Raw genomic sequence first — 144,179 nt, 5'->3', positions numbered from 1 at the left:
ATCGAAAATTGTTTCCCATTTCTCGGAACTCGATGACCGGCACGAATGATCTCATATAGCTCACAGACAGCACAAGGCGGGTGATCTCTCAGTACGTTTGCCGAGATTCGGATTTCAGTAGGCCATCGAAAATTGTTTCCCATTTCTCGGAACTCTCGGTAAGAAAAACGGTCAACAACGGTTCGAAATGTCCGTTTTTTTGGCTCAAGGAACCGACCGACCGATCGATAGGCAGGCAGGGGCCTAGCCAATGAGGATCAGAGCAGCGACGGTTGGTTTCGTTGGAAATTTGTTGATTTGAATTGTGGTCGATCAATCGCTGTGACGCTCGTCGGTGAGTCGGATGGATAAAAATAAACGTTCGGAATGAATCATTTCTCATTTTCGCGCGAAAAATGATTGGTCCGCTTCGAGTAGAGTGAGAAATCGTATGTCTAAGGAATGAATGCATATTTGGTACTTCGCAAGTATCGTTCAAGTTGGACAACACGCGGAAGGGATCGTATTACTTGGCGCATCATTATCAATTTTCTTTTACGATCTTTCTAACTGCTCATTTTACACTCTCTCGTAGTTTGGAATCTGTTGTTTGGTGGTGTTGGTGTTTAGCTTGGACTTCCTTCTACTTCATGGACAAGATCTTCATTAGCTTCTTTCCCATTTCTTTCAAATATTTTCCTGTCGCAAGTTAAAGAAACATAGACCTGTTTCATTTAATCGTTTTCTGAAACACTCCAGCCGTCGCATTTCTTCGTCGATCGTCTCGTTGTTCTCATGGCGTCTTTCGGCCGGGCGTCGGACTCAACGGCCGCCGTTGCAGCTTCGGCAACTTAATCGCCGTCAATTGATTTAATTGATTTGGTCCAACAGCTCCGTTCTCCGGCCAGGCGTTTACGTTCTCGTGATGCACCACCAAAGAGCACCCGAGCCGAGAGCGAGCCTCTTAGGACATGCAACGTGTCTGTTTGCGGCGCTGTGCGCTGCTTAGAAGTAGATTGAACCAACCGCGAGCCGGCCGCGAGCGGTGCCCACATGAGTTGGGGGAAATATTTACTTGGTGTTTAACCACAAACTTGACGCCTGCCGCCGACGGGGCCGAGAATGGCTCCGTAGCGAACGATTGAAAGTTAAGCGTGCGGGGCGTGTAATTAAGAAATATTTTACTTGATTAACTATTTTCTCGTTACGACGCGCGAGGTGTGCCGCGGTCCCCGGTCGGGGAGGGATGTTAAAGTTCGCCTTCTGTTCGGCTGCCTTGACCGATCCTGGCCGTCGACCCTTAAGCGAGTTTTAATTACTTCGAGCACGTTTTTCGGGAAGCCGGTGGAGTGTTCCAGAATTTCCGTACCTCGCGAGGTTGAAGATTCTGCGGGAAATTGGGCTCAAAATTAAGTTTCTTTCGTGGTGTGCGTGCTTTTTGTTGCAGTGCGGCTTCTCAGAAGAACACGCTGCCGACGGTATATGTGAACACGAATACGAGATGCCCAAAACGCGACAAAAGCCCGCCGGAAGCAAAGAAACGCCGAAGAAACCGACGACGACGACGACCTACGACGGGAGGAAGGGATTAGTTAGTTTTTCGGGTTACTTTTATAGAGGCCGGCCGTGACGTGTGGTTCATCATCACCGGCAGCATCACTTCAATTAAAAGTGATTCCTTTTTTTCCGTGGCTTCCTCTCGTTTGGGGCTCTTCGATTACTGGGGCCTCACGTGTGACTCACGGCCACGCCATCTGTTTGCCTACGGAACGCTGATTGCTTACGCCGCCTGGATGCGCTCTTTGTGGGCTTTTTGGAGGTTAGACACGATCAGAGTTTTTTATCCCACCATTTGCCCTCAAGCTATTCCGAAGCGGAGCAAGACCCGGAGGAGCATTTGCCAAGAACATGTCAGATAAAATAATCCTGAGCGCGAAGACGACGGAAAACCCTCGTACTCGAGGAACGGCCCACAAAAGGGGTTCGCCTCGCAGGCACAGGACAAGCAAATGTCATCGATTATGCAAAAAAGGTGCTCACAGTGTTCGCCGTCGTCACCTTTCAGCACGTCGATATTTCACAACTGTCCGGGAGTCATCTTCCTTTTCGAAACGGAGCCTACACATTCGCCGCAACATGTGTGTGGAGCCCCATTACGACATCAGACCTTCGCTCTGTCTTCGGGTCTGGTCTCTTCAGGTCTCCCATACACTGTTCTGGTGGGGTTCTCGTACAAAAGCGTCTCGTCGATCGATCGATCTTCGGCTGAAGCGCAGCAGAAGTACATAACAGGAAACCAGACCATCAGCTTTCTGCTTCTGGGGCTCGATCGATCGATCTTCGGTGTGGCAAGTGGCTTCTCTAGATCGAGCACAATCGAACTGTTTCGCGGACGCCGTAGTTGTGGGATTTTAAAGATTATCCGTGTCGTCTCCGTCTCCGTCCGAAACCTGCAATGCTCGTCACGTCCTCGACGCGTCCGTTGACGTGGTGTTGCTTTTTCGCATCCCAGCAGCCCAGCAATAGGAGGTGGTAATGGTGGTGCTCCGAAGGGATAAATGTGGTTATTACTCACCGTTGGACCTTGCGAACGTAGTAGCGATTGACGGATCCGTCTGCGAGCCACCGTATGTAATCTGCGCCGTGTATCATTAGCTGCATGGAGAGCCCGATTCACGCCCCAATCAGCATAATTAGCGCGCTGCAACGGTGCTGGTGTCCCGATCGATCGGGACATCATCGCGGTGTGGTACGCATATGATTACGGACCTTCCTTTTTTGCTACGTATGCCCCCGAGGAGAACGAACGGTTCTCGCGGAAACCAGTTTGCCGGTCGCGCAGGAGGTCGCACTGGAGCTGGTCGTGACATAAATTTGGTGTGCAAAACGTTACCACGATTAAAGGGGAAAAAAACTCCCCAAAAGCCTGACGCTCGTTACTGTTTTTTGTGTGTGGATGTTCCCAAAATGTCCTCCGGATCCGATGTCAAGAGCGAACAGAAAAAATGATACTCCATGCCAACATGCGAGAAAGATCTTCCTCGATCGACCGGTCCCACGCACCGCGGCGCGGCAGCTGCCGGCCGGTTTTCCCACAGTTCTCCAGGCACCAGACGACCGATTTTTAGCGATCCCGCGTCCCGAGCACGGTTCCGGGAGCCGTTCTGCTGTGTGTCTGTGTGTTATCTCCGGCACCACCGATGCCTTTCCCGGCTGTCGGGAAAAATCGGTTCGGTTCGCTACGATGAAATCGAGCAGAAAGCGCTCTCAAGTAACGATCCGAGGCCGGTTTTCTCGGCCGTAAAAGGAAACGCGAACCTGGAGCTGGCCCTTGGATCGGCTCCACTGGAGGAGGCGGGCCGATAATGGACACGCACGTAGCTAGCTGTGCTGCTATCTACCGACCGCTGCGATCCTCGAAAGGGTGGATGCAACTCGGCCGAACGACTGGCACCGGGATGCACCGCGAACTCGGCAACCGGATGTGCGATATCTATTTCTGTGCGCCCAGAACCGTTGCGCTATTTTCTGTCGCTTGCAACAAGTACCTTTCTTTCGTGCGGCCGTTCGCCATTCGAAGTGGCATTCAGACCTTCTCGGATCTCGGATGCTCACGGGCAGTCGGAAGAGAGCACAGCCGCGCTTGCCTTTCCCACGCCCAAAACCCGGACCCCAAACTCACCGAGCGATAAACGTTATGATTTTCTGGTGTGGCCTTCTGGCGTCTTGAGCTTCTTCCAGTCCGTGCCGTGTTGGTTGGTACGGTTAGATACGCTCCAGTGACGGCGGCGGCGACGGGCGTCACGGCAGTGTAGCACCCAGAAAAGGTCAAAGAAATGCTTCGGCTAGCTCCGGGAGCGCCATCTAGCGTGTCGATGGCCACACCCGTCTGAGCGCCCGAGGGATCGATGGATATCCAACAGTTTGGAACGGGTCGTGGGGTGCACAAAATGTAAATGCTCTGTGTGGTGGCGAGGCGCACGTCGGAACGCGCAAAGAACGGGACTTCAAGAGAGTCCGGACTCTCAAGTCTGCCGCGGCGTCAGCGCGTAGGCGTGTAATGCCCGAGGATCTGGAATTTTCGGTCCGGAATACAAATGGGATAGTTATGGGACTGGGCACCGAGCGGGTGACGTTAGAGCGCGAGCGAGATGGATAAAGGCCAGCTCCGGGTGATTGAGTGCGCTGATTGACCAGCCGGAGGAGGACCTGGAGGTAGCTGCCTGTGGTGAAGCAACAGCTCCGAAGCAAAGGTGTTCCATTCCAATGTGGCACCGAAGATGGTCACCGAAGAAAGAAAGTTGAAAAACGTCTTCTGGCAGGGCCTTCGGTAGGGTTTTTCTTTCACTTGCCTCGCCAATCGCTCGTCTATCGCTTCTCTGTGGCCCGGCGATGGTCAATTAATGTTCAGTCGACTGTCACCGATTAAAACGATGCCGCGAATCGATTTCGGAACGACGCGAAGCCAGGAAGCCTCCGCTCAGCAGCAGCACCAGCAGTAGTAGTTACGGGCGGGGAAAATTTCAGGCCTCGTCCATCAAAACGATCAACCCCGAGCTCGTGGCCGATCGATTGAGCGCCGGTTCGTTGCTTCGCGCTCGCGCTACTCAAGTCCACGTCCAAACCCACGAACGATCGAGGGGTCCGTTTGACGCTTGTTTGTTTCTACGGTGGCGTCGTTTTTGTTTCACTTGTCCGTCCGTCCGTCCGTCGATCCGGGTCATCGTCTTCTGGGCATCTCTGAGCGGCCGGCCGGGCAGGAATTGAGCCATTTTCAGTGCACGCATCCTGGAAAAGGCGCAAACCGACCGCCAATCAGACTGAGACGCGCGCTGCGTGGAAGCCTATTTTGGTAGCCCGGCCACCATTCGTGGCATTCTTCCGTTGGCCAGTGTTCCCTTTTCTGGCCAATCTTCAAGATCCTGTTTGCTGTGTGCAGCTTGCCGTTGACGCTGGACGTGGACGTGTTTTGAGCGGCCGATACTCCATGGCGAAGGCGCCCTGTGAGAACGTAACCCAACGGAACCATGTCCAGTCCAGTGTAGCGTCCCAGTGTAGAATTAATGTCCGCCAAGTAGTCCGGCGGCCCGGGCACTTTATCAGCGGTTTTAATTGCGAGCCCAAAACTTGAGACTCGCCAGTCGCGGGGTGCGTTCTTGCGGAGTGGGCAAAGCAATGCGAAACCGACGGCCGAAGAAACGGAAAGACGCCACGGCATGAGTTAAATGAATTAATTTACAATTTCAGCTTCTGCTTGGCTTGGACGGTTTTCGGTTTCGCAACGGCCACTGTTACGTCTTCAAAACTTCTTCGCGCGTGCGTGCGTTTTCTTCCCATTTCGTCGGCGACTGACCGGCGACGGCCACAAGCCACCTAGAAACAGTCCCGGGTGCCTCCGGGGTGTATGGTTCCGATCTCGGAACTGTCACTCAACAGCCCCAAAATGGCCGATCCCCAGTGGACGCCCATCCGCAACTCTAGATCACGTCACGGTGTGGGTTCCTCGATCGCAGGCTAATTATTTGGCCTGCACTCCATGATTTATCGGCATTCGAGCGTTCCGAAAGTCCCGCTGCTTTTCCGGGGAACGCGCTCGAACCCGCCCCGATTCCAAAGCGCCCGCTTTGAACGGAAAAAGGGAAAGCCATAAATTTGGGTATCGTTTTCGCGCTTTAAAATCGCTGCCTCAGCATGGGAGGTCTTCGGGTCCGGGTCCGAGCGCTGAAGTAATTGGAGCAGCACCGCCGCCGCCGGTTCCCGGAATTGCCTGGTCTGCCTCCCCATTAGGAAAATATGATTTCCGGCCCCACGGACCCGGTGGGAGAGATATGCTGAGGATGTAGAAATTAGGAACGCAACACCGATTAGCAGCCGGGTCGCTGTCAACGCATGTCGCACAGGAATCCACTGGGTCCACCGCGCATGCTTTTGGGTGGCTTTTCTGTGGAACCTGTCCGAGTTTCCGACAGTGGGGTCCAAGGTCCGGTTTTCGGTTGCGGCAGATGGGGTCTCCATTCCACCGGCGGCGCATCCTAATGGTGGGTCTTTTGATCATAAAACCTTCACTACGGGGCCCGGAACGTCGGAATGCGCCATCCGTTAGCCTTCTTTTCGCGGTACTTTCTTTTGTTACAATTTATTTTCTCCGGTTCGTCGGTGATGTTTTCGGAATGGCGGCCCGCACCTCGGAATGCGGATGATGCCGGAAGCTGGCGATTAATCGCAAAGCTGCCGCGAGGAGGAAATTATTGCCCGAAAAGCGCGGACCGGAGTCGGCGTCAGGTAAAATACAAAATGGTGTCCGCACTTGGGATGGGAATTTGTCGATCGGAAGACAAACTCTCGGGAGGGCCGCAGTATCGTGGCGTAACTCAGCTTTGTAGTGAATCCCATAAACATCAACGTAGTGATCGTTGCTGCCAAAAAAGGGAACCGAGCCCCGTGGTGGTGGTCCAAGTGGTCCAAAATGTGTGCAGCACACCCCACCATCATCGGGGTCATTATTTTGTCAGATTTAGCGCTGCTCTCGTTGCGTTGGCTCCGCGACTCCCGCGAAAGCCACAGCGCCTCTGACAGGCCTTCCTTTCATTATGACCATATTGGGGTCGCGTATGCTGATTTTCTTGTCACAACATTTTACTGTCCCGTTCGATCGGTCGGCCGAAGGTCCAGCACAGTCCATATAAGGGGATGGGGCATTTTGTTCCCGGCCACTGGATCGCCCTTTTGCGATGTGCATTTGATCGACGTACGCCGCTACGCCGGATCGTGCAGGTCCTTAAACGAAGGTTTAATGGTCCGTACCGGAAGACCTGGCGAGATGCACCAACTAGTGTCGGACTGTCTTGTGGAACCATCTCAGCTGCTGCCGGTAATGGCCGACCAAATGTTTGCGCGCCGAAATGCGGGGCACGAATCATTAATTCTGCCCCGGTCCGGGCGGTTAATAATTTTAATAAATTTATTTCAAATTTTCGCTCATTACCTTCATATGCTAACGATATCTTCCCTTTTTATCTCTCTCTTTTTCCGGCTGCAGGTGAGGCGTTAGTTTAATAGGCGGCCAGGCGGACTGGTAGTAAAATTCCGGATCGCGTGAAGCAAATGACCACCAACTACTACTGCTGGGGAGGTGCATGGTGGAGCAGCGGACTGCTTTCCTCACAGTTTAACGCTCGACGGAAGATGATGTGGGACCGCGGGACCCGGCCAATGGGAGTTCCGGTCCCGGGTCTCGGGTGGAGAGGAAAGCTGAGACATTCTTGCGCCGAAAAAAACGGTTCCGGTGGATGGTCAGCGGTAGAGTCGTTTCCATTTCGCAGGTCACACTGCCCTTCCGTCAGGTTGAATATTTGCCAGTGTGCTCGCCCGGTGCGTGCGAAGTTTTCATATCAGGTCATAAACATGCAAATTGCCGGCGATCAAACCGGACAGATCTTGGGAGGCTCGAAATATGGTGCCTCCAGAGCGCCATTTGCTGAATAATGAATAATTTGCTGACCAAATCGAGGGCTCTGACAGGGGCCACTGATGGATGGGTTCCAGGGGCAGAAAGATCTCCAGTGGCGGGTCGCTCCACGTTCTTGGGTTTCCACGCCCGACGGTGGCACGCGTGCCTGGACACGGTAACTCGATCCAGGAAGTCCGGTCCCAGTGGGATCTGGATGTCAAAATCCGAGCTTTTCGGGGCGAATCCACACCCCCAGAAATGGGGTCTCCCCACGACTGGCCACCACGCGCCATAATTGATTCTATGTATTAATTTTTCTTTCGCTCGCACCAACTCCAACGCATAACTAATGTCTGTATCGGAGGGGTACGATCTTCGTACCTGGAGGGCGCCGCGGTGCTGCGCTAGATCTGGATCGTGGGCCAAAATGCTGAGTGGTCCCCCGAAAGGGTTTTGATGCCCCGGGTGCCCTGTGGCTTCCGGTTTTATCTCGGATCGCGCGCCCATCACGAGATACGCATCTACACGGAGCACGGAGGATAAAACACTTTATGACTTCTAACGAGGTCTTGCATAAATAATCGGGATTTTCGGGGATTGGCCAACCGCCGACCGAGCGGGTCGCCGCCCGTTGACATGGTGGCAATTAAGAAAATCCCATTTCAAGGGCCCCGTGTCGCGCCGTGGTCCCCTCAGTACTCCTCGACATGAGAACACTCATGTTGGGGGCCCCCAAAAACCAGTGTTGCGTGATGAAACAAACTGGGCCTTCCAGTTGGTAATGTTGTTGGTTGGATGGGGGGTCGCACCACCACAAACAACGAGGGGTTGTTCCATTTCACGCCAAAGTTGTTGTGTAGCAAAACAGAAAAGTTTGCTGTGTGTGTGTGTTGGGCGGCGATCTCTTTGTCTCTCAGGCCAGGCGGTGTAAACAATCAACAACCCCTTGTCGAGGGAGATCGACCACCCGACAACGACCAGCGTAGCCGATCGTTGGAAATATTATTTGCCAAACGTCAGCTACGATGGAACTCTTGGTCCAGTAGAGGCCGACACCAGCATTAAGAATGCAACGAGTGTGTCGTAAAACTGCAAACGGTGTAAATCAACTGCTAATCGTCGGATGGGCGCCACATGCGCCAATAGTGCCGCTGGAATGTGCTCTCCACCACTTGTATCCTAGTGCCTGCACGTCACGGCTAGGTGTATAATCAATGCCTCGTGAGAGTCTGCCATCGGCCATCTTGGGCTGCTGCTTGATGGTTGCTGCGGAACTGTCATTGAAGATGGTCTAGCCTAAGATCACTTTGATTCAGGTATAACCAAGAGCTTGCTGGCCTGGGGTAAGTTTGTTAGAGAATTTCAAGAATTTTTTCGGTCCTCACCAACATAACCAACAATGGAGCCAACGAAGCCTAAGTAGGAAAACGTGGTTTTTTGTTCAAAATTGACTTTATTTATCAATCTCCATCGTAATCTCCATCAAGAGCCTCGCGACTTTATCATTTTAATACCGTTTTTGTAGAATGATTTATCGATTTGCCTCAAAATAGTCCTCAATTTCACCAATAACCTCTTAATTCGAGCAAAATTTCTTGCCGGTGAGCTTTTTTTGAGATCGGCGAACAGCCAGTAGGGAGCCACATCTGGCGAATACGGTGGATGTGGGAGCAATTCGAAGTTCAATTCATGTAGTTTTGCCATCGTTTTAATTAACTTCTTTGCAAGTTCAGCCTTCAAATGCTCCAACAACGCTATATAATTGTCACTGTTGATGGTATTTCCCTTCTCAAGATTGTCGATGAATATTACACCACACAGTTCCCAAAATACCGAGACCTTTCCAACCGATTGTTGAGGTTTACCAGTTACTTTCGATCGTTTTAGTGTCGGAGTGATGTTTGATGTTCTATGTTTGATCCATTGTCAAAAATCTACCCAAAAATTTCGGTTTGTAACCATCTTTAAGGGCCAAACACTGCTCAGAATCATCAACACGTTCTTGGTCAGCATTGAGCAAACGCGGCAGCCACTTTGAACAGAGCTTTCTTATAATCAAATGCTCATGCAATATAAAGCCAACACGATCTTTCGGTATCCTTCTAATGGCAGCTAAGTCACACAACTTCACTTTTCGAGCATTCAAAACTATTTTATGGGTTGTTTTAATGTTTTCTGGTGTTTTCTGGATTCAGCATCATCGATGTCTCTACGACCACGTTTGAAGTCAGCAAAGCAAGGTTTGTCTGACGGAGTGGAGTCCTTAAGACACTTTTCAAGTCATTGCTTCGCTTGACCGTTACTTGTCCCCATCAAGAAGCAGTGTAAAATCAAAACACGAAATACTTTTTGATCCATTGTTGAGTAGAATATCATGAAATTAATATTGACAGCCATGGCTATGCAGTAGTGAAGGGTGATGACGGGTGAGCATTTGTTTACATCTCAAGACAGCTCGTGGAATTGGGTAATGGTATTTTAACGAACCTGGCCCAAGCCGTCCTGCCCTTGGTTTAGCCTGCGCTAGAGTAATCGTAGTCCAAATCATCCGAGAAGGGAACTCCGGAATCGATTCGTCGGTCACGATTGGCCGCGTGGGCTTCAACTAATATGGTGACGATCTACCACAAGTCGGTGATAGACGATCACTTTATACTAAAGGCCGGCCATTACCGGATGAAACCAACGCGGCACGCACGTCTTCGGTCGTAATAAATCGGGCCTCCCATTCAAATTTCATTAAAAACGCTTCTCGAGAGCGCCTCGACAATATGAGTCGCCTCAACCCGAGCGCAGATAAGCAGAGAGCTCCAAAATGGGGCCCGGTAAGGTTGTGTTTAATAAATCATTAGTTTTATTTTATCCCGGATTAATGAACCACATTACGACCCGTCGGGGAGCTGTCATGGGGCGACGACTACGACGGGCCCCAGCTTAATTTTCACCACCAGCGTCCGACGATCAGATTCCACCATCAGTCCTATGGACGGTTTCTTTCCGCCGCTCTCTCTCTCTCGGTGGGATCAACCCATTCTCATAATGCGTTTTTTCTGCTTTGTTTTATGTCCAACATAAATTTACACCGCACTTTCCCCACCGGCCCCACCGGTGCTGCGGACTTTGATCACCAGCGAGATGCTGGGGCCCCGGGGACTTGCTCCCCGAGCAGCACCCCAATCATCATCCTTTCATCCGGATGCTCGGGCTCCGCTCCGCTGTGGAATGCACTCAGTGCAGCTTCCAGCTATGCTCTGGGTCGGCCAGGGTCTAACAGCTGGCCGCCAAGTGAGGATGGATGCGATCAGCGTAGGGTTGGGCGATTAAACAAAAGTTGTGATTGTTTTGATTCCTCGATCATGATGATGATGGTGATGGCCGCCGCACCCACGCCGCAGGCGCCGCGTGGGCGTGGTGGACACGGTCGTGTTGACCCGAAGGGTTTCACGGTGGAAGCGGTGAGCCGGCCTCCGGCAGTCCCAGGGCATAATCTATGATTATGGTCTCGCTTCCGTCGTCCCAAGGACCTAGCTCCAGCTCCAGAGATGGTTGTAATTTATGGACCCAAGACACACCAGATCGCGGAGAAGAAACTGGATTCTTGACTCCGGCCTAGGGTTCCCCCCGGGTAGGGTACTACCTTGCCCACCTTGTAATTAATTCGCATCCGCTTGCGAAGAGGTCCACTCGGTGGCGACGCTGATTCAATTATGTCATACCGATGCACCCAGACCGAGCGGATCGGGTGCCCCACCAGCCCTGGTCGGGGTCCATCCTGCATCGGTCGTTGAACTATCACATCGAACGGTATCACCGGGATGGATGCGTCTGGACGTCGCCAGCCCGGAGACCGGGTGTGCATCGCTTCGCTCTAATCCCCGGGCGACCTTTCGCACCACGAACGGGGTCCGATTCTATAGCGACCAGCCGGAAGAGACCAACGACGACGAGTAGGAGCGGCCTGGAAGCCCGCTTTCAAGTCCGGTTCCTGTCTTCCGGTTGAGATCCGGCCTTTTTGTTTCGCCCCATGTCTTCCAGACACGATCAACGACCCTTGCGGGATCACCATCAGCATTCAGCATCAGGCTCTCCGGTGTTGTGTGCCGCCCTGACACTCACTCCTTAGCCCACTCCCGGCCCCCCGGGTGCCCATTTAAATACTAATTGAAATGTTTCGTTTCTCGCGCTTCGCGCGGAAGCCGGCTACCGGCTACTCTTAACCATGGGTCTTCGGTCCAGCCGAAATTCTTTAGAGTTCCGCTGTTCACTTTGCCTTTTACACACACACACACACACGCCGGCGAAGTTCTCTTTTTTACGGCACTCTTTGCGGCTAGTTAGCGCGCTGGACGGATTAATTAAAAGAAACGATCCGTTTTGTGGCCGACGGTTCCGTCTTGGTGGATGCTTTCGGTCCGCCACTTCCGGCATTCCCAGGCCCGGAGAGATGCGCACAGACAAATTCTTGCCTCCAAAAATGGAGTGCCCACCGCTTCCGCCTCGTGACGCTTGCCACGTTTTCAAAAGAAACCGATTAAACCCGACCGAGATGCGCCACTTCGTCGCGGGATTAATGTGGCCAAATGGCGCAATCGTTTTGTAAACATATTTGGCCGGCTCGAACACCTACCCACATCCCATTTGGGGCCCCTACACCCGGCCATCCGTTACCGTAAATCGCACCCGGTTTGCGTCACCCGCTTTTGGGTGGAAATGCCGTTTCCGCTATGCTGTGTGTTGCTGACGGCTGGTTCCGCCTATGATTGGGACCCCCTGGCCCCATCCCAGCACCGTGTGGCTCAAATTTTCCACCAATTTTTCTCGCCCCCCGAGTGGGCGCCATACCGGGTTTCTTCGCAGCTCCCCCATTCATTTGCTGAGTGGTCGCTCGTTGGCTGGGCAATGGAGATGAATTACACCCACCCACCAGCCTAGGGTGCGGCTATGTGTGGGGCGAGAAGAAACAAACACTCATAAATATTTATGTTTGTTTAAATACGGTTCCTCCCGTCTCCCGCGTCGACCTTTTAGCGCCGGAACCGCTTAGACACAGCTCCCAGCTTTGCTAATCAGCTCTCCCCCTTCTTGGGGAACGTCTTCTGTTGTCTTTACCGAACAAGGGCAGGTTTCACTCAGCGGCCGATCATCTTTCGGCTGGCGGGAGCGAAATTCGACCAGCTAGGTATCTGTCGGTTGGCAAGTCTTATTAAACCGCAGGATGTCTGAGCGGGTTGGCCGACGCCATTAGGGGAGGCGACTATTTGGCTCCCCGGAACATTTATGTTTATATTTTCAGCACTCTGCGCGACTGGATTGCGTGCTTTTATCGATCAACCTGTTTTACAAAATGGCTGTCTGTTATATCTTTGATATGAGCTAAAATGGGCTCACACTTTAACATGATCGATCTTCTTCCCAAATAATAGCTAAAGATGCTTTTATCACGCGTTACATCGAGCTGCATAACTGACGGACGTACCAACATCGATCTCCGAAGATCTTCACCGAAGATTATTTCAAAGGCCACTTAAGTGAAAGGGTCAATTATTCCTCACTTTCATGCGGTTCATAATGCATTCACATTAATTATACGTGTGTTTGTAGCATTTTTACCTCGTGTTTTAGTCGAATTCAACCGACTTTCTTTGTGGCACTAAATACTACTGTTACCAAAAACGGAAAACAATGTTTTTTTTTGTATTGGATTTGGATGTCGTTTGAGAGTCGATAGTGCAGATAGGAACCAGAACAAAGAATAAGTTGAAGAATGAAAAATATATACTGCGTAGAGTAGGGAGAACTTTAAAAGAAACAACATACAGGGTGAATATAAAAAAATGCAACAAAGTAAAACGCCATATTTTTTTCATTTTTGATTCAATTTTATTGAATGAAAGCAAAAAATGTCGGAAATTTCATAACATTTTAGAACAAATTAGGTTTGTTCGAATTGGCCACCTTTGGCACGAATTATGGCCTTCAAACGGCCAATGAAACCGTTACACGCTGCCCACAAGTGGCTCTGCGGTATTTTGTCCCATTCTCGGCGAAGCGTTTGCTTGAGGTGATCGAAAGTTTGGTATTTTTTAGTTCAAACCTTGCTTTCTAAAATACCCCAGGCACAAGAGTCCAACGGATTGGCATCCGGAGGTTTTGGTACCCATTGTGCGGTGGAAATGAAGCGAGGAACCTCATTTTTTAACCATTCTTGGGTGGCGCGTGCTGAGTGCGATGGTGCTGAGTCCTGTTAGAATATTCAAGGTCTGCGACCGAAATGTTTGCGTGCCCTAGGCTGCAATACACTCTTCAGAATATTTTGAGATAATATTCGGCATTTATTTTGACGCCACGATCGATTAATACGAGCGGATAGCGATCATCGGCTGTTATGGCGGCCCACACCCCCACCATGGCCGGCGCTTGAGTTCTGGTGGCCAACCGAAGGTGTAAATTTTCAGCTGACCTCTCTGGCAAGTAAACACGATCATTTTATTTGTTTACAAATTGCTGGATAACGAATGGTTTCTCATCGGAGAAAACCAAATTCGCCAGTTCACCACTTGCGGCCAAGCGAAGCAAGTCTTTGGCTCTTTCGAGTGTAACTTTTTTTTGTGCATCGGTAAGATCTTGCACTTTTTGGAACTTCAATGGCTTTAGTTCAAGCTCATTTTGCAATATTTGCCGAATGGCATACTGCGATATGTTCAGCGCACGAGCAATTTTTCGGCCCCTGCGACACGGATTTCGATGAAGTCGCTTCTTCACTTTTCGAACCATTTCTGGTGATGTTGCTGTTTTTTTTCGTCCGCTTTTTTGACGTCAGGCTACGCCACTAGTATCACTGTAACGAGCGATGGTACGAGACACAAAAGATTTATTAACATTTAAATGCTGGAGGGCTCTAAAGATAGCCACTTGTGGTTTTCCAGCCAAATATAATGAAATCATACTGGTACGGTTGAGTTCCATCACGAATAACTTTTTTTCTGTAAAATTCCCACCGAAATGTTTTTGCACGCTTGTAAACAATATAATGAACTGTCACTGGTATAAATCTGACAGCTGTCGGACGAGAGGTTTAGAAATGACAGCAGTCTGAAGTTTGTTGCATTTTTTTATATTCACCCTGTAGATTTAGAAACAGCAACAAAGATGTTTCGAGTTAGAAGCTAATACTTGATGTTTGTTAGCTACAGTATTAAGTTAACGGCCGTCAGCAATGTTCTGGCGCATTTCGACAGTTTAAGAGACGAACTCGAATTTTTGAGAAATTATAATATCTTAAAACTATGTGGCGATTTATTTAAAAAAATGAAGTTGGAGCTCAACGAAGTTCGCCAGGTCCGCTATTCGAGTCCGAAATTCGAGATTCAGTGATGTACACTCAACAACATCTAAAAGAGTTACTTTACAACCATCATTTCGATTCGAGTAAGTTCCAGCCGATGGTTTGCGATCGTGGCTCGTGACCCACACGCCCGTGTTTCCCACACTTGGCGGCAGTTGACCATGGGATGAGCAAAACCTCTTTGCAACTTTCAAACCGTTGATTGAATCGATTGACTAATTGTACATTACTCATATCACGAACGAGTGAGCGAGCGAGAGAAACCCTGGAGATGTTTTCCGACGATAAGTCCGGTCCGCGCTCTTCCTCGATTCTCGCCAGTCCCCTACCCCGAAAGATCGTGCGGAGTGTTGCATAATATGTCGGGGGGTAAGGAGCCCCAGGTAGCGTACGTCTCATCCGTGGTCTCGAATCTGCTTTGCAAACGACGCTAATAAACATGGCGTCGGTATGCGCAGGTGGCGGTCCGGTGTAAGACACAGTGACAACATCGACTGGAAGGGTGGTAAAAACTGGGTAAAACATGATAATTGTAGATTGTGTCCCGAGCGTCGCGCACTGGGCGATGCACTTGTTTGCACTCCGCTGAAAACCCGCGGTGATGAGGCTGATCATCATCCGAACACTCGAAGGTCTCGGGCCGAAGGGGCTAATAGTGGCTGTCTCCACTGGGCTGGCAGATTGGCACATTGGTGACGGTCGATTCGCTGTGGCTTGATTGTATGATTAGACGTGAAGGAACCCGGGGGGGCTCAAGAGGCTAGTGATTAGCACTGGCACTGAGTATTAGTCTGAACGAGGAACGCTTCGAACGGGCGTTGATTGGGGTTGCTTCATTAGAAGGGCTACACGGCTATCGAGGGCTATCAGTGGACACTTCCTGTTCTACTTCAATCCTTTTCTCATTTTTATGTACATTTTTAAGAACTACAAGAAGTACAACAGTTGGAAGAAGAATGAAATGATTATTGGAAGAAGAATGAAATGAATGACCAGGGATTGGTTGATCCTGAGTCCCATGAGATGAACGAGAGACCCAAAAAGGGAGTGATAATTTCGAGGAGTTTTTCTAAAAACCCCAGATCACGTTACGGCCGTCGAGGGCTTGAGTCCTGCATCACGTAGTGCGCGTGTTGGCCTTGGCAAAGAAAATTAACTCCTCGCCAAATAGCGATCGGTGGTGCGTTTTAGCGATTAGCATACGTAATGGGACGCCCGAAATCGCTCGAAATTATGTGCATCGGACTCCCGACCCCGACGCTGTCACTATAAAGTGCTTCGTGTTCGACGTTCGGCCCTCGACGGGTGCTCAGTGATTACGTCTCGCAGCGAGGCCCTCCGATAAACGGTACCCGTCGAAGTCGAAGCGCTTCACGCGATGCATCGCGCACAGCATCCCGCGCGGAATGCCCTTGTCCGTGGCGGATGTGGTGACTGCAATCCGTTCCGTGGCGGGTGCTGGTGCTGGTGGTGGTGGTGGTTAGCCTTCAGGCGGTTGCTCTCGCCGCAGTGGCCTGCGCTGCGCTTGGACACCTGAAACGCGAACTCCCGAGAAGCGAACGGAACGCGTTCGCTGACCGCACCGCGTTGGGCTCTGACGGCTTCATTCATAAAAATTAGTTGAATTAAAATGCAACAAGTTGCCAGGCAGGCCAGCGACGTCCCCCTTTCCGATGAATGGGGCGGGCGAACCGGACCCAAAACCTGTTTTTTGTTTTCCACCTTTGTGGCCCACTGATTCGGTGGCGGGAGGGCTTTTGGAAGGCTAACCACGCGGCGCTGTGAATGAAACTTGGTGTGGTTGGCTGGCAACACTGCCCGACTCCACGTTGTTGGGGTCCGTGTGTGTGTGTGTGTGGAGGTGAATGGCTTGTCCCCCGGGCGTTGCCGCTGTGTCAGCTCGTATTAATGTCCATTCGGCAGCCAAAAATTAAAACCGCCCGAAGGGAGAGCGAGAACCGAACGAACAAAACAAACCTGATTGTGGTTTTTGTGGTTCCACCAAGAAGCCCAGTGGCAGGCAAACAACAACGAACAGTGGCGGAAAAAAATCTAAAGCACCACGAAAAGATATTGGTAGAGGTGCCAAAGGCACATTACGCGTCGTCGAGAATTTGGAGTTGGACCAGGGAGTTGCCCATAAAAAAAACCGCCGAAATGCCTAAACTCCCCAAAAGGACCACCTTTTTTGTTCGCTCTCTATGAGGCATTAATTAAACAACTAATAAGAAAGCGAACGGGACGGAGTGTCCAGTCCTTGTTGTTGGCCTTTTATGATTAATCCGAAATTGCTGTGCAACCACAAAAGCCCGATACTCGATACATGATATCAATTTGGTTTAATGAACCGGTTTATTGGCCGCCACCCGACCGCGAATGGATACCAGGCTGTTCAGCATGTTTAACGGTTCGATAAGACAAACATAATTTTATGGTTTGGAACATACTTTATTGTTTCTGTCTATATAGTATGTCTAGTCAGTTTCTCTGAACATTACTAGACTTGTTCCAACGAGAATTCGAGAATTTATGAATTCAATCGCTGAAGTGAGAATCTGGGTGGGCTGCCAAATACGCTTTCGCAGCTGTTATGACCTCATCAACGATGAAAAACGCTTTCCATGCATGATTTTTTTCAGGTTTAGAAACAGATGGAAGATGGATACTTCAGTCCAAATATTGCCTACACTACCCAATGAGATGTATAGGGGTTCTACTAAATCTCTTTCATTCATTCGATCTTTTTCCAAAACAATATCCTGTATTTTTTCTACAATCTTAGGAGTTGTGTATGATTTTTGGACGATTTTGACGTGAATCGTCTTGAAAGCTTGTACGATACGACACGATACGTTTAAATTCAGCAACCCATCTTTTCACTGCACTAATTGAAGTTGTAAGAACTAATTGCAGTCCTTATATACTTTCCAAAAATAGAAAGTCAAAAACTGCACGATATTTGATTTTTTTCCGTTGTAAAAAAGTACGATGGTACGTATTTAGACGACGGCATCGACGGCAGTTTTTAGTATTGAAGATCAAAACTTATTAAACAATCCTCTAACATGCTCTCGGGGCTCGTGGGGTTCATTTCTTCGGCTGCTGATCCAATTCACATTCCCGCTTGGTGCCTTCGGCGTTTGATACTCGGGAACAGTTGGAAATTATGATCATGACACCAAAATGGTCCCATTTCGGGATCGTTCGAGAGTGCATTTCCGTGCCGTCGCCGTCGAGTTGTCGGTTCAATAAATGTAATATTATTGATGTCTTCCTTTTGATGGCCGCGGCTGCGACTTTCACTGGCGCACGGCCACCTTTCCCGTCGCCCGTCGGTTGCGATGGGAAGAACAATCAACCAGCAAGTCGGAACAAGACCGAAGGCCCCGAAGAAAAGCGAAACAACAGCCAAATCGTTGTCGCTGCCGTCGTCGTGGGCCCACAACAAATGGATCACTTCCGATCTTCCGGTCCGGTGGCAGCGTGGCTTTCTTCACCCTTTTCCGGCACCCAGGGTCGGGTTTTTTTCTGTGTGCTGTTCCGTTCGGGCAGCTGCCCGGCCGTACCAGTGGCCCCGTCCGGTACCTTTGTGCGTGTGAACGATTGTTTCCGTTCGGCTGCCAACTCACTCCACGCACACAGACCACACGGGCCCGGGAAGAGATATGCTTCATATCTTCTGATATCCATCTCCCGCGTTGGGTTTGCGTTTTTCTCGCGTTCCTCGCCGGCCGGGTTGATTAATGCCCGCGGCCGCCGCGCGGGCACGGATGGACGGGGGCGCACACCTTCTCAAGACTGGGGCATACGGCACGAAAGGGCCAAAGCCGGGCTGAAGCTTAAGAAGATTCGGCCCACCACCGACCGTCCGGCGGCCGGCCGACAGCTACCGTCTTCCTCCGGGCCCGGGCCGGGAATGGGATCCGTTTTGCTTCACTAAACGATTTGCTTCATTCGCTGCCCGGGAGCTGCGTAATTAACATCTTAGTGGGAAGTGGAAGGAAGGCTCGGGTGAGGGCGAGCGCGGGTTGATTGTGCTTTGCGCTTCCTTTCGCAGGAGATGAAGGGGATTTTTTGTGCGCGTGTGTGTGTGTTGTTGGTATTTTTTGGGGGTTCTTCTGTGGAAATTTTTGTAGAGCGAAGCACACACCTCCCATTAGTCTTGGCGATTGTGAAACAGCAAAAATTAGACATTTTTTGAAGCCTAGCCGACGGTGGACGGGTCGAAAATTGAGCAGCAAAAACACCACCACGCACCAGAAATGTTTAGCAAGTCGAACAAGATGTTTTTATGTTATAGAAAAATGTGATGGAACAAGGTATAGAACTATTTAAATACAAGATGTTTCAAATTCGGTTTAAACATTCAATTTCAATAAACAAAATAGCTGTTGAGAGTGGTTGGGAATAAAAAATGCTGTACTTTAATAGGTGAGAATGCTTAATTCAACGTGTAATACTGGAATGAGTAACTATTTGAGACAAATACATTTCCAATCTAAACAACACAGAAAGCTTGTGGCTTGTCCGTAGATCATCTATTTCTCTTCTAATAAATAATAACAATACAGAAAGCTTCATTTTGCTTCGTTGAAGGATCATTATAAAGATCTATTTCTGCCGTTTCTCATACGTTGTCTAAATGAGATTTCTAAATATCCTTTTCTAGAAGTATTGCGTTTCAATTTTGAAATTTTCAGACCCCACTTAAAGTTGCCACTGCTCAAATGATTGAATTAAATAACAGTTCATTCTTCGCCGTGCCGTGTGTAAAATCAAAACCCCTTCCAGGCCAACAAAAATCTGTACGATCACTCACACTATACGACAAAAGTTGGAATAATTTTATGTTAACCAGCATCTTGGACGAGAACAAAGTGATTCTTTATTCCATCCCAGTTTCCAAACGGCCGCACCCTGCCGAAGCCCTGTTTATCTTGATCGGTGCCTCAAACTTTTTCTCAGAGATCTTAAAACGCAGATCCTCAGACGAACGAAGATCCTCTCGCCGCCTCCGCCTGTATGCAGAGTGTCGAAACCGTGTGTACCGTAGATCAAGTTTCTTCAGTCCGGCCCCGAACGAGAGATCCCACTCACGGGGCGCATCCGTCAACGGCGCATCGTATGCTGCTGGTTGGCATTCGTTCCGCGTACACCATATGTTCCCGAGTTCAAGACACAACACAAAAAAGCAGGACTCCCTGTGTGATAGATTGTGTGTGCTCCAGTACGAAACACCCAGTCCAGAACCTAGAACAGTTCCCGTCGTCGGTCGGAAGCGACGGAAAAATAATACTTCAGGCCCGAGTGGCCCGAGAAGGTGCCGGGACCCGAGAAGGAACCCGAAAGTGGCCGACAAAAAAGCAAACGAAACAAACGCGCACAGAGACAGATTGCAGCTCCGAATCCGAAAGGACGAGCATGACGAACAACAAGAAGACACACCTCGCCAGGACACTCCTGCTGGTGCGAGATCAAGAACGAACCATGTGAACACGCCGAGCGAAGTGAAGCGAACAAAAAACGAACCTTCGGATCCTGGGCGAAAGGACTGAAAGGATTTCTCACGCACCATTCGGGAACCGTCCGTTTGCGTATCCTGTTTCGGGTGTTTTTGGCAAAGAAGCAAACTTTTGGCAAATTGTGATCTTCCAAGCCCGAACCGACGATATAGACGATCGGCGCGCGCGCCGCGATGTTTAAACAATTGGAAACATTGTTGTTTCCCGAAAAACCACAACTACGCACCATCACGGTGCGTGTATACATTCTATTTGTTTGTTTACAACAGCATTCAACATTCAATTTGTGGCTCACACCGAACGAGAAGGGGGCCACACGAAGCCGCACAGATGTGCCCATATGTTGCCGTCCCGGTCGGTTGCATGTAACTCATCGGAATGCCCATCGGATTATGCTCGGCTCCGTTGGACGGCTCCCCACAGCGCGAGCTCCCCACACACACACTTCGCACTTTCTGTGTGTGTTTTGCTCTCCTTTCTAGTCGCGCTCTTTATGCTATACGGGTTTCTAACGCCCGGTTACGTTCAACCCATTCGCACCACATTTGCTGTTTGCATTAGAGCGACGGCAACGCGAGGTTTGCAAAAAATCTAGTCTTGAAGGCGCCGAAATTATGACACTGAACGGTGTGAACATAAATTGGGCTTGCGAAATGGGTTCGCACTCGGCGGCAGTAGGAACATAAACAGGACAGAGATTGAAGCATCTGATTTGGCGTGACCGAGCGGCGGACCGTGGCGGACCCCAAAAACATATTCGCAACATCTGATGTTTAGATAAATGCAGAAACGCAGCTTCGGGCGCGCGCGCCCGCGATCACTATTTATTGTTACTTTATTGTGCGGCTTCGCTTTGTAGGGGTCTTTTTCCGATTCCGTAAGCGTTAAGAAGGCGAAGGAGTCAGTGAGACGACGATATGTGCTGCGGATGGCCAATATGGCCGCCGCTGGCCATTCGGTGGTCGTTGTTTATTTGAAAACCAGCGGCTGGATGCTGGCTACCACCGGGAAATTGCTCCGAGGGGGCAAATAATTGAAGTTTTCAATTGTTTTCTTTAAATGTCCAGGCCCGCCGCGGCGACGGCGGACCGGCTTCTCTTCCGCGTAGGCCGGGACGAGACACGACGCGGCCGGTAAACAAAAGTTCGTCCCGTTCCGTACCGCTTTTTTGGTGTTCCTCAAATATTAATACGGCCGACATCGATGTCGGTGATGGCGCATTTTCCTACAAATAAATAATGCGCATCGGAAACTGGTGCATCCCGTCATCGGCGGGTGTTAAGTGGCATCGGCGTGTTCGGAGAAAGGCTAGACCAGCGAGCATAAGTTGCACGTTCGAGAGGAGCATTTTACGGCGAGATCGAGCGATGGCCGCATTTACCACAAATCGTTAGTTTATTGATTCATGTTTCCTCTTTGTTGATCGGAGTCATCCCGATTTTATCACCGGTGTTTATTGTCGCTCTAGCACCGCTGCGCTAAGTAGTGTTGAAACACTATCTAAACTAATTCGAAAAAGCCCAAAATTATATAAATAAATATTAAATTAATATAAATATTTCTTAAAATTAAACAACGAAGGGAGTCGTAGTTCCTTCAAAGTTCGTATGATGGAAGAAAATTGTTCTCTCTGAAGGTTCATTAAAGTACCGTCTTGACGGTTAAAAGTTTCCATCGAATCGAAGCCTCCTTCGATTTCGAAAATATTCACAAGAAAGAAAATAATTTGCTTGAATTTATCCGTTGATCGTAGTAGCCAAAGCAATCGCTTCAGTCCAAGATGACAAGTGCCGCAGAAGAAACTAGGAACAAAGTGATGTGAAAAATTAAGTTAAGACCCCGAATGAATCTGGGTGGGTCACCAACATTTTCTCACACAGTCTTCTGGGTCCCAAAGAGTAGAGTCCATTTTTGCAAACGTTGAACCGTACACGTGTATGTGTGTGCGTTGACCGCAATTTGCATCGTACTTGATATTTGCCCCCGAAATTCTTTCGCTGACCCGCGCTGCAGGCTGCCATTTGGCTCCCGAGCACTTGCCGTTCGCCGTCGGTCAACAACTTGGCCAACCCAACTTGTTGGCTACCAATTAAAAGCAATCAAAACAGTAGTGCACCCTTCGATCGATGGGAACCGGGACCGATCGGATCGAGCAACTGCAAAGTGCAACTGAAAATCAATGAATCGATGACGGCGATGATGGCTGCTGCAGCGGCTAACAAACGGAGAGAGTTCTGGTGGGCCAAGGAGTTGTCCCGAAGGCTTACTGCAGCGCACGTTAACCTCCGAAGTGGCCACCCGAAAAAGTTTGTTGGTCTCGTGTTGGTGGCGCGTGTTGATGTTGATGAAAATTTATGACAGTCACCGCGACCATCTGCGAGGGAAGATGGTTCGAGATTTTTTTTCTTCTCCAGTCACCCCGACGAAGAATTGACAAAGTCCAGCCGGGGCCTAGGGGCAGTAGGTCTAAATTGAAAAAATAGAGCCGTCATAAATTGAAACGCCGCCTAGCAGCGCGGCAGACGCCAAGCGGGTGTGTGGACCCTCCGCCAAATTGACCCATTTGGTCCGTTTTGGCGAGAATTGGTATGCGGGCCCCAAATGTTCTTGGTTTCCTGGTCTGGCACGGTCCACTAACGACCCATGTCCGTGGCGCTTAGTGGAGGCGTCGGGAATTCACGAATGGTGAATCGCGTGACCAAATCTATTTGATCACAAGTGTTAAATGGGCAAGAATGTTTCGTTTGGGTGTGGTGTACCTTTCGAAGAACTACAGAGAGACGGAGCATTCGCAATTGAAGCACCCAACTCAATACTCTCTTTTTCTTTCGTCCATCCCCAGGTATGTTGCTCCAAGAGGTCTTGACCTAGCCCGACTCGTAGATGACCTAGGCTCACTAGTCGCAAACCGTAAGTAAATGCTCGTCTGGCCGACCCACGGATCAATCCCCGGTGACCCTGGTGACCGCGGGAGTCACTCTGGACGTCCGGACCATCTTTTCCGACTGGGACCGTAAATCATCTGGGGCCAGAATCTTCGGCCAGAACGATTCGTAAAACATTGTAACGCTTAATAGCTCTCGCTGGCCTGGCCCGGGGCTGCCCATAATTACCATTCTATTCTTCCCTCTATGATTTTGGGCATCGACGATCGCTTGCTGGTGCTCTTCTTCAATCGCGTATCCGATTGGCCGATGGGCCACTTACGTGGCTGAACGACACACACGCATACTACGCTAAGCTCAGCTCCTCCAAGCAGACACACACACACATGGCGGCGTAGTGGGGAATTAGTGTTGGAGATCGGTGGGGCCCGAAAGAGGCTGCCTTCCGGCCACGGGAGTCATCATCTACGGTTTTCGTGGAAGAACCGAACCCGCGAAGCCAGCCATGTCTGGGTCTGGGAGGTTCTTGCCTCGCCTTGCCGGGCCCTGAACGGTCTATTAATGGGGGTCGATTGAGAAACTTTTTTTTCCCCCGATCCCCGGCGGAGGGCTCTGCTGTCGTGGTGGCTGCTTGTGGGCCTCTCGTTCTTCGGTAGCAGCACCACGATTGACCTCTGTGGTCTCTGATGGGTGATGGGGGCCATTGATTGCCTCGCCCAGCCGCGCTGCGCTGAACCCGAAGGAAGTCGGGGCAGAAGCAGACTGTAAAGAGCTGTGGAACTGATCAACAACAGATCTTGTGTGGGACGAATATTTCATTCATCGGAAACTTTGGGAGAACACCCAACCGGCGGTCCGGAGCACATCCTCCAAACGCCCGGGGCACCGAATCTTGATGGATTTAAATCATAGGCATTAGCGTAGAAGACTATTTCCTTCGATGGGCACGGAGTGGGCGATTTTTTGGGTTTCTTCACCTCGGAACTCTCTTTGGACCCATTATCGATGTTGCCATTCCTCGCGGAGGCGCAGCGATTGGCTCGATTGGCTCCGCTTCTGACGTTAGGAAGCGTTTAATGCTTTATTGTGCGCTAAATGACGATCGATCCTGGGGATCGCTGCTTTCGATTGTTCGAGCTCATTCCGTCCCGTAGTTCATGCTTGCTGGTATCTTCGAGGTCATTAGACAGTGTTGGGGAGATGAAGTCATTGCGGTTTCCAAGCAACTTCCCCCTGATATCAGAGCAAACATTCCGACGGCTAGACAGATTGTCGGAACACACATCGCGGCAGGAGCAATCACACAGTTCGTCACAGTTTACGTCTATCGCTGGGGCATCGTCGGCTTCGCTTTCCACGAAGCCGGGCTTCTCTCCGTTTTAATTAGCGTTTGTCAAAAGGTTAAGTAACGCACCCGCCCGACGATCGCCCGACGGTGCTGCTGCAATTCCCAGGCTTTCGGCTACGTCAGGGCGGTGGCGCCATCTTGGGATGGTTCCACATGTTTCGAGATGCGCCACGGTGCGATCGCATCGATCAAGATTCAGTTCGGGTGCTGTGAGACACCCTTATTGGCGTAAAATTGCTCCCCAATTGCGACCGTCGTCATGGTTGATCGTTTTTGTCACCATATAAATGCAATCCATCGTCGTGAGCCAAGATCTTCTAGCTCAACACTCAGTCAAGACCGCACTCAAGACCCGGTGCGTGAGTGATTATGAATTAATTGTTTCCATTTTTCATTGTCGCTCGAAAATTGCATCTGCAGCGATTCGATTCGAAACACCCAATCTCCGACCATTGCTCATTCACACATCGCTTCAGTGTTGGTAGGAGTGTCTCCACGGATAAAACTGCGCCGTTGGCGCGTCACAAAGGCACTCCACTGCCCTACACTGCGTCTCGGGCTTCAAAGTGCTCGAATGTTGACAGTATCATGCCGCGATAAAGTAAATAGTCTGATACTGGGTTTCATCATCAGCGGGTCGGAATTGTAGGCGCGCGCCAAAAATTAAACACAGCGAAATATGCTGACACACACAATCCAAAAGTGGCCAACAGTTTACGGCGTTTCAATTTGCGTCTGGAAACGCAAAAAGTGTTTGTCTGTGCAGTTGCAACACATTTTTGGTTCTGCCTGGTTTAGTTGCTCTTTTTGCTGATCCTTCAATTGATTGATCAATTGGGCGGAAACGAAACGTACCGAAACGACATCGGAAAATTGGCGTAAGTTTTGTTAGTGTTGAGTAGAAGATCCCCTTACAAACGATCGTTTCGAAACTTTCGATGTCGAAAACAAAACCGATGAAACTTATCCACGTCGCTAGATGGCGCTACAGTACCTAAGAAGAAATTATAGAAACTTATAGCACTTGGTTGCACTACACGCCGCTAGCGGCGCTGCAAGTCGCTAGGGGGAAAATGTGCTTGCACCACGCGTCGCTAGATGGCGCTATACGTCGCTAGGGAGAAAAAATGTGGAGGAAAAATCGTGACGATCGTGACGATTTTCAGCATCATTTCCATCACGAAGTGGATTCGATCAGTATTTTTAATTCGTAAGGAAGGTTAATCGAAGTCACTTCCTGTGGGGGACCTTTAAATGACGCATCATGATTCATCGGGCCGTGCAGGAAACGCAAACGCAGCGCGCAATGACGCAAAGTGAAAGAGGCCCTAATTATTTGACGGTGCAGAAAGCCATGGGAGGCTGAGAGGAGGAGGTGTAAGTAAATCCCAAGGCAATAACCATCAAAACATTACCTCCCTTCTCGCCACGTTCCGAGCTGGTCTCGGAAATGGAGAAACCAGACTCCAGGGCGAGCCAGCATCCAGCGCCCAACATACCAACACACCGACGACAAGCGACAAATCCTCGGTGTATTTGTGTGCTTTTGTGTGTGCCAAACACACACCACTACCAGTGGCCCGCGAAACTACTATGGCTGCCATCGGCGCAGTAGTGCGAGCCAAAAACCGCGACTCTCTTGCAGAACTCCTCAGACTTTCGGAGAGAGCATCTTTGGCGCGAAAACCGGTTTCTGTGAGCTTTGCAAGCTCCGTGGAACTGCGCCGTGGTACCGTTTTTGGCCCACCGGTGGTGTGGTCCGGGCTTGTACATTATGGATGCGGCGGCGCGATGGCGGCACAATGGCCGCCGCCGATGGTGGCTTATTTATGCATCTCCCGACCCCGGTAGACGTCCTTCGCGCTGGTGACGCAGTGCGTTCCGGCCGAGGTCCAGTGTCTTACGATGTTCATTTGAGCCTTCTTTGTGTTGGCCTTTTTGTGTGTGGAAAGGATTAGGGCGCTGCAGTTAATCGCGAGAATCTGGACCACGCAACGGTGACCCACGCGCAGGTACCTGCCCAGGTTGCCCGGATGATCCGATCCTGGTCTTCGAACGCTTCCTCGGTGTCCCTTTTGTCGATCTGACCCGTCAGGCAGGTATAAACCGGCCGAGGTCGAGAGTTAATCTGTAGAACAGGATCCCGGCGGACCCGTGTCCCGGGTCCTTCGATGTCCCTGCGTTTTCCACGAAATGGCCCATGAGCCCCTGGAAAGTAGGGAACAAAGTAAGCGAGAAGTCCGAACGGAGCAGACTTCCACCGGCCGACGAAGGTGGATTTGGATGAGAATCAAATAAATCAAACCAACCCCGCTGCGCTGGTGCAGGTTGCTAGACTAGAGAGCGATAGATTCCGGGCTCGACTGGCCGCGCCACTTCTGGGAACGGGTTCTCGGGCACCGAATGGGCAATAAATTCATGACACACCGTAAACAAACGTCACAACCCGTCACAAACGGAGAGATTTCTGGTTCCCTGGTTTCTGGGGTCGGAGCCGTGGATGCCGCAGAAACCGGCCGCTTGGGAGTGCAGCTCTGATAACAGGCCGCCGACCGTCGTTATCATTCAATACTCCCGGAGCAGACCGGGAAGTTGTTCCGCGTCCTAGAAAGAGGTGGAAAGCTGCCCCACAAAAAGTTCCAACATTTGCTCCGATGCAAAAACCAACAGCCACACGACCTCGGGCTTTCGAAAGGCTCGCGTGAGATGCAGCGCGAGAGCGGGTTCCTATACATTATCAGCAACACGGAATCGTTAGCATTCAATACCTCATTAAGACCACGCGGGACAATCCTGGCGGCCTTCGGAAGGAGGGGGAAGAAACACGACAAACACGAACTAAATGGTGGCTCCTCCGATAAACAAACGCCGATCCACTTATGTTTTGGAGTAAAAATCCTCGCCCCTCGGGTCCACCCCAAACCGACGCCGCCGGGTCGTGTTCTTTGCACCGTGCCGCAAAGGACGTCAGCTGCCGTTGCTGGCTGGCCCCCCTCCGGCGGTGGCCTTCCTCTTGACTCTCGGCACGCTAGACCCCCGCACGAACGAAGGCAACGAACGGAGAAGAAAACGTGATTTTTCTTTTGCGGTCCCTTCGCTTCGTGACAAAGGGATTCAAGCCGAGAGGGGGGCGGCTTACACGGCATGGCAGTGAGGTGGAGAATTGAAATTATATGTTGCAAAACGCGAATTCGCCCGGGACCCACACTGCACCGCTGCGAATGCGCATAAAGCACTCGCGGCCGAGCCAGAAGGAATCTTCATCTCGGAGGAGGAATCTTCCTTTGTGTGAAGGCTGAAGGGGTGTTCTACTTGTTGGTGCTCTTGTTTGCCATCCCCATCCTGACCCTGGTGGACCCGGGGAGCCAGTGCCTCTTGGCGACGTGGCGGCGTTCCGTTCGCCAGCCCGAGCGGTTTCAGCAAAGTGAATGCCGACCGTTCGACCGTTCCATCGTTCTTCACGTTCATCTGCATACATCCAGAACCGAACTGAGGGAAGAGGGTGAGGGAAGGGAAGGGGGGATGTTGGGGCCAGTGCCGCAACGTGCCATGGCAGCCTCGGCAAATCTGTGGGGCCTTTCGCGAGCTTTCGCGCTGTTTAATCACAGTTTATGGGATCGCCCCGGCCCGGGCCCGGGATGATTGATGATAATCTCTCCTGGTCAGTGCTTCTTGATTCCTGCGTCACTCGCCCAGCTCTCTCTCGCTCTACCTCTTTCTCTCTCTTTCTCCATTTCTGGTTCTGATGCTGCAAGCTTTTATGTGGCATGGTTCGAGACCCGCAGGCCAGAGTCCTGTTTCTTCATTCGCCGATCAGTGATCAGGTCGCTCGAAAAGTTTTTTCATGTTTTTCTGAGGCCGATAAATAATTTCTTTAATCCTTTAACTTTTTATTTACTCGTATTCTAAGTTTCTAACGATTTCCTTTTAACTTCCTTTGTCAGTAAGAAAATTTGCTTTAAACAAATGAAGCTTCAAGAACCTTTTACCAATAACCTTTCCGGTTGGTTAGAGATGCATTCTGAATTTTGAAGACAAATTTTAATGACAAATCTGACAGATAAATCTGTAGAAAGAAAGCCTAAACCTAAATTGAGTATTGAGGTGAGCAAAACCAAGAACAACACTTTCGGGTCGACCCAACATTACTAGCTTTGCAAGATGCCGCCAGCCAGCCGAAAGAAGCTCGTGAAAGTTGATCCCCCCGCGCGCCGTCGTCGTGGCGATGCTAAGCGAGTTGCCAGGCCAAAGGATAAATCTTATCCTTTTTTGCGCTTGCCCTCGCTGCTGCTTGACCGTTTTCGGCTGCTTCGAAACCGAATCTTATCGCACCAAGCCGATCGCCATTTTTTGTTTTGCTCGGGAATTCAGCAACATTCAACACTTTCACATCATTCGGTCCCACCCCGACGATGATGGTGGTGGTGGTAGTAGAACAGGCCAGCGAGGAACAAACCAGTGGTTCGCCACCATCACCACCACCACAGGCCTCTCCGGTCTCTCGCCGGTTGCCAAACAGTTCGATTACTTTTCCACCTGTCAACCGTCATAAATATTGATTGGTCATGGTTTTTAAAATCTTTTTTCCCATTCCCGCCCCGAACCGACGGTCCACCATCATCCGGTGCGCATCGGGGCACCGGTGGCCACCCTCTCACCGCCGCCCCTCGTAAACCGACACTGGCGATAAATCAGATTTCAGCATCTCATCTCATCGAAATCGATTACGGCTCCGTTCCGTCAGAGCCTTCAGAGCCGATGCCAGTTTCGGTGTGTGCAGGCGAATCCGGACGCAGCAGTGGCCGGTGGGTCAACCGGTGGAACCGACGCAAAAACCGAAACAAACGGCCGGACCGTTGGCGGCGGCAAGCGACGAACCTTTGGGAAATGTCAAAAACCATCATCGCAAATGCGTGTAAAATGCGCCGAAGAGGGCCACGGGACCACTTGAACTTTTTCGGTGCCGGGTCTCACACTGTGCAGGCTGTTGGCTGTTGTCAAGGGCGGCGGCGGCCTCTTTTGGCTAGGCGTTAGGCATTTCGGAAGATCTCGCCGAACCCCTAATGGGAATCCTATGGCCCTTACGGCCAAGCTGACGTCAAGCGGTGAGGGGTGTGTTTTTGCGACACTCCTCCGGACAGAAATTGCCTTCCCAATATGGTAATAACAAACTGTCAGGCTTCGGAGACCAGGCTGGATTTTTTGCCCTACCGTAGATTAGGTTGTTGACCGATCGCTCGCAGTGATTAATCTCTTCGATCGCTGGCTGGAATCGTTATCGTGAGCGGAAGGAGATTTATACCCCAAACTCCGACAGGCTCTCTAATGCGCCCGGGAACCGGGTGGGAAAATAGACAAATGGCGTCAACTCGGTGTTGTGATGCGATATCAAATATCGCATCCTAGAGAGATGGGACCTTTCCGTCAACATTGGACCGTGATGGTCCGGATTGGTCATACCACCCAGCGCATCACTAGCAGGGGGCCCGGAAACCCGCTGGACCGTTAAATGGATCACGACGAAAGGTCGCGCCGACGTGCCGCTCGACGTGCTCGTGAAGGAATGCAAATTCTGTGCAAATTGATAACCACCGTCCTGGGCACCGCCTGGGATGGTGTCTCCGATTTGCTCGAAATCGGAGCGAAACAAAGGAATTGATTCGTCTGGCCACGACTCTCACCACGGTCCAGTCTTCCAGATGGTAAAACAAACCGTGACGGGCAACAACTTCATACCCTCGTCGGTCGGTCAATATTTGCTGTCCCGGAACCTGGCTGGCGGGATGGGCGAGAATTTGCGTCGGCTCCGAAACCCGTTCTTGGCTCTTTCGCTCTAATCAAAAACCCTTCGCGCCGAGTTTCTGCGCGGCCGGCCACTCCATCAACGTCAGCTCGTGGCGAGGCTCCCGGCTCCGGCTCGGCGGGCTTCAGGCGGACAATGGGTGGCGATGCTGGTGGTGGGCATCACTCCTGGCCATCAGGCTCGACCCGGTGCTTGTATAATAAATGATTTTTCATAATTATCTCCTGTTAATGGCTTTTGCACTTCATCTCCCGCCGTCCATTATCGCGGGCGTCGCGGCGCTGTCGGATCGTTCGAGAGATCGACACCTAGGCTTGTGCCTGGTCTAGGCCCGGGCTAGGAACGCGGCCTAGTCGTGCGGCTGGCGAGATAACGCTCGTTAGGCCTCACACCGTCGATCACGTTTTGCATTTCATCGGACCGAAAAAGGGCCGCGCGCGAGCCCGAGTCCGAGCCCTCGAGGACAATGGACGCGAAAATATGCCTACGTTGGCTTTTCACCCTGGCTTTTTACAAGCAAAAAGGCGCAGGATGATCGTGATGAGCCACTTTTGGGACCCGCCCAGCGGTGGGTGTCTGAGGTGGAGTTTTCGGCAACAAAGATCACCCGACCGAATCGTGACCGTGACCACAGGCGGCGGCGGTGCTCCAGATCGAGATCCTGGCGTGGCCCCTTGTGGCCCCGCTTGATTGGGCGTGTGAGATGTTGCGCTCGATCGTCGTGCGCTCACTCGAATGACCTGCATAAATATTTGTCTAATCGACCGAGTCTAAGCGTTCTCGTGTTCAATTTTTAACCCTTCGCTGTAGTCTTCTTCATCGTGGCGCACCGCGCAATAGAAAGGTCGTTTGTGAGGAGCGAACTACAGGGCGAAAAAAAGGAACCAACTGAATGCTGAAGGTTCGTCGCTATCGGAGCGTTGAGATCCTTGATTTCCTGGGCACCGGGGTCCCAGGATCTCAGGTGCGCCGGCACAGCGGGACTTCCCGAGGGCTTCACACCCAACCCTCGATGATCGTACGCCGAACCGAGGTGTTGCAAGGTCTGGGAAACGATCCCTCTCACGGACGTTTCTTCGGGTCCTTTTGCCACCACCGGCAGCAGCAGCCGCTGTTCGGCACATTCCCATTATTTTACGCTACACGGGACTTCCTTCTTTTGAGACCCTCCGCTTGCTGATTGTGTCAAGAGGCCTCGGGTTTTCTAAAGGAAAGGACTCGGATCTCGGGAGCACAATGGTTTCAATCCTTGATTTTGAGGCTTGATCTCGATTGACACATTTCTGTGGCGCTGTTTGTGTGCGTGGCGCGTAGACGAAGGATCCTCGAATCGAGCCACCGAGGGTTACCGATTCCGGTTCGGATAATCCAGTCCTGTAGCCGTAACGCAGAAACGATTCCACTAGTGAAGCTGAAAGGCAAAGCTATAGAAGCTGTAGTGGTATCAATTATAACGCGCGCGCGGTCTGAGATATGCAAAAAAGGCCTCGGTAGGGCCAGTGCGCGGCACTCTTGAAAGGCTCACCGAAAGGCTTGAGCCTTCGTCTCAACAGACCTGCCAGTTTGGAACAGCATCATCATCATCATCGTCATCATCTCCGGAACGCGTCTTTTATGGGGTCTGTGGAAACGAAAATACAGTAATTTCATTATCGATCAGCGGCGTTTCAACTCCCTGGTCCCTGTCAGGTCAGGTCTCTTTAGGTCTCGCGCCGGAATGCTGAATGTTGATGAACATTTTTATTGCCTGTCTTATTCTGTGCCGCCCGAAAGGTTGCCAATGGGGGGAGGGCCCCCTTCTGACGACCCCGCCGACATTGACCGCCGACCCAAAGGACCTGGGTACTGCGCGCGCGATGGTTGATAAGCGTGTGCCGTGTGTGCCGTCGTGTTAGTTTCCACTTAACAGCCAAACGCCTTTCGAAAGTCAGATACAGATGTTGGTTGGCAGCAGCAGCGCGGAGTCTGTCCGGATTGCGGAGATTGCAATCGTTCGGCGTCCGAAAGGTTGCGGCGTCCCAGCGCTAACTACTAAACACTGCTGGCCACCTGATGATTCTTGATAACGCTACGTTGCCTAGCCTTCTCGGACGCAAAATCCTGTGGACAGATCCTTCAGGACGGACCGCTGTTGACACCTTCTTGAGCCACACCGAGCCAAGCGCCAACAACAAGGTAATAAATTTATCGCCAACCGCATCTACCTGCCCAAAAGCAACTGCTCCGACAGTCCAAAAGGTCCAAGAATTCCTGGAAAAATCCTTCGGACTTTATCTTTACGGACAAACACTCCCAAAGGCAACCGAAAAGGTGAAGATTCTACAACCAATCTGGACAACAAGACTCAAAAGGTGCAGTTCGATTTCGTCGGTTCGAACGCCATCAAGAACCTTGCACCTTGTGGAGGTCACTCTCTCGCGCTCTCTCCCTCCCGTAGTTGTTCCTCAGCCCCGCGGGGAGTGATTAATCGATTCGCTTCCCGAGGTCTTAAGGCTTTTCTTACGCTTCTCGAATCGGACAAATATGTCGATCGTGCGAAGGTTGCAGCAAAGATTCTACGGCCCTCGCGGGAACGTAATGTTATCCTCCTGGAGCGCGGGAACTCGGGAGAAAAACGAAAAAAAAGACTGGCGACTGTTAAAACGGATTGATCGAATCTCGATTCGGCCAGGGAAGGGCCAGCGAACCCGCGAGCCGAGCGAGAAAGTGGGAAAAAAGTCGAAGGTTTAAATTTATGAAAAGCGTGAAAACGCTCGGAGGGCGCGCGCGCCTCTAAACGGAGCTCATTTGTAAGTAATTTAGAGGCGAGCGCCATAGAAGGGTGGCCAGCAGGACTGGGGAAAAAGGTCAGCCCCAGTTCGTTGTGCGTGTGTGTGCGTGTGGGAACGATCGTTATGTTGCAACTAGTTCGATCTCGATCTCTCGCCGGTCAGAGCGATGATGAGGGCTGCTGTGTGACGAATACTAGGTCTATACGTTGAGAATCGGAGTTTTAAAAAGATTGCTGTACCTGCCGATTGGGACTTCCCAGTTTTGCGGTTCATTCATCATTACCTTGTTTTGATATCAGGTAAATGAGTTCAGGTCGAAAAATAGATTATTTCGGTGTGCAATCCATCATTTAAAGGGTTAAAGTATGTCAACTTTTGTGCCTGAAAATGAAGTTTTGCGGGGATTATTATTTTTCTGCCCCTGTTGAAGAAAACTACTTCGGAATCGCACCAAATGCTTGTCGAGACTTGTATTTGGAAGATCGCAGTACTTTAAGTGGTTTAAAAAATTTCAAAATGGCGATTTTGACTTTACAAAAAAAGCGTCGAAAGACTCCAAAAAACGGACTTTTTGATGGGACAGAAAGGTGTGGTGTTTCACAAGCTCCTAAAACCTGATGGAAACGTTAATGGTCAATTTGACCTTCGAAAAAAATAGAAATTTGCATAAAAAATTTATAAACATTTTTTTGTGTGTTAAAAAACTCCGATTCTCAACGTATAGACCTAGTATGCGCAATCAATTTGCGCCCATTTGGCGGTTCTCATCATTTCGAAGAACGCGTGTCTATCGCGAGCCACAGAAGGCGGCAGCCGGCCGGCAGCTATTTATTCAACGCCGGATCGGCGATCGACCCGTGCGATCGGGGGGACTTTTTGGCGGTCGGCGATCATAAGCGAAGCGAAACATTCCGTTCGCCGTGCCATTAAACGAAGCAAACAGCCACACAATATTCATCCTGTACACGAGAGACGTACGGCGTGTCTCGTCGTGTCCGGCGTCGGCAGTGTTTGAAGTTTTGGTTTTATCGTCTTCGAGCGCGATCGGGCTCGGGCAAACAACGGGCTCGGGCTCATTAATCATCTCGCGCTTCACAAGTTATGAAAAATTGTTCCCTTCGATTTGTTTCACATCAAGCCGCGCGTTGTATTGTTGTGGCCGTCGTCGTCGTCGGCACAATTTGTTTATCACGTGTGTTCCGATAGCCCGAAACAAGCGTGTGGCCCGAAATCAATCACAGGACGGGACTACATTTCACTCGCGTGTGTGACGTTCGTCGCTTTGGCGCGCGTTGCAGTTCAGCGTCCCAAGACCGCCTTTGAACCCCCCCCCCCCCATGTGGGCTCTGGGCCATTAATCGGCCACAGCAAATATTGAGCCGCACTCAAACTCAATATTTGTAGCCCGCTTTTGCGAGATGGCGTCGGCGACGACGAGGACGACGACGACGGCGTGTGTATTTTGTCGGTACATTCCGAGCTCGGACGGGACCCACCCCAACCGTGCCGGCTGGCCAGGCTGGCCTGTGTGTTTGTTCGCGAGCCCTGTCCAAACCAAGCCTTTCGAGCCACGCCGGCGGTCGGCTAATGGATGCTGCGATCAAGATATGGCTCGGGAGAAGCCAACGGGTGAAACCCCGAAACTCGCGGCACAGAAAATAGAGAAATCATGAGCTAGATAAATTAACTAGTTCGGTGCCCGGTGCTGCCCCTGCCCGCCTCCCGGGGACCATTTCTGGTGGGTCCCTCGGCTGGAGTGTGGAGGTCGCCACTCGCTATCGGGTGCCTGTACAGTGTATCGTTTTGTTTTCGTTTCATAATTAAATGCTTTTAATTTATTTCCTAACGTCGATCGATCGAGCCGAGGGAGAAACTGGTTTCCGAAGCGGCCTTTCCACTCAACCCTGGCACGATGGCCATAGAATATGCGTTGTTATGCGTTTCTCGTAGTGGAGAGCATAATGGGATCGAGGATGGAATCGAACCGGTGGGTAGGCCCCCGGGAAGGAGGTCCCGTCTTCGAGGGTTGCGTCAAGAACAACATTTCAATCAGACTCTCTCTCACTCTCTCTCTCTCTCTCTCTCTCTCTGTGGGTCGCATTCGTGGAAAGCTGAAGATTGATTCGGCGATATTAAAAGCAATCAACGTAATGACATTTTCGGGAAATATTTTGTGGTTTTGTGATTTTTACGATTCCCTCGAATGGCTTAATGAGATAGCGGTCCCAGGAGCTCCCCGGCAACGTTGCAGCTCTGGAGAGTTGCACCCGTTGATTTTGAAGCCAGAACCTTTTTGGGAAGTCCCTATTTGGGAGAAAGAATTTAAAAGAGAGAGAGAGAGCCTTTTGATGCACATCATTTGCATATTCCAGCGCGTTCTTACGAGAAACTAATTAAGAGAAACTAATGGGCTTTGTGGATTAAGTCGATTTGATTTCTTGTTCTGATTGTTTGCTTGATTGGGTGTGATGTGGGAATGGTGTGCCTCTGGTTGATAACTCTGGCCCTCCGGGAGTCGGGCTCTAGAGTTATCACATTTTTCAACACCACTCTCAGCGGGCTGGCTGGCACGATACAAAAGCCACAGATGAGCCACAGCACAACTTGATCATATTCATTTGTAGCGTTGAACATTGTCTTTTTTGGGCGCTTTTCACCTAGAGAGATGCTTTTATGTTTGCTGATCGGGCTTTTCAAATTGGATTAAGTCAGTCAGCTTCAAGTCAATATTTTAAGAGAATATTCTCTTCATCAATAGGGTGTCTGACATAGCGTTAGAGTAAATAATACGAAGAGGATGATAAATGTTGAACATCTTTTATCTTATTTGTTGTGCTCAAAAAATGCATTATTCTGTGCTTTATTAACACACATATTAGTTTTCCAATGTTTTGGCTGAGGCTGATTTAACATAAAATTTAGTTGCGATTGGGAAAAGATATGAAAAAGGCTAATCAAGATCAAGGCTATTCGATTAGTGGCTAATTAACTGGATTCAAAGCAACTGAATTTGCTTAAATTTTCTTAAATTTAAATGCAATTCCAATTCGAATAAGAATTAAAATATTAAAAGCCAACGGTTGAAGGTTCGTCAACTGGTGAACCACGTAGCACCGCACCCGTTAGGGAAAGTACTTGGCCCGTTCTCATCTAACAATGCCCTGGCGGCAGGGACAGTGACTCCGTAGCCCCCGGTGCACGGAACTGCAACCGGTGCATTGGTCGCTAGGAGCCGGTAAATTGCCAGCATGTCACAACGGCGACGACGACGACGACGACTCGACCTTAATTCCTAGAGCGGCGGCCGGTTCAGGCCCCCTAATGTTTCCGTTAGTCCGTGGGGTTGGGTTGTACGGTGTCGGTGTGGCCGGTTTTGTTTTGAGAGCCCCCGCTCCGGGGTTCGGTCGGTCGGTGGTCGCGCCAGGTCGCGTTTCAGTTTCAGCGAAAACAACAGAAAACAACTTCACAAAACAACATAAATCGGATTCCGATTAAACGTGTGTTGCCTCTGCAACGGTTGGCCCCGTCGCCGCCGGGAAAGTGCCGAGAGCCGCAAAACCGTGTGTCCCCGTCCCCGTCGGGGCGGCAGACTCGCGGCCTGCTGATACGGCATGTTTCATAATATCCGCCGGTGGTGGCGACTGCGGTGGTGCCGGGTGACGACAGAGGCAACATAAACGGTGTCGCTGGCCGCCGCACTGGCCACCTGAGGTGTGTGTCTTCTGTGAGTTCTCGGACTCCTCGGAGGTTATTGGAAGATACGGCGCCGATTTCCACGAAAGCACCCATACTTTTATGCAACACACCGATACGCATGCGTTTGTGTTTGTTTTTGTTTTTTGTGTACCCCGCTTTCATCACTTTGACTTCAATCTCGGGCCCCACTCAATAAATGCCGCCTCCCGGAATGTCGAAGAACATCGACCTCAACCTGTCTCGGCAACTGTCATTTCGCCCGGCGAAAGAACGGCTAAACGTTGTCCAAAATGGCTCCTTTATCCCAATAAAACAATAAACATTTATTGTTTCGCTCGATGTTTCGCTTCTCCCAGGGCCACTCCAGCAGTCTCCGGAGCGTTCGTATAGATTTGCATCTTTTATGATCTCTGACCCGCACCCGAGAGGCTTAGCATAAAATTCACCTGTTTCCGAGGCTCCCATAAATATATGAGTTCCATCACGGGCCAGGACCACATGGCCTAGGACGACCGGATGGCAACAGGTTGACGGGACGGCACCATTGTTTGCTGGTTACCCGCCAGAAGGTGCTCGAAGGCTCTGGCGTTGGCCTCACCGACAGCTGCGAAGACGCTGGCAGACGATGGCAATTACCAGCCGCCAGCCGGCGACGGCGGTGGATGGCGGTGCCGGCGGTGAACGATTAGCTATTACATTGTTAAGACCCGATGGCGGATGGTGGTGGAAACAATCTCGTGCAGGAAACATTCGGCGTGATTTGCTGCGATTTTCCAGGGTGTTAACTGAAAACGGTTAATAAGTTTTGTTTGCTTTCTCTTGCTGCAGTTTCACCTTCTCTAATGTTTTTTTTTATATCTCTCTCTCTTTTCAACAGGTGAGTCAATTGCGGATCAAAGTCCTGTTAATGGTTAATGGATGAAGTAACCCTTCCGGGTGCGTGGTTGACGTATGTAGCTTATTATTTATTACGGACGCGAACTAAAAGCTGATACTTTCATCCTAAAGTTTTTCAATTTATTTTACTTTCCGGACATTTTTTTAAGGCATTTACATTCCTTTTTATGGTTAAAATTGGAAGATTTATGTTCAGCATTAGTTTAGTTTAGATATCTTTTAATGCATTTGGGAATACTCTGGGAACTGATGACCAATGAGTTACTTTTTGTAGCATAAAAACTAAATTTTGCCAAGCATAACTTGCACCGAAAATTGTACACTTCAAATGGGGTAATAAGTTGAGGAGTTATTCACGAAAGCCGTTCCTTCACAATCTCCCAACGAGCCCAAAACGACCATGGACTCTCGGAGGTGCCCGAAGGATAAGATTTAATAGTTTCGGCACGAACTAAGCATAAAACCTAAAGTCGATATATCAGCCCGGAGTCCCGGACAATGTTTTTAAATGTCACTATCTCTACACACGTAAAAAATGGCACTGATTTGAACAAACAGAAAACGAAACAAAACACCTCCTCGAGTCTCACGGATTCTCGGCCTTCTCGGTTGAGTTATTTGGGACCAGCACACCTGACACAGGTTCTCGGACATACGTTGGCCACGTTTCGCCCGCCCGAAGCCGCCTTGAAATGTGAGCCTAAATTGATGCTGCATTCATTATCATAAGCTGATAGTCTCTGGGTTTCTACCCTCTCCGCTGTCGCGGTGGCCATTTGTGTGCGGCCGGTCCGCGACGACGCTTTTTGGTGACTAAAATGTAAACGTTTTCATCTATGCTTTATGCTTTTTCTCCACGATCTTCGCAGTCAACGGTGCGGGTGATAAAATTAAAATGTTAGCCTCCCCCCGGTCACTGCCAACCGTCCTGCGTCCTGCCGGCCAATCCGCAGCGTCGCCTAATCGCCTTTTACATTCATTCGAAAAATGGGCCCACTGACAAGCGTGTAATACGAGCCTTTTTCATCTCGCCAAAAGTCGTCGCCGTATCGGGCGCGATTGTTGTTCTTTCTAATTGGTCGACCGCTGGGACCTTCTAGTGGGACCGGATCGTTGGGGTCGCCACCAGGAGAAACCACCGGGCAAAAAGTGCCACCAAACGTGTGCGAAGCGAAGCTTTCGTGTCGGCTGGCCGGTCGGCTGACTAATGCGTTCCGACAGCATATGGGCGCGAACCGGGGTGGCCAGCGCCGCTTGTAGGTGGATTGCACAATCGGCACATTCTACTGCCCGGTGTGGCCGGGCCGGGCACCGGTGGCTCACATTTCGCGAGGCGCATGAGAACGGACCGAAGAATTGACGCACCGTAAGCAGTTGGACCAGCCCGTCCAAGGTTTTTATTCGGACGAAAAAGCCCATAGGCGTCGCTCGCGGAACTAGTTTCTCCCGGCCAATCGACGGAGCCATCTCCTGACGATCGCCGCGTTTTTTGTCCTCGCTTCGATGATGTATTTCTCTTCGGCGAATCAACATTTTACAGCCCGTGGCCCGTGCCGCAAGGGGCGCATTTATTAATTTTCCCTTTTCGCTGAAAGGTTTTCTACTTTCCATAAATTAGCATTAGCTAAACTAATCACTCAAAAGCGCCTGATAAAGCTGCTGCGGTCCCGCAATCAACCTGACACACATTTCCCCGGCGGGCGGCAGTCGTGTGGGGCGAGCGGGGAACGAAAACTTTATGACCGAAAAAGGCGCATTACGAACCCGGAGCGAGGTTCGTCGCTTAGAGTCTTTCGTTTTCGCGCTGCACGGCGCGGCGCGATCGTTTCGCTTCTCGCTCTCGGCACGGTGCGCCTCTCTCATTCTCGCTCTCTCTCACTCTCTCTGTCGATCGATTGACTAATTAATTCCACTTTTCGTTCCCCGTTCGAAATTCTTCGCCATCGCGCCCAAAAACAGCTCTACAGTTCGATCTGCCGCCAGCTCTCAGATCGTCATCTCGGCACTCAGCCAGTGACCGTTTCTTTTTCCCGTGCCGTGGCTCGTATTTCTCTGCCGAATCTTCGATTGGTGATTTGTGACTCGTTAATCGTATTCGTTCTGCTTTCCGCCATGGCCGTTCCCACCGCGCGGACCAAGCAGAGCGAGCCAGCCCAACACTTTGCATATTTACGGTCCGGACACCCCGTAAGGTTCCCCAGCAGCAGCAGCAACCTGCGCCCAGCAATTCATCAGCCCAACACCGATCACCGCGAGTGATTATGGGCGCTCGGCCGGCGGCCGAACCGTTACACCCCGGTATCAATGTGTGTCCGGGCGAATTATGCATATTCGATCTCCGTTCGATCTTTTGCGATCGCCGGGTGCGCACGAGATCGAAGGTGACTTATGCTGGAACCGCCACACGAGCCTCCGATCGGTGGAGAATCGAGGAAGAAATCGGAAACCTTCAACTAATTGCCGGGCCGGGACTAGAAACAAAACCGGTCATCATCTAAAACGGTGCGGTGCTTGTCGGGGCCGCGGGCCGGCCAGAAGTTCTGATGCCTTCGTTAAGGAAACAAAAAAAAAACAGAAGAAGGTTTTTAATCTGTGGCCACTATCCGCGAAAGAGTGAAAATATTAATTTCGATACTTTATGGCCGTCGTCAAATTAATAAATCGGTGTAAGGTTTCAACGCCCCGATAGGAGCCCCCCCCGCCCGCTCCCTGCCTGCTGCCGGCTTTCGGCAACTTCCGTGTGATCTCGGCCGCGGTGCAGATCGACGGCGGCATCGGACATCGCTGGCGGGCCCGCATTTGCGTCGTACTTTGCATATTTGACCATTTTGACCGTTTTTTTTATTGGGCTCTCGCGGGGCCAAAGAATTTTAATTACCGAATCCAGTCTAAAGTCGCTCGCAAACCGGGGACTGACGGGGTGTTTACCGGGTCCGAGAATTCGGTTCCTTTCGGAGCGTTCTCCAGGCGGCCAGGCGGTTGACTCTTTTATTTGCCCGCCCGGGGGTTTTTAGCATAACCGATAAGACCGACTGGAGAGTGTGGAATTTGGCTTCCATGTGGCTGCTGCCGGGTTTTTTCCCTCAAACGCTGTAAATTAAGCACACACAGCGTAAGCACATTAAGGAGAAACTTATCTACCGCAGCGCGCGCGCTTCCAAGAAAGTCGTCCTTGTTTGCCGTCGCTGCAAACCGATAGCAACCCGCGTATCGGTTCTCCTAGTTTTCCGCAAGCCCCCTTGCGTATGATCTCCGACAGCATAAATATTTGTTCGCGCTCACGAAAGGATGCGCAAAACCCGCGCGCCGTGGGTTATCGGAACATCGAACCCACCCAACATCGAATTCTCCGATAAGTTCCGCTACGCTTTGCATACTGCGCCGTTGCGCGATGTTTGGCTAACGCGTTCGAAACGAACGTGTAAACAACGGGCCCCGATCGGTTAGCGGTTAGCGGGTATTAGCAACACGGGGCCCACCTTTGCTCCGGCCACGGCCACGAACTGCAACTCGAGTTGCGTCAACAGCCAGGTAAACAGGCCCGCGCCCGGTGGGGAAATTAAATATTTGCGAGACCCCGGCGCGGCCGAGACCGAGAAGCCGGTAAGAATGGTGTGCGTTGTCCTCGAGTGCGCGCTTTATCAGTTTCGTGCAAGAAATCGTGCCCCTTTCGAGCGTGTCGCCGATCGATGGCGGCTTGATCCACGGCTCTGGGGCTCTGCACGAGGCATTCCAATGCGGCGGGGTCGTAACGTGGACCCTTAAGGCCTCTTTCACCTTTCTGCTGCTCTCGCTCTCGCTCTCTCTCTCTGTGTTAGAGATGCTGGCTTCAAGAAAGTGGCGGCCCACAAGAAGCGTGAAAGGAGCAAGAATGTGTGTGTGTCGAGCTGATGGCTTAAACGGAACGGATTTTATGAGATTTTTTCGGTGCCGTCGGTGGACCATAAACGGGGCTGCGGAGGATGGGTGGCGACGGATTTACCTGGCCTCTGCTTCGTCTCCGGACGAAGCCTTAGCGTGGCTCCTTGGACTGCCGTCGCCGTCTTTTCGATTGTGTTTTACTCCTTCTTGTCGCCGTGTGTCTCTTTCGTTCCTCCGCACGCTCTTTCTCCCTCTGAAACGTGACCCGTGCGTCTCTGTGTGTGTGTCTGGCTCTGTTGCGGGCGAATGTTTTTGTGTCTGTTTTTGTTTTTCTCAGTTTCTTAGCGCTCTCCGTCTTATGCTGCTGGCTTAGCTATGCGTTTCTCTGTATCGATGTGTGTGTTTTACGGGCCGATCGAAAGCTCCTGATGGACACGCACACTAAGATGAGCATGGCAGCGCGATCTGGCCTTTGCAGCCTCGGAGATCGCTTGATCTTATGCTCGAGGTGGTGACCACCTTGTCCGTTGGTTGGGATGCTGGCATTTTATGCTGGCGGGATCGGTGTGCGTGCGCCGTTTTACCTGTGCAGCAGCAGGTATCTTCGATGGCCGGATGGCCGTTGCCTTTTCGCTGTCGCTGTCTACCACCATTCTCTGCGTCAGCCACAGGGTGATCCTGGTGATCGGTTTCCGATGATACATATTTATATTTGCGCTTGCCAACCATTTTGTGATGCAATTCCGTAGCTATGCGGTAAAGTATCAGGTGGAATTTGGGGAACTGGGGGTCTTCTGCGTCACTCAGGATGTCCGTCAGCAAGATTTACACGTTGTTCTGTTCTTGGGGAATATTTGAATATATTCCACAATCCAGGCTTTGAATTACCAGGTCTAAAAGTATGAGCTGTAGCTGGAAATTTGGTTTCCCTAATTATGCTTTTTTGGCAACATTACCTTGTTTTGATATCAGACAAATGATTTCATGTCGAAAAACAATTATTAAATTTGCAATATATCTTTGAAGAGGTCCATGTCGACTTTTGTGTCTAAAAATAAGGTTTTGCGGGGATAATTTCTTTTCTGCTACCTCTTGAAAAAGCTGCTACAGAATCGCATCAAATGCTTGTCAAAGCTTACTGTGATCATGCTTTTAGAAGATCGCAGTGCTTTGAAAGGTTTGAATAATTTGAAAATGGCGATTTCGATTTAACAAGCAAAGAGCGTTGGAGGACTCCAAAAAAGGTCGAGAACACTGAATTACAAAATCTCGCGATCAAAAGATCCACCAATTAACAGAAAGGCGGGAGAAATCTATACCTAGCGAAGGCAAATGTTTTGGAATAAAATAAAAGTTTTCATTTCAATGCAATAAACATTTAATATCTTTGAAAAACATCAGTTTCCTACTTTTAGACCTTGCATTTGCTTACTTTGAACGTTGCTCGTGATGGAGTTTCGAGCTTGCTAGCGCCGTGAAGGAATTAGTAGAATGTTTATGAAGCCCGGTGACTCTCGGCTACGCCTTGTTCGCGAAACGCTTGTCGAATGCAACGGAGCTCGCTCCGCCACACCGCCCCACTTGTGTGGCCACCGAGTGGCATGTGGCGCACCAAACACTTTTGTAAACTGTTTTGCTGTTCAACAGCCCCCCAGGTCGCGCGCCTTCAACACTTGTTCGACAACTGTTTTAGCCGATGCTCCTTTGTCGGTCGGCTTTGCTGCCTTTGGCCGTGTATGTTTTCGTGCTAACCCGCCCCACAAGCGAAGGGGGCCTCCACGTTTCCGGGCGTCCCCGATTTTTACACCCCAACAACAACAACAACAACCACAACACCCTGACACAGCAGAACCCTCTCGGGGTTCTCCAGAAAAACAATATTTTGTTTGCGCCACCAAAAAGCCCCGAATTGTTTTAACACACAGTTCGGTGTTTTGGTTGCGACACACACACACCGTGGGTCCACCCTGTATGGTGCCACACGCGGCCCGATCGCCGTCGAGGGGACATACTAAATACCGGAGAGGAGAGGAAAGCAAAACACAACGCAAAAAGGAACGCAACGACATAAAACTCGCGCACAGCGCGGGACGGGACTACGCAACTCCGAGACGATGAAAAGCGCCCTTTTACTCTCCGGTATTCGACGGTTGGCCGTTCCAGCGCTCCCCTTTCCTTTCCACCACGCTCCGCACCGCGTTCACCGGTCCGGGTGTGTATCATGTTACCTCCTCTCTGGACTCTGGCATTTCCCTCTGGCCAACAGGAGAACCCGAGCGCGCGCGCGCGCGGTTAAAGATCGAAGTTTTTGAAAGCTTTTGCCGTTCGCCAACACACACACACACGCACGTTGGTACGCGAAATCCTCGCAAGACGAGCGTAAACAATATGGAACGATCGCGCGATCACCTCGTTCACTCACTCACCTTTGGCGCGCGCTGTTGCGTTGTTTGGAAAGCTTCTCGGCGAAACAATCTCCCACAAAGGAGGGAGCGAGAGGGAGGGATAAGTTTTTTTTTAAAAGCTCCGCCAGGCGGTCACACACACACACACAGCCGTAAGGGCAGTGTGTGTTCGTCGGCGGTTCGTCGCGCGTCGATCGCGCTCAGTACGAGTTCGGAGCCTAAACAGAGTGCGCGCGCGTGCAAAGGTTGTGCGTCGCAGGCATCCCGATCGTTGCGCGAACTTTTGCCTCACCTCACCACCCATCGCCCCCCATTGGGTTGTGCGTGCTCGCGTGTGTGTGTGCGTGATGAATTTGAAGCACCAAGTGATCCTGTGATCGAATTGAAACAAGAGAATAAAACCTGCCAAGGATATCCCGTCCTGTGCGCTGCTGTGTGAGTGAGTGAGAGAGAAAGAAAGCTCTCTCCCCCTTTCGGTTCGGTGGTGTGTGGTTTCTGTGGTTTTCCTGTCCGGAAATTTGGGCCCCCCAAAAATCGATCTCTTCGATCGATTTCGACCACAGCACGGCACGAGTCACCAGCACAGATTGTCTATCAACTTCTGAATCACCACCAGTTCTTGGAGTGCCTCTCGAAGTGATTAAGAGGGGGGTTGGGTCTGAAGAAAAGCGGAACAAAATCCGCGGCAACGTGACGCCGGCTCCGGTCGATTGCGCGCCGCGCACACGTTCTTGGCGTTCGTGCCCAACAAGGGCGCTCTGGTGACAGTGTCCCGGGGGGTGCTGCCGGGTGTGCTTGGGGGCAGCGGCATCTAGTGTGTGCGAGTTCGGTGTGTGTTTATGTTTGGGTCGCTGGCCACCAGTGGCCAGTGGATTCGCGCCGCGCCGAAAGTGATTGCGAAACGACTCGGAGTCGTGGTGAATATAACGCGGGCAACGTAACGAGCCCTTTTCCGTCGCCCTTTCCTTTGTGCTGGCGGGTGGCGTTTTGCGTTTCAGTTGCGTCAGTAGTGGCCACAGTGGTAACTGGAGACATCGCGGGACATCTCGCGCGCTCGTGTGTGCCTCGCAGATAAATAGTCCCTGTCTCTGCCTTTCTTGTGTGTGTGAGTGTTGGGTTGACATACGGCCGGGTGTTTCGGTGGAGAGCGAGAGAGAGCATAGCGATGAGCTGCCGGTGACGGTGGACCACGTCCTCCTGTGATCCTGTGAAGTGATCCTGCGAGTGATCCTCCGGGAGCCGTGAGTTGCGGGCGAAGAAAACATTCCGTAGAATGCCGGCGAGAGCAGCAGCAGCGATATGAAGGGGTACAACACGAGTTTAGCGGGACACGCCACGGCGCTCGTTGCCGCGGTGGTGGTGGCGTTGGTCCTGCTGCTGGTGGCCGCCGAGGGCCGCGAGCCGAAGGGCTACGAGGCGTACCGGCAGCGCCACCAGCGCCAGCAGATGGAGCGCCAGATGCAGATGCGGCAGCACGAGGAGAAGAACTCCGAGTTCGTGAAGGGAAAAAGTAAGTGGCCTCCGGCACGGCGTGACCAAGTCGATTCGATGTCGTCGTTATCGATTATCGAGCCTACCACGGGGTGCTGGGCCTTGGCTGGGAAGAAAACTGGTAATAAGTCCGACCGACGGGGACCGGTCTTATCAGCAGCATAAGTTGGGTAAACATTCAAACCGTGCGAGTGCTGGGCGCTGTGCAAACACACGGCGGACGGTGCTGCTCCAAATTCTTTCGGAAGGAGCGTTTGTAACGCTCACACACACACACACGCAGACAGACACGGACGGACGATGTGGCTCCACAATCGATGGCTTTTATTCGGCGGTCGATCGGCGGACGATGCGCCAGCGGGCAAGGGTTCTGTCGCTTCAGCTTGTCACCAACGGGGGCTGGGGAGGGGGTTGGAAGTTCTAGGCGGGTGATTGATAAGAACGCCAGCCCAGAGCCCGAGGGCCCGAGCGGGGACAGGCGATTGGTTCGATTTTGGGGCACCCAAAAATGAGGGAATCGATGCGAGTAATTCGAAAGGTATTCGTTCCGTCAGGATCCATTCGGTACAAAAGTCCTCAAGATCCAAAGTTGATTGTCATGGATTGTCAGTCATCGTGAATTCCTTCCAAATGGCCGAATTGTCAACAAAGAATACTATTTGAAGAATGAGTTTGGTTTACGTAATGCTATGCTTCTAAAAAGACCGGATTTGTGGAGAGACTCAATTCTTGGTCAACTTCTTCGTGAAGTTTTTGTATAACTGGACCCAGATCGTTTTCGCCTTACTTTAGTATCATGTGACTTCTGGCCATTCGCTAAACTCAATAGGCTGCTCTGGAGATACCTTTAAAAGTCAATAGTTGAGATAGGAGTCGGAACGAAGAATGTGTTTCAGGCCATTCCTAAAAAGAACTTTTCAGATTGTGTTGAAAATAGGAACTAATGTAGACATAGATGTATTGCATAGAATTTCCATCATTTGTTGACCACGAGACTCCCTCAGATACCTGAATTCCTTAGAGAAGATAGACAAGAGCTTGGACAAGACCTCAAGACTTTGCTGAACTATAAAATTGTTTCGAATGCGATGGGAGTTTATTAAACTTTCAACCCTTAATTCGGTGATCCTTGAAAGCTTCTCGGTTGTCCGCAGGTTACTCAATCCAAAAGTCGATCTAGTCGATTGGACACCTCTTCCTGATTCTTTTGGGACCTCTCCGACTCCCATCCGTCGTATGCCGGGGAAGACCTGTTTGTTTCTCACCATTCCACGGAACAATTGGAGTCTTCCAAAAGTGCATAAATCGAGGCCCGCCGGCCCTGGCCGGGCTGTGGCCGGGTCCATTATGTGGCAGACCACGAACGCTTCGATCCTCCACCGGATCTCGGAGGAAGATTTTGCCAAATCTTCACGGAGCGCCACCGGCAGAGCTAGAGCAGAGCGCGCCCTTGCGCGGGACCCTATAATTTAGCGTTCCGCGGCATCCTTTAGCCGCGCACGGCCCTCACGCCTGGTGGACCTGGTGGGTGCATGGCCGGCCACCCCCCCTCCCCGGACCGTGGACAACGTGGAAACCCGAGACGCGCGAACTCTCGTCGAGCCACGGCTTTTGTTAGAATAAACATAATCGTTATGATTAAACATGGTTCGCGGAACAGGCGGGACGAACCGGGGGGGTTTCCGCGGCCGCAAGACCCAGGGGCCAGCGCAGAAGAAAGCGAGAGAGAGAGAGAGAGAGAGAGGGTTGAAGATGCGAATCATAAATGGAGAACGGAACGGAGCCCACAACAAACGCGCGGGAGATCAGCGCACGGGATGAGATGCACAAAATCGAGGATCGAGCAGCAGGACCCCCTGGGGCGGGTGGCGTGGTTTTCGGGACGTGACGGTATGGCGGTGGGGGCCCATCATTACCCGAACCCGATCGTTGCCTCACAGGCAACCACGACTCACCTCAGGACTCACCGGGCGGCGGCGGCGGCGGCGGGAACACAATGGCCGTCTTTTGTTGGAGGCTGGAAGCCTTGCACGACGGGGCAGGGATCAGGTTTTGGGGTGGCCACCCGCCGCCGCCGTCGCCGCCGATGATGATGTTGTCGATGAGAGAGTCCCGCGCCCAGCGCAACCAGCCTCCGGGGCGAGGTCTTCGTGGTCTTCGGTTCGCTCTCTCTCATTTCTTCGCTCAGGTCCAGGGTCCAGGGTCCCTCAACCGGGCGGGTACATTATTATTAATCTTTATCTAGATGCTTTTAACGCACCCGGGCCCGGGACCGGGCCGTGGAACACACACGCGCGCCAAGTCTCCCTCGCGGGTGCTTCGCGAAACATAATGCCGCTGATTAATCTGCTGACGTTTCGGCAACGGTGGCGGGCGGCCGGGGGTCTCGGGGCTAGTGCAAAACTCCACAAGGGCCCCAAGAAAGGTGTGGCCACCGCCCAGGCCGGCCAGGTTAATGGGGGGCCCATTTTTTATGCCCTCCAAGTCGCAAGTCCCAGAAGTTGGGTGGTGTTGTTGGCGTCTCCCGAGTGATGCTGACCCGTACGGTTCACCCAATTAACCGACCACGAAGCTCTGGAGCACTGGAGCAGGAGAGAAAGAGAGTGAGGGAGAGAGTGAGGGAGAGAGAAGAAGAGAGAAGGAGAGAGTCCCGGCTTGTGGAGGTTCGTAACGACCGAGTCACGTTTTGACGATAACGCGCCCAAGATCCCCAAGGGAGTCGTCCGGGGATCGGAGTGCGGTGCGATGTACTTCCTATCCATGTCCGGAACCCAGGAACGCGCCAGTTAATGAGGGTTTTTGCTGGCTGCCGAGGGCCGAGCGTCGTAGAAATCAATCATCGGACCTGTGACCCTCCCCGTGTCTGATGTAATGTCCCATCTCCATCCCCATCCGATCGATCAACGGCGGCGGTTGTCGCGCGGCGCAAGAAAGAAGGGGCCGCCAGGCGGTACTTTCTCTTCCACGGGCGCGCGCGCCCGGCTGTCCCCGAAGAATTTGGAGCAAACATTTGGAACTCTTCGTTGACACGGAAATGAGACTCGTCTGTTGACAGTGTTGGATGGGAATTCTTCGCCGCGGGAGTGGAAGCGCTGGAGTTCCCAATTTCCTGACAGCACTTGGAGTTGTTGACACTTCTCGAAGCGCAAAACACGGCCAGCGAGAGGTGGCGCGAGTTGCTCGTGTTTAAGACCTTAAGCTGCGGCCGCGCGCTTCAAGATGGTCGTTTGTCGCCTCCCTTTTGGCTTAAGGTTGGCCGCCTGGTCGTTTTGGGAGCTCACGAAGTACGAAGTATGCATAATGTACCGCAACGCGCACTTCACAGCCAAATGGTCAGTCAGGTTATGACCCTCGCTGGAAGTGGTTGCCAGCAGCAGCAGCAGTACTCGGCGCACCCAGCTCTTTCCTATGCTGAGCTGATGACGGACTTTTATTGGAAGAATAAAGGATGACCTCCGAGGATTGCGCGGATGACCCTCGGGGAGGTTCTACTGCATTCAAATAGAATATAGGGTGAGGCATTTAGAATTTCATTTGGTTATAAAAAGAAAACGGTTAAATATTTTTCGATGCTTGAACATTTATTTGAAAGGTTGATTCATGACATTTATTTATGACAAGATAAACAATTTTGGTCAAACATATACCACGGCTGGCTAGGCCATTCGGTCGACCCACTTTTTGATTACATTATCGATAGTCTCTGATTCTATCTCGGCAATAGCAAATTGAATTTCGGTCTTTAGGTCATCAACTGTTGCTGGTTTGTGCGAATAACAGTTATCTTTCACCGCACCCTAAAGATAATAGTCCAATGATGTCCAATCGCATCTTTTTGGAGGTCAATTCACAACACCACTTCAACTGATTATTCGATTTCCGAAGATGGGGCGTATAACGTCCCAATCTATAAATGTCAAAGTTTTTGCCTTATGTTTACAATTCCTAGAATGAAGTTTGACGTTCTAGAAGTCAAGTAATCGGTAGTTTAAACACTTGATGGATCACCCTATATTTAATAAGGATCGTAGTGAATCGAGTTCGTAGTTCACCATCGATCAAAGCGAACCCAACCGAGCTTATTCGGGCTGCGGTTCAAGAACTGGCGCTCAGCAGACCCTCAACTATCCGAACACCCGGGCCGCCAGGACGCGCCATTTTTTAATGAAAGACCAGACGCCGCCTAGTTCCCGTTCTGGGTTATCGCGCCCGTCGTATCAGGTCCGGGTGACGGGTGTGACATACTCGTGTGTGTGTAGCGTGTGCGTATCGATTGGCGATCGCCTAGGAGCCCTGCGGGAGATCAGTCAGCGAGACACAGTCAATCACGGCCAATCACGGCGCACACACAGTGCCCAGCGGTCTCTAATTAAAGCCTCCGCTGTCAGCGGTGTGGCGCTATCGACGATGGAACCGCGAACGGAACAGTGGCCCGTGCCGGTCGCATCCCCCCCCGGGGACGATCATCTGTTGTTGGAGCGTGGAAAGTGGTGCCCAGGATCGCGCGCAGGGCCACCATATTGCCTGCGAGCAATTAGAATGCCCGCGAAACCGGTTTGGTCCCCGCCGTGTGTGGAGCGTCAGAAGGGGTTGTCTGACGGCCTCAGTCCCCCCTCGGAGATCCCTGGGTGGTTGTAAATGTTTTATTTCGCTGCGCGTGCGTGTGCGTGAGCCGTTTGCATATGTAGGAAGCGGCCTCTGGCATATGTGGCTCCAACCCGGGTTGGTTGGCCATAAAGTCAGGAATAGAAGGCTCCAGCAGCAGCATGGAGAGTTCACAGATCGGTGCTAGATCGCAACCTCCGCCAGGGGCCAGGCCAGGCAATCAAACGGAGAGCGTCTTTCTCACACGTCACCCGGACTGCTGGTGGTTTTATGATGGCCAGCAAGTCCTTCCTCCGGCCACGAAATGACTTTCAAATGATCCTCCACCCGGTCCACCCGGTCCGTTTCACGGAAACCATTTTTCGGGAAGGCCTCTTCTGTACAATCTCGCTCCTTTATCTCTGCTGCTGCTGCTGCGAGTCGAGACTCCTGAGACAGACCTTCCCTGTTGAAGACGGCCAAGAGCCTGCCGGCCTGGGCAAAAGGAATGGACGATAAAACGCAGGAGGGGGGGAAGCACTCGAGCGGACTCGAAAATACCAACGACGGACGGACGGACGAACGGACGGACGACGAACCTTTTTCGCTCTAGGACCCCTCTGAGGGTCAAGCGCGCGCGCTCCGAGGTGAACCAATCTCCCGGGTTCTTCGGACACCGAACCGAAAGAAGCGAAAGAAAGAAAGGAACGTGGGTTCGTGGCTCCTCCTAGACGCGAGCGACTCGCTGGAAGGCAAACCTAGACGATCGCGGCGGAGACCGCGAAACACGATCCTCGGCGGGCGAAAGAGACGAGGGCCGATAAAAGGTACCAGATCTTTTCTCCGTTGCCACGACAACGCTTAGTAAAAGCGAAAAACAAGAAGAGAGGGAGAGAAGGAGACAGAAGGTCTCCAGCCTCGGCTCTGGGCGGCCACAGAGGAATGCGCGACGGACTCGCGTACTAGGAAGTGTGCTGTGCTCGAAAGACCACAGATCTACTACCACACACACACACACACACACTCTAAGAAACCAGCTCTGGCCCCGGGGCCGATCGAGCGAGAGAGAGAGAGAGAGCTGATCAGCTGAAGGAATCTCGTACCTGAGCGCACACCGATCAGGTACGGGATCCGGAGACCGCCTTTCGCTTGGTATTGGTGGCCACAGACTCCCTCCCAGGGTCTTTTAAATCTGTACGATAAATCTGGCCGCGTGTGTGTGTGTGCTGGAGCGAGTGCTAGTCACCTTTGGCTCGATCACCGCGACGCGGCCCGCGAAGATGCCTTTGCGATCACGGACGAAACGAAGCGAGTAAGACGATGACGATCACGATGACGAGGTGGCGGTGGATGATGGTGATGATGCAGAAATCGGATAAAAATGATCGTCAGAAATGATTTTAATATTTTCAACATTATAGTTATGCCTTTTGAAAGCGTTTAGCGTGCGGAGCGAAGCGAAGAGCCGGTGGGGCGCGTGATGATGAAGCCTCACTCCTGGCCGTGGCCGAAAGCTGAGCATAGAGATAGGGCGGTCTAGGTCTAGTCGCACCGCAGTGTGGCGAGAATGGAACACTCATTCTGGTTCGATTAATCGAAAGCCTCTCCCCCCCCGGTGGGGGGCCTGACTCCCCCCGGCAATCCTTCCCTCCCGGTTCATTTGTGCGGTTTGTGCGAGGCTCGGGCGAGTTGATTAAACGACCGCAGCCCGTGAGTCGTTGAGCCGGCCCGGGTCCAGTCCCGGTCCGGGAAAAATGATTTAATTTGAATTTTTGTGGTTTGAGGCAAGCCAAGGCATCGAAGAAGTGATGGGCCGCCGGGTGCTGGATTCGAAATGGTGCCTCCAGAGACCACGCCAGGAGTCCAATGACTTTGGTGCCGCGAAGAAGAAGAACGGGAGGGAGAACCGAAAATAACTGAGACATACGCTACGCAGCAGCGCTCCCCGCTAATGATCCGGAACGGAACATGTCGACCATTGTGTCGTGTCCATTCAGGTTCTGCCCGCGGTCCGCCCGGGGTTTCTATCCATATCGGGACCGGGAGCGTTCATAACGTGAATGAACATATCACACGCTCCGGCTCCGTGTGGCTTCCCCGAGCCACATTCCGAGGTGACAGTCCGGGTGGACATCGGATACCTGCGGCCCCCGGTCGATCACCGCGGAAAGCGCGGAATACAAACATTGGGTAATTTACGATGTTACGAAGTACCGACCAACCGGGGTCCCGATATCTATTTTATCAGCGAGCATCTCCAGCCCGAGCCAGAGAATGATCCCGAGAGCCTGTGATCCAGAGCTTGTGACTAATCAAAATATTTTCCCTTCTTCTCCGTCTTTTCTTGCAGGTAAGTCCCAACGTCGGGTCCACGTCCCCCGTGGGGGGGGTCCCACCATTCAACGCGGTCGCCGAGAGACTCGCGGCCGGAGGGCGAAAGAAAGTCACGGACAGTGAAATATACATACCACCGTGCCCGCAACCCGTGTCCAATTCCCGGGGACCGCCGGGACGTTCTCGAGGTCGTAAATTAGAGTAGCACTATAAATCTCTCCGTGTCCGTCTCTCTCTCTCTCCGTGGGTCAAATTTCCACGCCAGACTGCATTTTGTGACCCACCGGTGCGGTTGGAGGGGGGTACTGCACCGCGGGCGGGTGATCTTGGGCCCAAGATCTGGCGGCCGCCCTCCTCCAACACGATCACGATAAAAGTTCGTGCGCACACGATCGCGGGACCTGAGCTCCGACGAGCTTGCGGAGAGATCCCAGCCGGCGAGATAACAGCCAGAAACCGTGGCAAGACCCGCAAGCGAAAGAATGAGAGAGGGCGATAAGGAGCATAGGGCCGCTCGGCTTGGCCCGCCTGTAAGGGCCTTTCGCACCGAGCGGACCTCGAGCGGGGAGATTTACGGCTTTTCTACTCGCAAAGGCGATCCGCTTAATCCGAGTTGCGGTCACCGAAATCTTGGAAGTGTCGCGCGCGCCGTTCAAGACTTGGGCGCGCATGCGCCATTATCGGTCGGGGGGCCACGGGGACTGTCGGACTGTGCTGTGTGGTGGTGCCCACTAACCTCTCTGGCCATTTCTCGATCGCATTTCCCCAACTTCCAACGGTGGCCGAACGACGGCCGAGAAGGAACCGTTTAGAAAGGTTTAATCAATTCCGCGTTTAATTGTGCGGATCGAGGCGCCAGGAACGGGTTTGGCCGACGGTCCTCCCTCTCTCTTTCACTCCCTCACTACTGCTTCTGTGGCGCGTGATACACTTTTATTATCGCTCGCAGATGGCGCCACCACGTTCGGTCCATAACGCGAAGCTCGTTCTGCTGCCCGCGGGAACGTAACGCGTTCTGTTTATTTTAATGCCTTCGATTTTTTGCCACACCGTGCACTGCGTAGAAATGGCCGAAAGATAGAAAGAGAGAGACAGAGACAGAGACAGAAAAAAGCTAGAAGGCAAAAAGACACGATCGTTATTTACTTGTTTAGTTTGAAAAGCAATTTACGGAGCGCGCACGCGAGACGCGAACCGCACACCGTTGCGTGGCGAGGGCCAAGGACCACAGGGCTAGGTGAAAAGCTGTAACCCGTTGGCCAGCGAAGCCTGCCGGCGGGAAGGGAACCGTGGAAAGGGCTGTAGAAAATAGCGCAAAATAGAAAACCCTGAAAGAGAGCTCCGGTGGTGATCGATAAATCACGATCAGTCCCATCCCGGCCCGGCCTGGAGCGAAAGGAAAAAGAGAGCGAGAAAAAGAGAGACAGAGAGAGAGAGAGAGAGAGAGGGAAGAACGAAAAAGCGATGTCGAGCATGTTGCCATCACGAGAATGACCTTTGAAGCGTGATGTTCGGTTACGGTGCTTACGGTTCGTCGCTTACGTAGCGCGCAAGTCGCTGGTTAGCAAGTTCGAGCCGAGCCGCGCCGCGCCGGCCGTTGAGTGGCCGGTTTTCATATTCTCCTCCACCCAAGTGGAGGGGTTTCACGCGCCAGAAGGCGTTCCTTGGCCCCCCTCGGGCCTCCAAGGCGCATCGTGGTTATGCTGCAATGCAAAAGTGCAGCATAAACATGTCCGAAAGTCGGTTCTGTTTTGTGGCGAAACACGGTATCGGCCGAAATCAAACGTGAACCACGGCATTCTTGTGCGTTTCGCCAGTTTCGGGACATTGGGCCGGGCTCTCTCCTTCTGCCGCTCGGTGGAATCCATTTGGGTAATGGTTTTTGTGCCGATCGTTTTATGTTTCGATCGCAAAATGTTTGGTTCCGATCGAAAGCATCGTTTCGCTCGTTCTCGCTCGGTCGCGTACCACCTGCCCGATGGCCAAACTCGGAACTTATCAGCTTCCTGCGCCACTCTCACGCACACACACACACACACAGCGAGGTGTGCATGGGGGGCAGAGCAAAAACAGAAAGAACGCTGGGGCCGCCGCGGCCACTTATCTCGCGCAATGTTTAAATGATGTTAATCGGTTTCGGGTTCTGTTCCGTTCCGTTTCGTTCCCGAAATTCCCGCGCGGATCGGCTCGCGGGAGTCGTAAAAATCGCGACTCTCGCCAAACCGCCGTTTCGGGGGCTTTTTTCGAAGCCCAAAGCCCAAATGTTCCTTTTGCCTGTTTCGTTTGATTGTGTGTCCACTGTGTGCGGCCCGTTAGCCGCCACAGCCGCCCCATCCGAAAGGCTGACGACTCCCAGAAAGATCCCGGAGCTCCAAATGTGGAGGTCTCCGTCCGTCCGAAGCACTTAGGAGGCCGCACGGCTTAGAGGCCACGCGGGAATGCCTTCGGAGCGGATTTTTGTGTCTCCTTCCACGCGAAGAAATTCGAGCCGTTCGCTTTGCGGCGTTCCTTCGCGCCCAGGCACGCAGTTCTGTCGCCACGGGAATGCACCGTTCCCCCGATCGGTATCCGTTTTCCAATTAATATCGGTTTTTGTTCGAAGCTCGATTTTTAAAGGCTGCAACCATCGACGGCGGTCGGCGGAACAGGAAGGAACAGGATGGTGCCGCTAGGCAGCCCTAAAAAGGAAACGCTGGTGCGCTCCGATTACAGCGGGGAGGGGGGAAACGAACAGAAACAATTGGAAGTTCGAGGAGGTCGGAATCGGAAGACCCGAATCAGGAGGTCCCGAAAAATCGGTTTAACATGTTTCGTAATATTTTTTTCGCCCTTTTTCCGTCCTTTCGGTGTCCACCGTGTTCGGTGGACGGACCGAAAATTATTGGAATTGGGGTGCACGGCGCGGTTTGGGTTCGAAGGATCGAAGCATTCTTGGCCGTCCCGTGGCCGTCGTCGATCGACAGGCGCAGCGCACTCATTAATGAGCCTTTTCTTTCACCGGGGAGCCATTAGAGCGGGAAAAGATCTAAAGCATTCGGTACTAGCGCAGCGCACGGCGGTTTCCGGTGGGACCGGCCAAGGAATTTGCACGACACCGATTGGAGCGATCGACAGCATCGCCTCCCGATGGTCCAAGCCGTGGAACAGGACAACATCCTTGCACGACCTTTGTTGCATTTTGGCGGGGCATTTGGCGAAAAGATGCCTTTAAAAACATGAGACAAGGTTTTTGAAGCAGCATTAAGGTACATGATTTATCTGAAACGTTCTTCGCAAATTGACAAGCAACGTTTTTTGCCAAACTCCCCAAGATTTTGCGTGCCAAGCTTCGTGCCAGTGAAGACAAATGAGCTGAGTTGGTACTGTGTGAAAAAATGGAATGAACACGAAGCAAGACATCGGCGCCCGAATTTTCAAAGTCATCTCAATCATCACCTTAGCGTCTAAAGTTAAGACTAACAACGACATAACGGAGCTAGCAGATCATTCTGTCGTCCAAAACTGATCTCTTAGCAACGTCCGAGAGGAAAATATAAAGCTGTAGGAAGGCCTTACCGTGGTTTAGTGTATGCGCTTCGCCAGGCTCCGGTGGGCTGGTCATGTCATGAGAAAGGCGAACAACGGGGCAACTCGCAAAGTCTTCCTGGGCCGCCTAGAAAGTCCCCGATCGCATCGATAACAGCTTGCTTAAACCAAAACTTAATTCAATAACATGAAGAAGTTGAGAAAAGTTCCCTAAAGAAGCTCAAATGAAGGGTGTGACCTTGCGCCGTTAGGTCTTGCAAAAACGGTAGCCCTTCGCCGCCGTCGCCACCGGAATTTATGGTGTGCCCACGTTGCGAGCGTTGCGAATCGGAAACCCTAGACCGGCACCACCCGATCGACCGGACATCGGTCGGTCCGGTAATAAGCAGCCGGGCAGCAAGGTGAAGGCAATTGAGGGTGAATTTATTGGCGGCTCGGAACAAAGAATTACACTTTTGTCGCCCCCACCGGCCCAGCGGGCGTCCAAGATTTATGACTCTTGGGCCCATTTTTTTTTATTGTAGCATCGCCGATCGCCGATCGATCGCGATGATGCCAAAAAGCGTGCCGTGTGCCGTGTGCCGGCGACGGAAATGAAACTGAAATGACGGTTACCGTCGCTCCGTGCCTTGTTGGGGCGGCCCGATTACCATAATATCTAAACCGAGGCACCGTATCACTCACCCGGCCGCGTGCGCCACCCACCGTCTTATGCGGACTTATGCATGGGAAACTCCCACGCTCGCTTGCGAGCAACGTAGAGACCCACAGAGAGGAACTGGTAAACGGGCGCGGGGTGTTATGGAAATTAGAAATCCTCCTTCGGGCCCCGACCTGGCTGCGGATGGAGTGAAAAATTGGAAACAAAACACAGCACGCGGATCGGAAAACGGGCAAACCGACGGATACTTTTCACGCCGATCGCCGGCCGTCGATTTGTTGGTTAACCGGTTGGCGGCCCCCGGGCCCTGGGACCGTTGAATCATCTCCCCGTCTTCGGCGTGACGATGCTTGACGCCCCGAAAGGGGCTGGAATCGGCCCATCACTTCACCCTCCGTGAAGATGCGCCTCGTGTTGCGAAGCCGACGACGGCGACGACGACGACGGCGTGCATTAGCAATTCCACTCAGCGGCGTGCTGGCCGTCCAAGCGAGCCAGATGGTCAACGGGGGCTGCGGTAACGGTACGGGCCGCCACTCTAGCCACACTCAACAAAGGGGCGCCCTATCACGCGCTGTCCTAAAACTGATGGCCCAAAACAACGCACGAATCCGCAGCTTCAGATTCCCGTGATGTCAGTGAAAACGACACCATTTTGCTGGGTGGTTCAATAAGTTTTGCGGTTCAATAACAGTGTGCGCTGATGCTAACCTTATTTTTTTGTTATGTTGGTACACTCTTCATATGAACGTATGTCAATCCTCATTTCAAGCCATTTAGTATCGACGTGTCACAGTTTTTTTACAAGGGAAAAAGTAAAGTATCGTGCAGTGATTGATTTTTTATTTTTGGAAGGTTGAAAAGTAAACGAAATTTATTAACGAATATTGAAAATGTATAAGGACTCATCGCCTTCAATTAATACAGTAAAAAGATGGATTGCTGATGGTCATACAAGTCTTGAAGGCGATCCACGTCAAGGATGTCCAAAAACAAGAACAACATTTGAAATCGTAGAAAAAATATAGGATAAACAGCATTCTGTGGCTCTGCGAATAAAAATACTGATTTATTTATTCGTCCAACATTGTGAGTGTTGAGGACTGTTAGTGAAATACATCCGTTTAGACAAGGATCGTCTAAACAACATTGAAATACAATGGCATGGGATCTTTATAATGAAACGCATTTATCACAGCAAAAGTGCGTTTTTTTGGCTAGTTTATTAACTTTCTAAAAACCTTCTGGCACTCACGCTCCACCGAGACCGCGGTGCCGCGTTGTGGGTTGAGTTACGCCCGATCGTAGGTGGCCGTCGCCGTCGTCGTCGTAAACTAGCGTTTTTCACGCCTTCCACCACGCAACAGCCAGACAATGGCACTAACGATGATACACATGTAGTAGGTGAGACACAGCCACCATGAAACGAGCTCCTTTGTGTGTGGGGCTCTATGTTAAAACGCGTGATTTGGGATGCTGCTGGGCGTTTTGCGCGCGCGTGGTGAAACATAAGCTAAGCCCCTTCGGCTGGCTTCGTTAATTTCCATTCCAATCCCCGTTTTTTTTTGTTTTGGTTTCACCCCACCAACAACCCCCGAAACATCGGCCGAAACGGCTAACAACACGGTGCCGCTCATAACGGCTGGCGGGTTGACGCTTTCGTTGACGGCGATCTTGCAGCCCTTCCGAGAAGGGCTGCTGCCTGGCTGCGACTTGGCGACTTGAAGTGAGTGGGTAATTGACGACGCAGCGTGCACCACGACAATGTCGCCCACTTTTTTGTCGCTCCTCGTGTGCTTTCTTCTGCGCGGAGCCCGGAACGTGGAAATCACGTGCCTGGGTTTAGGGGGCGAACAACGGGCGCTGAAGTGCTTGCGTTGCCCGAGATAGAAGACCCGCAGAGAAAGGTGCTGGAACTGCTAGAAGAGACAAGATTAATTCTTGTCTCCACCGACGGGGGCCACTCGAGGGGGGGCGCTCTTTCCAGAGTGTGTGTCTTGAGTGTCTCAAGCCGCAAGTCGCAAAGTGCTCGAATTCAAGTGCCCAACATTGTAGAGCGCATTCGATATCGCGCACTTTGTTTTCTATTATTCGGTAAATCGTCGCAAGCATTCGTTGCGTGAAAATGACGGGAGCAGTTCGCATGGCAACGACAAGAATGTCCGCTGCTCCCGTTCGACCGAGCTTCGAAAGTCGTGTCAAGGCGCACTATGTAAATGCGGCCCTCTAGCACGGCGCATTCCTAGAATAGTTGTTGCTGTGGCCGATCGGAATAGGAATTTCGCATTCACAGTCGCTCTCGGGCACCTGCTGCCTGACCTGTTCGATAATGTGGATATTTCCCTCCCCGGGCCACGTGTGTGGAAGGCCTCCTGATAACACGTTGTGTGTGCTTCACCGCACCGCAGTGGACCATACTGGACATGAAGGTAGCAAAAACTGGCTGGGATCTCCTAGGAAAGCGAATGGCGCAGCCGCTCGCCGCTCGATAATTGTCGTCAGGGCAAAGCAGGCAGAGCAGCAGCACTCCGAGGCCGACCATATCCAGGTCAGCTCGAGGCGCTCGAAGAAACTGCCTAATCACGACGTTACCCGCCGGCCGGCCGGTATCGTTCGTTTCAGAGCAAAAACATCCAATCACATCGAACGAGTGGCAGCGAGTGATTTTGCAAAATGCATCCAAATTTGCAACCTCGCGGGCCCCGGCCACGTGTGTCACCCATTGGGAAAGTATCGATCATGCCGCGAAGGGCCGCTCCAACATTCCAGCCACATTCCACGGCGTAATGGCGGCGGTGGGCAGTATTAAAATAATAAGTTCAATTGAACCCTTCCCGGTCGATGAAGGAACGGAATAATTGGCTCCATTTCGCGTCCCCTCACATGTGTGACACCCCCGGAGCCGGAGGGCGACCGCCTGAGTGTGTGGTGCAATCGCAATCGTCGTCGGCCGTGCAATTAGCGTGTGTGTGCGATGCCGGAAAAAAGTGCATTCGATAATTATTTGCGTGCTGCTGCGGCTTAGAAATCACAGCAAATTTACATTCCATTCGAGGAATTCCGGGCCTCCGAGCGAACCCCCGAGGGCTGCCAATTAAAAGCCACCCTGTTGAGCACATTCGAGCAGTTTCGAGCCGTTTCGAGCAATTTCGAGCCGTTTCGAGCAGTTTGACAACTATTTGTCTAGCAAATCTGCGAAGTGAAAATATTCACATAAACATCTATTCGAGCACATTCGAGTAGTTTCGAGCAATTTGGGAAAAAGTAGGCTAGCAAATTTGTGAAGTAAAGATATTCACTTAAACCAATTTTCGTCATAATTCAAGCTCCACTAAATTGCGACGCAAAGTGTTACCTTAGCGCAATCACCGGAAATGCACTAGCCAGCTGCAGGCTCCGGGTGCTATCGACACGTGTGTCCGAGGCCCGGGGCCCGCAGATGCTACACGAGCAGCTTCCGCACGAGCCCTGGGTGCAGACCGTGCACTTGTGCATGGCGCATTTTTTAATATTGCCCACTCATTAGCCCTCACCGGATGCACCGGTTCGCAACGCACCCGGAAAGCTCTCTCTCTCTCTCTCTTTCTCCCCCTGATGCAGTGGGCAACGTGCCCTTTAATGTAGGTTGTTTTTGTTTTTGCTTCTCTTGCTTTCCAAGCTTTCCCTATCACCCGGCACGGGTAAGGATATGTTCCGTTTTCCGCTTCCGCCATATTCCGGTTGTTTATTATTATAGGGTCGCCGGGACGGGGGCGCCTCGACGAGACCGGTTTCGGGTCGACCAGCTCCCGTTTATATCAGGGAGGCCACCGGATGGGCAATCGATATTATCAGGCCCCGGATTTCTGGGTTTTTTTCCCGTTTTTCTTCGCCGGCGCCGGCCGTTCTGTGTCACCTGTGGTCCGGCTCCTTATTGGCTCTTGTTTTTATGTTCGCTTCGGACGAGACGAATTTTGATTGCCGGTTGTGTGTCCGCGCCGGTCTGCTGCCCGAGTGACTTCCGGTCCTTGACCGACCCGAAGCTGATAGCAAACGGTGACTCCCGAACGCTGCCTGCAGAAGGTTATCTTGGTGCGGCATACCTTACTTCGCAGGGCGTCCGTCCGATGCACTTTCGGTGCTTCCGGAGGCAATAAAACTTCTATCCACTCGGCACTGCTGCTTGCTGCGCGGGAGTGAGTTCACCTTGAGGGGCCCCCGCCATGTAATTCGAGTTCGGGGGACAGTTCTAAAAGGTCCTAAAATTGTTCGTTCACTCGCCCGACCCCAATTCGTTGCTGCTGAGGCGGCGAATCTCTTCACCAATGCCGAGTAATCGAGATCGAACGCGATCATTCGATCAGCCACCGCGATCCGCTCGCTGGCTAAAATATGTTTAATTTAATTACACGTTTTCAGAACACTTCCAGGCGCGCGGGATAAGCGAAAATGATAGGGTTGCTGCCTTAGGGAGTTCAGTCCTCACGACGATTTCGTCGAGGCCGCCGAAACGGTGGCCACATTTTGGTCGCCGCCCGCCGCCCAGAATCCCATATCACGGCTCCGCGGGATTAGGCTCCTATCGTCCACCCGGGATCAGCCCCGGGCGGCTACCGGTCGGTCTCTAGGAGCTCGCTTTTCGGGGCCCCTCACATCTCACCTTGAATTCCTTTTAACCTTTCACGCTGAGGGGGCCGTCCAGGCCCGGCGAGTGATGCGTTCGGTCTATAATTTGACCTTCTTTAGATGCGATGCGTGATTGATTTTACGTACCGCGAGTCCTCGGGCCAACCCCCCAAAAAGGCCCTCTGTGTCAGGGCTTCTCGTGCTTAGAAGGCTCCGGTTTCGGGGGTCTCCGGGGATCAATCTAATCGCTGTCTACGCTACACTCGCTTCAGGCCTCGCGGGCTAGGGCTTCGTTTCGTGTCGTTTTCTTCTTCGCATGCGAGGCTCTCGCTCGAATGGTCTTTCCGATGTCCGATCGATCGAGTGCACAGCTGGATTTGCGCGCGTTCAATTAGACCGCAGTGCTCGAAATTATATGTTTTACCGTTTTGTTTTAGCGGTCACCAGCGTTTTCGCAACCATCGGCCTGAAAGTGTTTTCGGTCGCAATTACTCGCGAGCCATGTGGCCAACCCAAATGGCTCACGGTTTTCCAGTCTGGAGGAATAGGAGCCCCTAAAAGGGTGTTCGGGTTGCAAGATATTTGATCGGAAAGATTCGAGGCGAAAAGAACTCGGCTAGCATCGGGATGCAAATATTTTCACCTCATCAATCGTGGCGCCGTAAAGAGGAAGGATCGGATGGCGAAGGCACCCAGGCTGCAGATTCATTAATCTTTCCGCCTGACAGTATCGGCCCCGACGGAACGCCCGGCTGTGTCGATCGATTGTTTTCGGCCGAACAAAACGTTGTGGATGTTCCCTTTCGGCTTCCCCGACACTAATGGCCAACGGCGGCGGTGGTGGCGTCGGCAAACCATTAAAGTAAAACCAGGACCCGGCCGGCCGGCCGGTCGAGTCCTGCGGCCAGCTCGCCGATAAAAGGTATTCAATTTTTACACACCCGGCCCATTATGCAACGCGCGTTCGCTCGGAACACACGGAGTGTCAATAATAATCCGTGCCAAGGGATATCACGCGCCGAAAGGAGGAATACAACGAAAACAACGAAAAACGATCATTAAATTTTAAGGCGACGACGACGCGCCGGGGAGGTTTCTCGCTTGACGCGGAGTTGATGTCTTTTGAGCGGCCGTTTTGCGCACCGTAAGGCGGCTCGCGCGCTCAATTCACGCCTGGCGCGTCAGTCGGCGGCCAAGCGCCAACCGCGAGCACACATTTACACGCGAGGAGCGCTCGGGTTATTTATACCCGTTGGTTCCTTTTTTTTGTGTGTGTTTTCTTCGCCTGGCGGACTTTTTCCGGTTTTGCTCCCTCCCAGCGCCAACTCGTAAATCAAACTGACGCAAACAATATTTCTCGTCTTTCTCGGCCGCCGCCTCAAAGCTTTTTACACAAACAAACAAAAAAAAGGAGTGTATCGGGCGCTGAAATGCGAAAAGCGTACAACGTTTTGTCGGACGGTCGGTTGAAGGAGTCGTGGCCACGGGTACGCAAATCGGCCAGAAGGCAATGGAGGATGACAGATGGATGCGACAGATTTGAAACATTCTTTTACTACCTTGCTGGGTTGGGCAGAGCGCATCGTAAAACGGCGACGACGACTGGGATTTCAATTTTACAACGACCGACCGACGGGCCGAGTCGCGCGCGGCACTAATGGACCCAACCCAACCCTGCTCCGGGCTGGCGACTTAAAGTCAACAAAGACGAATGACGTCGGAGGCACCGTCCGGCCGGCCATGTTTGGCCTTCGCTGTCTTCCTCTCGGTGGAACTAACCCTACGGGACCGAACTGAGCCCATTGGCAGGTGTAGGACCAACGCGAACGCTCACGCACACCGCTCCGCTCAATTACGAGCGATAATTTGTCCCAATCGTCACATAATCGAGAGAGACCACGGGTGTGATTAATGGCACATTTCTGGGTGCCATCCATCCGCGAAGGGGCTGTTCTCGGTCTGTTGGACGTCTCCGAATCCTAATTTCTGCACCTCAACTCCTGGTACGAATTGATACGTCAACAAGGTGCCAATGCCAGCGATTGTGGCGATTCGATCGAGTTCTTCGTTATCAGTCCCTGTGTGCTCACGGACGTTCGGACGAACCGGTTCCACCTTCGCTCGCTCGCGGTGTTGTTGTAGCATAACAAATCCCAACACATTCCATCCACACCCGGAGCCGGAGCCGGAGGTGGCTCCGGGTGGCTGACAAATGGTTTGGACACAACAAGAAGAATTAATTATAGCCAAGGAACAACAACTAATGGCCCACGGCACCAGCCGGTCTTCCAGCCACACATACAAATGGTGTGCTGGGATTTTTTGTTCGATGGCCGTACATCCCCGAAGTACGGCCTGATCCACCTGTTGCGCGCCCGAGGGATCGGGAAATTTGGTCCAAGACCGAGAAGCACTTTTAATTAGTGAAAACTGTTCCGCCTCTGGTCGGACTCATTAGATCGGGGCTACGGCCCAAAAAAAACGGACAATTCTTAGATCGCGTTAGATGCTGCCAGTGCCAGTCTCCCGAGCGACACGGAGCTCGTGACGAAATCATAAAACTATCCACACACCAACACCACAAGCACGGCGGGGTCACACTCTTAGCTCCATCGCTGCAAGCTGCGAGAGCTGTAAAGACGTAAAGTTTATGGCCATTCTCTGTTTGTCTCACCCGCGACTGGCGTTGCTTCATCTACGCGCAGCGCCACAAATTGAAATCGAACGAACGCCGAGCGCCCCGAGTGGACACGAGCACTCTGGCCCTGGGGCCTTGGTGAATATTGATTTTTCGAGACTGCGTAAAAGGCCAATAGGCCCGTCCGTCCGCCGAAGATACCAAAGCCGAGAAACGGGAACGGAAATACACTTATGTAACTAAGAAATTTCGCGCAAAAACAAAGAACTTCAGCGCCGAGGTTGTCGGGCCGATCGCGATGTCGCCATGCGTGAATAGTAATTAGTCACTGGCCTTTCAGATGGCACGGACACCGCAACGCCGTCGGTCGGTCGGTGACAAAGTCGCGGGCCGCGCGAGAACCGTGCCATAAACCTCCGAAAACTCACGATCCACCCGTTTGCGTGTGAGGGTCATTAATTTGTGAGCGAACCAAGCGACGAACTAGCCGCGTGTGTGTGCGATGATGCCAACAGCATCCATGGCTCGTTCCATCTTACTTTATCATCTTCAGCCCTCATCTCGGGGCGGCCATCAATCTGGCCCGAAAATTCCAATCCCTCTCTCTCTCTCTCGAGAAGGACCTGGCGGATGCTGAGAACAACAACAACGATTCTCGCGACCTCCGAAACTTTAGACAAATGTTCATCATCATCAGCAGCAGCAGCCGTAGAGTGCGAAGGAATAAGGAAAAACCACCGACGGCCAACCATCACCATATGCCATCCATCATTCGGCGGCGGGCTCTCGCGCTCTGTGGCTCTGTCGGTCATCGTTCTTCATTTTTCTCCCTCATCTCCATGGGCTCCTCCATCTGAGGCCGCTTCTTTGTGGATGGCCGGGATCTGTTCCGGGCCGGGTAGGCCTTGTAGGGAGCGAAGCAACATTAACGTTTATTTCTTCCTTCTCAGGCCCCGCTCGGACCCACTCGGGCCCCCGGGTTTTCTGTTGGGTAGCCCCGAAAGTGGGGTCAGCTTTTTTTTTGACAGCGGCCACAAACCGTAAATCTTGTTACCAATGGAGCAGCCAGATTCACCGTTCGACAAATTGTTTCTAACTTTTTAGAATCTGCCCTCCGTCAATCGCACTCTATGCTTATATTTGGATTGAAGTTGATCCAGTGAGCCCTCCAGAGCAGGTTGTTCATTGCACCGAACAGTGATTCTTATGTTACTGGTATCTGGATTTAACCAACAGAAAACTTCCTAAGCCCACGAGTTGGCACCAAGCATAACATAGATAGTAAGGCTGAAAAGTAAGTTTATTACTGATCAGGAGCATTGAGCGCATCCACGTCTGCATTCAGAAGATTCAAGTCCGAGCAAGGCGGGAGCTGACGGGAGCTCTGCAAATCTATCATTGCAAATCGTGTGATTTTCCATTGAATGCCTTCAAAGCGATTAATAGATTATCGATCGGACGGACGAGCCTAAAGTGCCTTGATGCAGGCAAGGTCGCGAAAGTCCTTGGCCATTCCCCCAGACTAGTCCACAGACTGTCTATCCACTGTTTACAATGCAAAAGAATCCGTTGGAGATTTCCAGTTACTCTTCAAGTATTAATTTATACACTTGTGATGCTTTCCTTATGTCGAAGCAAGTAGTTTCGACTACTTATTCTAACTGGATCACTAAATGCCGTTAATGAAGAATAGCTATTCCCGAATACTATCCCAAGACACACATGGAGAACTCAGGTAGAGTCACTACTCTTTTCCTCACACTAATAATTTGAAAACTATACACGCTCTAAGCTCTGACGTCGAGCCAATTAAGAGTCCTTTAGAAAGTTCATAAAAGTCTCTTCCGTTGTTTGGAGTTGCGTACTTGCGATTGCTGCGATCCTCCTCATCCTGCTTAAACTGTCATCAATTAGGAATCAATGATCAGTCCTGCTGCATGGAAAATGATTCCATCATCAAGATGCCCCAAAATAGGGACTTACTTTTGCGTCGGCCCAATCCGGACTGCCGAGCTGCCGGAGTTCGTTACAAACGTTTAGCGATCGCAGTTCGGAGCTCCGATCGCAGCTTCTATTTGCTGCCCAATGCTGCCGTTCGCTCCTCTGCTTCGATTTTGGGGAACGTGTTACTCGGCCTCCCGAACTGGAACTCGTGAGCTCTACTCGCTTCTCGCTTCGCTGGTCTAACTGTACTTCTGGTGCTACGCCGCCGCGGCTTGTTGAGCAAGTCATAAAAATAACACAAACCCCCCCGTCGGACTTCACCCTTTTCAGGCCGGTCGGGCGTTGTGTTGGGCGGAAATATTTCCGTAGAAAGTGTGATTTGGTAACAACTGCGAACCGACGACCAGAGAGAGGCGCTTGAAGATGGACCTGGGTTTCTGGGTTGCCGTGAGCCCCTATTTGAATGAGGCCCCGTTTGGAAAGCCAGCACCCCGTTTTTTGGGTGCTGGTGCTGGTGGATGTCCTTCAGCAAAAGGCACAAGCAGGCAAGTGTCCGAAATCGTGCGTACGCGCTCCCGTGGCGTTCATTGGGCGTTGTTTGCGTCCGGCTGGCCGCTGGATGGTGTGGGTTACTGCCGGTGGCCATTACTAATTACTAGCCTGCGAAGGTGGTGCAGCCTTCAGTCAGCTCTCGAGCGAAGATCCACCCACCCAGGACGCGTCACCGGTTTGTTGCGCAACCGCACGCACCGTCTCCTTACGCACCCGGAACGAAGCTCAACCTTGTTTCGGTCGTCGATTCGATCGCCGATCGATTCAGGGTTTCTCAGCTTCAGCGAGTGGAAAGCGCGCTCTTGAAAAAAATGTTTTTATTTTGGTCGCGCAAGTCGCGTGGCGTCGGTCGGACTATGAGTGGGTGTGGGTGTCTTGCGGGGGCAGCCAAAAAGCAGCCCCGGGCCACGCGCCCACATCCTACGGTGCGTAGTCGTGTGTGGGTTGCCGACACAACGCGCCCTCGTCGTAGTAGGAGGAGTTGTTGTGGAGAAGGTTGATCTCTCTCTCTAATGGAACCACCGGGCGCGATCGGTAAAGATGCGGATAAACAACGCTAAACTGCATTTATTTGACGTTTCGCTCGTTAAGCCTCCGGGGTCGGGGCGGTCTTGTATCTAGGACACCGGCGGATTTGCCCGTTGGACCTGTTTTGGGACGATAAAAAGTGAAATTAAATCTGGAGCGCGATCCGATCGACATTTCGGACGGCTGGCTGCTGGCGTTCAGGAATCGATCATACGCCGGCCTCGCCGCCATCCGCAAGGAGTCCATTAGTTGGACACACACACACAAATGCACCGGGTACCTGCCACCCGAAGGGCCCCGAAGAACTGGCTCCCGTCGAGACAGGTTGTCCGCGCGTTCCTAGTGACGCGCGATTAATATTAATTTATGTAATCACTCGGCAAAAACGAGTCCCTCCGACGACCACGACACCGGACCGGCGCGGTCAGCGAAATCACCGAAGGGACCAAAACCCCATCGCCGCCCCCCCCGGGGGACTCACTCTCTGCATTATCATAACACATCGCGCCATCGCGCCGGAATGTGGGCCATCCGCGAATCGCACGCGCGCGCTGGCCGCCGGCCGGGGATCCAATTTATAAAAATTAAATCACTCACCGTGCTCTGCGTGCGTGCGTGCGTTTCGTGAGTGGCTGCCGGCGAGAGACAGAGAGAGGAGAGAAAAAATAAATGTCCCTCGAGTCGAGTGGCACGCGCCACAGGGATTGCGATGTAATTATCGTTCGACAGAGAGAGAGAGTGGTGCTCGTTGCGAATGCTTCCTGCGGCGGCCGCAGCATAAATCGGTGCAGCGGCCACCGCCGATCGCGCGCGCTAATCAATTCGGACCGCTTCGCCATGGCGCACGGCCATCTCGGGCTAATTATTGATCTCTCAGTCGAGAGAGTTGACAGTTGCCGCCAGTGGCCACTTGACGGACACGAAATGGGACACGCACATTCCGCGGTCCCCCGCAACCCCAGCAATCATCATCATCATCGTGCTGGCATTTATTTCCACCGTTTTTTCTCCCTTCCCTGTGCTGGTCGCGGTCTCGGTGATTTGGTTGAGCATCAATTTCCGAGACAAGGACCATCTCAAAGCATCACCGACCGACAATCAGGAAGACATTCAAAGGCACAAACAGCCCACGTCATTAAACGGGAGATAGAGAAATCCCGGGTCTCGAAATTCGGCGATCGACGCAACCGCCCTGTGGTGGGAGCTTACACCGTTTGCTTGTAACCGTTTAACGACCACTTTACGGGACGCGGCCGAGGACCACCGACGACGACGAGGATGGCGATGCCAAACGGCCGGTCGTGTCACATCGAACGATCGAACGATCGTTTTCCAAACGCCATCGCCATCAATCGATCGAATGTCCACTCCAAAAACAGTCCGCGCATAGTCAGTGTGCTACATGGTTGGGAAAGTGGCGCGGCTGACGTTTTGGATCAATATTCTTCACCTCTTCAGTGCGCTAGAAGAGTTTCGATTTTACTTCCTACTTACTACGATTTGTACTACTTTTTGAATAATTAAGTGCTTAAGCTTTCTAAAAAAGTAGTCGTCTATGATAAACTGTGTGTGCCAAACCTCTCATCAATGGTCACATCCTTGTAAATATGGATATACAATATTGATACACCTAAGGAACTGATCATAAGAAATTGAAGAGAAGATCAAGAAAATAGTGGATCGTCTAACAGTCAACATATCAATTTGAGTGCAAAAATTTAAATTGATGCTCTGGTAGTGATCAACAAAAATTAAAGGCTCGTCCTTAGATAAATCAAGATAAATCAGGAAACCAAATGTTTGTAATCCATTTTACATTCCATTGTTTCGTTCGATGAAACCCTTAATCGATTCGCAAGAATCATCAACAGAAGGGTTTTGTTTACTTATTTATCATTATTTATTTTTACACAAAACAGTCAACTGGCAACGTAGCCTAATCTTACAGAGTTAACTTAGAACTTAGAACTAGTAGCACTGAAGCTTGTTACCGGTATTTAAAGAGAAACATACACGAATATACGAATTCAACAGTAACATTATTGAAACAGTTGCTAAGAAGACGGGAAAGGAAAAACATCACGACACTGATCAAGGGACATATTGAGGTCAAGAAATGACGAGAAATTGTTATACGTATGACTCTACGTTTTAAACAAGTTCTGAATCCAAATGATCCAAAAATCCAACCAAATTATGCGAAGCCATTTACATTACCATCTGGAAATGCTGTCTGGAGAACAGGCTCACCATATTTCGAACCCACGTAGTATATTCACGGTGGCGGTCCGTGGCTCTTTTCCCACCTGGGTTGTGAAATTGAGCCGAAATTGAGGTAAAATTTCGCACATTGATTGAGATTAGGTGAAAGTGCCTCCTAGAGTGCCAACGATGGTGCCAAATTTCTCACCACACACACACACACTCTCATCGATGTAACACCTTTCGCTGGGCGGTCCATTAAATTCCCCAAAAACCGCTGTTTCTCCAACCACAACAATACTCTACACCTCGGATACGCAGCATGATCGGCAGCGATCGTCGTCAGCATCAAGCTCTTATCCGTCGATGCATGGGTGGTCAGTTTCGGTCCCCGGTGCCGTCGCGGCACCATTACCATAAGACACTCTTTTCAACAACAATGTTCCCGGGGGCCGGGAACGCTACGCTCTGCGTTTGGTGTCTTCGTGATTTAGGATATGTCCTATACAATTGCATTAAATCAGTTTTATCGCCGCCCCAAAGCTTTTGCTAGACATCCTCACGAAATACGAGCGATGAGGCTGTCAGCCATTTTGTAGCACAGCCTACTGGTTTCTTTCCCGCCGCAAGTCGGACTGCTTGGACCAGAGTGAGTGAATGAGTGGCGCAGATACAACCGACCAAGAGAGTGAAGCACTTTAAATTAACCAAACAATAAATTAACTACTAATCCGATTAGCGGCGCGTAATCGGAGACTATTGTGTCCGGGGACCACTCGAGAAGCAACGCGCGCGAGAGAGAGAGGGTGTCCTTCTGTGCGTTCGATCGGAGCTGTATTGATTTCGATGCGTGGTTAAGCGGCGAACCGCCCAAAAAAAGATGGATGACTATCGAAAAGCTTTCTATACAAAGGGGAACACCTACAAACGGCTATAAAAACGTTCGTGTGGGGGGGCGTGCGACAACAACAAGCCACCCACTGGCCAGGCCGGCAGAAAAGCGAGAGTGTGGATTAATTTTAATTTGAAAAGCAACATCTCTGTCGCCCACTTTCGTCGGGCCAGTTTTGGCGTTCACAGCAAAACAGTAGTAACGCTCCCTCGGCGCACGTTCTGGAGGCGTTTCTTCGGACTGCCCCAAACAACACGACCCGAGCTGGACACGGAAAGTAGTGGCCACACCGTCCGGTAAGGTCATGTGACCCCGGATTACCCCGGACCCCGGATCGCTGGCCAAGCCAGGCCAGCGAAGCCATAACCTCTCGCTCGCTGGAACAGTTGGTCAAATACAGGGGTGAGAGCCGGGCTGAGGTCTCTTGGTGGTCCCACGTCGACGGCGCGTTGACAATGTTGACTCTCTCTCTGTCTGCAAAAGGCCATAAACCGTGATGAATTCTCGGCTCGGTGTTCGCCCGCCCGTCCACCCGTCCGTCCAGTTCTTCAGAGAGGGCAAGAGGGCGACATGACAAACACTTTATGGGGGCCCTTTTTTATCGCCCAAAGCCCGAACCGCAAACAACAACCCCCCGGGCCATCAACGGCGGTCTCTTCCCGGTCGACGACGACGACGCCGTTTCGGTTGTTACTTGCCTGTGTGTTCTGTTTCGGATTAGCCGGCCGTGGTCTAGTTCGAGTTCTCCACTCTCCGGCCCCGGGTCGGACGCCCAGGAATGCCTGATGGAGACGTCGGGTCAATAAAACCGCCGTCGGGTCTCCCCAAAACCTACACCCGCTTCATTATACATTCATATAACGAACGTGCACCACATAACTAACACGGCACCTTGGGTCGGGACGGGGTCCTCGCAAAACAGCAACAGCAAAACATGGTTCTTGTGGTCTCGGTAGGAGAGTGGCTTATGGCCTGCGTCCGACACCGGGTGAAATGATAAATAATACATTTGGAACCAAAGAGTGGACCCTCTGTCGGTGGTCGTTCGAACTCCAATCCAATCTGACACCAAGACCCGTCCTGTCAAATCGCCGACCCGTCCAGGGCACGTGCTTCATTGGCGCTTTCATAAATATTGATCGTCCGATCGACGCGTCCGAAGGACGTCACCAGAGAAAGATTGTGCTGACCCGCTGCCTTTTTTCTCGCTCCCTTCCCCAGTATGCATCGGCACGAACGGACGGATGTCGGTGCCATCGAACCGGGAGTATCACTACAAGAATCTGCGCGATCGGTACACGAACTGTACGTACGTCGATGGCAACCTGGAGATCACCTGGATACAGAACGGTTCCTACGACCTCGGCTTCCTGCAGCACATCCGCGAGGTGACGGGCTACGTGCTGATCAGCCACGTCGACATCCCGCAGGTGATCCTGCCCCGGCTACAGATCATCCGTGGGCGCACCACCTTCAAGCTGAACAAGTGGGACGACGAGTTCGGCCTGTTCGTGTCGTTCTCGCAGATGAACACGCTCGAGATGCCGGCACTTCGCGACATCCTGAGCGGGTCGGCCGGTATCTTCAACAACTACAACCTCTGCCACGTGCGCTCGATCAACTGGGAGGAGATCCTGTCCGATCCGCAGGCGAACATTCGGTACACGTTCAACTTCACGTCCCCGGAGCGCGAGTGCCCGCCTTGTCACCATACCTGCGAGGTCGGCTGTTGGGGCGAGGGAGCGCACAACTGTCAGAAGTTTAGCAAGCTCAACTGCTCACCCCAGTGCTCGCAGGGCCGTTGCTTCGGTTCGAAGCCACGCGAGTGCTGTCACCTGTTCTGTGCCGGAGGTTGCACCGGCCCAACCCAGGAGGACTGTCTGGCGTGCAAGAACTTCTACGACGACGGCGAGTGCAAGCAGGAGTGCCCTCCGATGCAGCGGTAAGTAACCCCCCCGGGGGACGATTCTGCTCTTGGGACAACTGGCTGGAATCACGCGTCCTTCGTCGTCCATTTCAGATACAACCCAATCAACTACCTCTGGGAACCGAATCCAGACGGAAAGTACGCATACGGAGCGACCTGTGTCCGGAACTGCCCAGAACACTTGCTCAAGGATAATGGGGCGTGTGTGCGGACCTGTCCGCCGAACAAGACGCCCCAGAATGGCGAGTGCGTGCCGTGTAACGGGGCGTGTCCTAAAACCTGCCAGGGAGAGGGTGTTGTCCACTCGGACAACATCGGCAAGTACCGGGACTGCACCATCATCGAGGGCTCGCTGGAGATCCTGGACCAAACGTTCACCGGCTACCAGCAGGTGTTCTCGAACTTCTCGTTCGGACCGCGCTACATCAAGATACACCCGGACCGGCTGGAGGTATTCTCCACGGTCAAGGAGATCACCGGCTTCATCAACATCCAGGGCGACCATCCGGACTTTACGAACCTCTCGTACTTCCGCAACCTGGAGGTGATCGGTGGCCGCCAGCTGAAGGAGAACTTCTTCGCCTCGGTCTACATCGTGAAGGTAGGTGTGACGCTGGACTTTCCGACCCTCGACACTGGTGCTAACCCTCTCGATCTCTCTTTCGCAGACTTCTCTGAAATCCCTGGAACTGAAGTCACTGAAACGCGTCAACTCGGGCTCGATCGTGATACTGGAGAACAGCAATCTGTGCTTCGTGGAGGAGATCGACTGGCTGAAGATCAAGAAGAGCAGCGACCACGAAACGATGATCCACAGGAACCGCGCCTCGAGCGAGTGTCGTAAGTATCTTCTGGTGTTGGGTAGGTGGGGATCTTGGACAAGTAACGCTAAGTGATTCTTTTCGCTTCACAGACGCATCCGGAATGCAGTGCTCGGAGCAGTGCACCAAGTCCGGCTGCTGGGGCAAGGGCCCGGAGCAGTGCCTGGAGTGCAAGAACTTTGTGTACGAGGGCAAGTGTTTGGATAGCTGCAAGAGTCTACCACGGTATGTATCCTCGAAGCGCACGGAGCATCCTCAGTTCAGTGTCCTAACCCGTATGTCATTTCTAATACCCGGTACACAGAATCTATCAGGTGAATTCGAAGACGTGCGAAGATTGCCACCCGGAGTGCAAGGACTTCTGCTACGGACCGAACGCGGACAACTGTGGCTCGTGCGTGAACGTGAAGGACGGCAAGTTCTGTGTGTCGGAGTGTCCGGTCATGAAGTACGCCCTGAACGGGACCTGCGTCAAGTGCCACAAGACGTGCGTTGGGTGCAACGGACCGCGGGACACGATCGCCACCGATGGGTGCGTTTCTTGTGATCGAGCGATTATCGGTAGCGATGCCACGATCGAACGGTGCCTGATGAAGGACGAACCATGTCCAGGTAAGTCCAGAGCGACCTGACTCCTTGGGACTCTCTAACTCACGCACTTCTAACCTCTTCCAGATGGCTACTACAGTGATTGGGTGCTGCAGGAGGAAGGACCGCTGAAGCACCTGTCCGGGAAAGCGGTCTGCCGGAAGTGTCACCCGCGGTGCAAGAAGTGCACCGGATACGGGTTCCACGAGCAGTTCTGTCAGGAGTGTGCCGGGTACAAGAAGGGCGAACAGTGCGAGGACGAGTGTCCGCTGGATCATTATGCGAACGAGGAAACGCGCATCTGCCATCCGTGCCACAAGGAGTGCCGCGGGTGCCACGGGGTGGGGCCGGACGCGTGTGACGAGTGCCGCAACCTGAAGCTGTTCGAGGGCGATCCGTACGACAACTCGACCACGTTCAACTGTACATCGATCTGCCCGCCGTCGCACCCGTACAAGCGGTTCCCGCAGGAGACGGGCAAGATTGGACCGTACTGTTCGACCGATCCGCTCCAGAGCGGGTTCCGGCTGGAGGCTCAAACCCAGTCCAGTGTGATCCTGGTCGGGCTGTTTGTGCTGGTGTTTTGTGTGGTCATCATGTCGGCCTACTGTATCTGCAGTAGGCAGAAGAACAAGAAGGATGCGGTCAAGATGACGATGGCACTGGCAGGCTGTGAGGATTCGGAACCGTTGCGGCCATCGAACGTGGGCCCAAACCTGACGAAGCTGCGCATCATCAAGGAAGCGGAGATCCGGCGGGGCGGTGTGCTGGGGATGGGTGCGTTCGGACGCGTCTTCAAGGGCGTGTGGATGCCGGAGGGCGAGAGCGTCAAGATACCGGTCGCGATCAAGGTGCTGATGGAGATATCGGGGTCGGAGTCGAGCAAGGAGTTCCTGGATGAGGCCTACATCATGGCGTCGGTCGAGCACCCGAACCTGCTGAAGTTGCTGGCCGTCTGCATGACCTCACAGATGATGCTCATCACGCAGCTGATGCCGCTCGGGTGTCTGCTGGACTACGTGCGCAACAACAAGGACAAGATCGGCTCGAAGGCGCTCCTGAACTGGTCCACCCAGATTGCCCGCGGGATGGCCTACCTGGAGGAGCGCCGACTGGTGCACCGTGACCTCGCCGCCCGGAACGTGCTCGTTCAGACACCGTCCTGCGTGAAGATTACCGATTTCGGACTGGCCAAACTGCTCGATTACGGGTGTGACGAATACCGGGCGGCCGGTGGCAAAATGCCCATCAAGTGGCTCGCCCTCGAGTGCATCCGCCATCGAGTGTTTACGAGCAAAAGCGACGTATGGGCATTCGCCGTCACGATCTGGGAACTGCTGACGTACGGGGCGCGCCCATACGAGAACGTTCCCGCCAAGGATGTGCCCGAGCTGATCGAGATTGGCCACAAGCTCCCGCAGCCCGACATTTGCTCACTCGACATCTACTGCATTCTGTTGTCGTGCTGGGTGCTCGACGCGGACTCCCGGCCCACCTTCAAGCAACTGGCGGAAATGTTCGCCGAGAAGGCGCGCGATCCGGGCCGCTATCTGATGATCCCGGGCGACAAGTTTATGCGCCTCCCGTCGTACACGAACCAGGACGAGAAGGATCTCATTCGGACGCTGGCGCCCGTCTCGAGTCCGGCCGGGCCGACGTCCACCACGATCGACGTGCCGAGTACGATCGCCGAGGGCGACGAGTATCTGCAACCGAAAGCGAACCGACCCGCACACTTGATGCTTCCGGGACCGTCGGCCGTGGAACCGTCAGAGGATGCGCCGAAATCGCTGCGCTACTGCAAGGACCCGCTGAAACCGGACGACGAGACTGATAGTGCCGCGAAGGAAGTCGGTGTGGGGGGTATCCGGTTGAATTTGCCGCTGGACGAGGACGACTACCTGATGCCGACGTGCCAAAGTCAAGCGCAGTCCACGCCCGGCTACATGGACCTGATCGGTGTGCCGGCCAGCGTCGATAATCCCGAGTACCTGATGGGTTCGGTGCAAGCCATGGCCCTTGGCACGCCTCCGCCGAACTCGCCCACGGTGCCGAACGGCGGCGGGCACCACCATCCGCTCCATCATCATCACCACCAGTCCCAGATTCAACTGCAACCGATCCAACAACCGCTGCAGGTGCTCCACCAGCAACACCAACTTCAGCAGCAACAGCACCAGCAACAGCAACACCATCACCAAACGCAGCTCTCGCAGTTATCGCATCACTCGTCGTCTTCCAACGGTCCCGTGTCGTCCATCAGCGGGGCCACCCTGCCCATCAGCCACACACCCAGCCCGAGCAACGCGAGCGTTGGGTCTACGAAAAACCCCAGCAACGAAGCAACGCAGGCCATCATCCCGCTCCAACCGGTAGCGGGTCCAGTGGCGGCAGCGACCACGACGTCTTCCGCCGCCGCACTGCACGAGCCCCAGTCACCGCCGACCCAAACGATTGGCATACCGCTGTCGCCGACGGAAACGGAAGCGACCTCCTCCGAGCACGAGTACTACAACGATCTGCAGCGCGAGCTGATCCCGCTGCACCGCAACGAAACCACTGTCTAAGCCTCTCTTGCCAACCCCCGGGACCCCCGACGGGAAGCCGAGAGGTGAGCCTTCTTCGTTCGAAGTTTTTTGTTTTAGCAACAGTTATTTGATTTTAAGTAGCGAGATGTGCCTTCGGAACTTCGGATGGTCTGCATTTACATTCGGGAGACAGAGAGGGAGTATGGTTATTAGCGTACTTAAATGTCTACAGCAGAGGATCCTGATCCGTTAGTGATCGGTTCGGTTTAGGGGTGGTTGACTGGCGTCTTCTGCTATAAATACTGGAGTTAAGAAGCCGCTTGCAGCCATTCAACACACACTGAGCCCGTGACACACCCTTAGGATAGACAGTTTGCCAGAGTTGAAAAGAAGCTATAGAAAGAGGGGTTTTATATATAAATATTTCATTGGAATACCTGTGATACTACTTTTAAATTTGTACTTTAAATGCCACGATTTTAAATGTAAGGCCTGGAACATTCAACGAGCAACGTCTACAAAAAACCCACATACAAATAACCTTACAACAGATCGATGAACACAGATTTCCCGAGTCTCTCGCCAAGAGCCGGAACACCAACTACAGCACGTTCCGGAGACAAAGTTTAGACAAGTTTAGCATTAAAAGTAGCATTTAGAGGAGACGGGCGCCAACGCAAAAAAGTGAGCTAACGAAGAAACCGAAATGTGTCGAAAAACCCACCCAAAACCCAAACTGCTTGCCTGCACAAGACTACTTAACACACACACAGGAGAGGTCACTAGTATCGGACTCCGAGGGAACGTCGGGCGAATGTCCCTACTCTTGCTCCTCATTGTGCGATATCGAGGGAATAGCAATAACGGAATAGAGAATAACCCATTCGGCTGCGCGTACTATTGTTTTCGTTTGTTAGGTGATACAGTTGAAGGAAGATGACATTGTACATACGGTACATACGTGGGAAGCCTGCAGGTATTATTGGATATCGAATATAGCGGATCGCTGCGGTGTTCTCTAGAAACCAGATATATAGATAGTTTTATGTACATAGGCCGCTAGGGCCGCTGATATAAGGGCTGATATACGGTAGAATCCAGGAAACCAGAGGGCTCCATTTTAGTCGAGCTTGCATTAGAGCGTATGGGTAGCGAAGTGGCAACGAGCTAGGGAGCTAGTAGAGAAGGATTTTTAATAGAACGTCGACAAGCGAACGCTGTTCAAACAGCAACCTGTTCCACAGTGTCCTGATTGCAACGCAAGCACACGCGACTCATGCACACAGAGTTGCCAAACGCCGGACTCGCCGGAAGAAACGTACTGCAGAAACGAAATCGTGCCATTTTTTGAGTCCGGTTGGCGGAGGCGTGCTCGCGACACTGCGAATGGCGGTATGAAGCAATCCTAGACCGAGCACGAACGCAAGTGCTAGTGTGTACGTGTGGTTTTAGGTAAAAATGTATCGAGGAACGCTCACTTGTTGACATTTTAAATTATAAATATTTTAAAGCAATAATCCGAGTGTTGTGCCTTTTTATTACGAGTACTTCGAGTGAAAGAAATGTATCTAGTCGTCGAAGTTTCGAGACTTGGGACTGCAATAAGGATCAGAATTGTAAATTCTCGTAACTCCTGGAATAAACTACCGGTAAATAATAAAACGACTTCATATTATTTGCCGATACTTTACAACGGACGTATCCGCCATTTGCAACAAAACGAATTCAAACGGTTTGCATGCAACTGGAAAAGATTGTACGCTGAGCGTGAAATATTTCACTCAAAAACGAAACAGTCGAACCTCAACCCTTGATGCTGTCAGGAGCCGTTAAGGTTCAAAATTCTTTTTAAATAAGCTTGATAATTAATAATTAATAACCAATAATTATATTGAAAAATTGATAATTAAATTAATCAAAAAATAATTATATCTAGATGATTCTCGGCCATCGTTTGTCTTTGAGCATTCAAAAGCGAAATAAATATTAGTTGAAGTAAATTCTCGTCCACTTTGCTAGAAATTTGTTCTTCGACTAGTATTTTTACAGATATTCTGGAAAACGTGAAACTTGTACAATTTATAGCGTATAATTGAGTGAGAAAAGAACCTAGAACTTTTAAATGTTTTACAGAAAAAAGACAAAATAGAAGGAGTAGCAAGAGATGGCTGCCTACAGCATTATAAGGATCGCCTATGCCTAAATAAACCAAAATATTGGCAGCTTATCAGTTTCGCAATTATTTTAAAAAATATGGTAAGCTTATATTTTAGGAAAACTTTTAATCTAACCCCCAGAGACATTCAATTCCAAGCGCCATTTGAAAAGAAATGAGTGTGGAAAGGATCGGATCGTCACAAAGGCGAACAAAGAATTCTGACGTAAAAATGCAAATTTCTACGACCAATTTGTATGAGCTGTGTAATTGATATTGGCTTAGAATTTGGTAACTTTTTGTCCCTTTAAACGCCTATGGATTGGCTTTCGGAGGCCTTTTCGAGATATCCAGCACAGCGTTGGCTAACCGAAGCATGGTGCCTTAGGTAATCCCAATTTGTTCCCAAATGTGAAGCTCTTTCGGAATCAAAACGCCGGAAATCAAAATTGAGGGCCTAAGGAACTGGCCCATATTAAAATGAAGTTCAAGTGAGCGTATGTTTCGGACTAAAATATTTGACTCTTACACATGTTTACACATTCTTTGCTTTTGACATTAATTTTATTGCCTTGCCTTGCCATTGTAGTACAATAATACATATTCCGTGTTGAGTACGCCTATTTTTCTTTACCTATTTTTACAGAACCTTACGGGAACTAAAACAAAACAAATAGTACACCCTCAATAAATTAGCTTACAGTCTACCCGTTTGGGATACTCTACCAGTGCCCCCTTCGCTAATGGTCTATCCTACCGACTGTACCGCAATTTTTGCTTACATCTAAAACCCTAGGCGTGTGACAGTAAAATAAGAAACTCAACTTAGACTCCCACCAACGCCACGAAACGAAGACTGTGTCCTCTGTGCGCTCTGAGCGCTCTCTCTGTACATTTGGTGGACTGGCTAATTTCTAACGTTTCTCTACCACCGGCGACACACTCCCTGCCGCCCACCACCCCGGGGGAGAGGATTTCAATCACAAATTTCGATATTGATATTGGTTTCGCTATTGGTATCGTTTAGCTTCGAGCGAACGACCGCCGACACGATGCTGGCCGCCTCGGACTCCTCGCCGACCGAGCACGGGGACGACGAGGACGATAGCCGCAGGGGGATCGGGGCCACACTGGCGATCGGTGGTGACGGACAGGACTTGGTCGGGGAGGCGGACGGAGAGGACGGCGACGATGGGTAGTACTTGTCGTCCCCCTTGGCCGGTGGCGACGAAAGGCGCGTAATGGTAACGCCATCGACCATCTTCTGCCGTTTGCTCTCGGGCTTCTTGAGCAGCTCCTCGATCGAGTACGGGTTCCGCTTCTTCGAGATGGCGGTCTAGAACGGAAGAAGAGCGCGAGAATAGGTCCAATTAAAGTCTGCGAAAGATTCGCACTAAAGCTGGTCTGGAACCTACCCGCAAATCGTCGTGGTTGTCGGAGGAATCGTCACTGTTGACGTCGGTGATCTGCACCGGCGACGAGGACGTATTCGACGCGGTCGTATCACTGCGTAGGCTACCGGCCTCAAGCTGTGCCCCGAACGCTCCGCTCGCACCGAACGGATTGCCGTAGGTGAAGTACCCGTGGGGGAAAGCGGCCGCGGCCGCTGCCGCTGCTGCTGCGGCCGCCGCCGCTGCCGTTGCGGCCGCCATCGAGGAGGCCTCGGTGCCGGACGGCACCGGAACGGAGCCCCGGTTGGCCGCGTAGAACAGGCTCGTGTTCCAGATCCAGTGTTTGGGCAGATAACCGGGCGGCATTTGGGAGGTGGTGGTCGCGGGCGCAGACGAGGACGTCGTCGGAGTGCTGGTGGGTGTGGAGCGCGTGGAGGACGAGGGTTCACTTTTGGCGTCCGGCTTCGGGGAGCTTAGGTCCGGCAGGCTGATCGCAGGCGATGGCTTACTGACTCCACCGGTCAGGGACTGTGGTGGGTGGTGCGGGTGGTGGATCGCGGGCTGGTGGAGGTCGGTGGCGGGCGTCTTGGTGATGGTGAGTCCTTCGTGCTGTATGATGTTGATGGCGGCCGTCCTCTGGACGGGCAGCGAGCCCGTCGCCGTCTGACTGAGAGGTCCTGGGCCGTAGGAGGACACGGTGTGCGGATGATGCTGCGGGTGGTTTTGGTGCTGCGCTGGGTGGTGGTGTTGGTGGTGGTGGTGGTGGTGCGGGTGCTGTTGTTGATGCGGCAGGTTGTGCGCGGGGTGGCCGGCCGGTTTGGTGACGTGTTCCGGCGAAACCGCGGCCATACTGTAGCGATACTGACTGAGGAGGGCTTGGTGCTGCTCGAGCGTTTGACTGTAGAGCGGGTGGGCCATCGACTTGGACTGCATGTAGGCCGCGGTCGAATGGGATGACTCTCGGAGCATTTGTTCTGGACCGGCAGAGAGAGCGATAGAGAGAAGAAAACGAATTGTTTTGAAAGTCTTAAAACGATTTTATATTAAACCACGACCCATGTTCTGGGCTCACAAACTTTTAGTAAAATGACCTAAATAATGATTTTATGCAATCGATTTTTTGTAAAAAAGAGCGATCTTTATTATGTATGTTTCAGGGATTATTTTAAAAAATGTTCAAGAGCATTGCCGAGTTACTGACTTTAGATAGAACAGTTTCATACGAATTGATACGAAGAAGCTTTCATTGCTTTTAATAAATTTTTTGAAGAAACCATAACCATATGTAGCAGCATGCGTCTAAAATAATGCCTTAGTCTACAAAATTGGCATGATCGACTACCACATTTTAAAACGCGTTGCCTTGGGCTATGATCACTCGAGGACAGTAAACGATCGGCTCAATCTTTATTGGCATTTAAGATCATGACTTCCTATATTGACTCGCCGACACTCCTTGCTCGATTTAACTTTCCAGCTCCTGACCGATATTTGAGAGGACGATCGAACCTGGAGCTCAGAATTAATGCGCGGTCATCCCTCACCGGACATAATGACTCGTTACAAGATTTCTGTCGTAAGTACAACAATTTTTCGTCAGTTCTTTAATATGTTCTCAATATGTAACTTTAATATGTTCTTTGATCAGTGTCGTGATCTTTTGCGTTCATGCATTCCTAATGACTGTTCCGTTCTAGGCTACGTTGCCCGCTAACTGTGTTTGTTAAATAAATAAATAAAAATACGAACCATTTTCCTTTGCATTCTATCAAGTATCACCAAATTTTGTTAACATTTTCATAAATTGTAATGTAATTTTATAATGCTCCGATACTTTCAACGAACGGTGTAAAACTGCCCTTAAAACGCCGCTCACCGAAAACACATCATAAATCGATCGCCCCTGTCTGATTGGGGCCAATCTTTGCAAAATACACCAAACGCTGGCCACCGAAAGCCAAAATCAAATCGACACCTTGCCGGATTCTGGAGATCCGTCATTTTTTGTACACCCTTATCCTCTCTTAGCCGGCGCGGAAAGTGATGAAAATTTACATAAAATCATAATGAAAAGGAGCGCGCTCGCCGAAATTCGCGCCTTCCGACCACTGGCCAACAGCTGAAGAGGGCGCTAAACGAACGGCGGATGCGCCTGTCTGGGGCCAATTTGGTGGCATCCGTACGTTTCGACGGTGTATGCTTTCATTCGGATCCTTCGGACACACACCGGGACTCGCTGCCAGCCGGTCGTGAGGTGGTGATTAAGTGAGCTAATAAAGACCCTCGGCGGTGGCGGCGGTCCCATCGGGAGCACAAACATGGCGCAGATCACCGACAGATTGTGTGTCCTGACAAGCACTCTCATTGCCCGCGTCTCGTAATTATCAAATTGCAGCCGACAACTGCGAAAAGAGCGGGCCAAGATGCACCGACAGAAGAAGAAGAAACGGGCCCACGGCAGCAAGAAAGGCAGCGAAGGAGGAAAGGACCCCAAAAGCAAACGCGTAGTGCGCCCTCATTGACAATTGCACTCAATTGCGGGTAAGTGATTTGGAACGAGGGAGCGTGGCTCGTGGCGCACGAGCCTGATCACGGTGATCAGCGGAAATGATGATGTCTTCGTTAATGTTCCGACACTCGGGCACATCTGCTCCGGGTAAAAGGAAAGGGGTCGACCACGGGTGCAGCGGCGCGTGATAAATTATGCAAATTTAATTAGCAACTCGCCCCAAAAATGCTTGCACCCGGTAATGAGTGTGTTTTAATGTCAACAAATTTGTCACTTTTGGCCGCGTCGTGCGTCGTGTTTGGTCTTGGGGGGGGTTTTCCTTGGAGCCGACCACGTTCCAAGATGGTCCGAGCCAGGTGTGGGGGCCGTGGCCGTAATGTTGATAATGTTGTCAAAGTGCTGGCGCACTCCAAGATGAAGTGATACGCTGTAATGATGATGATGATGATGATGGTGGGGATGGTGTCAAAAAGGTAGCGGTAATGATAACGCGCTGTCAGTGGCCCGACGTCATCGATCAATCAGAGGCCCTTTCACTCCGATTTCTGTGACAGTCTCGAGCTTAATTAAAAAGACAATTCAAAAGGGCAGACACACCTTTCGTGGATAATTATCGCAAGTTCGGAATCGGATTTAAAATCCGCAACGATCACACTGATTGCTTCATTTCGCCCATTTGCAGCTATCGTGGGTCAATATCGTGAGAATTCAAACGTGTCCACTGCTGGTGATGATCTTTCCTTTTGCTGCGTATTGTACCGTCTAATGGAACGTCAGCCAATGTGGCATATGAAAACGTATTGTATTTGAAGAAAGTTCGTTCATGTGGGCCAACTTCGTAGACTTATTACTAGTATCATTAAAAGGCTTTTTGGAAAACATTTTGCGAACCAACTTGACTCAGTCGAAGTGGTATTAGTATTTCTTATAAAATATGCAAAATGGAATGATTGAAAATTTGACCCTATAGACAGTCTGATGACAGTTACAGCGTGGCTGATAAAATGCATCTTCGGGAAAAAACCAATGTACCAATGTTTATCCAAATTTATTTGCTGCTTAAAACAAATCATTATGTCGCAAAAAATTCGCCTTTTGTTCCAATTGAACAGGAACTTTGTACTGAATTCCATTGATACGAAAAGAGTGAGGCATAATCATTGGATTCAAGACATCGACACCTCCTGTGACGTGCAAGTTTTCAATTAATTTCTCGTCGTATTTTTAGGACCTTCCACCGATAATTCGGAATCGTTAATTCAATATGCTTTAAAGGAATTGTTTTAAAGAATCATAATTTGTCCTTTAATCAATTTGAAACAATGACTAGAGTACGAGAATAAAGCCTATTAAAAAGAAAGTATTAGACCCCGAACGGACAAGAATCCCGACACGCACGCAAGCCTTGTTTCGTGTTTGAGGAACTTTGTTAACGCTAAACAATGTCACGATAGGCCCCCCGGGGCAATTAAAGTCCATGTACAGCATAATTGCAACGCCACTTTGTAGCGGTGTAATAGCAATGCGAATCGGATTAAGCAAATTAACACCGGCTTGACTGGTGAGGAAGAGGTGCGAATCATAAAACCCCCCGCTGCCGCCCTCGGTTCTTACTTACCGTTCGAAGTCATATCATCGGTCCACATGCCACCGTTCCTGAGTATCCGGTTGACGGAGCTAACCGACGGTATCGTGTTGGGGTCGCATATCCGCTGGCTGAGGAGCTGATCGCGAATTTCCCAAGCGAACATGCCCGGATTTTCCTGCTTGAAGCGCAGTATTTTCTTCACCACCGTCGGGGTCGCCACTTGCTGGAACGAAACGAAAGAAGCAGAAAGTGTTTTTTGTCAATCCCTGGCACGAAGTGTTGCGCGCCCTATCGTTCCCCCGTTCGTTTAGCCATAAAGTTCCGGCCGCCCCCGGGTAAGCCCTGCCTCGGGATCGGAACTGCAACATGCTCTTGTATATGGTCATTTATTATATTGCCACCATAAATTTGCGCTCCACCGGGCGCGCTGCTTATCAGCCATAATTCGACCCTAGCAATCTAGTTCCCCACCGGCCGGAACGTCTCCGGAACGGGTCGGGATGGATGGAAGTGTGGCTCCGGCGCTGGCATTCGCACTCCATTATGGAAATTCATAAGCATGTAGCAACCATATCGCGACTGACCGCGAAATTGCACCAATAAATCGTATTTTGTCGCATTCGCGTGCAAGACGCCGCAGCCGGTAGCCAGAGCACTGCCCCACTCACTGCCTAATTTGTTGTCGAATGAAAGGCGGTGGTCACTGGAAAGCATCAATCATAGGGTCCAATTATAAATCTCACCACTCAGCACCTACCCACTTTCCCGAGACCTGCCGACAGCAAGAAGCACATTCCAGGGACCGGGGCAGGGACCAAAAAGGCTCCCACTCCAATCAGTGACCGGGTGAGAATTTACGGTCCTACCTCGTTGACCCCGAGTCGCGGCCGGACGTTATAAATCGCTTCGTTTTACGAGATTGGCAAAGCGGCGAAGCGAGCTTTATTGTCGGGAAAATTGAAACCGAAAGCGGCTGGAACCCTGGAGGTCCTTCCCGTCAGGGGGCCGTCTCTTTCGATAACGGCCGATCTAAAGTTGTTAGTTTTCTTTTTGTTTTTTTGGCTTAGCTGACAAGGAGGGTTGAAGTTAGGAATTGGAACTGAGCTTCACGGCACCCACGGAAAATCGAGGTCCGGGCGCGCACGATACACGCAAGGAGGAGCAGCAATCTGATCGCTATGGGGAATTAATTCCCCACTAAAAACGCATTTCCACGGCCGGGAAGGCCATTTCACGGGCGCACAATCGAAGTGCTTATCAGGAGCAGGGGCCCCGATTTGGGGGACGGTTTTCCACTTCGGTTCCAGCCGTTTAACTATAAACTCTCAGCTCCTGCTAGGCGCGATACCACCGAGCGTGGCCCGCGGTTTGGCCGAATTCCGAACTAGAAAGTGGTTCTCGGACTCGTACTTTTGTGGAATTTTCTAAGGAAAAATGATCGACGAGCCGACAATTTTGGTTTAGGAGTTCGCTATGAACGCGGAAATACTCGAAGTTTATCGTCTGTCAGATGGCCATAAACATCGGGAATGTCACCCGAGCGATAAAATGAAATAAAGTAACTCATTTAAAACTGTTTTATCTTTCGGCACACTACAAAACTATGCATTAAATGGTTGCCATAAATTGATTCCACTGCGAACGAATGAAAATCTTGGACATAAAAGTTGAAACAGGAACCGACCAGAATGGAACAAGGGACACCGGAAACTAGTATTTGCAGCCCGAATGCGTTGGACCTTCGCTTCTAAATCGAACCATTGTAATACCTTTTCCGAACCAACCTAACATTATGGCAAAACAGCTCATAATCCTGTATGGCGATGCTAAGGACAATTCAACACAATGTATTGAGTGCGCCGTTTTGGCAAAGTGGCAGGTGAACTGATATTAAAACGTAACCAACCTGTGCCGTGCGTAATCAACGAAGGTCAACGCAACAATAATTCGAGCTCTCAATCGCGCAGACATGCCAGTGGACAGGCGTATTTGGCGTCCACGTCCATGCTTCGGATTGCAACGCAGCAACAAGGAATTTATGTAAATTGAAAGTACAAATCATTTTAATTGTAGCCCGTTTTGTTATCGTCGCGCTCGGTTACAATCGCATTGGCCGAGGTCCGGTAAGTCCGAGCCCTTTTTATTGCTCCCAATGCCCTCTTAGCGCTTGCTTGGGTGGCTGGGGTCTGCGAATGTGCAACGATGTCTGTTGACTCCCGCGATCAGGGCCGATTGGTGTCGTAAAATAAATTAATTACCGCCCTCGGCGGCGAATGCTGGTGATTGGACATTTTGTAACATTCTGCCCGCCGCCGTCACCGGGAGGATCGCAAGGATTTGTTGGAAAATAGTGGAAATTATTTTATTGTTCCGACCGATGGCCGGTGGCGGCAATGCATGCGAACCTTTCGGCGTTCTATTCTGCCGACTGCGGAGTCGGGTTGATGAATATTTTACAAGATTATTAACACCTTGGCCGTTGGCGTGAGATTCGAGCAGCTGATCGCCTGTCGATTCCCTGGCCCGGCACTCTTGATTGTGTCCCGAGCTCGAGCCGGTTGCCGCCGATCATTATATTGCACGGCGCTGCGATGGTATCTGATTCGGGTAATGGCCAACCATAATCGGCATAAGCACGGGTAACGATTTTATCAAAATCGCTAGCTTTCTGCCACTTGCACCGTAGCCCGTCGTGAGCCTGTCGCTGAGCATCGTCGAGCTGCGGTAAGACCCACCGATGTTCGACAACATATCAAATTGATTTCATTAAGCCAACGGGGAACCAAATGCACCTTTTAATGGGCACGGCGGCGGTGCTTCGGGGCTGCTGAAGGTGGCAGAAGAACCATTGCGAGACATTGAATCGATGGGACGAAGGTACACATCGGGACAGAGACGTGTAATAGCTATTTTCTGTGCCGAAGCCAACATCATGGAATTGTTGCGAGTGATTCGAATAGCTAGACCGTGGGTACTTATTCAACACTTTTCCCGTATTCTAGGACTCGTATTACATTTCATATTTGATTTAGAACCTTTTCAGGACGAAACATTCTTTCATTATTCACATTAATCGATAATTTGTCAACAAAAATTTCTTATTGATCGCCTTTCGTGAGCTTTTTGAAACAATTCTTGTAACGCCGCATTTGATTTCCAAAGCAACGACCAAATCCTTTCGAACTGATTCGAATGAAGCGTTCTACAATTTTACTATGTCTATGATGCAACAACGGTGAATTAAGCGAGCCAATTTCTTCCTTTTAGTAATGTATTTCTCATTTCGAGTCGCCCTGGGAGTGTTGGCATTGGCGAATACTCCAAAATGAGCTGTTGGAAACAAACTAATCAATAGATAGCCTTCAAGCTTGGCCTTATTACATTTTGCAGTTTAGACAAAAATACAAAAAAGAAACAACAATCGCAAGTCTTATTTTTACATAAAGCATTCATTATTCAATCCATACCATTCAGCCGAACGTTTAGGTAAGATACTTAACATCCTTGTTGCTACAAATACATAAAACATGCTCCTTGATTGTCCATTGCCTGTGCTTCGTTATAAGAGAAAATTCTTTTTAATCCACAAACGCGTCTTCTTCTTAATCGAAAGCTGTCGAAAAACCGAATAAGGCAACCCGGCATGAATGGCCCGCAACGGGATGAATGAATCTGTCCCAAACTCCCAATCTCGAAACCCGTCTCCCGGACTCTGAATAAATCATCAACCCATATTTGGAACCGAACCGCGCACACACACACACCGCAGGCACACATTGGACACCGTGGAACCGTTTCCGGAGAAAGAAGAAATTCGAAACGTCTCTCGTGGGGAAAAAAGGAGGAGTTATGCTCGAGCATAATGCCCGACCGCGAATCGCTGTCCGCGTTGTCCGGTTTGTCACCGCCGGTTGTCTCTTTCTGAACTGGCTGGCTGCGGAAACTCTGGAAGCCGTCGGGCAATGGGAGCACCGTACCCGGGGTGCTGCGCATACATAAATCATATACAACCGGCCAAGTGACCGGCGGCCGTAGCCTCACAGCGATACAATCTCTACCGACCAATCTACCAACCGACGCCATGTACGGCCCTCGGCCGGCTCGGCCGGTGACCGGGTCCGGGTGAGAGGAAGCGGCGATTTAGTAAATTTAAATTGAATTTTACGAGTCCCGCGTTATCTGGCCGTTTGAATCGTGGGCCTCAAAAAAGTGGGCCCCAAACGCTGCTCGCATGTACCGTTCGGAACTGGGTTTCTGGGCAACGAGAACGGTGGCGAACACGGAGTGTGAACAAGACACGATCGACCACCGGCGACGTGCCTTCCGGCGGCCGGCGTGCTCCGGCCGAGCCGCCACCGAACACGGTCGCGAACACCTAAGTGCGGCGAAAAGGCAAAGCACCATAGCATTAGCATAAATTAATACGCGACCAGATCGAGCGCGGACCAGCTGCACCACGGATCGCACCGTCGACACTGATTCCGATCGACCGATCGAAGGAGCCACTCGGTGCACTTTTGCTGCAATCGACACTCTGGCAACTGGGCTGTCAGTTGCATATTGCGGAGCCCGTTCCGAAACGATCGATACGGTAAGCCACACGCACAGAAGCCTGGCCGGAAAAAAAGACCAACACCGAACCCGGCCACCGAAAATGAGTGATTACTTTTCCGGTGATTTATAATTACTGTGGGTTATTTTTGGGCTTCGGTCGGTGAATATGTTACAATTCCCACGCCCTTCAGCGGAAGCGTAATGATAAGCGGGAGCCTCACTATCGATCGGGATTTGGGTTTGGCTGGGTAGGCTAATGTGGAACACACACGACAGAGCGTAGAGGCAGCAATACTTTAAGTTAAAAGATATTTTAAGCAATACTTTATTTCAAAGGATCTACACAACAAAAGCGGTGATTGCCAAAATAAACCAAATTGTCTACCTAGAAGCGACTTCCTTATTTTCACCTGCCCCGAATCGAGCACCAATTTTCATATACTCAGTTCTCCGTGTCAACATTATTACCTCAATCATCAATCACCTACTTGCCACCCTTTAATCAACCCTATCCCAAAAAGAAAAATCGAACCCCGGAAGAGCGTGCCCTCCACGGGTTTATGTGGGGTTAGGGATCTCGGTTCGGGAAAATCGTATCATGGTTGTGCAGTGCAAACAGTGCGCCTCCGCACAGCAAATGATGTGATAATGGTTTGATAAGTGGATAATGTTTCCGGTAGCTGCGTGTCTCGGGTGTTGAGCGCTAGCGTGGCGCACCCGGATCTGCGACACACATTTGTCACCGGTTTGTTATGGAGCAAATCATAACAATGCAAACAAATCGGCACCCAGCCCTGCCACAACCCGCGTGACGTTTGAGTGTAACAAGAAAATGATAAAAGTAATGTTGTCCTAAGGGCATCCTGCTATTGACATAAGTTTTTTGAGGGATTTTGTTCTCAGAAAAGAAGGGCCGTGCAGTATTTTAATTGCAAAGCTTTTATTATGTTGTTCTCTCTTCTTTTTTTTTCTCTTTTCTCTGTTTTGTCTCTCGCTCGCTCATAGATCGGTTTAGCGAACAGGATGCGGCCACCGCAAGAGGAGATCACCTTTAAAGCCTCAAGTCGCCGGTAGAATTTCCTTTATTTACCTATTGGAAAGAAATTGGCCACCGAAAGAAACGCGTGTGGAAAGTAAGGTAAGACTCGCAGCAACGCATGAAAGAAATTCAGTTTCCATCGGAAGCTTCAGGGAAAACATTTGGGAAAACATTTGAGAAAACACTACTCGCGCTTTTCTTCTCGACCTAACGCAGAGGTTTTCGCATTCTGCGCCACTTTTTGGCCATTCCAGTGTTTTGGGTGGTTTCCGTAACACGCTGTCAGCGTGTGGTCATTTTTTTTAATCGGAAAAATCCGCTAAAAATATCGTCAAAACTTCGTCGTCCCGACAAGACGACCCGAAAAACCATTTAGGGTCGTTTTTTTCACCATTTTTTTCGGGTTGTTTTCGAACAAATCGAATCAAATTCTGCAGGTCGGAGTTTTGCAATGCATCCAGCGGGAATCGAGAAGGGAAGCCGTTCGGATACGTCACCAGGAAGTAAGATCGTGTAAAACGCCGAAAAATCTGTTTTAATGCCGACCAAGCCAAGGAAATAGACGTGAAAAACCAAAAACTCAAGCTTTAAATTATGTGAACAAATCTGTTGAATCGTGACTCTGTTGATCAATTCATAGTAATTTTTTACTGGTAAATTGAGAAAGAGAAAGAAAAACTCATGAAACTTTTGTTGTTTGGCAAAACTAGGATAGGGCTGTTTGCCAAAATCATCCAATAAGAGACAATACAATGCAGCAGTTATAGATACAGCATAATAAACAATGCCAGTACTTGATATAGAATTAAATGAAATGGTTCAGATTATATTGAATATCTTCTTGCGTGTGGTTTGAATACGCAGTAACCATTTTACAATATGCTTATATGCTATGCTTATTCATTGTTATGTAAACCTCTTTGAGACAATTAGGTGCTGCTTTGTCCGTTGCTAGAGTCCCATTTTAGATACGATCAACGACCATAAAAAGCGGCATGTTATTGTGAGCCTAACTCCCTAGACTTTCGTGTAAATGAAGAGGTCCTACTAACAAACCACGATCCTCGCTGGGTCGCCTAATTTACGATTGAAACATGATCACGAACCCACTAATCTCTAGTCTTATTCAATAAATAGTAGCCGCAAATGTGTCGCAATGGAACCCGCTTTTCGTGTAATGAGAATCATAAATTCCGAAATAAAAGCCACCAAAGCTCGCGGTTCAATGTTTTAAAATTATGACCAATAAAAAGCAATTACTACACTCCGGCTCAGCGGCTGAGTAGAGAGCAAAACTCATCCCGAACCGAACATCCTGTCCCGGGCGGCGGTAGCCCATATTTCAACACTCATTTCACAGGACTTGTGTGCAGGTCCTGTGAGAATCCTTCCGGCATGGCAGTTCCATTTCGAAGCATCAAGATAGTGAACCACCCCGGCAAGTGAGCCTCCTTTGATGGAGTTCTGCGCGCTGGCCAGCCCTTTGACCACCCGTTTTGAAGTTTCCGCCCGCCTGCGCATCGGAACGGACCAACCGGGCCAACGAAATATGACAGTGACATATTGGTTCACATTATAAATAATTATCTCCACCAACCCTGAGGGGGGAGGTGCCTATCTGTCCTTTCCGATCGGGCTTTCAATTTGGTCCCGGGGTGGCCCGTGCCCCGCGCCCCACATTTACGATGTTCTTTTTCCCACCGCGGCCAGCCGTAGGCAAATGTACCGAAAAACGGTGCACGGATCACGCGAGGGCCCAAAACAGGACACGCCCGGAGAGGAACGGGAATTGTTTACGATACGCAATTAGTTGGCCCGGCGCGCGGCCCCTGACAGTTAAGTGTTTTGCCGTTTGCTGTCGCCGTCGTCGTCATCGACCGGAAGGATGGCTAGAAAGGAATCCATTTTTGGTGGGCCCCTCCGAAAGGACCTTCCTTCACAGTTCATTATTGGTGCCGGTGTAACGCGCGAGTTCGAGCGCGGCGTGGCCGAAACGGTCTCTCCACGATTCGAAGGAAGGTCCTTTTCGGTGGACTGGGCGGCCATAATTAAGATGGCGCACTTCCGATACACTTAAGGGACCCCCGGCCGAAGCCTTTATCCTTTTGCCGTTATCCTTGGTCGCACTCACCTTGGTTTTGCTGCCACCGATCGAGCCGGGCCGTATCGATCCGGTTTCGTAGAAGCGGGTCAGAATCTTCGAAACGCAACCTGCCGACGGAGGAGAGGAGATATGGTTAATCGATCGATTTAATTAAGTCCGCCCGGCGGTCAGTCCCCGTGGGGGTGCCCTTACCGTGAGAAACGAGTAGCTGGCGGGAGATGTCGCAGGGCCGGACACCCATCAGCGCCAACTCCACGATTCGCCGACGGACGATGTCCGGCAGCGGGCGGCCATTGACGAAGACTCCTCCCAGCTGGTTGACTCCGGCCTGGCCTGGACCGAGACGGAAGAAGTGAAAGAGCAAGAGATAGAGAAACGGTAAGTGATACATAAAAACAGCATAAGATAAGCGAGGGGCCACGAAACACAATCCGTCGGTCGATAGGCCGTCGGAGCATAAATCGAACGTGAGCACGTGAGGCAAATGGCATTTGGGTTTGGTTTTTATTTCTGGCCGCGACCCATTAGGACCGTCGAACGGCCCCCCGCCCGACGGCGTCCGGACGTGCTAAGGATGGTGAGGAAAATTGGCTCGCGGCCCGCTGGCTCCCCAATTAACGGCCCCGAAAGTGTCACATCACGGTACGAAATTTCACGCGAAAAACCGCGCGCAAATCGCACCGCACCGGTCCGCGGGACATACTTTTGCGCCGCGTAATGAGCATCAACGGAACCTCGGGCGACGGCCGTTCCGTGCAATTAACTTCCCCGGCTTCATCCCGTCATAAAGGTTATGATGATTGCGTTATGAAATGTTGCGGTTCGGGAAAAGAATGTCGCCCATGGAATGTCCGCTCGGAGCCTGGCCAGATGCTGCCCTCCACGCGATTGCATTCGTGAGACGAATTCAAACATTCGGGCAAGGAAGCAGCAGCAAGGCAGCAGAACCTTAAGAAGCGAAACCGTTTGTGGCGGGGAAGTGTGTAAAATTAAAATATTATTTTATCTAACTTCAAACAAGCATTCGACATTATTTACTTGATTTTACTACACTCTACAAAATTTACAAACTCACTTAACTATTTCAGAGGTTTTTTATGCTCGATTATTATTTTTCATTTTTAAATTAAAATATGTATTAAAATTTAGGTAATATGGTCATCATGGTGATTTTGAAAGAATAATTTTAATACCATGTTGGTCAATACAGCGTCTCGTCAACAACTATTTCCAGGCCTGGGCAGTGAATGTGATGATTTAAGCAAATTTTAAATTTATTTCAATCTTGACTTAAAATAATAAAAGAAAAACGATCAAACTATTTCACTGTAGTAAGTGAACTTTTGACTTTTGTGGAAATATATAAATTGGTATAATAAAATATAAATGTTAAAAGTACTGAGTACTGATATAATAAAAATGTTAAAAGTACTGAGCTCATAGAAAATAATGTTATAAACGATACAAAATCATTCAAGTCTGTTATGCTCAACGCGCCTCATTCCTTATCGTCTACAGAAGCCACATAATACAGTTGAACATCGTTCGAAATTGATTCACATATTCAATTAAGTTGTCATCAAAATGTGTTTTATCATTTGATCAAAATGAAAATTAGCACAAAAAAGCGCCATTCTTTCGAATTGGCACAACGCCATTGTTTCATACCAACCGAGATGGCCAAACAATTTGTGCGAACAGAATTGAGTCTTCCCCTAATTTTACATGTCCTATGACTAAACGTGCACGGAACTGAGTATCGAAAACACTCACAAACTTTACTGCGCTACTTTAAAGCCATCATCCTCGCATCAACTTAATTATAGCCTAGCGCAACAATTAAAGTCATTCCTTGTCCGGCTACGTGAACGCAGCCGGATCATTCACCGGCGGTCGGTGCTGCCGGAGAAAACACCGCCCAAGAGCATAATACAAAGAAAAAAAAAACATAATCCAAAAGCGCAACAGACACACCTGCACACGGGGCTAATGACAAAATTGCTAACCTCCCATCGGCAGCAATGCATTTACTTCAATCAAACCGAAATTGGGTTAGAAACGGCGGCATCGTCGGCAGGCGCCTTGAGGACCCCAGAGCCCCTCCGGCGAATGACACGGCGAAGCCATCATCATTGCATGATGCTTTCCGATTGTCCTGCTGCCTGTCGCACATTAACGGAGGACCAGGTGTAGCGGGACAAACTTTTCGTACTGCGCTTGAAGCGCAACGGAAAAGGACATCGCATCACCGTTTGAACCTAAGCTTAGAATGTTCAGCCGAACGTTAAAGGTCAGCATTAAAGTACAATGTTGTGGCCTGAACTGAATTCCGCTTGCTCTTGCCCAGGAGAACACCTTTCTGTGCCTCTGCTCTGTATTTTATTTTGCGTCACTTTGTTCCCCGGTTCTTTGGTAACCCGAGTTAAAATGGTCGGCACGCGACTTCCTAATGAAGTGTAATTACATGTTCAAACAAATTCACTTACTCCTGTACAGCAACCGAAACGTGAACGCGATTGCAAGCCGACGGTCGTCGAAAGTGCCTTCTTTGCAGCAGAAGTACCTCTTTTCGAACGCAACCGAAATGTGCCGTGCTTCACAGCTGACCAGACGCATCCAATGGCAATGTAGGTTTCTGTGCCAAAACGAAACGACTGATCCTTTGCAACATAGCACCTGTGGCCGAGACGCATCGAGCGCGGTTGCTCGAATTTTCGGTGCTTTTCACTTAAATTTGCAGACACCATAATTACAAACGCGATCGATCAAAGCTTTGCCGCGTGCCGACGCGTACTGATCGTTCAACGCGAACGCACACAAGAGCCGAGTATGTCCTCGAGCGCACGGGCCAGAGATGATGGCAAGGATAGCACGAGCCATAATTAGGGCAACACTTCGACGACGGTCGATCGCCGAGAGCATAAATCGAACACCGTCGGCTCTGGGCGGTATGTAAATCGGATGACGTGGATGACATCTAAACTAGAACCTTCGATGCCACACCTTGCGCCAGCATGCCACCCAAAAATTGGAGCTCCATTGTACGGTTTGATTTGAATATTTATTAGCGCATTCCAAACCAATGATTAGATTCTGTTATTGATTTAGAATATGGCGTACGCTGTTCTGCGTGGCCATAAAAAAGGGAAGTCAACTGCACGGCGTAATTCGCATGTTCGAAACAGCATCTCCTAATAGCAGAGTAAGGTCACAAAGGAAAAAATCAATCGGCGTTTTAATGGTTTAATATTTAATTGAATCAAATTAATGTGTTCTTTGAATTGGTAATTTAATTTTCCGTTTTGACTCCTATTAATTTCGTTCTTTGGCATTTTTTTATTAGTTACGTGAAGTTAGTGCGTTATATTTATCTAATTTTAATATTCTGTACTGTTAATTAAGTAATTAATTAAACTATTAACCTCTTATTTTAATAGTTGTCAAATAAAAAAATGGTAATAAACCGATAAACTTATTTCTTTAAACTGCTGTCAATTACAGTAAAATAGTCATCATTTTTTCAGTTAATTGCAATTTCCGTTTCTTAACTCCTTTAGTGCGCTTTTCAGGTGTATCGTTGCCAAATCCTATGCAAACGTCGCCGATATGTTTTATGTGGTGCGATTCATCAAATTCGCACCATCGACAGCAAAAACCCGAAAACCGACGATCCTTCTTCCACCGAAGCGAGGACCTGTCTGCCACTCGGCCGGCCGGTGACGCTCTGGGAGCAAATGAATTAAACATGACGCCGAACCATAGCCGCGTCGCGTTGAGCGCATCTCCTTCGGTAAGCATAAAATCATATCGACTGACCGCGCTAAAGAGATTTTTTCGCCATTTCCCCCTACAGGGAGCCGCGTGCAATGCATCGTCCGTGATCGTAAAGCGTGATAAAAATTTAACCATCTCCAAGCGTTCACCGATCACATCGATGACAGCATCGGTAATGAGCATCATCGGGAAGCGACCGACTCGCGACGTGTTTTGGGTGAGCAAAAAAAAATGCTTGCCAGCTTCGTCGAGAAGATCACTGATCAAGATCTGCTCACTCCGGTCCGGATGGCGGCGGGCGGCGATTGTAGGAGTCACCAGAGCTACAGATTTGCGATCACGGATGGCGATCACATCGCGACCGCCGATGAATCCTAATCGACGGCAGCCGTGGCGGACTCGCCGTGAGCGATCGAGAGGACAAAAAGCTGTCACAAAATTAGCGGCCCGATAGCCTCCTCGCCGTAATGACACAGATACGTGTCGGCCGCCCTGGGCCGGCGGAAAACCGGCCGCTCACCGGGAAGACCGGGAAGCAGGTCTCAAAAATCGATCATAACGAGTCGAGTATCGACGGGCATCGAAAATACCGTCGCCCCGTCGGAAAGGGTGAAATATGTGGTGTGCGAATTGATTGATGGGATATAATTATGATGTCTCTCCGGTGAGCCTCCCCCTAGATGGAGACCGGACGGGCTCCCGGATCGGCAACCGGGAAATATGTTTATGCTTTTTAATATCGGACCGACAGAACCGGCACACGGAGTGGGCCCCCGATATGGCTTCATTACCCGACGGCCGTCCTTTCTCGGGGTTCGGGATCCTGCAAATGGAATGCGTGAACCGCTGCGCCTCCGCACCTCCGGCTGGCACATTTCCCGGCCGCTCGGGAGTCTCGCTGGCCCTTTTTTGTAGGTCGAAGACGTGGCTCAAATCGGAGCACGCCCGAGGCTCATTTAGGAAATAATTTTAAATACCAAAACAAAAACCGTGGCTCAAAAAACGGGACGAAGCAGTGCGCGGTTCCGTGCACGCGGTGCCAGGTGGTGGTGGTGCAATGGACGCGGAACCGGTCAATCCTGGGGCTGGTTGGCCAACGGACACGGATATCAACGGACGGCGGCGGGTTTTGCTTCTCGTTTGCGCTCGCGCACTCGGAAAGTGACCATCTGGAAGATGGAGCGCCTGCGACACAGAATTGGTTTGTTTTCGAGCGAAATGACAAGAAGTATGCAAAGAATGTATGGCCCCGGCGTCCTGGGTTTTTGCAACTGAACCGCGAACGCGTCCGTTATGTGCCGTTATCATTCAAATGGAACATTGCAGCCAGAGAGAAGATCAAACATTTCATGGGAACTGGTTTCTCATAAATGGTTGCTGGTTTGCAACTCTATTAAACGTATACAATAATGAAAGTCGATATTTAATGATGACTAAGACTTTAATGATAATAATCAGGGCTTAAAAGACGATTAATGCAATCTAACCCATATTTCAATTATTTAATAAATCATATTGAACATTAAAATAGCTATGACTTGCAGCTTGCAAATTATATAAAAGTAGCTAAATACGAGGCATTTCGGGAACGCTTTTCATCTAAGACAATGGCCGAATTGTTTACAAATTATATGACAGTTTAGTTCGAACTAAAACAGTTTAGTTTGGTAACTTTAAAAATTTGATTTGAAAATTTGATACATAAGTTTCCAATTTTCATAGATAAATCCGATTGAGCTGAACAGAATAGAAAAGTGTGCTGTTTTTTGAGTTTAGCTTTTGGGATAGTAGCTAAAAGGATATAACCGACGAATTAAATTTCAATCAGAATTAATTTATCATTTGCGTAGAAGAACATATTTCGAGCACTTGATAAAGTTCCGATGAGGTACAAAATCGGAGGCTGCCGATTATCTTTGAATAATTTTAACTATCCGTCGTGACACCTATGGCCGCTCCACAGTCGTGTCGATTGTGCAAAGCCCAGAAAAAAGAAATGAGAGCATGAAAAATCCGTATCATCGCATCCGATGACCACACCGGTCCGCCAATGCCAATGGAAATGCCAATTCTAATGAACCTCTCGGACCAGGTGAACCAGAACCAGTTCGCGGCAGCGTTACGCAAAGGCGTTACGCAGCGCACAGTTTTCCCAAAATGGTTGCGCTTTTTTCGTGTACTGGTGTGTCTATTTGTTTGTTGGTATTGGTTGTGTGTGAGTGCGCCGCGTGATGAGCGGTATCCGATTAATGACTATGGTCATTGCAAGTGCGCGGCGGCTGCCGTTTCTCGGCTTATCGCACTCGCGGACTCGCGGCCGGTGCCCTGGCCGATGCTAATGGCCGGCGTGGCCGCCATGCGCCAACCGTCTGCTCTCGTCAGAGCGCCACCGTTGCCGGCCACCGGGCGCCGCCAGGCCGCCAGGGACCGGCTAGCTGGGCTCGGGTTGAAAATGGCAAGAAATTAAAATTCATTTCATATAAAACTCTCCGTTTATAGTCCGACCGGGAGTCCGTTTGGGTTGGCCTGGCCGAGTGGCTGCTCCTCGGCTGCAGGTTCTTCGCCACCGCGGCGTGGTCAGGTGGCGTGTCTTCCTCTTCTGCTTCGGTTAGGGCCAGGCCAGGGCCCAAAGATCGGGGCTCATAAAAGGCCACAGAGTCGGCCGGAAAAGTCGGCCATCTTCAGAGCCTTCCATTCTCCGGCAGACCGCCGACATAAACCTGAACCTTGGAACGTATGTTTATACGGTTCATGTTAACGTTTTCGGGGTGCCGTTTGTCATTTTTCATTCCCTTCCCGAACGCGCAGCGGTTTGCTCCTGCCCCTGGCGGGTGAGAGCAACTTTTACGCCTGCCACTATTAATTTATGTCCCAGCGAGTGACGGAAGGCCCGCAAGAAGAAGCATTAACCGGCGGGGGCCCAACCTTCGCGGCTTGAAATGTGCCGAAAACTGTGCGCGCGCGAACGTACGCAAAATCCGCCAGGAGTGGCCGCCGATTTACGATCGCTTTTCGCTCCCGAGTCGGCGATCGTCTTACGATCGCGCCCTCGATCCGTTTCTGATTGGCTGTGAAACGGTTTATAGGGCGGCGGCATTTGGCGAAGGTTCTGGTGCTGGTGCTTCCCCTGTTTTTTGCTGTCCCCGAGTTGGTTTCGGCTGCAGGACTTTTATTTCTGTTCCCCTTGCTGCCAAAACTCCGCAGCCAGCCCAGTCAGCGGCGGACCAAATTGGCGGACTTTAGCGGTTTAATTAACCGTCGCCGTCGTCATCGGTTTCGGGCGCAATTAAAACGCGGCGAGCCATTAAAGGACCCATTTCCTGCGACGCGCCGAAATAGGGGCCGCGCGGGGTTCCGATCTGCATATCGGACGGCCCCCAAAATGGCTCCGCCTCGCGCAGAGAATTCAGAAGCCGAAACGTTTCGAGATCATCAGAGATCGTTAACGGAAAGGTATCACTCGCCGGCGACGACGTCGCGCGGGTTCTTACGATCCCGCGGGAGTGGCCGCGCCTAAATCTGGAACGGAGCCCGGAGCGCCGTAATCGGCCGGAGTCGGCGGACATAACAATCGCCCGATATCGCCTAATTGATTCGCCTCAATCCGCAACGACCCGCCATTCGGGCAGCCAGGGACCGTGTAGCGCCAGAAAAGGGCCTTTGACGTGCCAGCGTGTCCCCGACGTCCCGAGCGACATTAAACATTCACACGGGCCCGTCAACGGACGTCTCTTTCCCGAGGGCGCGCCGCCTCGTGACCCTATGATTATGCTGCATTTCCTCCGTCGATTACACGCAAACAAACTCTATAATTTCTGGCCCACGGCCCACGGCACGCCCGACGGAGGATCTACGGTCTAAGCGCACACTCCGGGGTCTAATGAAGCGTCACATTTTGGGGCTGCGCATCGCTAATCAGTAAGCTGCATATGCGCTGCAGCATGCATATTGTGGCGTGGTGGCCCCCGAAAAACACCGAGGCTGCGGCCAGATTAGAATCCGAGCCACCCGATCGATTCTTGGCCGGTCTAAGGCAGGCAGGCGTTCAATTATTTTGATTATGCCTGTTTCGGGTGTGCCGATCGCCCGAGCCGGTCCAGTCCAGGACAGCTTGCCCGGTCTAAGCGCGCATTAGATGCCTTCGAGGACGGCAGTTGTCGTGTGACGCCGATCGGGACGCATCTGCCTGTTTTTTCCGTAATGATTTTCCGATCGATCTGCTGTCGTCTCCAGTGGTGTCTCCAGTTCCAGCGGACGACAGACATCCCGTCCGCAGTAATTGATCATGTACTTTGGGAAACCAGAAACTCATAAAAGCGCTATATTAGCCCGTGTTTAGATATTTGTTTGATGAAAACGATCAATTATTTAGCGCCAATTGTTATCATCAGTTGGTTTACTTAACCCGATGGGGAGTTATTACCGGAGGTTCATTATCACAAATTACACCACTTGCTACACGTGCCGCTGCTAGTGGGATTATGTTACAATGAAAACGCGATTCCGAGTTTGCGATTGCTACCCTAATAATAATCAATCGGATTCCCGATTCGCCCATCGTCTTGATACCGAATTCCTGTACGAAACATCTGGCCGATATCTGTTTCGATGTTCTTGGAAGTAGCGCATAAGTGACGTATTTGATAATACAGCTGAACACTGCATTTCCTAATGTTACCGAGTTACCAGGTGAGGTGTGTCTTGGACTTGAAATAAATGGTGAATTTTTGTTTTAAAAATCCACTTTGTATGATCGAAAAATTTTGTTTCGTAGGTTAGGCAATACCGGTTTGACTAGCACCGTGTGATTTGCTCGGACAATCGATAACTTTTTCAATTAACGTCATCGAAAAGTATCTATGGAAACATTTCAATTCCCAACAAGTTTGTCAAAATCTCGTTAAATCTCTTTAGGTTTCAAATAGGCCATAACCAAGAGTGGTCTTTTGAACATAAACCTTCTATTTTCCTTCAAGGAGATAGTTGACGAAATGACGGGATCTAATGACCAATTGGCGTTTGCACAAGACACATGGTCATCGTTGTGCGATAATATTAATCAATTCCTTCAAACAGTTTCTATCCTGAAAAGCACACTCTTGGTTACATCTCTTGTAGGATTTACCACCTGTTTTCGAATGTCTTACACAGCGAAAGTTTTTGGCGTTTTTTTATGCAAAAGTGTTCCATAGTTTCTCCGTAGCTCGGACATCCGTAGATAGCACATAATTTTTAATGTAATAGATTATCATTTTACAAATTGCTAAATGTCTTTCAGCAACAAATTTATTTATTTATTTTACGAATCGAAATTTCCAAAACAAATTTATGGAAACACCCATGCAAAACTTACCCTGCACGATACCCTTGTCGTTGGCAAGTTCTAGCCGAAACCCGCGCATTCGAGTATCCGTCGCGAAGAACAGCGATACGATTAATTGGAATTGATTAGATACCAGTTATCTACAAATGAGGTGTTTTCTTCATCAAAATGCGATTAATCTATCTCGCGGCTACCACCGGAAATGGACCCCTCAAAGCAAAGAGTGCTACACACCGGTGTCTCCTTCGGAAAAGCTACACGTTTGGGACCCCAGTAATCTTCTCGCCCGATTCGCTCCCATTACGCCGGGCCGTTACAGCTTCCCGGGAAGTGATTACGATGTGGCTTTTAGCTTCCCGATTAACGAGGCTTCTGTTGCGGGTCTGTCAACGTGAGCCCCACGGGACCCAGTCCATCCACGGGTTTGGGGTTCACGGTTCTCGGCTCACCGTCTTGCGTAACGTTTGACGCATTTTCCAGGAACCGCTGAACCGTGGGCCGAGCCCATAAAAAGTGGCCAACGCGAGCTCCCAAATTTCTACAAGGATCTGTGCTAGGCGAGCATGGCGCACCGCATCGTCTTAATTAGGAGAATAAAATGGTAACAACACCTGAAAACACCACTTTTCTAGGCGAGTGGCCCCGCATGGCCACTGTGTCGGCGTGCGACCAAACCGTGAACCCAAGAGGGATGCTGGAGGCCGTCGCCCGTCGCCTACGTGGCAAATGAAGCAGTAAAACAAGTGCGTAGTTAGCCCGAAGCCTCATCTCGGAGGGGGCAAAGTGAATCCTAAACCCCAAAAACAACCTGCCGCGAGTGCCCAGGGCTACCCGTAACCAACGCGCGCCACGCTACGGTTCCGTAGCCGTCTCGGCTGAAGCATAAACCATGCTACAAGCGGTTTTTAGAAACTCCTGGCGTTGGCGTCGTTCGTTAGGCGATCGCGAGGGCCAATTAATTCTTCTCCGCCAAAGACTGTGAAGAGTTTGCCGATGTGTCGAAGCTTGGAACGACTAACCTCTCGTCAGTTCAGCAAGCATAGAAGGGGGCCACCTTCCATATACGAGCGCCCTCTGGTGGCCCGCAGTCTCGCAGTTCCGGCAGGAACTGCGTGTGTTTGAAAATGAATTAATTCCACTTCAATCACCGCACTGGACATAAACTGACACAACCACACCAACACCATGTCATTTGATGGGCGTACGGTTTTTCGTTTGCCGAGTGACCACTCGTCGCGCCCGCAGGATCCGGGCGACCATCCGTCATTTTCTCGCCGGCCCAGGCCGAGATTGCATAAATCCATTCTTTCAGTCAATTAATTGTCAACTCGCCGGCCTGAAGGTGTCAGTGTGCCGATCGGCTTGGGCCACGCAGGACGTCCGTCGGCCGTCGGCGCACCCTCCCGAGGGCTCCGGAGTTGCGTACGCGTGAAAACTGACGGCTGGACGACGCCCAAGCGAACTGGAAGCCCTACCGCCGCCACCGGAGGCACACACAAAAACGGGACTCGAAAACATGGTCCAATCGCCGCCGCAAGATAGCAAATCATTTGCGCTTTTGCGCACCCGCAGCCATGATGCGCGACAGCTCCTTGCGACGGTAGTTCTGCGACGTGCGCGAAAGAAACTGACGGCAGGCCCTCGGCTGCCGTGGGGAGAAGGGGACATGGTCTCGCTCCGGTTGCGACGGCCGGCGGGAAAAACGCCAGCCTTTCCAGTCAACGCGCAGGGTTGATTTATATCGAGTTCTGGAATGCATAATGTCTCCCTGGCCCGACCAGTCCGGGTGGAAGCTGCGCCAGAGCACGGCAAAAACTGCATCCAATTTAAAGTGATGGGAAATCACTCTCACACGACACACTCTGCACGATCGTGTCGGTTTCGGATGACCGGACGACTGTCACCCGGCCCCCGGTTCGGATGGACTACGTTCCCAGCGGACAATGTTGGTTGTGAAGCGAAGGACCACCACAATGGGGCCGAGTGTAATCAATCGACGGACAAATTAATTCTCCGGAGTCTATCGTAGTCAACGTACTGACGTGAGGTCAACATCTGTAATGGGCTGCGAACTCTATACTTTTCCGAACTTTTACAGTTCTAAAATAAATTATCATCCGAAACATACCCAATTCCTTACTAAACTAAACGCCCAACTGGTACTTGTTCTTCGATCACACTAGAGCAAGGACACAAATGGATTAATCGATCGACATAGCTGATGGCGAACCAAACAGGAGGATGCTTAGACCATTACTGTCGTAACAAACCACTCAACTCATATTGAATTGGTCTTTGTTTCACGACTATCTGATTGACATTGAATGTAGGAAAGGTTCACCCTCCAATTTAAATAATACCACAATTATTTTTAATACTGTCATTTTATTTACGCTTTGGTATGCCTTTTTGTGTTCAAGATTCAACGGAAGAATCATATCGATAAACAACTCCTACGGCTTTATAACGATAATGGGTATGTTAAAAAAATGGAGAATGTCTATGGAAGCATAGCTCCAGTTTGTAGATCTCTACTAAACACTGAGCCTTGTTGGAAGTAATCGTCAAATTAATAAACGTTGCCCTCTCATCCTTAAGTGAAGAGTGATCCTGAGTGATGATATTAAGAAAGCTTAAAGATAAAGAGAGTTCCAATAACATGAGACCCAAGCTATATAGGCTTATATGGGTTAAATAGAAATCCTTCCAAAAATCTACTTTTGACCTCTGCGGTGACCATCGCCTGGCCGACTGTGCACTGCGCGACTCATATGGTCGCACCCAATATCAACCGCGTATCGCTAACCGCTGAGATTTCATCTGTGCCCCCGGCCCCGGCGGACACGAAGAATTCGAACCGATTGCGATTTCGTTCTGCGCATAAAATTCCTCAAATTATTACAACTTGTATTATGAGACAGATAAAAAATTAACTAATCTGTAAATATAATTTTTATATTTCATCCCGTTCCATTCCGTTCCGCGTCCGAGCCGGACGCGAGGCGCTGGTGGCAAAGTGACGAAAAGCGGAGAAAAGCGCGAGAACGACATCACACTCCGCCGTCGTCGTCGCCGTCGTCGTCGCCGCCGTCCGATGCATGTTCTTTGCCTTGGCCTGGGCGGGATGTATCGATCAGATCGCTACCGGATCGCTCCGGGAGCCACCGGGATCGGTCGGACCGACGGCACCAACTGGTCCACCGGGATTGACTTGCAGGAATTCCAGCAAAAAAAGGGGCCCCAGCCCCGTCCGGGACCTCGACCTCGTGGCGATTCTGCGCCGGATTCTTCGGCCCGTTTTTCATATGCACCCCGGAGCCGGGCTCGGCTACTGCACTGCGCGAGCGTCCTCAGGAGCGTCCGTGGCAAAAAGCTCTAATTTATGCACAGCACAGTAGCGGAGTTGTGAGATACTTGTGAGGGATGAAATGGGTTCAAATGCTGCTGCTGCTACTACTCATCTCCTGCAACCGATCGCTGGAGGGCACCACTTTTCGGAGGCCCCGATGGGCGATGGCCGAAAAAAACACTCATCTCACGAAACGGACCAGGTCTTCGGCGAGCCGAATAACATTAATATTGTTCGCCGCGTTTCGGGATCTGTTTCAAGCCCGTCCCGCAGGCCCGCTGCTCCGACATCGAAAACAGGATCCCAGACGGACCCCGCGACATGGTACGAACAGGCACGCACGGCCGAGCGGCCGCAACTCATCGCTCACACCGTGTTCCGTTTATTAAAAGGTTGCGGAATTTTGCGGAATTAATTTGTATCGCTCCCGTTCGGATGACTCCGATCAGCGATAAATAATGACTTATTTATCCACAGGAGACCGGGCCGGGGTGATAATTGCGTTTGATTTGTACGCTATCGCTCGCAAGGGGTTGATTGATGGGACAATCTGTGCTCATCTCTGCAGACGTCACGGACCAGAAATCGGGTATTTGAGTTCCACAATTCGAAAACGTTTTAATATCTTGGATCGACAGCTACAAACAACCGTGACCGCGGTTGGTAGACAAATAGAGAGTAAGCAGGCTAGTGGATCAGTCATCAAGTCATTTCCTTTTTTTGTCAAGGCAGTTCCAATCTTCCAATCGACCGCGAGCGGTGGAAAAATTCCTTAAAGCAAGCAAAGACCGCTCGACGGTTGTAGCCGGATAAGTAAGTAAGTAAAAGTTTCAATCTTCTTTTCCTTTCTTTTCAACAAACATTAGTTTTTGAATATTAATTTTTGTCATTCAGAGTGATCCCCATCAGATATGTTGCAGGTTTTTTGCATTCCTCGAAGCACTCGAAAAAATATTTTCTGGGAGCTGGTTCTTCTGCGATGCCGTTAAAGTTGGGCGGATAAGAAATAGTCACAGGATGACACAGATCTGGAGAACACACTAGTTGCGCCTCACTAGAATATTGTTTGTGATCAAAAATTCGCATACTTTTGAGCAATTTTGAGACCAATTTCACTGCGACCCATGCCCAAGTAATTGGTAAAAATCAAACAGCACGAACCAATCGATATCGAGTCCTCAGCAACATCTGAAACGGTGATTCGACGATTGGGCAACTCTTCAACGTCCTCTGAACTGCTTGGCTCTGTGAGAACTACTCGTACCACCGATAAATGTTGCTTTGGCACATGGCAGCATATCATCAAGCCACAGTGAACAGTTGGAGTACACCCGAGGATTCAATTCCATTTTTTACAAAAAATATGACACATTTTTCTCAAAAAACATGATCGTCTGTGTGATGTTGTTCTTAAATTCAAAAGTTCCAATACGTTCTAAACAGATAACGCATAAATCGACTTATCTTACCGACATTTATTCAGTTAACGCCCTTTTATAGTTTAGAAGATTTTAACATAATGTCAGCAAAGTAGATACACAGTTAAACATTTTGAACGTAAAACTAAACCTTCTTCCTCGTTGTATGAAGTGTTAAGAAATGTCGAATCCGCTCGAAGCTGAGAATTACTTGAGCTGAGAGTGCATACCGAGGCAGATTACCATAGTTGACCAGAGATGAGTGGACTTGAATGAAAACGGCACATTACGTTCACGATGACCTACTTATACTCTCTCCGGATTCGTTATGTTTGCTTATCATTTCCTACCAGCGTAAAACATTGCACAATAGGAGGACCTTGCGCTCTGCACGTGCAGCCACGGAAAGGTTACTCAAGACTCTCGACGACAGCTTCACCAGGGATCTTCTTCAGCGACTTCGGCTCCGATAACCATTATGATTGCATTTTATCGTGCTTGCGGCCACGCTTGGAAAGCAGAGAGCTTCTGGTGGCGAAGCCTGAAGCCAACCGCCGCCGCCGCCGCCGCCGTCAACCGAATGGCGACTGTATTACTTTTCAATTAGACCGCCAATTCGACCGCCGCAGAATGGTCGCTCCGAATCGAAATCGACCGCAAAACCGTGCCGTGCCGATTAATGCTAAAAAGAAGTGATCGTACCGTGTAAGGTGCATCTCGTCCCGCCGGCCACTGCCGGCACCATAACACCGTTATCTGGCCGCAACCACCCGGTGATCATTTTCCAATAATACTCGCTAAATGCATTCCGCAAACCGATACGCCGCGTTGCGATCACACGCATTCGCGCGCATCAAGACCAACCGGTCGAGTCCGAGTCCGAGCCGGCCAACGGGGGCCGGAGTCGGTACTCTATGGCGACTCTACGCGGTCCGGGCGACTCCTGCTCCGGCTCGGGCCGTACAATTGCGTGCAGCGGGTCGCGCGGTCTTAATCGGCGCGCTCTTAATCTACGAAAATTATGGCCGTAATCTAACGATCGTTTCCACTTACCGGTATGGGGCATTTCGTCGATGCCTGGCGGCGCGTTGATTGCCGTCTTGAAATCAGATAGGCTCGCCTGCGCCTGCGGGAGATGCGCCCGATGCGGCCAAACCTGCAACGGAAGCGGGGAAAATTCGATTTTTATGTTATTACGCGCTGCCGCCAGTTTTCGTCCGCCGCGATGCGAGCTGCATTAATTTACGCTAAAGCCCACGCGTTATGGTTTCCATCGTCTTGACCTCGGACCTCCGGACCGAGGCAGCTCTTTCGAAAGCCTCGAACCGAAGGAACCCGGCCCGGGCGATGAATCAACAACCGCCCGAGTCGCCTGAGTGCGCGCCGGAAAAATAAAAGAAAAGCACCACTTCGTCCGAAGTCCTCGAATGGTCCTTCCCCTAACGGACTCCGGACCGGACCCTCGCACCCGACGGCGTTATACTGTGAAAATATTGTAATTTTGTTAATTAACGCCTTTTAAGAGGAATAAATTAGCATAACGTCCCCCGTTCGCCGGCCGGTCGGTGGGCCGTGGTGGAAAACTGTGGAAAACCTGAAACGCCTTCAAAAGCGCCATCAGCGCCGTTGATAATGCCCCCGCAGCCGGCCAATGTATAATGCTCGTAAAACCGGAGTCCCTTCCAGCCCCCGACAGGAATCACGGCAACGGCATCGACTGGCCACTGAAATTTAGGGTTTTAGGTTAGCGGGGCCGCCGGGAGCAGCGTTAAATAGAGCACCGCACCGGTCTAATGTCTGACGATTTTCGGGCTCTCTGATCGCCGTAACCGATACGGAACAGTAAGCTACTGATATTCCCGATCGATCGCCGCATACAAGAGAATTCGTCAATTTAATCTCGAAATTTGATTCATTGGCGTGCAGAGCGCAGATGCACCTCACAAGGACGTGCTTGAAGGGGCAAAGAGTGTTCGTAAATAGTTATTAGTAAAAGATGTTTATTTGAAAAACTCCACAAATAATATCATCCCTTTTTTACGAGGAACCAATTTTTCAGGTCTTTTAAGAGGTGTTCATTGTATGAAACATTGACGATTCGTGATGTGACTTAAAGGGTAAATGACATTAAAATGCAGGACATTTGCTGCTTTCAAACGTATTTCAATAAACAAATAGAAAAAAAACATTTGTTTCCTATTTCGTAGGAGAAGGGTACTTTGCTTAGCTTACGGTTCGGTTCTTTGCTCCTGACGGGAATTTGCTTAGAACTCAAAACTATCTTAGGTTAATCTTCTGATCCGTTGTCACCTTTAAAGAAGTTAAATTCTATACAATACAGCCTTATCTACATTTGTTCCAATTTTCTTAATGATCCAAAAATTTCTTTTTTGAATAGCCTTCAACACTGCACTATCGAATATGTACACGAAGTGCTCTAATGAGTTTATCAAACAGCCAGAAGTTACGTTATGATGCGAGTTTGTATCGAAATGATCACGAAATTATCCCGAAACTGTGATACAAAAACTAAGAAATTTCTCTCCACAAATCCGACCTCTTTTGACGCACTACTTTGGGCCAACGAGGCCATAGCGCTCAAAAAGAATTCTTTGTTGACAGCTTAGCCAGTTTGAAGGAGTTCCTAGTACACTACAAAAAGGCTCTCCAGAAGTATGCTTTTTTTAACAGCACATAACTTCGGTAAACTTTCAACAATAATTTACAATTATATTTACAATGATAAGCTACCCCGATAAGCTGACTCGTTAAGAAATACAACCAGCATACGGCCCAATCCTTTTTTTTCGCATACATTATCGCATAGAACCTTTTTCGTTACCTTCACAACATCGAAAGAAGCAGTTCTTGGTAAAAGCCGTCTTCTTAGCCGTCGACCACCAACAACTTCTCAGACCTTCGTCCCATTGGCCAAACCTGCCGATTAACTCACTAACCACCAGCAAATTGTTCTGCTGGAGACCGAACCGGAGGATTCGCCATGCGGGTGGCCAATATCAGTGCGGCAATAGAGAGGGAAGGAGAAAGCGAGAATGAAGCGGATCCCCCCCATGTGGCCGTGGTATGCTGGCGTTGGCGAATAATTTTATGGTCAGCGTCATGCAGAGCCGTTCCACCTGCCACGGGGTCCTTCGCCACGCTTTGCGCTCTCCGGAACCCCGTCGGAAGCGTACACATTTTAGTAGCTCATTAATACGATCGCTATTTTCCGCAACGCCTTCCGTAGTGTGTTTTGAGTGAATCACGAAACCGTGCGTCCGGCACTGCTGTCGCCGCAAACACGCACCGTGAGCAGCGTTTCGCGGAAAATATAAACAAATTCGCGCTTTATCGCAAATTGGGCACGCTTTCACGCGTTCCGTTGGTGTTCAATTATGAACGCCCGGAAAAGACGGGACACAGGTACACCGGGCCGAGCCTTGGCGGGGCCCCTCACACTGCCCATGGCTGCGGCTCGCATAGGATAACGAAAAAGGACTCGGGCTCGTTTTTACGAGCCCCGTCGCTAGGAATACTTAAGTCGCGCACCGTACCGTTTTTGTGCGAATTAAACAAACTGATTATACGAAAAGGACATAAAACGGCGCCGAATGCAAAGCAAATATGGGGCTGAAAATAAAAATGAACCCGTGAACCTGCGGCTCGGTTCGGACCGCAGGAAATAAAAGCACACACTTTACGGTGCGCTCGGCACACAATACTTGCAGAACCCAATTCAGGGGCGAGCCACTGGCCACTGGCCAGGTTTTATGATTGATTTTGCCTAATTAATCATACCCGCAGGATCCGGGACCCACTAGACGCACGGGGTTTAACTATGTTTACACACCCTCGGGGCGCCCTCGAGCCCACCGTGATGATGATGATGATAGGTTTATGCAAATATTCGTCGCGCGCTTTGTGGTCCGAAAGGCTGCGGCAATTGGGGGCCCCTTTCGAAAACCAAAACCGAGCAACTGGAAACCGTCATGTCCTGCGTCACGCGTCTAGAGAGCCGCACCGGACCGTGGCCAAATGGCGTAGCCGGCCGAAGCCGAACCGACCAAGGATATCACCGCCAAACCGATATGGTTGTTGAACTTTGTCTCTTCATTAATATTTATCATCTAAGCCGCGGGGCCACGAAGTGAAAGTTCGGTGCGCGCGCTAAGTGTGTCGTTCCGGAAACGGAACCGTCCCCCCCTGTCCTGTCCCACCGGCGGGAAATGGACTCGACGCGGTAGCCCAGCCGGCCCAGCAAATGCTGCAGTACGGCCGCTGATTAAGCTATACCAAGAAGCGTATCCGTTTTGCGTGTACGCAATTTGGGGGCCCGAGCATGTATAGCATGATTAGCGATACTACGCTTTCGTGGCGAAACATTAGCACGGGGTCTTGGTTTATACTGATGCCGGGCTGGCTAGGGATGTGTTTTTTTATGTGGATACAGTTTCGCCGCCAAATGCCGCCTTAAAATACGAAGAGACCTTGCTCTATAAGGAGTCGTCTAGAAGAAGAAGCTCGTGTGCTATATTGAAGTGTGGCTACGCATAAGTATAGAGTCTAGAAAAGTGATTATTTTATTTAGCTCATTTGAGTTCTTTAAATTGCATCCCTTCTGATGCATCAGGATGCATATACTCTTTTAGTCGAATTTCTTTATTTATCACTTATTCAATGTTTGGCGAAATCAAAATGTCGAAATCTGATTTTGCCTAACATGATTGTGCGAAGTTGCATACAGACTTTCTTTTTCTCGTTTTAATAAGATTAGGGAATACTTAAAGAACGGTAACACAAATGTATGAAACTGTGTGGGAAAGGACTCAGCTTGATTCCTACTTTACTTCGGAAGGTAATCTTTATTCTTACAGGATCATTCCAACATTAATCAATCAATAAATCAAGTCAATTGAATTATATAGGTTAATTAAAAATGATCAACCATTTTAACAGATATTAGGTTCCTGACACAGACTTTAATCAAATGTATTAAAGCAATAATACTCCCCGTAATGTAAACGAAAGTAACCTCAGTATAATCTGTTTAAGTCTAGCTTTTGGATAAGATGAAAACCGACATCCCTTTGCAACAGAAAGCTCAACAACAGTTTGACTCAACGACAGGCTTCGGAACAGCAGAATGTGATACGAGAAAGCTGCTGGAGCTGCGAAACCGCTAACCGTTTGCCAGGCACCGTCAGCAGCACCAAACGGTGACGGTGAAACTGTCGATAAAACTGTTTCCAGTCGTTCATTCGCGAAATTTAACAACCAAACAGTGGCATCCGTTTAATTTGGTGATTATTCTTTTTCCTTAATTTCCCCGTGGGCCCCGCAGAGCTGCAGTGTGCCCTTTCTCTTGGTGCGCAGACGTGAACGTGATCGCGTCACTGTTTCTCCGTGGAGCGGTGGTGAAAAAACAAAACGGCCGTCGAAAAAACCAGCCGGTAGCGAATGAGAGATTTCTACGGAAAATCATAAAACCCACCCAAAGTAAACTACCGTGCCCTCTTTGGCTTGGCCCCCGAAAGGCACAGGAGCGCGCCGCTAACGGGAACTTTTTGCGCGCTTTTCGTTTTATTTAATTTATTTTCACCCACTGTGTCCGCACCCGACGATCCGGCGGAAGTTTGGCGATCCTGCGTCCACTCGCAACATTGTAGGCGCGGAGCCACCTGTGGCCAATCGTGCCAGTCGGTGAGAAATAGCACCATCAAATTATCCTCTATGAGCGACAATGAAGAAAACACTCACCTCGGCCTGAAGGTGATGAAAGCCTGCCTTCCATTCACGAAAAAAGGAGAGAAATTCGAAGGCCCCTTAGCATATCCAAATTAAGCGTTAATTAAATAGTGGAAAGAAGACAGCCCAACCGACCGACCGACCGACGAGCTGAACGGAGCCTGGACGGTTTAATCACACCTTTTAAGAGGGTCAGCAAAACGAGAGAAAAGACTTCGAAACCAACTCCGAGAAACGACAACGCGCTATGCAGCGTGGTAAGTGTAAAATGGTGTTTGAAATAATTTTACATAAAGGTTACGCTATTATTACAAGGTGGCTCCAACAAGGCCCCGAGGTCGCTTGTTATCCTGATCCGTGCCTTGTTTGGCCGCCCCACTTTATGGCCAATATTTGCAAACTAACGAACCTAGACGCGATACCTGTCTAGCCGGCGAATCTCGTAAACGGCCCCGCGGATACACGGCGGATCGGTATCAATCAATTCCCAGCCCATAAAACCGACATTGATCACCCGAAGTCCGATGTAGGCTTCAAAAATGCAACGACCCAACATGGTCCCATGATGTCCTGTGCTCGGTGTGATCGTCGGGTCCACTGGGTGGCGAGTGCAGAAAGGATCGAACGAAGCACCGCGCCTGCGATCAAACTCCGAAAAACAAAGACCCTGGCGAGCCTCGGAACTCCGTGGCTGAAGTTCTTAATCAAAACGCTGCGGCGCAACATGACTACCGCGAGACTACATTGACGACAGAGAGCGACCGTGATTGAAAGAGACGGCGAGAGGACAACAACACAGCAACAGGGACCAAGCATTAATTTTATGAATGAAAATAAACCGGCCACAGAGCGCACCGCGGCCGACCGACCGAACCAACAAGGAGACGGAAAAACAATTAAACCCGCAGCTACACCCGACCCGGTTCGAGGATCCCGGGCGTGGAGATCGAAGGATAGCCGCGGCGGACGAGGATGTTGGCGCGACAACATCAGAAAATGGAGATTCCAGTATAAAATGATATAAATGCGTAAGAAATCGTAAATGTTTATCTGTTTTCCGATTCCGGCCAGCCACACGGCTCGACCTCCGGCTTCTCGGCCGGGCGGCCGGCCGACCCCGGGCCCGAGATGGGCGCCCTCTGCCTCTGGCCGAGAACCTTTGCCCGGGAGGCTGTGTGTGTGGGGACGATGGGGACCGGGTTCTACCGGGCGAACGAAGGGAGGACGACGATGACGCTGAGTGGACGATAAAAACCCAAAACAAGGTCCGAGACCTGTTGGTCTCTCGCTGGAGCCGCTGGACAAAAAAGGTCCCGGGACTACCACAAAGGCCCCGAACACTTTTCGGACTAATCACGGTCGGGCAACACTTGCTGGGTTGTTGAAGTGTCCGAACAGACCCACACCGAGACCTGCGTTTCCGATCTGCGGCTCTACGCCACCAGAGTGTCCGGGAAGGCTACAGTACGCGACCCAAACTGACCGGCGAGTGGAACCGGTGCGAGTGGAAAATGTTTAGTACCCGTCTTGTTATTCGCTTTAATTAGCTTTTAATGATATTGAAATAAAAACATAAATTCAATTATTATAAGCGCGCCTAATGGCGGATGTGCCGCGGCAGAGACTGGCGCGACTCCTCACCGGGAACCGGGCTTGAGATTTAAATCTGACCAAATTTTGGTTTGGTCCCCTTAAACCAATAAAATTAGATCCCGATCGTACACACCGTAACTTCGATGGAACCCGTATCAAGCCTTGAAAGCGAGACGACCCGTTTGGTACTCGGGCTACTCTCTGGCACGATAATGCCACGGATAATTTCCAAGTCGTGTTCATGATGCCCGAACGATATTACATCCACTTTGGGCGATGATTGCGTTGATTATGAACCTTAATGATGATGGTGCCGATGATGATCTTGATGGTGATCATTTACGCTTCTTGCATCCCGTGTCGGCAAAACAATGAACAACCGGAACGTGGGCTTTGAGATTGATTTTAGTATCCAAACGGTTCTATTGAACCGTAATTATTATAAACTAATCAACTAATCAAAATAAATCATTTAAAAAATCAAACTAATTGTTTTTTAATAATATAACTTGATATAGCAATTTTGAGGTAATACCTTGAGAGATGGACATTCACACTCTTCAGCGGCTCATCTAATCCTTTGCAGAAACATATTTCAGATCTTCACACTTTAAATAATCTGTTAGCATCACATCCGAATCATCGTTTACTTTATAATGAACTAATGATACATTTTAATGATACGAAGAAACTGTAAGATTCTGTCGGTAGACGTATGACAAACGTTGAATTGCATTTAAAGTTCTTCAATTCTATGGCAACTCTCTAAAACTTTGCTCCCCTTCAAGGGCTCCTTAAAGTTTCGGTCTCCAATCAACACTTGCGCCATGGGACGAGATCTGTCCCTAGGCATGGCACTACGCTATATGCTAACCGTGGGTCAACCACCCGAAAAGGGCATCGGCAGCTTTTCCCACCGCAGGGCGTGGGGATGGAGATCTGTTTTAATCAATTACACCGTTGCAATCTAATTGCCACGATCTGTGCTCTGTGCGACGCGGACGCGTCGCCGATTGACAGGATCGCTTCTCACGGCAACGGCACGGCACCGATGGACTGCGGCTGATAAACCGTGGGTTTGGTCCTGGCCCTGGCCCGAGCCCTCCGCGTGTGGCGTAGTACACCCCGTTCACGGGGCCAGATAAATAAGGACCTAAGCCAACCCCTAAGCGCAGTGCGCGAATCTCGCGCGACGCTTTTCACGGATTGCAGCGCGAAACGCGCGACATCCGTTCGCCTGCGGTTGGTGCTGTGAGATACCCGAGTCCGGCACCGGCACCATCCACCACCATCACACGCTGCGGGCTGCGGTCCCATCGTAAGGACGGCGCGAAAAAGCGGTTCTCGCCATTCACGCAACGCGCCCCCCGGTCGGGAGCCTCGCTCTCGCTCACTCTTTTGGCCCGGGCCGTCTTTATAAATATTTATGTATTCAAAGGGTGATTTGTAATAAACACTTGTTTTGCGTTTCGATACGCGCACGATTACTGTTGTGCTGCTGCTGCTGCTTCTGTGGTCGGCGCTGGCCACGACGCGAAACGAGAACACGAAACGTACTTACGCGTTAACGCGTTTGGCGCGAAGGTGACGTAAAGTTCCACGTCCGTAAAGGTCGATCCGTGAGGCCTGTTCACAGAGGAGGGGGGCCCGTATCGAGTGTTCGTCCCCAAAAATCCAGCCACGAGGCCGATTCGCTGCCGGATAAGCGAGCGATGACAAGCCGGCATGGAGATGCTAATGTCAATTTGTTCGCCAAAATCCATTCGCGAAGCCTATCGATAGCCCATCTTGTGTTTTCACCGACCCTAACTCCCACACACGGGACCTGCGTTGAACCTGCTTTTAATTAATCCCCGTCGGTTCCGAACGCGGTACGTTCATTTACGCCCGTTCAGTGTAAAGATGACGGTGTCGAGAGGCGTCCTGGAAACTTTCGCAGCTCGTGCACGAATGGAGTTGTAGCTTGATTACTTCATACGCACGCCGGTGAAAGATGCTTAACGGTACTGAGCGCTACCGGCGTTTTGGGTTCGCTGTTGGCGGGTTTTAATTTCTGGCACCATAAAACAGAACTTAAAACACCGTGCAGAGTGCAACCTGACACCCCGGCGGTGGCGAGCAGGTAAACAGGACTTTGGTAGAACTGAGCTGTCCTCACTGTTACTGTTAAGCGGAGTTTTGGCAAAGATTTAATGTCTGTGAAGAATCAGTTTTATTAGAGACTTTTTATTATCATCCCAAGTGCCTTTCTTGACATTTACGTTTTCGGGATTATTTATTTAACCGTGATCGTCTCTCGGGTTTCGTTTCCAATCGTGCTTTCGAGTAAAGAGTTACCGGCAGCTCTGTCATCCTGGCAACCGCAGCAAAGCGCAGTATTTGAGTACCACTAGATTGTTTCTTTGAAAGCTATCACTTTTAGAAATGGTAGACTTCTTTAAAATATTAATTTCATATTCGGAATTGGACACTTCTGTTTAACATGGAATTTAGCCACAAAAACTAACCTTAAACATGTTTCCAGTGACGAAACCTAGGATATTCCAATAACTTCGACTGTGATGTGCGTGCGCATGTATTATTGTGAATTATTGGACCTGTGCAATCTTCATCACAGACATTTTTTACTCTACAACATATTTTTGTAAACTAGTTTATGGTTTCAAGTTTACGCTCGTTATAAAACTGACTCTTCACACTTAAAAAAAAATACTTTCACTGTTCCATTCGTTTGTGAGTTATATGGTGTTAACAGTGAAAGTCAACAAAGAGAAAGTTCAGTACATTTTACAGTTTTTTTTATAAAGGCAAAATTTCAAGGTACGCCGCTGAAATTGTCCATGGTGCTTATGGGTCAATAATGTAACAGCTTGTAATGTGCAATTATGTGTAAGTTGCATCTCGCACAGGCAGACCCGGCTTCGAAAATGTCGATAAAATCACAGAACTAATTAAAGTTGATTGGCATGTTAGTAGTCGTTGAATCACCCAGTAGCTAAAGATTAACCATCAAACAGTTTCAAGCAATTTACGCAAAGCTGGATGCACAAAGAAGCTCGATGTTTGAGTACCAATTAACACAAACGTGATGGATCGAATTTCCATCAGAGCAGTTTTGGTCAAACGGAATAAGATCGACCCATTTCTTAAACGATCGTGGACAAAGGGTGGTAACGCAGCTCAAACGGTGGCCAAAGCAGGACTCAAGGCCAGGAAGGTTCTACCGGGTATGTACATGGTGGGACTAGAAAGGAATCATTTATTATGAGTTGCTTCCGTATGGCGAAACGCTGAATTCAGATCTCTTCTGTCTATATTTGTCTCTTCTGTCTATGTCTATATTTGTCAGATTTGGCCAAAGGAAGAGGTGTAGTGCTTTATGAGGACAACGCAACGCCACAAATTTCTATAGTGACTCGCCGAAAACTCCGGGAACATAACGAACCATCGGAAACATCTTAAAAAATGCAAAACGCAAAAATAATGGTTTTCTTTTTAGCCAAACTAATACAATAATTGATGCAATATAGATTATTTGGAGAAGTCAAATGGCCAAACTCTACCTCTACTAAATTAAATAATTTCATAAAATGATTCGTAGGAAAGGATCTTTCAGCATTGGTCCATTAATAAAGGACTCGTTCTCAGCATTTTTTTTAAAATGAAGCAATCTTCAAAGCTTAAAGACAAAATCTATAGAATCTATTTGAGAGTGTTGGCTCGATAACACTAACTCTTCCAACAATCGTCCCATCTCAAGCCAAAAGGTAGCGATGCCCAGAGCAGCAACCTTGAAATACCAACAAAATGGACCCCAACACAACTACCACCCTCAGAAGAAGCGTTCAAAATTGAAAAATAAACACCGTGCCCCTCTAATTGCTGGCGTTTGCACGAAGCATTGAGAACACGCAGGCTGCCGGCTCCTTGCGCGTACTTGTTTGCCTACCTCCCCCGGCCACCCGTCGGCGTCCATTACCTCCGGGGACCTCCGGGACCATCGGACCCGCCGGCTGTATAATTTAATGGTATCCTGTTTTACAGCGCCCCGGGAGCGCGCTCTGGTTTTTTCGGGTTTTGGAGTGGTTTCTCGAAGCGGAGCGCCATTTCGAAGATGGCTCGACGTAAAATAGCTTACATTACAACCCGATCCAACGCTCGGACATCCTGCGGACCTGCTGCTGCTGGTGCTGGTGCCCAGTCCTTCCCCAGTCACGCTTATCTGATTTCATCACATTCAATTCATTAGCTCGTTTATCCCGCGCAGCGATCATCACATCATCGTATCACGGTTTCCCGTAGCCGTCGTCAACCTGTCGTCGTCGCCGTCGTCGTCCGGATTGTCAGAAGCTTCTTAGGACCATAAACATACGTTTTTTTTTCTTTTGGCCCGTCGTCGTCCCTGAGTTTCTTCGAGCCCGAGTTCGATTCGTTCTGAATGAAAAACTGACCAATTTAAGCGTACCATTCCATTCGTTCTCGGTAGTCATTCGCAATTTACACGACCATCAGAGAGCCCCAGAGAGGCACCCGCACCTCCGGGCCGGTATCGCCGGTATCCCTGCGGGGATCCCACCACCGCTGCGGTGCGAGATGGCCAAAAAATTTGTCTCCAAACTTTATAATGACCACCCCGGCACTGCGTGGCGTGCGAAGAGCCCACCGGGAGGCGTGTGGACGATCCCTCTCTCCTTCTCTCCCTCTGCGGCGGAAGTGGAGGAGATCAGCTCCCTGATCCCAACACTGGTAGTTTACGATAATATCAGCCCCGGAGAGTGCCTGATGGGCACTGGAACGACTGGAAGCTCGTGCGTTTTGCATGCGACTCCCGGGGCGGCCGGCGACCGCGCGCGGGAAAATATGGCACGTCAGGTTCGCAACGGGCCAACCAACAACCGTTGATCGCCCGTTGATTACACGGATCTGATGCCGTGAACCACTCGCTTCAGATACGCTCGAAGATTTGACGGGGACTTAATTGACGTTTTCCTTCACAGCCCACGGGGCAGAACCCGCAGGTTTCGCAACAATCGCAGCGCAAGTCCGGAGCACCCGCAGGACTATAGCCCCGAAGACGATCCCAGAATCCAGAAGCGATCCAGGAGCCCAGCAGAAGCCGAAGCGCATTCGTTAGTATTTGGTTAATTTGACGAAAGACAGATTTCTCGAGCGATAAGGGCCGAACGGGGCAGGCGGGCAGGCAGGCAACAAAGGGCCGGACCGGATGGGGAGTGGAACTGGTCCCCACTGGTCAGGCAACGACCGCAACGGCCGTGCGCTTCCCTTAATTGATATAAATTTCCAGTGAAGTCATAATCTTTTACGGACTGACATGTTGTTTCCTTAAATCGATAAATTTGGAAGCGCATAAAAATTTATCTAAATTTTATTAGCACTCCGCCGTCGCCGCCGTCCCAATCTTCCGCGTCTGGGGCCCCCCCGACGGAATGGGCTCCACTTTGTGCGGCCGAAAACCATCATGAAGGCAGCCTCCGACGGCTCATTAATAGACAATAACTATTTGTTGGGAATTTACATAGGGGCATTTTTCATCGGAAGCGTTCCGGCCGCCGCCGCGGGTGCTCGTACCGTAGCGGTCGGTGTTCGGGGCGCTGGTTTTGGGTGGAAGATGTCCACGATAGGCATCGTGGAGCGCCTAGAGACCAGAGCGCCAGCGGGAACCCGTTCCTCGATCGGTCAGCCTGGTGGTGATGGGTCGGAACACACACGGCGAAAGCTGCTACCGGTCGTTTGTCGACCGGTCGGACCCCGGGAGGATCGCGGGGACTACGTGTGAAGATCGTTAGGCGAAAATTGATAGGCGAAGCAAATGGAAATCATGGGCGAGCGATCATCTCCTCAGCTCAGCGCTTCCGCTTGATCGTGGCTGCAGTTGAAAGCGATAAACTATGTTTTACATGAGCTTTCGGGTGCTCTATGACGGCACGAGTTGGTAGCGGTGCAGACGGCTTTAAAGTCAACAGAATGCTAGTAATTGGTAGCCATTTAAGTGACGTCTGTAGGGTAATTAATGCTTGATTTATTTTTTCAACTAGGACTTTCTGTTAATGGCTTAATGTTACGAACTTTTGTAACTATTTAATTCATTTGTGAAGTACGATACTGAATTTTGTATACACAAATATACTTTAAATACCATCGCTTAGTTTCCTATTTCATACCTTAATATTTTTGTTTTATAAGGCAATCCAAATCAATCTTTAATCGATTTTACTTTACTTGCATTATAATATGTAGCTTTTAGTAAGCCTAACTGGATTTCTATTTTTAAATGCCTTCATGGCCTTGGCTACTTTCGAGTCGTATCAATAATTGCAATTACTTTATGAGACTTCAAGACAACTTTAATATTAGGTAGTCTAAAAAGAAATCCATTATTTTTGCGTGTACTTCAAAACTTTATTTAAGATGGTTTCAATTGTCCGATTTGGATCAAATATGCACCGTTTTGTTGGAAAATTTGTTGTCTTTTTAATAAATATATTTTTATAATGCCCCTTTTGTAGAAGACTTAGTCGTTATTGGCGAAAAACTCGAGCAATCCATTTTCACAATCCTTTTTTGATCTCAGTTTTTCAACACTCATGAAATTTTGTATTGCGTGAAAAAGGTGTCAATCGCTTGGTGCAAGGTCCGGATTATACAGTGGATGCATTTAATCATCCCAGCCAAGCTCCCGGACTTTCTGGCGAGTCACTAAAGACGTGTGTGACATTTTATTGTCCTGGTGAAACACAAAACCTCTTCCGTTGGCCGATTATGGTCGTTTCTGGTCAATTGCTAGCTTCGAACGGTGCAGTTGTTGACGATGGAGATCTGAATTTAGTGTTTAGCTACACGGAAGCAAGTCATAATAAACAATTCCTTTCAAGTCCCACCATAAACCCAGCAGAACATTCCTGGCCGTGAGTCCTGATTTAACCATCGGTTAAGATGATTCACCATGCTTAGACCACGTTCATTTTCAGACAGTATTGTCGTATTTATTCCATTTCTCATCCCCAGTACCCATCCTTTTATGAAATGATTCGATTTCGTTCCGTTTGGCAAAAACTTTGCCATGGTCTTCGATCCATCGTGGTTTTCGGTGTCAATGGATGTGACACCCAAACATCGAGCTTCTTTCTAAATCCAGCTTTGCGCAAATTACTTCAAAGTGTAAAGTATCAGCTTTAAAACGAGCCTAAATTTGAAACTGTACGATCCATACTTCACGAGATACCGTGAAAATAATGGATTTCTTTTAGACTACCTAATATAATAATATCCTTGATCACGCAGTAGAGAATAATACAAACTTTTAGGTCAAAAAACCTGTTCGGAATTAAATGAACAACGATTAGTCGATTAAACATTGAACATTTCTATTGCACGTATTGTAGGAATAGCAATATTTGGACAATAAAACTCAAAACATAATCAAGTCATAATAAAAACATATCGCAAACAGATCGTTGATCGCTCCCCCAAAGGAACACTTTGTGCGTGTCGTGTAAAGCCATCAAACCGGTGGGCAACCGGTGCCATTATAGATGCATCTCCTGTCGCCTGCTCAGCGGACATTATGGGTCCGACAACGGCAACCCCAAAGCGATCGTAGGAAATCATAAATATTGAAAACGCGGTCGATTTGATTTACACCCGGAATGTTCACCGTTTACCGGCGCGTGGACCGGACCACGCGTACCGGAACCGTGCAAAGCGAAGGCCGAGCGACAATGTTAGAAATTCGGCGGGGGTGCCACCATCACCCTGCCCACACACCCCCTGGCCGAGAAAGGCTTAATCAAGTCGAACTGGATCGACTTGAAAAAACAAAGTGAAAAAAATCGGCCCAGAAATGGTATGTCCCCGGGGTTCCGAGTGTTTTGTACACATTTTCTTATCACCAAAATCTGGCCAGCATTTAGGCAAATGAGAGCGGTCTATTGTTTCTGTTTTGCGCGATCGGCCGATAAGCTGGACAAGCGCCCTCCAAATGAGTTCGGTAACACCCTTTACATGCTTCATTTGTATTTTCATTAACGGCCCTCCTTGCCTTTACTGTGGGCCTGCCCTTCGTACAGAATGGTTTTAAGTCGTATCGATTCGCTAAAAATATCGAGAATATGATAAATAAATAAAAACCCCGTTTTAATGCACCCCAATTGGACCCATTTCAATATCAATTTATTTCTGTTTCCATTAAAATCGCCACAGCGCGCTCAAATCCTAATGCTGGTTGTCACCCGAGCCGAGTGTGTTCCCGAGCCTAATCGGCCTCGAACCGGTCGATCATCCGGCGAAATCGCTCCAGAAAGCTCCCCACCGGCCGACCAGATAATGTCCCCCGCGAATGCTAATGAGCGAACTAATTGGTAACGCAAACGGTACGGTTTTGCGGCTTTGTGGTCTCTTCTCCACGCCGCCGCCCCGAGCCGTCTTCGTCCTCCGCGTCGTGTCTGGAGGGTCCAATTTTGTCGATAGTTTACGATCGTCCTGCGTGCCGCGCCAGTTTTATGCTCGACACGCCACGCCACGCAAAAGGACCCGAGACCCGAGAACAGCAGACAGGCCTCGTGGCGCTCGTGGATGGGACGCGCGCGAAAACAGTGCAGATAAACCCGGTCAAGGACGAACCGCAGCGCGGGACGATTTTCCGGGGCCCATAATTCGGGGGCCTCTGCCTCTTTGCCCGGGACGCCAGCGGCGGTTAATATTTTTGACGCACGAAGATGACGGAGACGGACCCGCACGGATCACCTCCACTACCTTCGAGCCAAGGATACACATATTTGGATTTGGTGTGTGTGCCGCTCTTTTTGTCTCGTTCCGTTTTGCATTTTACGCTTCTCGCCTCGGCCTCGCCAGGGTCCGTACGAAAGTTATAAACCGACGGATTAGCATAATACAAGTGTAGTTTACACGTACGTAATTATGCAAATTTTTGTTTTGACTACAATCCGGGCTTTTGCGCTCTGCATGCCGCCAAGGGTTTTTTCGGTGCATGTTTCGGTGCCACATTCTAAAGCCCGGACGGACGGACGGACCACTCCGGTGCGCGCAATCTGTGCGAGGTGACCGTTTCGGTCGTTTTGACGATTCCGAAACGGCACCACTTTTGACCGCGGACTTAACCACCGTGGTAATCGCACGGATCACGGCAGCCACGGGTCAAGCGTCGGACCCGCGGGGGCAGCTCTGCGCAATAACGCGCAGTACCCATTCATTTTTGAAAGCCAACGAAACCAAATTAAGTGCTGGAGAGCACCCGGCACCCGGCGGGAATGGGCACCGAGAGAAGTGTTAAAATCATGATTGGCTCAATCGATAAAGGGACCACGCGACGCACACGTTATCGGCGGGGCTGATGGAGGGTGGCGGCCCGGTGTTCACGGTGTGCCCTGTGACCCTACCACGGTCGGATCGGATTAATGCCCGAACCCCTCATCCGAGCAGTCCTGGCGGAGCGTCACCGAGTGTGTGGGCCACCTCGCGGAGACATTTAAATGTAACGGCCGATTTGCACGCCACCTTGAAAATATTATCGCTTTTAATGTTCCATTGGTGGGCGCCTGCGAGTGGCCAGCCCGGTAGGTGTGACACTCGGGGCCCGATGACTGACGCCGATGACTGCAAACAACAACCTCAAAAGTGTCAAACAAAATGCCACACGAGAAACCGTCCGTCCCCTCGGAAAACACGGGTGGCAGTAAAATTATTTTAATTAAGATAATTTCATATTTTATTCATCGCCTCCCGGTTGGAATATGTTAACCAGCAACGCAGCCGCAGCGGTCAGTCCTAACGGTGGCCCGAGAAAGAACGGTGATTATGCGAGCGTAAGCTTGAAAGTTTTCTAATGTTCCCCACCCGGCTAAGCCGGCCCGGGGATGGTGATGATGAATTCACACTCACCCACACCCGGGGGCGACCATCATGATTTGTGGAAACAGTGTCAACGCATGAGCCTTTATCGGGCGCGATCGGTGATTTAGATAACGCGGTGCGATGGGGCTACAATCGGTCAATTTTCGCGCCTATGTTTCGGGTGGCCCGACCACACACTGTTTCCTGTGTGCCAGGGCTTCCGGTGGCAATTGTGTGGGATGGGCCATTTTATGGGAGCTCGTAACGCGAGAAGGTGCCAGGATGCGCGCTAATTAGAACATGAGTGCGATTATGGCGAGGCCACCGGGGTTAACCATTTTTCGGCTTTTTTGTCCTTGCTAGTTACGTAAGCGTTAAGACCTCACCTTAATGCCCCGAAAATGATAACATTGGTTGATTCGAAAATCAAGGAAAAACCTCTCTCGGATAAACAATTTTTTTTAACTTATAAGAACGGACAGGGCCGTATTTATCTCTCGGATTAACATGTTTTCATACAAAAAAATCTAATAAAACTAAACTAACTTCATGCAACTTGACACTTTGTTGTGAAGTTTGTTCAAATAGATTGTGAACATTGTAAATCAAATCACACCAATAACTGTTAAGTTATTTACTATGATTTTTTTATTATTTTTATTCATCACAATCCAAGTGACCTTGTTCAAGAAAAAAATGTTTAAAAAATCTTTTAAGTACCTCTGCACCAAACTATCGCCAATGAACTGCTTTAGCATGTTTGTATCACGGTTAAATTCATTTTACGTTCCATTTTTGTTTTTAGTTCTATTTTCGTTTCTAGTTCTGTTGTCTATAATAAAGGATAGATCCAACAAAACCAAAACAAACTGAGTCCTATTTTTTGGCTTAGTTTAGAACTGAATTTAGAAAAATTAATAAATTGGGATTGGTTAGTGTAGTTATTATTTGTTGCTTTCGCATTTGGTCTTCTTTTGCGAAGTATTTGTTGGATCATTTATGAATCAATGTCTCTGCTTGTAGGTTTTGAATATCGCAGTGTAAAACAAACAGGATAATCATACACTCCAATAGCAGCATTTAACAACCCTTGCGATTCAAGTATTAGAAACAAAACAGATCACTGTGGCAAGCACGTTGGTTTAGTTACTGTTGTTTTTTTTTTATTCTTAATATTTTTTTGTTGAAGAAAATTTATTGAACTACTCAAAAGGACCAAATTTTCGTACCAAATTAAACCTGCTCTTTCTTCAAGAATACATAAACCTCGAGGAGCTCCCATTTCAACCGGTCGTTTGTAACTTCATAACTTCGTTTGTATCGCAGTTTTAAGACACTCTTGGAGCTTGGAGCCCTCCGGCAGTTGGTTCTTACCTTAAAGGAGGTGGGAGATGGGCTATCTTCTGGATTCTGACTGCTACGAAAACACATGCGCTTCACAGCCGCAGCTGAGTCTTCTGTAGCCCTTTAATTACTTTGTTGCACCTTTAGTCAACACACACGCACGCACTGAAACGCGAACGTTCTACAAACACCCGCCAGCAGTAGGCTTATCTATTTCCATTCTCTCCAACACTGCACACCGTCAACGTGTCACTTCGTCACTTGTCGGAACGTACATAATCTTCTCACTTTGCCACGATGGTACCGATTCACGGACTTGACGATTGCACGAGCTCACGCACGTAACATTCGCACGCAGAAGATCGCCTACTTTCGCCTCCGTCCGTCACAAAATTCCGTGCGCTACTGACCGAACCGCGGCCGGCTACGCAACAACTTCTCGGTATCCTCGCAGCCTCAGTCACGCGTTCGGCTGTCATCACCCCGGCGCTGGACCGGGGCCGCGAGAGTGAACGAGAGCACGCGCTAAGCGCGAAGCGAACCGGTTCCGGTTCCCGGCCGTGGGCTGGAACCTTACAGATAAGGGGCGAAGGAGAACCCCCAACAGGATCCCGGTCGAACGAGACGGAGCGAGAGCATAACAGCATGTCAGCATGCCAAGGAGTGCGACTTTTGGCGGGACAGAGAGGACCACAAGTTCCGGTGCCGAGCGGGACAACAGCAGGCGCAATCGCACAGGCGTAGCATAACAAATAGAAGCGCAACGTGTGCTGGTTCGTGCGTATTTTAATGCTGCTTCGATAAATTGACCGTTTTGTTTTCGATACCCTCCCCAGGAAAAGGGAACCCTCCCGCTCTCGCCACCCCCTGGGTGTGGAACTTGGCCATGGGAATTGTAAACGGTGGCCACTCTCTCGAATCGAATCGAGTCTGCTCTAATCGAACACTGAAATCTTCCACGTGCGGCGAAGCGACATAACTATTTGGAGCAGAAATTATGTTCAAAATGGTGGACCCGAGCTGACTTCCTTCCGACCGACGGACCTACGCGAGCGACGGCTTTTCTATGACGGTCTCCGATAATTAAATTAATGAACCACATTTTCTCACGCTTTGCTCGCCCGGCCATCGCCAACTGGACACTCAGGAAGCACTTAGATCGTTGGTGCTCTAAAATGGATAGTTTATGTGACGGTGAGACACTCCAGCTTCCGGACGAACTGGACATTTCGTTAAATAACCCGTGCTAGTGCTACTACTTGAGCGCCAGTTTCTACTTTTGCTGTTGAGTGCCCGAAAAAATCGTTAAAACATATCATAGAAAGGAATGAATTACCAATCATCGTAATGGAAAATAATCGGTAAATGTTTTCCATTTAATGGAGGGCACAATAAAGGAAAGATTTTTAAATAAATGATGGCCAACCAATATGTAGAGGTTTCAATTAAGTTGGAAACTCATCTGCGAATTTCTACATTATTTAATTATTGCCATGCCCATGCATATTTGTAACGCCATTTCTGAGTTATTTCTGAGTAGAAAAAACCTTGGTGCAATTATTACACAACAAAGCCTCAGAACCAGGATTTTAGGAATTGTTGTGTAACAAGTATTTCTCTTCTTTTGTGGCTCGGCCGTAGATCATCCGCCTAAGCTGCACCGATTAATGCACAAAACTTTAAGTTGCTACTCAATACGGCTGTGTCCTTTCTAATAATAATAAACAAGTATTTCTCTAGCAGTTCTACATAATTTGAAGTCATAATAATAATGTCAAGTCATGAAGTCATAATAATTTGAAACAAAATGCATGGTGAATTGTGCTGAAATCGGCAAATTGCTTTCTCGAAAGAACATTTGTGACATCAATTTCTTATTATTCAAACAAGATTAATTATTATCGAGGTATGATCTAAATTTTCCTTCAGTCCTGGACACGACATATTTTATGAAATGATGTAAACATGTTGTACGACTACAAAATAAGATAAAATTTTTTTATGGCACATTATTCTTCATTCTTTACGACTTCATTGACTGGATTGTTGGACATTTTCGGTTTTAAATTATAACATTAACTCATTCAACTTCAATATTTATACGTTTGGATATGCGAACGCTCTCGAAGAATCACATTGTTTCGTCTTCTCAGCTACTACTTATTGCTGTGTCTTCTCATTACTTTATCGAATTAAATGATTAGCAAATAACATTAAATAGTACAAGTCGTGGATAGATAGGCATTTTAAACAACAAGAACGGTTATTGAAGTACGTTTGAGATAATAAATTTTCCTGATAACACCTGAACAATAACCTCCTGCAAACTATTGTACAGTTTCAACGTTGAGTTATAATGGAGTTAAATTTATCGCTAGACAGCGGCATTATGTCACCTACATTTAATTCTCGTTCAACCGCCGCTCGTCGCTGTGGCCTGAAAGGACACTTTCTTTTCACATTTTCCACCTCCGTCCGACGCACTCCCTGCCACTTCCGGCAAGTTGCTTAAGTTGCTTCGGTAAATGCCATTTCCGTCCCATTTTCCCGCCGTGGGCTGTCCTGGGTGGCCACGGAAGCAGCGTTTTGCAACGCTTTGAACGGTCGAAGGGATTCCGTTCAGGACACGCTCACCCGTAGAAAGTTCCACTCGATTATGTTGTCCTGTTGCAACGACGGGGGACGGGGACCTCCTGAAGGAAGGGGCCGCTTCACTACTGTTTTTCTCTCTCACCATTTCGGGTCGTAATCCGGTTGGAGTGAGCGGGCAAGGCAGCTGTTTCTGTAGGCGCTGCCCGAACCGAAGGCGGAGCTTACGGACCTAAACATAGAAACACATGGTTGCGCATACTTTCAGGACTTCAGGACAATCGCGACCATCGAGGGGCAGGACGACACGGACACGGACCGTGCGGTAACGGCTCCGAATCCTTGACGATCAGGCGCCGCTTTGCGTCACAGTTTCGGAAAATGTGGAATGAAGTAACCCTGCCGAAGGGAAGTGAAGTCGGAACGAGGGCCTTAATTGAAGAGCAACGTTTGGATAAACTTTTCTCATCAAGCATTAGTTAACAAAGAAGGAACAGACTTCGCTTGAAGTATTTAATAGTAGAAAGCCATTCAAGCTGTTGCACTATATCTGGCTAGCGTTATTGGATGAATTACAAATAACACTGAAAGTTTTTTTCAATCGGGTTTAAAATTAAAACAAATATTAAACACACAGTAAAAGCTGTAAATCTAAAACGGATAACCCCATAAAGTTGTCGAAGTATTTATGCTTCATTTCTATTGTTCAATTGATAGCATTGGCAATTGTTAAAATAGAACTTTACCTGAGCGTTCATCGAAAAAATGCATTGATTCGAATACGATTTGGATTTTAACACATAACATGACCGGTAAACTATTATACTTCTTTAAATTATTTTAGAGTTAGTTTACTTAGCTACTTTGCTTACAGATTACTACATTGCTGTTGATGTTGTTTGACTAGAACTTTGTGGTTGTGGTCAGGAACAATATTTTTCTCAAAACTCTCAAACAATCAGGAACAATACTCGTTATAGACATATTTATTGGATTTGTCTTTTAAACATATTCATCATGACTAAGATTTGTATTAATGTTTGGTTCAAATTCGACGTTCGATGGCCTAATTGTTCACGTTAAGCTACGTCCTGTCTACGGCATACTAAATTTGTTCAGCTTTCAAGTGTTCATGTATCTTATCTTTAGTTATGCTAAGAATGTTCAACTGTCTATTCAGAATATTTGACAGACAAAAAACTACTGAAAGCTTGAAATTACCACAAATAATTCCAAGATAAGACACCGTTATCAACCATGACGACAAGAAAGAAAAAGACATTTCTGGCATTTGGATTTAGTTTGACCGAACTGACTGGATGACGCCGTGGCCACCTGCAGACAATTTATAAATGCCCATCCATTTCCGATTTTCTACCACTTTAAGTGAGCCAACCTGCCGCCACACAAGGATTCCTGGACGGTAACAGGTAACAGCACCGAACGGAAGTTGCTCCAATTTGACACGGCAAAGGCAACAAATTGCCAGCTTTCGAGGCCGGCGTGCTTCCTGCCCGGAACCAAAGACTTTATCGCAGACGGAACGTCCTCGGGGAAGAAAGCGATCAAGCAAAACGACGGTCAAACGCCACGCCGGTTCGGCAAGAAAAATGACCGAATCAGGCAACCTGCCGTCGCTGATTGATTGACGAAACAAACCCGCAGGACCTGTGAAGTGCGACCTCCTCCGCCAGACCGGAGTACGGTAAATTTAGGCACCACGGCCGACGGAGAGTCGCTGCCACTGCCGGTGCGACTGAAGTGCCGGTGGCAGAAGCATTAGCGGCAACGATGCCACAACATAGCAATTATCCTAATGTACCAAACATTCTCTCAACGGCAGCGGATGATCTTCCGCTTGTGGATCGAACCCTGCGCCCAAAAACGGATGGCCGATGGCTTATGGATGAGCTGCCACCTTCCGTCAAATTCATCTGCCCAGGGAAAATTACTCTGCCCGGTGATCCGCGTTATCCGCGTCTTGATCCTGGACCGAAAAATAGCGCCAATGTCACTTTTTTGTGGTTTTCATTTTGGTTTGTTGCGGGATCCCTTTTGTATTCCTACTATCCGAACCGTAAATGTTTGAAATAAAAAGGAAACAATATTTTTATTAAAGTCAGGGCTTGCTAGGTTTAATCGGAAGCCTATTTAGCGAGCCCCAAGCCAAGCAGCTGTACCGTCCCCCTTTAAAGCTGTTGCTGGGGAGCACTGATCGACGACGGAAAGCTCGCGGAGAAGCTTTAGGCTTCGCGGAATGAGCGCGACCAGCCCGCGGAGGGTATAGCTTCAGGCGAAACCCGTTTTCGGTTTCGGTGCGACGTCACAAAGTGTTTGTCATTTTTGATTACGTTTAGAAGCTGCATGGAGCTCCCTTTTTAAATGTGATTTGGGGTTTGATCTTTCTATTAGCACGCATTTCTAAGCCTCTGGCAGATTCTGGTGAATCTAATCTAAAGAATGATAGTTCATTCTAATGTCTTCTAATACTTGTTTATATCATTGTTTATAGCAGCAATAGTAGCATTCATAGATGGTTTGCCACTGTAGAAACTCGAGCGTGATGTTTTCTTCGGTAAATGCTTATTTAGTTACTTTGTGTTGATTGTCTTCTACGCAATGCTACAGTAATTTGATGCAGAACACCAATTGGAAAACAAAAAGGCTTTGGCATCAGACAATTTTTTGCGACCCCAAGATCGCTACTGGCGATCGTAGAAACGAGCACAACTTCTTAACCGTCACAGAACATTTAAATCCATCTCAAATTCATCTTGATGCTGTTCCACCGCCCTAAGCGGTGCAGAAAAGTTTACCAAAGCTCCCGTGATTTGAGATTATGCATGATTACGCTCACGAATATCGACCGTAGAAGCCTTGACGGCGAGAGCGTTCCGGGGTAATTGTCATGCAGACGCATTGCCTTGAAGCCATAAACTCGGACCCGGTCCCGATTGTTGTACGACGCAAAAAGGCTCCTCGGATACCGCCCACGGCTCTTACCTCAATTCATACTGATATTACCGGATAGAGCATTATAGCGCCCGAAACGAACGAATTCCCCCACACTGTGTGGTCATTGCGAAGGAGGACCTGTGGACGCGCCTTGCCTTGGTTTTCGGTTCCCGACTTTTTAATCCTTCGAAACCAGCGGCAAGGATTACATGCGTCCCGCAGCAAAACATCAAAGCAAATCAAAACAAGCACCAAACCGTTTGGCTTCCATCGTTTGCTCGGCGGCGATGTGGGATGATAATTAGCATATAATTGAACAGTTTTTGATGGCCACCGGCTCCGGACCTCTCGAATGGGTTTCGAATTATGTTGCAATTTTTGGCCGCATCCTCCGGGCGGGAATGACGATGCGTGCCATCGACGTCCGCAGCACATCAGGTCCCTCGGCCACCGATTTCCGACAGAAGACCAACTAATTGTCCTGCCGACTCCTCCGCCCGAACGCAAACGGCTGTAATTTTATTCATTAGAATGGCTGCACAACTTTCGGTACGAATCAGAACGAAAAAGAGAAAAGTGGAAGAACCAAAAAATGAAACAATTTTGATGATTTTGGACGCTTTGGCCGTTTTGAGAGTTTATCCAGAAAAACTTGCGACTAACTACTTTTTGATTAAGTACAAACCCCAAGCACGCACGGGACACGCAAGCATCAAGCACCAAGATTAGCGTTGGTGTGGCCAGACACCGCTGAAGCCCGCGAGCGAAATGTGTCTCGGCATCCTGGCCAAACTGCTTCTGATTCGGAGTTGATTTGCGTCGGAGGATTTGAAATGATTGTTGCGGTTTTTTTTTTTCACCCGCAACCAGTTTATGTCTCGGCCGACAAACAGACAGGCGCGCCACTTGTAGGAAAATTAAAACGATGATAAAGTTCATTTAATGATGGCCTACACGGCACGAAGCTGAATACCGCGAAAATAGTCTGGTGAGCAGAAGTTTAGCGGCGGCTAAGAAAAGAGTGAACAAACGATGATAATAGTATGATGCGATATGCTGCATCTAATGAAGCTTCTGAACTGGCGGGAAGGTACAACACTTATTAGGGAAACCTACCTGTGCAAAATATGTAGTTGAAATTTGAAAGTAATTCCACGTTGCAAACATAGAAATTGTCTTGTACGATTAATTTTATCATTCGTATCGACCTTAATATAATCTTTAGGTCACCCTTCTGCATCGGTGACAATGATAATGATAAAAATGACTTAATGCTTTTGGTAAGAATTTATATTTGAATATCATTCAATTTAATATTATTCATTCAACATAGCATAGTTAGCATAGCATAATTTGGTCGCAGACCTAATTACAAGCTGGTTCGGATAGGCAGTTCTTCCACTTACGGTGCTTTGGTGGAAAATCCTTTCTGGTTCTTTACTAATTAATAGTAAATAGGTTCTCCCCGAATGAATTCATCATAGTGAAATATGTCTACTGTTTGCGCAGTTAATCATGCCAGGATGGTATCAGCTCTTGAGAGAATCGAGAACCTTCATACAATATTCATCCTTCCTTATCGTCCCAATCCTACTATCCACACGAGAGTTCGTGATGCATATTTCTGTTCGTGGAGCGCCGTTTCTTATCTTGCAATTTCGATAAAATTTCTCTCACTGCCTGGCCAAAGGCAGATGTGCTAATTAGCCCAGACACTCCACCGGCGGCGCGGCGACACTTTGCACACCGCAAAGCAGTTACATAATTCATCACCAACCTCCGAAATCAGATCTGAGCGAAGTCATCAATATTCATGGTCGCGTCGTCCCGCTTTCCGCCCTGGAAAAGTTCGGGTGCTCATAAAATGTAGCCCGAAAAGGGAAATGTATGCAAAAAACGAATCATTTTCATTCGCGACCCGGCATGATAAGGACCCCGTGCTGGTCGTCCATCACACATTCCTCCGTCGGGCCTGGAAGCATAATTCACCTTCACCACTTCCACTGCCGAGCCAAAGAGCCGTGCCAATCGAACAGATTGGCCAGGGTTGCGTGTTCGCCGGTCGCTAGGACTTGGCGCGACCCGAAAAATCCCCGCCACGAGTCCCCTTCGGGATCCGTAAATGGCCATAAATCTTCCTGTTCACACTATGTCAAATCCGAAAATAATAAACTTCCCAGATTTTCGACGGCACAGCAGGTCGCGTCGCCGTTGAGCACTTCATCCTGGGGCCCGGCCACGGTGCTTGTTTGATCGTTTTCAATTATGTGCGAAAAGTCAACGCACAAACCACAGCCACTTTCTTCACCGAGCCGAGGCAGAGTAGGAGAGCGCACCGTGAGGGTCCTGGGCAGGAGCAGTAAAATATAAATGTTTATATTATTCAGTGAAAGGACTAATATTCGCTCTGCCACAACACTTCCGATAATTTATGGCTCTGGGTCCGGAAGAAGGGTCTAGGAGGGTCCCCGATAATCGGTATCGCTCAGCTGGTGGCCGTATCTGCCGTTTTGTGGTTCCGAAGTACGACACGAATTAGGGACGGTAAGGAACCCCGAGGACGACGATTTCTGGTACAAAGCGGATGGATTAAATGATGATTTTATTAACTATCTACCCTCTCCCCATCTCTCCCTCTCTTTCGCTCCCTCGTTGGGTGTGGTATCCTTACGTTCTTTCTGGTGTGCCCTTCGGTTCTGTCTCCGCTTTTATTTCAGCCAGTACCATAACAGTTTAGTTCTTATTACCGATGCGGCTCAAGGACCTATGCGTCATACGAACGCATCCCAACTGGAAACTGATTCAATGCTAACCGAATGCGACAATCGAAACACTCGTAAGCACCTCGGCGAGGACTTCATCATCCGTCCGTGCCCAGTTCTGCTCTGCTCACTCGCAGGGACAACGCAGAGCAACAATAATTCAGCACGATAATATATTACAAGATAATTGGCTGAACATATGGGTTCATTTTTCTATTCCGATTCATTGTGGTCTGCTCGTGGTGAGTATTTTATTGACAGTCGTTTTGAATTACGCTTATAGTGCAGGTAGAACCAACATCTGTAATGATCGAAATCCATGAAAAATTGAAATAGTTTTTTACTATAGTTTCAGTCTATCAATATCAAATTAAAATTTCGGAAAAACATTTATATAATGTGTATGAGATTTCAGTGTTTGTATTATATCCTTCGCAATTCTTAATATGATCTTGTGTGAGCGATCTCCCTGTATGAATCGTAGTCTCGATAAATGTTTTGCCGGGTTTTGGTACAAAAGCAAGCCTTGTGTTGAGTTATTAATCGAATTCATTAGGCTCCATAAAACCTATAACAATTCATTTAAATTAAAATTATTATTGAAAGGACAGTTATTCTTAGTGATATTTCGACCATTTAAGAAGTGTCGACAAACACCTCAGAAACGACGACTTACATATTCAGCACTTTCTTAAACGAAAGATATAAGGAAACACATCTAAGATATTTGTCGACACTTCAGTTTTGAACAAATTCAGTTATTTTAAAATATGTTTTGAAAATGACCAAATAAAGAAATTATGTCATTTACAATTTGATACTAAAAGTATATATCAATAGCATTTAATATTACTACTATAATTGACTTACTAGTCAGTCACTTACCTAGTAAGTCAGTTTCCAAAAACGTTAACATCTTTGCATTGGATGATCAAACGATAACTTTGAGCCTCTTTATTAAAATTGATTAATTATGGTTAGTTAATCTCTTGCATAGGTACAAGTATCGTTGAGCATACGAATTCATAGAACTGACTATGAAAAACACTCTGCCCGTTTCGGTCAGATAACCTCTTAGGTGCTCTTTGTAAAAATATTAACAACATGGCAGGAAATAAATTCAATCGCTTTCTATGCCGGTCTTTCTAATCTGAAGGCGTTGAAAATTGATTTCCCGGTGCGATAAGACCAGGCCAGGAAATCGTCGCTGACCGGTGGTTTCACCGACGCATTTTGCCACGAAAAAGGACCAAAAAATTAAGAACAATTCAATAAACACAAAATTTATGTCACATTGACCCTCGTATCCTGACAATTCTGGGTCCTAGGCTCGTGCCGATGAGTGCGTCTAGACTCATCAACCAGACACCGGGTTTACTGATCTCGGCAGCTGATCGCGACGCATCCTTACGTGACCCAAGAGAGGGAACGAGCGTAAGAACTGGCCAGGTAATCAGCACAACGGATCCGCCTATCCTGACTTGGACTCGGTGGTGCAGTCGGCAAGATGCAAGGCACGGCGAGACGTGTGGTAGCCATGTTTGCTAGTTTGTTAAACATTTGTTTTACTTTCCCTCCGGCCGTTATCTGAGGTCTAGATTTTTTATTTCCGTCCGTCTGGTCAGTCGTGGCGTTTTCGAAAATTGGTTTATTGGTTCTGGACGCACGCCGCAAGGTGCAACTGGACTTGATCGTCTCGAAAACGTCAGCGTATAGGAGGTCACAAGATTTACGACTTGGCAGCAGCACGCGCGTAGTTGCCTATGTCCGTGGGCAGTGGTCTTTTCGCCAATGAACAGAGTAGCTTCGTAAATTTAGGATACAGCAAGCTGCAAAACGGTCACTTCTTCGCGGACGGAATGATTTGTGGACATTGGCCCGGAGCATCAAAATTATATTTATAGGGGTCCACAGCCTTCAGCGGTAGCCACGAGTACACCAGTTTCTCACGTCACGTCAACGCCCGTTGACATCTCATAACGCCTATCACCACGCCACCGTATGTCTGCAATCGGATTAGCCAATGTAATTTGCCTCAATCCGGCGGCGCGTGGAAGCGCGAGCCAAACGTCAACGACTCATCACATGTTGCCCTCTGCTCAAACGCCCAACGCAGGACACATCCCGGCACGGTGCAGCCCGAAGCGATGCGAAACCATCACCAAACGCTGCCTGCGCAAGAATTACGCGATGTTATCGTGTCCCTGGGCTTGAATAAGGACTTCCTCCCTAGCGGGAAAGTCAAACCAAACAAATGAATCAAGTCAACCATCAAAACAACCGATAGTGATGGCCACTTGAAATGCTCGGCAGGGGTCAGAGTCTGCGGACCAGTTCCGACGAAGCAGCTCCAGGGCAGGGACACCACCCTTCCCGACGGGAAGTGAACAATTATCTCACGAGTGGTAGCCTAGGGTCCCTCTAACACGGAACAGTAACGTGACACGGATTTAATAGAGTGTAAACGTGAATCTGGCGTTACAAAGTAGGCGTCGGTCGGGAGGAGGCGATCATCGCGCCGGGTGTCCCGCGAAAAGGGACACGCAAGGGATCAAGGATGTCAGTATCATTCCTGCCCAGTTTCCGGAACTCGAAGAAAATCAGTGCGATAGAAAAATATTTTGCTAAACCTTATCAGAAATCGTTCGCGTTTGTTTAGTTTCAGCCAGACTGAGAAGCTACAACAGTTGCTCACTTTGTGGTGGCAGTTGGTTGTTTGAACTTTGGAAAGCAATGGCACAGTTATTGCTCAAACATGACCAAAATTCTCTGAAAAAATTGTCCATATGTTGTTCAATATAGGCACATATACTAAATAGAGATACTTATTTTCATAAAAAAGACTGAGTTTAGATATGGACGCAGCTGCTTAACCATAATCCAAATAGCAAAAATGCGTATTTTCTTAAGCTTTCTAAAGTCTTCTCAGGTAAGAGCAGAACAATTTTTGTGCCAATGTCGCTTTTTAATTAACTACGGCAACAATTTGTTAGCCAAAAATTCATTAAATCAATTTATTGTGTTATTGATTTTAAGATATGAGAAGTTGGACTTTTAATAATAGGGAAACAACATAAATTTAAATAAATAGTTATCAAAATGGAGAAGGATTCATTTCGCACCACACTAAACTACTAAAACCTGCGAATTAGTTCAATGAAGAGTACGAAACTTTTTTAACTAACCATTAAAAAGTATCCCGATTTCAGTATCCTGGCAAAAGAACTTTTTGACACAGTGCCGTTGGCTGGTCGCACAATCGCAATACCGACACCGCAAGTGGTGGATCGAAACAATTACCACCATTCGTCAATATAATCCGCTCCCGAGCCGAGGCTCGCCGCTCGACACTTCTCCCATGAAGCGGAAGCAATCGTTTCCCCCAGGGCGAAGCATAAACGCCACAGACACGGCCAATCCACGCCATGGCCAAACCCCTGCCCCCTCTCTCTCTCTCAGCTCTCTCCCAAAGCCCAATCCCGCCCGGGGCCGTGCGAAGTCAGCCGAAGCAGCGAATGGTTTAATTGAAAATCCTGCCACCAGACAGATAACGACGACCCGCAAAACCCGAAATGAATGAAAATGTTGGAAATATAATTGAATTCTATTATGGTACCGAAATGAATCCTCGCTCGCCCTGCCCCTCTCTCGCTCTATCACGCTCTCACTCTCTCTCTCTCATACTCGTGTCCCGGTTTTCCCTTGTTCGACCCGAGACCAATCGGCACCAGCTTTCCACTGGGATTTTCCCATCCATAACTGTCTGACTCTGGCCGTGCGTGTGCGTGTCTGTGTGTGTTTGGGGGCGTATGGAACGCTTTTTCCGCCTCGGCTATCGAAGGAAAGGCAATAGGAAAACCCCAAATTGGCAAATGGAGACTTTCCGGGGCCGTAAATTGAAAACGGTGTCACCGCCGCAAAAAGTGATCCTTTTCGATCGAAAATTACTCCCGATGACGTTGTTGATGTTGATAATGAAAACCGCCTGTGTGGGTGGGCTGGTGGGCGATTGTGTATAAAAGGACGCCCTACCGCTTTGACATGGGATTTGCGCTCAATTATAATGAGATTTTCGATTTCCGGATCCGGACCACTGCCGGTTCCGAGGGTTGACTTCGGATCCTCCGGCGATAAGCGAATTAAAACGAACCACGCTACGAGCCTGGGAAATGAGGGATGCCAAAGTTTACAAAACACTGCGCGGGGAAAAGTTTTCCTCGGTGGCGACCAGGGGCAGGAAATGTCCCGGAACGATGCCCGTGGCCAAACGGGCGCGCCTCAAGATGGTGAGAAAGGAAGCACAACAAGAGAGTGCACAAAATTGCCGGGCCGTGCGCGTGCGGCCATGCGACACACCTGCCGCTTGTGGCCACCGAAAAAGGACCTCCCGAAGTAATGGCAGGAGATGCGCTTTGATGTAGCTTTTCCTGTCAGTGCTCGCATTTTTCTTTGCTCCTTTTCTCGGTCACCTTTTACGGTTTGAGAAAGACGTTAGCGAAGGACGCGAACATGGGTGCCCTCCCCGGGCCGACGGACACGGGATAATTTAGCTTAATAGCTCCCATACACTATTGAGAACGGCGACCCACGGACCGTGATCTTCAAACTGCGATAAACAACCGACTAACGGCCCTCGGTCCGGGGGACGCCAAATCTTTCGACGAAAGCGAGAAAAAAACGGTAAAACGTTGCAGCGGATCATGGGCACGCGTTGCCCGGCCACGAAGTCCGGGCCCCGGGCCAGGACATCTTGACTTCTTGGTGGGCGGTGATGACTGATGGAATGACAAGCGGCTCGCCGGAGCGTGGAACGAACACGTGGCCACGGTTTGCGGAAAAAGGAGCCACAGTGTCAACGGGTGCAACGCAATGCTTGTCAGGAGGCTTGGCCACTGGGATGGCACTGCTCCTGTTCCTGCCCTTTTCGTGTTTTCCACGTATTGTGAAGGGTGCGCGTGCAATCCTGTTTTTGGTGCAAATGGGAACGTTATGGGAGCGTTACGGAAAAAAGGAACTTCATTTAAATGTATTCCCAACAGACATAGACTTTGTTTTCAAATGTTTGTAACAACGTTTTTCGGAATTAGTTTTATTATTACATATCCCGTTACCATAATTTAAGCAATTAATAAGGCGAGTAAAACATTTCCCAAAACAAATCGAGCATTTGATATCAACGATGATAAAAAGCAAATGTATCAGGCGAGAGGTCTTAGCTTGTCGAGGTCTTATCCTGTTGATGCACAATTTTTTACTATTCTCAAGCCATTTCCAAGTGTTTAAAAAAGCCAAGTGTTTTAAAAAGGCTTATCATTTTTCGTCCGAAATGGTATTCGTTTTGCTTTATAACTTTTTTTTGCGTTTTATTAAAAAGAAGACCATTTCCTGTCCAATAGAGCGGTGGATTGTGGATTGTCAGGGATTTTGTCAGGGAGATCGAACATGATTTTAATAAATTTGAGTATTCAACTAAACCCAGTTCCAACAATTATTTCCAAATTATTCACACATCCATATTGCTTTAAAAAAGTTGTTCAAAATATCGCTTAAACTGTATTTCTCATAGACATCCAAATTAGGGCCATTTGTAGCATACAAAATGAAACACTGGTAAAAGACTTAAAGAAAGTTATGGTAAATGTTCAAAAATCTTTTAGAAATGTACAAGAAATTGATTATGCGATAATTTTACTTGATCGTCAAATTCCCTCCTGTAGGTGGCACAGTTCCATTTTGTAAGGGTCTTCATGATCTTAAATTCTTATTATTTACAACTGGAACTTCCCAAAACGAAACGTATTTAATGCGTCAAGACTAATTCAAACCGAATTCGAAAGACGACATAAATTTTGGCAACTTTACCCTCTTAGTTCGATGCGTTTTGCAACATGTTCTGTGTAACAGAGCAGGAAGCATAAAAGTTGATCAGAAAGGCATTAAAATTTGAATAAAAATATTTCATTACGGTACCAACAGATGAAAAGATTAAATTTATAAATTCAAAGATTAAAGATTGTTGGATCACACAAAACACAACTTGATCTAGTTGAACGGTTTCTGCCAGCTAAGTATGTTACACAACCAAATCTTTGTGACGTTAAACGACGTGAATTTTAAACAGTCGAATCCAGACACCACCAGGAACTAGTTTTAATTACTTTCTATTCCACGAACTTCGAACGAGCCCGCGGCCTCCTTCCTTTCCATTTCCAACACAATTAAACAGTGAAGTAAACGGATGGATTGGCATAAATCATTCCAAGGCACGAGTATGGCTAAATGAGCATAATTGAGCATATATTTTTCTTACGCCAGAAGCTTTTGATAACAATCTGGGGGCGAGAAGAAAAAAAAGCAAACCTCGCAGACAAAACGATCAAACATTCACACATTTGCAACATGTCGGAGGAGAGGCGAAACAACGAACAAGAAAAATGGAACAATAAAAACCGCACCGACCCCCAGCACACACACACACACACAACAAACATGACGAAACACCTTCAAGCCCGCTGATTACAGTGACAGCGGTATGTTATGTGAGTAATTCGTAATTAGCTACACTCCAAATACTTTTCTCCACCGCCACGCGACGCCACCGAGGGATGCGGCGCCCCGAGCGAGTGGGGTTCCACCCGCCCGTACCGCCGCCCGTTCGGTTATGCTGCGTGCATCAGCCCCAAAAACCATCCGCATCGTTTACGACACCCACATGCCGCACACGGCCCCCGCCGATCGCGCCGCCGACGGGGGTTCGTCACTTTGTGTCTTTCTCCATTCCGAAGAGGGCTTTACGCTCAATCTTCGCATCGCACTCTTTCTCTCACTGCAAAGACGTTTGAGCATCGAAAAAATCGTTTGCGTTCGTGGCCCCTCGGGCCCACAACAACAACGGCCCCGCCAAATGCGCACCGAGGCCAACATACGTCCGATGGGGGCCATCGCCATCGGGGGCTCGCTGTAACGGCTTCATGCCTCCTTCTTCTTCTACTCGGCCCGGCTCGGCCCGCGAGCTGTTACAGCATAAGTTCGCGAACTGCACATGCGATGCTTTCTCGCTTTCCTCGCGGCTCGCTGGCCCCCGGGCGGCCTCCTTGTGCGGTGGCGTTATTATTGATATTATTATTGTACCAATCACATGCATTACAACGTAGCGGTGGTCTGTAATTTGGGCCCGGCTCGACGATTGACCGTACGGCGGCAAGGTGCTAAACGGTTTGTGGCAGTGCCTATGCCCACCCACTGACGCCTACGACTTTTAAGAAGAACGCTTGCGCTTCACTGGCCACCAACCAGCTGTGCTGTTTCCATTTGCGTTCTCCACTTCAATCAGCATAGACAAAGCGCATAGAGCATAGGACCGCGGTCGACCAGTAGGTCGATCGCCGCGGGCCACACTCGGCCACATTATTAGTTTACGTAATGATCATTTTTACGATCATCGTTCAATAGATCAGAGCCCGGCTTCCAACGCCAGCGACTTGTGCGAGGCTGTAAGCGGGAAACTTCCTTCTTCGGTTCGACTTAATCTTCTTAGCCTCGCTTTTTATCGCCTTCTTCTTAAGCCTAACCCGCTGTTGACTAACCAAAAGCCAACTAATGCACTGCATGGTGTTTGTTTTGCCTCCTACAATCCGGTGCTGCAAATGATGATCGACGAGCCCATTAGCTCACCCGATCGAATGGGTATTTTTAAACCGCACTGCTTCCTTGTTGGAGCGCGATCTCGCAAAAGTTGTGAATTCTGCAACAATGCACACGTACAATGGGCAAAACTTCAGCCAGGAGAAATATAATTGCCGATGTTGGCCAACCTCACCAAATCATGCAACCGACAGCACATAACCAAAGGAAGTAGACAGAAATGGGCTTTTTCTTTTCGAATCATTTTGTTTTTATTTCAAACATATCACATCGATCGATAACACTCGGTTTCGCTTGAGTCGCTGTTTTTGCTCCTGGTCCTATCTCTTTTTCTCTCACTGTGTGTGTTTGCGTTTATCCTCCTCCCTGTCGTGGACTGTTTGCCTGAATCACTGCCTGGTTCGCGGGTTCGCGGTTCGGTTCTTCGACGAGTCACAAAATCGGTCGGAATTCGTTTCACGTTCGTGTGTTTCGAGGGGGGCCCTACGCTTTGGTAAATGGAAACGATCAACAATAAACGACGCTACGGCAACAAAAAAAAAACAATAGGAAAAACCGAGAGCGCCCCTAAAGAGGGTGACCAAGATGGTGGCCTGGCGCATGGCCTGGCGGTCGATTTATCATCCGCGGGCGGACGATCATCGCCGTGGTTCAGGTGAGCGCCGTGCCACCATCTTGCGCCATCTCCGCCTTCAGTGCGCTCGATCACATCGTCCAACACAAAACACTACACCTATTTCGGGCGGCCATTGGGCCACCATTGAAGGTTTGGGCAAAACGATAAAAAAACAAAAACAAAAAGGACTATCGCCTCTACTAGTTCAAAACTCGGTTGCGCGAGCGCTTTAGGGGGGCCAGTGTGGGTGGTGGGTGTCAGGATCTTCCGCCCACCGTCCATCGCCGCCACCCCCCACCGCACGCGCTGCCCGAGATCTTAGGTATTATGAGTTCGAAGGTAAGGTAAGTGGACAGGGACCTTCACGGGGTATGGGACTTCCTTCTCGATCGGGACCTTCACCTCCTTGTACACCGGGTACGGCTTGTCGATCGGGACCTTCACCTCGTAGGGCTGGGGCACTTCGACGGTGTACGGCACCTTCTTCTCGACGGTGTACGGCGCTGGGTAAGGGACTTTCACCTCAACCTTGTAGGGCTTGGGCACTTCCACTTTGTAGGGCTTGTCGACCGGGTACTTCACCTCATAAGGGACCTTCTTCTCGACGACGACCGGGTATGGTTTCGGGACTTCGACCGGGTATGGCTTGGGAACCTCCACCTTGTACGGTTTGTCGACCGGGACCTTCACCTCATAAGGGACCTTCTTGATGACGGTGTACGGCTTCGGGACGGGCACCTCGTACTTCACTTCGTACGGGATCTTCTTCTCGACGGTGTACGGCACCGGGACGGGCACCTTAACCTCGTAAGGAATCTTCTTCTCGACGGTGTAGGGCTGTGGCACGTGCACCTTCACCTCATACGGCTTGTCGACTGGGTACTTGACCTCATAAGGAACCTTCTTCTCGACGGTATAAGGAGCGGGCACGTGCACCGGGTACTTGACGACCTCCTTGTAGTGGACCGGAACCTTCTTCTCGACGACGTATGGGTGCGGAATCGGGACCTTCACTTCGTACGGTACCTTCTTCTCGACCGTGTACGGGACGTGCTTCTCGACCGTGTACGGCACCGGGACCTTCTTCTCGATCGTCACCGTCTTGATGTGCTCGTGGTGGTGGTGGTGGTGGTGGTCATCTTCGTGGCCCCCAAAGTCACTGCCGAAATCGCCAAAGGAAGAGTGCAGGCCGCGCTTCTCCACATTCTGCGATTCCTTCGCCTCTACTTGGGTTTCCTCCGCCTTCGTGTCCTCTGCAGCAGTACCCTCGCATGTGACTAGTGCCACCAGAAGGGCAAGACAACAAGGAACAATAATCTGCAAGAAGCAAGAGAGAGAGTTGGGGCTTAGTTGGGCACGCAACGACACAGAGACACGGTCAGAGGGGACGCCGGGTTCACTGCAGTATCCAGACACCTCCAGACCAGACGATTGCCAGCCACGACCCCCAAGTCCCAAGTCCAGGCGTACGAAAAGCAACACTTCAATCCAATCCACTTCTCGAGGCTCGAGCTCGCACCAGTAACACTCAACTTCTCCGGCAGATCTGCCTCCAAGTGAGGCAGCCGATTGTGGGATTCATACCCAACCCGTCCCAACTTTGCCGGGAATCACTCAGTCACACCACGCGTTGCTTTTCGTAACCCTTATTCCTTGTTGGGCAACTGTCTATCTTTTTGTGGGAGATATCTCCAACTTCACTAGGCAGGAATGCTGCTGGATACTGAACCCCGACATTGTAGATCACCAACTACTGGCTAAGGCTAAGACTAAACTCGGAGACCACACATACCATTCGCATTGTGAGCAAAAAGTGTATAGAACAAGCGAGACCGAAGTAGGTACTGATTTGAAGACGCCGCCCGGACCGCTATATATACGCCGATCGTACGCCGTCCAGCCGATCGTACGCCGACCACCCCGCGATGGCTCGCGATCGTCGTCGTAGCTCGGAAAAGTTCCCCAGCCGAAGCCGTAGACGTTAGAGGGGAGGGAAAAATGGGCAAGCGACCGAAGAAAAGTTCCATCGGAGCGCCACCGCGCTCGCCGAAGGAAGGGTGGTCGATGTTGGGTAAGGAAAGCCGATGCGCCAGCCGATGGAACTCGGATGGGGTGGGATGGACCGGGGTGGCCCGTGGAGCACCTCGCACGAGGCCCCGGACCCGCTGAAGGAGCAACTTTCGCTCTTACACATGCAACCGCCAGCCAACACACACGCGCGCCGCTGGAGCATCTCGGTTGCGTACGGCCGAGGTAAGGTAAGCCCCTCGTGGCCCCGCCGCGCTCCGGTGCCTCCCCGGCGTGATGAGGCACAAATTATTATTGCACTAAATTTTATGCTTCTGTCGGTCGCGCAGTTTCGGTGGGCTGCCCACACTCCGGCCGGCTGGCTGGCTGACGAAGGCAATGTTTCGATCAAGAAAAGCCATCGCGCCACGGACCACGCACGGTTGGCTTCGCGCGAGAATGCGCGCCACTGAGCCTGCGCCTCCTGCGATTGCGCAGCATTCTCGGCACATCAGCGGCCACCCGCTGCACAATAGAATTGCTAGGGCTGCCGCCGATTTAGGTTTCCAGTGAAGCCCGCCCGGGGCGCGCTTCCGAAATCACCGAATCAAGCACGGCGCACGGTTCTGGGGTAACGTAATCCTTTCGGCGGGTGGCGAGCAGACCGGAGGACAGATAATCTAATTCCGCAAATCGTGTCGACGTCGTAAGTGCTTTTCATGCTTGGCAGCATCGCTCGCAGGACGTGGGCGCCGCAACCGCACACACATCGGCCGGCGTGTGGTTTGTCGGTCTTGCGTCAAGAACTTGTCAAGATGATGATTTGCGGCGGAACAGCCTTTGTGCCGCATGCCGCCTTTGGAGGGAGGTTGCTGGTTCGCAGAACATGCCGTTGGACCATGTTCTTCGTTTTTCCGGGCTTCTGGTATTTCATCGCCCATTCTATGCTTCTGCTCAACATGTTACATGTTATTGGAACATGTTAATACACAACCAGCGAGCGGAGAAGATGCCTGCTTCAAGCTTGCCAGTATTAGTCCTTCGAGCGTACGCTTCGCTTTAGTGGGATTTCTACGCTTCCTACTAAATACAATAAAAACGCTACGCTTCCAAGCAACGAAATATAGTAAAACAATAATAAATAGTATAATAAACAATAAATAAAGTTTTTTTCAAATATTACAAAATATTCGAGCAGAGAAGCTTTCCGTTGTATACTACTGTAGTAAAAATATATCGGGAATTAGATTATTTCAAAAAAATGCTTTATTTTTTCTTCTAAATCTATGCCGTTTCCTTTAAAGTACTCCCTACTCTACGCTGTACATTTAAATCTTGATTTGTTCCAATTTTTTAATTAGTCCAAAAAGTCCTTTTTGCAATAACCTTCAACACATTCTTCGTTTCGCTCCTATCTCTGCTGTTTTGACTGTAAAAGCTGTCCACGGAGCGGCCTCTAGAGTTTAGCGAGTAGCCAGAAGTCAAAAGATGCTAATACGGAGGTGACGTGTCAATTTGGGTCGGGTTTGTTGCGAAATGATCGCGAATTGATCCTGAAAATGTGATGCAAAAGCCAAGAATTATCTTTCCACAAGCCTGGCCTTTTTTGACACACAGAAAACTGTTTCATGTTTGTTTTTGGTCACAATAGACAGTAGTGAATAATGATAAGCTTCAGAGGGTAAACGCACGTCATCCAAAATTCGTTAATAAAAATAATAATAAAGCATGAGTAGTTTATTTTTTAAATTTAATTTGCTTAAGACAATAGAATTCCAATTGTTTAATTGGTGACTACCAAAGCATTATTTAAATCAATTCACATCTGGTTTGTATAAAGATAACATGTACTTTTGCGTCCTTTTATTATTATATGAAAAACCAAAAAAAACTTCAAATTGCTTAAATCAGCAGCCTTTCAGCCGTAAATTTTCACTGTAAAGTGAAAATTTTCAGGTGTTGCAGATGCCTGCCTGCATGATGAAGGCGAAGCCGTAGTTACATGTTCGAAAACATCATCGAATCTAATCGAAAAAAACGCAAGCAAAATCAATAAAAACACGGATGA

At 49.7% G+C, this 144,179-nt stretch overlaps 3 protein-coding genes across 3 annotated transcripts; 1 reads left to right on the top strand and 2 right to left on the bottom strand.

Moving 5' to 3' along the window:
- The first annotated feature begins 45,261 nt into the window (after nt 1-45,261).
- LOC128275426 (epidermal growth factor receptor) lies at nt 45,262-77,209 on the top strand. The gene is made up of 8 exons (XM_053013919.1): nt 45,262-45,472; nt 71,140-71,860; nt 71,939-72,446; nt 72,514-72,685; nt 72,759-72,891; nt 72,971-73,278; nt 73,342-75,302; nt 75,462-77,209. Exons 1-8 carry the CDS (start codon nt 45,262-45,264, stop codon nt 75,819-75,821), a joined length of 4,374 nt encoding a protein of 1,457 aa, XP_052869879.1. The 3' UTR covers nt 75,822-77,209.
- Nucleotides 77,210-78,913: 1,704 nt separating this feature from the next.
- LOC128270742 (paired box pox-neuro protein) lies at nt 78,914-114,676 on the bottom strand. The gene is made up of 9 exons (XM_053008158.1): nt 114,662-114,676; nt 106,040-106,142; nt 91,315-91,455; nt 91,150-91,229; nt 83,456-83,648; nt 80,098-80,302; nt 79,628-79,995; nt 79,353-79,555; nt 78,914-79,273 (listed from the first exon to the last, which is right to left on the bottom strand). Exons 1-9 carry the CDS (start codon nt 114,674-114,676, stop codon nt 78,914-78,916), a joined length of 1,668 nt encoding a protein of 555 aa, XP_052864118.1.
- A 25,746-nt stretch (nt 114,677-140,422) lies between these two features.
- On the bottom strand, nt 140,423-141,905 carry LOC128270741 (skin secretory protein xP2). The gene is made up of 2 exons (XM_053008156.1): nt 141,897-141,905; nt 140,423-141,421 (listed from the first exon to the last, which is right to left on the bottom strand). Exons 1-2 carry the CDS (start codon nt 141,903-141,905, stop codon nt 140,423-140,425), a joined length of 1,008 nt encoding a protein of 335 aa, XP_052864116.1.
- Nucleotides 141,906-144,179: the final 2,274 nt, after the last annotated feature.

Source organism: Anopheles cruzii, chromosome 3 (genome assembly GCF_943734635.1).
Source record: "Anopheles cruzii chromosome 3, idAnoCruzAS_RS32_06, whole genome shotgun sequence".
Classification (NCBI taxonomy): domain Eukaryota; kingdom Metazoa; phylum Arthropoda; class Insecta; order Diptera; family Culicidae; genus Anopheles; species Anopheles cruzii.
The sequence above is the reverse complement of the archived record's forward strand: the minus strand, read 5'-3'. Positions and strand labels throughout refer to the sequence as shown.

Bases quoted from the DNA above. Each gene is read 5' to 3' on its own strand.
- LOC128275426 (XM_053013919.1), top strand. From the start codon at position 45,262: ATGAAGGGGTACAACACGAGTTTAGCGGGACACGCCACGGCGCTCGTT. The intron at 73,279-73,341 runs GTAAGTCCAGAG...AACCTCTTCCAG, and splicing joins GAAGGACGAACCATGTCCAG to ATGGCTACTACAGTGATTGG. The intron at 75,303-75,461 runs GTGCCGAACGGC...CACCAAACGCAG, and splicing joins CTCCGCCGAACTCGCCCACG to CTCTCGCAGTTATCGCATCA.
- LOC128270742 (XM_053008158.1), bottom strand. The intron at 79,996-80,097 runs GCACCACCACCA...AGGACCTCTCAG, and splicing joins CCGCATCAACAACAGCACCC to TCAGACGGCGACGGGCTCGC. The intron at 79,274-79,352 runs GTAGGTTCCAGA...CTTCCGTTCTAG, and splicing joins ACAACCACGACGATTTGCGG to ACCGCCATCTCGAAGAAGCG.